The following is a 142,468-nucleotide window of genomic DNA, read 5'->3' as shown; positions in this document are numbered from 1 at the left end:
GGCCAGAGCCAGACCCATCTCTGAAGAACCAAAACCCTGCTTCCAATGCATTTTCTTTCACACACAGAATAGGGTAAGTCAGTTTGTTGGCTTGGACGCTACTCAAACCTTCATCCATAGTGGGAGGTTTCATAAACAGACTCTGGGACCTTTTCCTGCCTGCATCTTCTCACTGGCTCAACAGGAAATCACTGTGAAGAACTGGCTCAAAGGGTTTCACATCCGTGAAGGTATCTTTCTACTGAATTTACGGGTGGATGTGGTATCTCTAGGAGGCAGAGAACACAGTAAGCAGAACCGCTCATGGTTGCACAGGCTGCCAGTTCTGGCAGTAGTTGTTTGCATAGGCACAGCAAGATCAGCTGATATCTGTTGAGATCATCCGAAGCATTGACTGCACTGCTGCTCAGAACCTTTGTCGTTTATGTATTTCATAGGTTGAGTGTTGGATATGAGGATGCCCAAGAATTGAATAAGTTTAGAGACTTGATATGACTATCAATTCCCTTTTTCCAAGGGAAGGGGTAGAAAAAAATGTGTGATAAGGGCTCTTCTTGAATTACCATAATGCTGGCATTCCTGGGGTGCACCCTGTGAAATGGGGTTTCCTGTAATCTTTTGCCCTGATGTTGGACCCCAGACCCTGAAGCTATGAGCAAGCCTATAGCTGCTTAAAAGTTTGCTCACCCCTTCCCCGACCCTTCCCAGATAATGCCCCGCTTGCATCTCCAGGCCAAATGCTGAGAAAATGAGATGTATGTGTTTGTATCATGAAGTAGTCAAGATCTCCTTGTCATAAAGGGCATTCTGTTTTTCAACCCAAATGGTATAAGACCAGATAAGGGAGGTGGGGGTGGCAGGAATTGGGACGGTGAGACCTGAAAGTTAAACTGTATTAACCAATGAAATGTTTAAACTGCTAAGGCCTTGTTGACCCTGTAGAAGTTTCCTATTTGTTTCACACAGGGCCTTGGTCTTTCATGAGACTGGCTCCAGCTAGCTGGAATAAACTCCCATTTGCATTTTACATTACAGAGGTGGTCTTTGATTGTCAGCGCTGGTCGGGTATCTGCTTGACCCTAACATTCCCACCTTCCCTGGAGGAAAAGAATCTACAGAGAATTTTATATTAGATTCCTCTTCCATATATGTACCTCTCTGAGACATAAAAACTTGTTTTGGCTTGATTAGTGTTAGATATCTACCCCTCCTTCCATGTTGATTAGCCGTGAATAATAAATACTGTTTTTTTTGTTTTTGTTTTTGGTTTTTTTTTTTTTTTGGTTTTTGGGCCACACCCGGCATTGCTCAGGGGTTACTCCTGGCTGTCTGCTCAGAAATAGCTCCTGGCAGGCTCGGGGGACCATATGGGACACCGGGATTCGAACCAACCACCTTTGGTTCAGGATCGGCTGCTTGCAAGGCAAATGCCGCTGTGTTATCTCTCCGGGCCCAATAAATTGACCACATGCTTTTGTCTGTTTTGCCTTTTTTTTTTTTTTTTTTTGCCCAGGAGGACTTTCAGCAGTTCTACCTAACTGGTATTTCTTTTTTTTTTTTTTTTTTTTTTTGGGGGGGGGCCACACCCGGTGGTGCTCAGGGGTTCCTCCTGGCTGTCTGCTCAGAAATAGCTCCTGGCAGGCACGGGGGACCATATGGGACACCGGGATTCGAACCAACCACCTTTGGTCCTGGATCGGCTGCTTGCAAGGCAAACACCGCTGTGCTATCTCTCCGGGCCCATTTCTCACTTTCTAACCAAAAGGCACTTAACTTTTTACTGAGGCCAATGAGGAAAAGAGACTAAATGGAAACATCTAGTAGGCTCGAGGGGGGAGGCTGTATTTATAAAGACCAAAACCATTGTCTTAATATAACTTAAAGAATCCTGGAATTGGTGTGGGCCTTTCTGGACTCGAGCCTGCTCCCGAAGCCCCTGTGGTCTGGTAGGTCTGAAGGTGGCAAGCTGAGGGCGGAGAGATTCACAAAGAAGTCAGATGAAGTTCCAGGACTCAGCCAGCTTTATTTCTTTTTATTTTTTTATTTTTTTTTATGTTTTTTTGGTTTTTGGGCCACACCCGTTTGACGCTCAGGGTTTACTCCTGGGAGCTCAGAAATCGCCCCTGGCTTGGGGAGACCATATGGAACGCCGGGGGATCGAACCGCGGTCCGTCCTACGCTAGCGCTTGTAAGGCAGACACCTTACCTCTAGCGCCACCTTCCCGGCCCCACTTTATTTCACGGTCCCAACCTCACATATACATTTTTTTTTTGTTTGTTTTTGGGCCACACCCGGCGATGCTCGGGGGTTACTCCTGGCTGTCTGCTCAGAAATAGCCCCTGGCAGGCACGGGGGACCATATGGGACACCAGGATTCGAACCAACCACCTTTGGTCCTGGATCGGCTTGTGCTATCTCTCCGGGCCCACATATACATTTTCTAACATGGCTTCTATGCGAGGCCTTTTCCGAGCAGCTACTTCTTCATTCCTACTGGGCTCTCTCGGCCTCGGTCTTCCTTTCTGCTGCTTTCACCCGGCTTCCTAACTGGCTTCCAGGCTGACCAACTCCCTCTGGTGATGTCCCTGCTGCTGCTTCCTTGATGATTCTGAATTGCTGATGCTGTATCTCTGATGATGGCTCTCTCCTGATGACGCCTCTCCTCTACTTCTCTCTCATTCTCATTCTCCTTTTTATCCCCTCGCAAACAGAAAATTTTGTATCTAATTTTAATATTTGTTTGCACAATTCTGGGGAAATAGTTTGGAAGTTCTCAGCTATCCTGGTGCATGTTTCCCAATTGTTTTGTTATATTGTGTATCTTACAGAGTGGTTTTATACATATATCTCTGTTGTATCTGTTATAGACTTGTCAATGCCTCTGTAATAATACAAAAAAGGTGGAGAATGTGGGTACCCCCTCCCCCACCTGAATTTATCCCACCTGACTGAACCAGAACTGCCCACACCTGGAGTGGGCGGGGAGAGGAGTCTGCAGGGCGGAGTGAGAGGGGATAAGAATTCGAGAGGTCTGACTGAGACGATAGCAACTGAACGGGTGTTCCAGAAACATAACGAAAGACTCTGCCCCAGGCTCCATCCTAGGAGCAGCATAATGACCAAGGCCACCAATTACAGAAGATGGATGAAAACGACACTGAAGAAGAACTGCTAGAACCACAAAGAAAGCCTTCATCATAAGCTCCACTCCTTGAGCTGTACAGATAACAAGATTTCTAGACGAAGCAGAAGTCTTCATACACCACAAAAGCACCTAGGGGAGAGTAAATGATCATGCAAGGAGAATATAGTTAATCCCATGACAGTATACTTCAGGGGTGGAGAAACCCTGTATTTCCTAGGCCAAGGGAATTCCCTCTATAATGTCCCCAATAGTTACTGTGCCTATGTAGGGGGAAAAAGAAAAAAAAAGGCACAAAATAATCCTTTTATCCACTTATATATTTATTGATTTTCTTATGCCTTCTTTATTTTGGTGTAGATATTGAAGTTGATGTCTCCAATTTTATTTTTCTCTTTCTCTTTTTGCACTCCAGCATGGTTTGATTTCAGGACTCAGACTATTGTGTGGTGCTTGTCTTTATTGCTGTAGTGCTCACTGGATATTTTATTTGATATTTCTTTCTGTATTGTTGCGGTGTTTCAATTACCCTTTTTCTGTCCTCAAACTGAGGTTGAAAGCCTCTAGAAGAACTCCGCCCATTTTCAGCTTATTTGATTTTTTACCCCATTCTATTGCTTTTCTTCCCTTCAAACAAAACCACGTAACTTGAACTATCTAGCTCCGCCTCTCAAATAGAGGGGAAACAAGGGAGGAGGGTACCAGGAACAAACAGATATATGACCACTAGTAGTAAGCTAGACACAGAGGGGACCACTTACTCTAGCAGCCCAGGGTGGGGGGGTGATGGTGGTGGATATGGGATGCAGGAAGGGAACGGGGTGTGGAGGGAGGACAAATTTGATGATGGGAATTCCCCTGATTCAATGTTAATATGTACCTAAAATACTACTGTGAAAGATATGTAAGAGCTAGAGAGAGAAGCAAGGAAATGCGTCATCAGGAGAGCCATCATCAGAGATACAACATCAGATTCAGCATCAGCAATTCAGTATCATCAAGGAAGCAGCAGTAGGAACGTCACCAGAGGGAGTTGGTCAGCCTGGAAGCCAGTTAGGAAGCCGGGTGAAAGCAGTGGAAAGGGAGACAGAGGCAGGCGGAGAGAGCCAAGTAGGAGTGAAGAAGTAGCTGCTAGGAAAAGGCTTAGTATGGAGGCCATGTGAGGAGGTGTGCATGGCGGTAGGGATTGTGAAATAAATGCCAATGTGTAGCTTAGGTCACTTAATGCTTGGAAACAAATGAAATAACAGAAAGGTTAGATAGCAACGAGAGGGCCAGAGTGGTGGCACAAGTGGTAAAGATTCTGCCTTGCCCTTGCTAGCCTAGTATAGACCGAGGTTCAATCCCCTGGCATCCCATTTTGTCTCCCAAGCCAGGAGTGATTTCTGAGCACATAGCTAGGAGTAACCACTGAGCATCACTGGGTGTGGGCCCCCCCCAAAAGATAGATAGCAACAAGAGCTAACTATAGCGGCTGGAGAGATAGCATGGAGGTAGGGTGTTTGCCTTGCATGCTGAAGGATGGTGGTTCGAATCCTGGCATCCCATATGGTCCCCAGAGCCTGCCAGGAGTAACCCCTGAGCGCTGCTGGCTGTGACCCAAAAACAAAAAACAAACAAAAAAAAAAGCTAAATATTCCTTCTGCTAATGCCTTAATGACTTCATTGGAGATAGAATAGATTTCATAAAATTACTTGTTACTGTACTTATTTTTTTAATTTTCTTTCATCTTTCTTTTTCTTTTCTATTTTTTAAAATAACTTTACTTTCACTTATCTGAAAACAAATGTATACTGTCAACTATGTGATGCATGTTTTTTTGTTTGTTTGTTTTTTGTTTTTGGACCACACCCAGCGGTGCTCAGGGTTACTCCTGGCTGTCTGCTCAGAAATAGCTCCTGGCAGGGCCCAGAGAGATAGCACAGCGCGTTTGCCTTGCAAGCAGCCGATCCAGGACCAAAGGTGGTTGGTTCGAATCCCGGTGTCCCATATGGTCCCCTGTGCCTGCCAGGAGCTATTTCTGAGCAGACAGCCAGGAGTAACTCAAAAACCAAAAAAAAAAAAAAAAAGAAAATAGCTCCTGGCAGGCACGGGGGACCATATGGGACAGTGGGATTCGAACCAACCACCTTTGGTCCTGGATCAGCTGCTTGCAAGGCAAACGCCGCTGTGCTATCTCTCCGGGCCCATGATGCATGTTTTTTAAAAAGAAAAATACAGTACTAGAGGCTAGAGAGATAGTACAGCAGATAGGGTGTTTTCCTTGCATGTAGCAAACCCAGATCCAATCCCTAGCTCCCCATATGGTTTCCCTAGCCTAGCAGAAGTGATCCCTGAGCACAGAGCCAGAAGTAACCCTGAGCACCACTGGATGTGGCCCAAAAACCTATTTAAAAAAAAAAGAGATATGTTGTATTAAATAATTAAAGATGGAGCAGGATGGAGAGGGATGGAGGCCTTTGTTCTTAGGCCCCGGCCACGTGGCTTCATCCCCCATCAACCGAAGGGTCTGGGGTCCAGGAAAGCGATGGGTATTGAACTCACTCCCAGGCAGGCACCAGGAAGCATCATCTTTATTCATGCCCTAGTCACCACATGTGTGTGGCCTATCTCATAACCTTTCAAGCACAGCCATTCTTAGGTAGCCCTGCATCTTAACTCTTTCAGCCATCTTCCTTTGATCTCCATGCTGGTCAAAGACCAAAAGGCAGAGACCCAAAAGCCAGAGAGCCCAGCAGTGAAGAAGCCCCTAATCCCATGGCTCAAAGGCTTATCTACCTTTTCCAAGACCCCTCCCAGGAATGGGCGGGGTCTTGCAGATAAGGTCAAGTTACCTCGGGAGTAAGGGTGGGGGATGAGGCTTCAGAGATATAGTAGTAAATTCAAATAACATGGGCTGGAGCAATAGCGCAGTGGTAGGGCATTTGCTTTGCACGTGGACGACCTGGTATGGATGTGGGTTTGATCCCCGGAATTCCATATAGTCTTCCGAGCCTGCCATGAGTGATTTCTGAGTACAGAGGCAGGAGTAACTGTTGAGCACCATCAGGTGTGGCCCCAAAAATAAAATATATGCCCTTTTAAAACTGAACTGTAAGAATAAGGGAAATAGCTAATGTGCATGCTTTGCATGCAGATCTGATCTCCAGCACCACATGGTTGTCCAAGCATAGCCAGAGCAGTCCATGAGCACTAAGCCAGGAGTAGACTCCAAGCACCACAAGCATGTAGGTCAGAAATTAAAATATTTCTGAAAGATTTTTTTTGAGGGTGACACCTGGCAGCGCTCAGGGGTTGCTCCTGGCTTTGCACTCAGAAACCACTCCTGGCAGGCTCACAGGTCCATACAGGATGCCTGGGATCAAACTGGGGTCTGTCCTGTGTGGGCTGTGTGCAAGGCAAATGCCCGCCGCTGTGCTATCGCTCTGGCCGCTGAAAGATTTTATTTTTTTTGGGCCACACCCGGCATTACTCCTGACTATCTGCTCAGAAATAGTTCCTGGCAGGCACGGGGGACCATATGGGACACCGGGATTCGAACCAACCACCTTTGGTCCTGGATCGGCTGTTTGCAAGGCAAACGCCGCTGTGCTATCTCTCCGGGCCCTGAAAGACTTTTTTTTTTTTTTTTTTTTTTGGTTTTTCAGGCCACACCCGTTAGATGCTCAGGGGTTACTCCTGGCTACATGCTCAGAAATTGCCCCTGGCTTGGGGGGACCATATGGGACGCCAGGGGATCGAACCGTGGTCCTTTCCTTGGCTAGCGCTTGCAAGGCAGACACCTTACCTCTAGCGCCACCTCGCCGGCCCCCCCTGAAAGACTTTTTAAACCAAAAACTTAACTGTATGTAGCTGTGCTGCGGACTTTTATCATAATTAGATAAAAGTCCCTGAAGCAAACCTTAGTGGGTTTATTTTTCCACTGGGAATCAAGCGAATGCACGAGCGGACGAATATGAAATATGAATTATGAAATATGAAATAAATGAAACCACACAAAATTACATGGTGAAAACAAGAGGGAGAGGCCAGAGACTTTATTTCTTGAATCGGGCCTAATATAGACAGATTTTGGGGGCGTAGCCAGGGAGAAAAGAAAAGGGGATGAACCAATGAGATCAGAGCTAGAATTAGCATATGAAGAGACAGGTAAAGAGAAACCAGATACCTTTAAGTAAATGGAGGGAGAGAGAGATCACAAAAGAGCTCATCAGGAGACTTTTGGCGGGCTGTGGTACTGACATTTCTTTGTCTGTAGGAGAGCTGAGGCTGGATTTCTACTTTTTTTTTTTTTTTTTTTTTGGTTTTTGGGCCACACCCGGTAACGCTCAGGGGTTACTCCTGGCTATGTGCTCAGAAGTTGCTCCTGGCTTGGGGGACCATATGGGGCACCGGGGGATCGAACCGCGGTCCACCCAAGGCTAGCGCAGGCAAGGCAGGCACCTTACCTTTAGCGCCACCGCCCGACCCCCTAATATTTGCTTTTTTTTTTTTTTTTTTTTTTTTTTTTTGGGTCATACCCAGTAGTGATCAGGAGTTACTCCTGGCTCTACACTCAGAAACTGCCCCTGGCAGACTCAGGGGACCAAATGGGATGTCAGGATTCGAACGACCGTCCTTCTGCATGAAAGGCAAACACCTTACCTCCATGCAATCTCTCCAGCCCCTGCGGCTGGATTTCTATAGTGGCCAAATAGAGAAGGATGTAATGTTACAGCCATGTTGGAATTACCGCCAATGATCCACGCAAAGGGTCAAATGATTGACTTTGCTAAGCGGGCCTTTTGGCAAATAATTCTTTTAGAAGAGGAAAGCCCTGAACCAGGGAAGGAAAAGACCACGTCTGGTGCGTGCTTTCCTTGGATGGGATGTAACAATACACCTTATTTTTTTAACATGGGCACCTGGCGGCAATTTCAGGCTCTGAGCTCAGAAATAGCTCCGTACAGGCTTAGGGGACCAAATAGGAGTGTGAATTACTGTTTTGCATGCGAGGCAAATGCCTTACGTATGCTATTTTTTTGGCTATAAGTTCAATTAGAAAGAAAAGAAATAGTACCAAAAGAGCCAAAAGTTATTAATTTGATCCTAGCAAGGTGGGATTAGGAGCTATGATACACTTAGCTAAATAGGGTATAGTATATATTTTATGAGAATTAAAATATAGGCTGGTTACTGTAACAATATAAAAATTGAGAATGGCACTGAGGAATAAAAAACAAATAAGGTACTATAAGTGAGAGAATTGTAAGGAGAAGAAAAATTGAGTAATACTACATTATTAGGAAAAGTTAGAATTAGAGGAGAAGCATAGAAAAGTTGGAAATTAGAGGAGAATTTAAGCAATAGTAAACCATAGCATATATGAACAAATTTTGCTGGGAAATAGTTGGAAGGGGAATTGCTGGTTTGCTGATTATAACCATAAGCACATATACAAAAAATTTGTTACAAATTACAATGATAATAAAAGTATGTTTTGTTGCTGCTTTCAAGAAGGTAGGCTAAACAGGAAACATATACTCAGAAGAATAAAAGGTGGTATTTTGTTTAAGAGTTTGTAAGTTTAGTTTTTAGATTTTAAGAGTTTTTAAGTTCAGTTTTTATTTAATCTGCGGGTGTGACGTCATCTGTTTTCTAGGCAGTGTAGGCAGCTTTTAGGGGTTGACAGTTATGGAGTTTTTTGTTGAAGCCAGTGGAGTTGGGGTTTAGCAGCTGAAGTCAGCAGGGGGTTGAGCAGTTGGCAGGGGGGTTGAGTCTTTGAGCCTGTCAGTTTCTGCAGAGGGAGGCTGATTTCTCAGGCAGACAGTGTTTAGCGTCAGTAGTTCCTGAGGATTTTTTTTTTTTTTGAAGAAACTGGAAAACTTAAGTGAAAAATAAGTAGGGGCATGGTAATTGTTTTACTTTTGACTGGGTTTCAGAGAAACTTTTTAGACCTGTAGTGAAATTAAATAGCTTTTAATTATGTTCAGGGGGAGCTATATGCTTCCCTTCTGGATTTAATGATGTAGAAGTCCTATAAAACAAAGGTTGTTATGAGAAGGAGGTGAGGGCAGAGAAATTGCATTATTTGTTGTTAGGATGGTAAAGGAGCTGTATTTTTTGCCTATAAGAAAGGAAGAATGAAAGATTTTTGTTACTTTGATTGCAAGGGAATGCAATTGACTGGTATGATTTTGCAGTTTTAATTCCTGGAAAAGATCAGATTGATTAGTGGGATTTGAGCAGATCAGATTCAAACTCTAAGGTTGCCTTAGAGTTGCACGTGTTTTTGTTTTTATGGGAAGATAGAAGTTTATTTGCAATGAAAATACAAAAATTAAGTAAAAGCAATTACAATATTTAGTACAGGCTGGTTATAAAGCAAGGTAAATTATGTATAGTTATAATATTTAAATGCATATTTATAAGCAAGTAAATAAGGTAGTGGTGGTAGGTATAGAGGCTAGAAATATAAGGAAAGTAAAAGAAGCAAAACTTTTGACATAATAGCAATAAGATTATAAAGTAATGATTCTATACTTAAAAAAGGAAAATATTTGTTAAGAAAACTACATAATTGACCTGATTATATTGTATACATATTAAAATAAAAGAGAACAAATTTATAGAAAAATTGTAGAAAGGATAGAAAGAGGGAAAATATTTTTAGTTATGTAAATGAAAAGTTATGTAGCAAGCAAGATGTAAAAATTGATGTAACTTATTAGTTTGACTGGCATTTGTGTGAAGGCACACTTTCAGTTTTAGAAAAAAACTTTAATGGTTTGCTGGGAGAAAACACAGCTGAATATTACTGTTAATTTTTTACTATAATTTTTGGGTAAGAATTTTCTTGATAAGGTAAAGTGATTAGTATATGAATAACCTTTGTTACTAATGACCAGTTTTTTATAGTCATTAAGTAACTTTTACTTCAATTTTTTAAAAAATGCATATAAAACAAATACAGAAAGTAGTTGCCAGATACATGTTAACTAAAATTCTTAATTTTAGATAGCTGAAATTAAAATTATATTTCTAAACATATATATTTGTAAGATTGGAGAAAATCTTTCTTTTTGGGGGCAGCCACTGAAGGCTGTTTTGCAAATGTAGATTGCAGAAAAGGATTCCCGTTTTTTTGTTTTTTGGGCCACACCTAGTAACGCTCAGGGGTTACTCCTGGCTATGCGCTCAGAAGTTGCTCCTGGCTTGGGGGACCATATGGGACACGGGGGATCAAACCGCAGTCTGCCCAAGGCTAGCGCAGGCAAGGCAGGCACCTTACCTGTAGCGCCACCGCCCGGCCCCAGGATTCCTGTTTTTACACATGCAAATTAAGGTAGCCATTGAGTATAAACAAAAGATAAATTTGAAGATTTTAAGAGGCTGAAAGCACAGAGCAACAAATAAATTTTAAAAATTGCAATTAGTGGGCCCGGAGAGATAGCACAGCGGCGTTTGCCTTGCAAGCAGCCGATCCAGGACCGATTTTATGAACACTTGTAACATGAGGTTGAAAACATGCTTAATTACTAGAATTTTACTATATAAAGCCTTAGATTAATTCCAATATAGAAAAATAATTTAGTTTGAACCTGCGATAAGATAAATTCACTATATATATATATTTTTTAAACAGTTACACTAATGTTTAACATTTTAAAACCATATTGATGTTACCAGGCAAAAGCTACTATACAATAAAAATTATTTTTAGTAAAAAAATGTAAATTTACTTCACTGGTTATGCGCAATAAATGCGCCCAGTGGGAAAGGAGGTAGGCTTTATAAATTAAATAGTGTTAGTGTTTGCAAATAATTTTGCACTAATAGACAGACAAATTAATGGTCTGATTAATTTAATTATTGTGCCAATAAACTTACAAGAATTATAGTTTTAGAGGATGGGGACAAGTCCTCATTTACCAAATAAAGTACTAAAAATTTGGTGAAAATTTGAGGGTATTTTTAGAATGATTTTACTAAATTGAATTAAAAAACCAGTGCTGACAGTGGTGAATGCCAGCATTAATTAATTATTTTAAACACTTGGGCTTAAAAATGGAAATGATGAAAATTGCCCTTATTTATGAAAGATATAATAATATAGGTAAATAAAATGCTAGATGTTTATCAAAGACAATTAAAAATTAGTTTTTAGACGTATCATTATTTAGGATAACAATAATTAACACAATTAGATACCAGTTTTAATATTATTTTGATCAATGATAATATTACACAGTAATAAAATTATGTGACCAAGAAAAAAATTTTTTTCTTAAAATTAAGTTGTAAAAAATATCATGCATACGGGGCCGGAGAGATAGCATGGAGGTAAGGCGTTTGCCTTTCATGCAGGAGGTCATCGGTTCGAATCCCGGCGCCCCATATGGTCCCCTGTGCCTGCCAGGAGCAATTTCTGAGCCTGGAGCCAGGAATAACCCCTGAGCACTGCCAGGTGTGACCCAAAAACAAAACAAAAAAAAATATCATGCATACATGAAATTAGCAATATTATTTAAAAATGGTTAAATCTTTTTTTTTTTTTTTTTTTGGTTTTTGGGCCACACCCAGTAACGCTCAGGAGTTACTCCTGGCTATGCGCTCAGAAGTTGCTCCTGGCGAGGGGGACCATATGGGACACCGGGGATTGAACCGCGGTCCATCCAAGGCTAGCGCAGGCAAGGCAGGCACCTTACCTCTAGCGCCACCTCCTGGCCCCAAAAATGGTTAAATCTTAATTAACTGCAACATTATTAGACAATTTTGATTTATTAAAAGCTTTAATAGAGGGGCCGGGCGGTGGCGCTAGAGGTAAGGTGCCTGCCTTGCCTGCGCTAGCCTAGGACGGACCGCGGTTCGATCCCCGGCGTCCCATATGGTCCCCCAAGCCAGGAGCGACTTCTGAGCGCATAGCCAGGAGTAACATCTGAGCGTCACCGGGTGTGGCCCAAAAACCAAAAAAAAAAAAAAAAAAAAAAAAAGCTTTAATAGAAAGAGAAATTTGGAAACCTTAAGAAACCCAGACCTTATTTTGTTAACCAATGGGCTCTGTGTGGGGGGGGTACCTTCCCCCTTAGGGAACCTAGAAGCGGCTTGGATTCAAAGGGCAAACACATTTTTTTTTTTTTTTTGCTTTTCTTTGAGGAGAGGTTTGACCTAGGAAAAGGCTGTTTTTTCAAAATTTGCACATTCGTAATATACTCAGTTATATTAAAGAAGCACTCACTGTTTCAGACACACGATTTTAAACATACAATCTTAATGCACACTTAAACAAACTTTTAGATTTACATAAATTGACAAACAACATATAGGTGAGTTACAGGTAAAAGATGAGATGAGAAAAATTGTGGGAAATTTTTGGACGTCTCCAAATTATTCCCACCAGATCTTTGCTGGCTATTATGTTCCACCGCCCAAGAGTGGGGCCAGTCCCTTTCAGCAGTGCAGGAAAAGTCTGCACCGGTATCCACGTGGCCTAGTATATTTTTATAGATATTAAAGGTTGCCCTGAGGCGTTCTCATATTTCTCAAACATTACAGGAGAACAGGACTCAGTAGCATGAGGAGATGCAGTATACGGACTGTTTAGTTCTAAAAAATTTAACTTTGGAGCCTGGAGAGATAGCACAGCGGCGTTTGCCTTGCAAGCAGCCGATCCAGGACCAAAGGTGGTTGGTTCGAATCCCAGTGTCCCATATGGTGTCCCTCACCCCCACCCCCCCGTGCCTGCCAGGAGCTATTTCTGAGCAGACAGCCAGGAGTAACCCCTGAGCAACGCCAGGTGTGGCCCAAAAACCAAAACCAAAACCAAAAACAAAAACAAACAAAGTCCACAGCAATAATAGGTTGTAGTGTATGATATATTTGTATATTCATATAGTATATATTAACATATTTTATTAATATATATGTGTGACTACATGGATATGTCTAATATATAATACCTAATATACAGTGTGTATATTAATATGAATGTTCCATATACTGATTTATATATATTAGCATATGTTATATATAGGCTAATATTCATTAATATATTATACATTAGAATCTTCTACATACTGATATATATGTGCTAATATATACTGAAATAGCACTTTCAAAATCACAGCTTTTAGACACTTTATAAAAATTATGTACTTTTATATAATTCTGAAAGTTACTATTTTACAGCATGTCTATCTATCTAAATATCTATCGAGGTGCTTGAAGGAGATAAAATTATCATACTACTTCTGTATTGCAAGCCACAGTATCTATAAAGAAAGAAATAATAAAAATGTCTTCCAGAAGAGCAGGCAAGGGATTGGCATAGGGAAGGCAGAAGGGAAACTGTTGATACTAATGGTGGGAATTGGCACCGGTAAGGGTGTTTTACATTGTATGACTGAAACTGAATTATGAATAACATTGTAAATTTTAAAAATTCGACAATATAAGCAGATTTGTAACCATGGTGTTTAATAAAGCAATAAAATTTAAATGACTGAAAAACTCCCCCACACCAAAAGAATAGAATTAATGATTTCACGCAGACTTAAGTAAAAAATTCTACTTGAAACGAATAGATGTGACTGAAATGATAGTGGGAAGAAAGTTAAAAATCATAAATTTGTATGCCCTGTGGCCTATGGTAATCATGGAATCTCTGATCTCTTGTGACCTCAATGGCCTGTGATGTCACTGATGTCTATATAGACAAGACCTGTGTGTTCTAGTGTTATTTGCTATAGGCAATCAGCATATGCAGATTCAAAGACCAGATGGACTCTAAAGAATTATATCCCCATTCTTCCCATGACCGTATCCGAAGAGACCAGTCCCATGGCAGGTCTCTCTACCTCAACCTCCTCTGGACAGTGAGCATTCGTTCACCTCTTGTTATTCTTTCTCATCAAAAAGGTAACTCGATGGGGCTGGGAAGGTGGCGCTAGAGGTAAGGTGTCTGCCTTGCAAGCGCTAGCATAGGACGGACCACGGTTCAATCCCCTGGCATCCCATATGGTCCCCCCAAGCCAGGGGCGATTTCTGAGCTCATAGCCAGGAGTAACCCTTAAGCGTCAAATGGGTGTGGCCCAAAAAACAAAACAAAAAAAAAAAAAGGTTGTAGCATTAAATAATTATGGCATTGGATGGTGAAGGATGGAGGCCTTTGTCCTTAGGCCCTGGCCACGTGGCTTCATCCCCCATCAATCGGCGGGTCTGGGGTCCAGGAAAGCGATGGGTATTGAACTCACTCACAGGCAGGCATCAGGAAGCATCAACATTATTCATGCCCTATTCACCACATGTGTGTGGCCTATATCATAACCTTTCAAGCACAGCCATTCTTCGCTAGCCCTGCATCTTAACTCCTTTCAGCCATTTTCCCTTTCACCTCCATGCTGGCCAAAGACCAAAAGGGCAAAAACCAAAAAAGGTCCGAATCCCCTGGGTCAAAGGCTTTATCTACCTTTTCCAAGACCCCTCCTAGGAATGCGTGGGGTCTTGCAGGTAAGGTCAAGTTACCTAGGGAGAAAGGGTGGGGGATGAGGGTTCATCTCCCCCTTCTCTGAAATATAAAAGAACCTTTTGTAATCCTAACTCCATCTTTAGCTAAAGGTGGGTTAATATTTTCGTGCAGCAACATAATAAAGTGAAAATTAACATACCAGCCCTTTTCAAAAACATAACATTTCTGCAAAATATACTATACACCTGTAACTTAAAATTTTCTTAATGCTTTTCTACCAAGCACTATTTCGGAACTTTCATGTTCCTATACTTTTAAACTATATTGGGGGAACTTTCTGTTCCTATTAACCTTCCCTACACACAAGTACTACAGCATAAATGCATAACATACGTTTTAAAAACAGGCTAAGTACATTAAAATACACACAGCAAAACATTTTTTTTTTTTTTTTTTTTTTTTTTTTTTTTTTGGTTTTTGGGCCACACCCTGTGACGCTCAGGGGTTACTCCTGGCTATGCGCTCAGAAGTTGCTCCTGGCTTCTTGGGGGACCATATGGGACGCCAGGGGATCGAACCGCGGTCCGTCCTAGGCTAGCGAAGGCAAGGCAGGCACCTTACCTCCAGCGCCACCGCCCGGCCCCTCAGCAAAACATTTTGCAATTAAAAATATTAGCTATGTAAAATAAAACACATTTGAATTATAAAGAAAATGACTAATTAAGACAAAGATGCAGGTGGTTAGAAATCAGTTCTTTAAATGGGCTAAACTGTTATTACTCCCTTTTTTAAACTTTTTTTTAAACCACTAACTAAAACTTATCCCATCACCAACTATGAGTAAAATATATGACTACCCGCTTAGTTCCTACACATAAAACCATAAGTCAAGATGCTAGTTTGTCCCATGCTGATCTCACCACATGGCTTCTTTGAACTTTCTGCAGGCTGGTTCGCTCGCGCCATTTCACCTTTGTGATCTGGAGGGTGGATTCCAGGCTTGCCTTTTTTCTGGAGCAGAGCAGAGCCCAGCTGAGCCGAGCCGCAGGTGTTGCCGCTTTTGGGTTGATTAGGAGCTTTTTGCCGCTTCTTTGCTGCAGGACGGGCTTCACCGCTGCCTTTTCTCCCCTCTGGGCGGCACTTTGGAAGCACCACAGCCACTGCAGCTTCTCGGCCACAGCTTCACAGGGCGCTTTTGGATGTCCAGAGTGCAAAGTTATTTAAACTAAAAGTCCAGTCCGAAATCCAAATTCAAGCCGAAGGTCATTCTCAGAAAATCAGTCCGCTTGTAGAAGCTTTTTCTTTCTGAATCTTTTCCAATTAAAGCCCTCCATCAGTCTCTGAGGAGGCGGAGGTTTTTGGAAAAAGGATTTTCGGCAACAAAGTTTCAGTCCTGAGTCTTGGATGGGAGTGATACAAGTTTTCAACTCCCCTGTTTTACTGATATTTTTGCCCCTAGAAGGGTTCGGGGCCATCTTTGAACATGGCTTCACGTGGCCAAACACTTTGGGCTGACTCCATCTGAAAAGAGCCAAAATCAAACAGAAAAGCAGAAATCTCACCATATTCGCTGTTTTCTTGGGTCCAGGTTTCAGGTCAGAGTTAATCCTGTCTGGTATTTTGTTTGGCCTTTTGCGCGGGTGCATCATTGGAAAAAATAGCAGGTGCAAAAGGAGGTTTTATCCATTTTGGATAGACCCTCAATTTATTCATTTACACGGGGAGGTTCTCTGCCTTAAGCATTTTGTTTTGGTTTTGAACTTAAGCTCCCATCTAATAATCGGCCGTATGTGGTTCTTCATTCTCGGACCTCTTATGAACTTCTGACTGGATTAGAACTTCTCTTGGATTGAGTTCAAATACCTATGGATCTTCTGTACTATGACGCCCATTGTGTAGGGGTGTGTGTGTGCCTCTTCCTTCGAAATAGGGGCCTAATTCACTGCCTCCAAAGATGGGCTTTCTTCTGCTCAATCCGGACTGGAATGGAAAATGTGTTTCATCTCGCCTGCTACGCAGCCTTGTGAGCATCTCATCTAAGGAGCTCTGTCTCCAAATTACTTTTGGGCTTTGTGATTGCCCCAGGAGCTCCCCATGGCCTATTAGGTCCTAAATCTTGGAATTTCATACTTGACTTCTGCTTTTCCAAGGGAATACTTACTCGGAATTGTTCATCTTGGACGCTGTAGATTTTTTCTACTCTGGAGCTTGTTGATTCCTTTACATCTGTTTCTGGTTTTGAACACCCTGTGTTAGGTTAAAAATTCTTTTTTCTATACTTTTTCCAGTGATGCACTTATGCAAACAGCCACTCTTTTACAATTGCTTAGTTGTTCTTTTTACAATTATAAAAAATATTACTTACTTCTGTACATTATTGTTTCTTTACAAAAAAAAGGGGGAATTGTAGTATATGAAAAAGTTTCCAGGGCCCGGAGAGATAGCACAGCGGTTTGCCTTGCAAGCAGCTGATCCAGGACCAAAGATGGTTGGTTCGAATCCTGGTGTCCCATATGGTCCCCCGTGCCTGCCAGGAGCTATTTCTGAGCAGACAGCCAGGAGTAAGCCCTGAGCAACGCCGGGTGTGGCCCAAAAACCAAAAAAAAAAAAAAAAGTTTCCATAAGATCATTCTTGGAATTGTTGTATATAAAAGTATTTCCTTAGGATTGTTCTGTGACTATTGCCCCACCTAGCCCTTCCAGGTGGGGCGCTGTGGAGTTGGCAATAAATAGCTTGATGGACAGGGGAGAGGGGTCCTTTTGCGAAAGCTGCAGGCTGCAAGAGGATTCTCTCGCTCTCTTTGCCCAATCTTTTACACCCTATCCTCCTTGTCTGTGTGGATTATTATTTGCTGCGGATAAATATTTCCAAGGTCTCCCCCTGAAAGGGGACAAGGGGATGGGAAGTAATTTCTCATTCTGGGGACTGTTCTTGGATTCACAAATACCCAACAAAGGATTTAACAGCCAAGATAATTTACAGAAGGTTAAGTCGATTGTACCAGGTAAGGGTGCAGGACTAGTTCCTGGGGATTTCATGGTAGGAAAGTGTCTCATAAGAAAACCATTTAGAGAGACACTGAGATTGGGGAGTCTAAGCCAGGATAGAACATCAATCCTCTAGCAGACCAGAGAGCCAAGAGTAGGGGTTCAAGGGAGCCTATTACCTCAAGTTCAGAGACTATTTGGGTTCTATGGCTGGGTCTGAGGTCAAATACCACTTGCAAGGCTAGTGAAGAACTGAAGTTTCAGCTCTACATAACACAAGTAACAGACCACTCACACAGGGGTCCCCTTGTGGGGTTGCTTAGGACAGTGAAGACAAGTTTCTGAGAGCCTCTTAGCAGAGTGGACCAGGATTCTCCCTGAGATGGTCCATGAATCATGGGGCCTTATGATAGGAGTTGACTTGGCAGAGCTAGCTGGTACCATGGGAGAATGAAACAGTTGTAGCATCTGTGTGAATTATCCGAGAAGAAACCTTACCCTGTGCCCACTCAAGTCTTCCTCTGAGGCTCACCTGCGGCTTCTCAGTTGCCCAGAGTCCCCACCTCACTCTCTTCAGCGTTGGAGGGAAGAGAGGAGGAGACCCCCTTTATTGAGAGGTAAGGAGCCAACCTTCACAGCTCTCCAGGGGGACTCTCCTCTGTCCTCAAGTCCCAGGCCCTGAGGTCTGAGGATGTCAGTGTAGACACCATCCCTCAGAGTGCCCAGGGCCCAGGGAGGTCTAGACAGAACTTGAGGGGCTTTGCGGAGTTTAGCTGACTAATTTTGTGCATTTCTGAAGGACTGCTGCCCCCAGGTGGGCGGGGGGGGGGGGTGAGGAGAGGTGCAAGGGACTTGTGCCTTTGGACTTAGTCACATTGCCTGAGTGCTTGGAGAACAAGTCCTCTCGGGGCTCCCGGGTGGTTCTGACACCACAAGATGGTCTGCCAAGCCTTTGCCCAGAAGTTGGACTCTTTGTACGTGATTGTGTAAGTTAGGCAGATTCTGGGGGCTCAGAGACAGAGCAGGCCAGAGTCACTCTGAACCCGACCAACAGCTTTGCTGCCACCCCTGATGAGCACCCCTCTCTCTGCAGCAAAATTCCTGTTCTTTGGTGGAGGTGATATACCATTATGGCTGTCTGTTATAGTAAGGTGATTATTCTCTTCATCCTCCATCAATTCAGGGCCAGGGTGGGGGAATGCCTCCCCTGGACAAGGCCTAGAAGGCCTGGGAGACATGAAAATGGGTGTGGTGGCCCCATGGCAGTTGGTGGGTACAGTGACTTCATGGGGCTATTGGGGTTGTTGGGGCAGGATGGGGGAGGATCGGGAGGGATCCTGAGCCCATCACCCCAGCTGGGCTCAGGGCTCCTTTCTTTTTCCTCCTGCTTCATCCTGTGCTCTGTGTCCTCTACAGAGAGAACGCCATAGAGGCGATGTATAAACCGCCCTGTATAACATCTCGGTATGCCTGTATACACCTCCACCAGGAAATCATAGGCAGCGCTCCCACCACTGGGCTGACTCCCACCTCTCTCAGGCCCTCGGTGCCCAAGCCTGGAGAATAAGAGCAGCACGACTCCAAGGGCCACCAACCTGCTTGGCTCTCCTGGGGTCACCTATGATGTTAGATTTCCCGGACCTACTGACCAGCATGGCCCTCCTGGGCCCACCTAGTGACACGGCCCTCCTGGGCCCACAAAAAACCTCAGCCCTCTCGGGCCCACCAAAAACCTTGGCCCTCCTGGGCCCACCAATTGACATGGCCCTCCAGAGCCCACCGACCAATGCGGCCCTCTCGGGCCCAATGAAAACTTCGAACCTCTCTGGCAGAGTGAAAACATTGGCCCTCACAATGATGGCTGGCATTTGGCAGGCTGGCAGACAGGCTGGCTGACTGGAATCACGGCATCCCATATATGGTCCCCCAAGCCTGCCAGGAGTAACCCCTGAGCGCTGCCAGGTATGACCCAAAAACCAAAACAAAGAAACAAACAAACAAACAAAAACCCTTTGTCCTAGGAGCTGGAGAGAGAGTACAGTTGATAAGACACTTTCCTTTCATGCAAATGACCCAGGATCAATCCCTGGCACCACATATGGTCTCCTAAGCCTGCCAGAAGTGTCACTGAGTACAGATATGAGTAAGCCATGAACACCACTAAGTGTGTCCCAATAAATGAAACAAAACAAAACCTGTCCTAAAATGACATTTTAATTCTACTCGTACTCTTTGTGTTTGTTTTGTTTTTTTGGGGGGGCCACACCCAGCGTGCTCATGTGGCTCTGCACTCAGAAATCGCTCCTGGCAGGCTCGGGACCATATGGGATGTTGGGGATCGAATTCAGGTCTGTCCCAGGTTGACTGTGTGCAAGGCAAACACCCTACCACTGTGCTATCGCACTGGCCCTCACTCGTATTCTTTTAAGGAGACCATAGTCATATTGCTGTACTTCCTGTAAAGTAAACTTAAGAAACTTTTGCCATTTGTCAGGCTGAAGCCCTGGAAAAACATGTATAGTGGGCAGCCAAGACTTCCTATAAAAAATGACCTGATGAGGAGCCGAGGCGGTGGTGCAAGGAGTAGGGCCTTTGCCTTGCCTGCGCTAACCTAGGACCAACCATAGTTTGATCCCCCAGCGTCCCATATGGGCCCCCAAGCCAGGAGCAATTTCTGAGTATATAGCCAGGAGTAACCCCTGAGTATCACCGGGTGTGGCCCCCAAAAAAATGTCCTGATGAAGAGCTGCTTGTCTTTTCATTTTTTGGGATGGGGGAGGTGAGGTTTTGTACTCAGGAATCACTCCTGACAGACTCAGAGGATTGAACTAGGTCTGAAACATTGCAAGGCCAGACTTACTTGCTTTATTGTCTGTCCAACCTCTCCCCTTTTTCAAAGATCTCTTTCACATCAGATAATATGAATCACTTTAAGTAACTGTTGATTTATCTCACAGACTTCATTCTCTGTCTAAACTAGTTTCTAGTATTCAACTTCAAATCCAAGATACACTACAGCGGCAGTATTCCCATCATTCTTCTGTGCAGATGCAATTCCTCAGCTGGATTCTGAGCTAATGGACATCACGAAGGTAATAGGAAAACAAATTAAGATCTGTTGCAGGGGCTGGAGAGATAGCATGGAGGTAAGATGTTTGTCTTCCAGTAACATAAAAACACCCTCAAGCTACACTGCCCCTTGTGCGAGCAGAAGGCCGTCCTGCAGGTCTAGGCGGCGGGCCTGGCCGTCTTCCCTGAGCGCCTCGACTTCTGCCAGCACCACAAGGACGAGCAAGGGTAGACAGATGAAGGAGGAGGACAAAAAACAGGTGGAGGCGGTGACTGCTGTGGTGGCAAGCTCTGGCCCCCTGAAGACTGAGAACGAAAAGGCCACGGCCCATGCTCGAGGCACCTACCCCCGTGAGAAAGGAGGTGACAGGCGCCACCAGGAGCAGGACTGCTGTAGATTGATGATGGCAGCGAGCTGTCAAATAGAGGCCTATTTCGACCAGTGGGTGGCTGCGGTCCCATACAATATGGAGGAGATGGTAAAAGCTCAAGCACTGGCCATCGCTGAAGCGGCGATAATGGCTTCAAGATTTGCCACAAGGAGGGCTGACCATGGCTTCAGGCATCGGCTTCGGCGCTGGCGGGAGGCGGCGGGAGCGCCCAGAGACCGTTCCCCTTTAAGGCCCGAGGCCCCACAAAGGGCCCCAAGGGGGAATCGCGGCAGGGGACGAGTGCGAGTGCGAGGGCGAGGCTGTGGACAGGGCGCCTTGGCCCCAGCCGCCTTTGGACCCCGCTCCTCCCTTGGACCCCGAAGCTCCTTTGGATTCCGCTCCCCCCTTGAACCCCGTATCAGCCCCAAACTCCCCTGCAGCGAAGAGCATGAGCCCGTCAGCCCCCTGCAACAACGGGGGACGATGAAGATGATGAAGCCAGTGCCGAAGAAAAAGAGCCAAGTAGTGATGACAGTGATGATGCCTGATTAGACCACACACACACACACACACACACACACACACACACACACACACACATACACGAACACAACATGGAGGCCTCCTAGTGCCTACCCTTGGGATGGTGAAGGTGATGAGGCAAATGCCAGAGAAGAGAAACCAAGTAGGGATGTCAGCGACAACTCTTGATTTAATAGACACTCTCTCTCTCACTCAGTCTCACTCACACGCTCTCTTACTGTCACTCAGTCCTCCCAGTCCCTTTCAGTGCCAGTTCATAGCCTGTGTCCTTGTATTCGCGGCTACTAGCTGTCCTATTTTCGAAGGAAGCATCTTATTTTGGTGTTACTGAGGGTTTGTATTAAATCATGGGAAGTGCTGCGTACTTCTCCCTTTCTTAGGAGAAATGACTTATACTGTCCTTATCGTGGGGTATCAGTTCGACTTAAGTGAATGTCTTAGGTCATAGTGAGATGCAACTGACCCTGGCCCAGATTCCATTTTGGCTTTCCCTCAGTCACCCATGACCAGTCAGCATTCTGGACCTGCAAGCTAATTGCTAGTTTTGAAATTCTGCTTTCTTTCTTCTAAAATTTCGATTTGTGCTGTACTAGTTTCACAAATAAATCATTTGAAGCTCTAAAAAAAAAAAGATGTTTGTCTTCCATGCAGGAGGATAGTGGTTAAAATCCCAGCATACCATATAGTTCTCCAAGTCTGCCAGAAGCAATATATTTTTCTTTTTTTTAATAATAATTTTTATTTGGACCAAAATGAATTTTACATTTCTCTCACCTTAATATTTTAGGTACATATTGACATTGAATCAGGGGCATTCCCACCACCAAAGTTGTCCTCCCTCCACCCTTGTCCCCAGCATACATCCCATATTCCCCTCCCATACCCCCTGGGCTGCTAATATAAGTGGTCCCCTCTGTGTCTAACTTATTGGAGATTGGGTATCAATTCTGTTGTCGTTGGATTGAGTTTGGTGTTTAAGTCCGATCATTTTTATTACTACTTAGTGATCATACAACTGTTTGATCTTGGTGCCCTCCATTGTTTTCCCCTCAAATTGAGAGGCGGAACAAGATGGTTCAAGTTATGTGGTTCTGTTTGAGGAAAAGAAAAAAATAAAATGGGAGTAAAAATCAACAAGCAAAAAATGGGCAGAGTCCTTCTAGAGGCTATAAATATTAATTTGAGAGAAGAAAGGTAAAAAGGAAGAGAAATGCATCAACAATACAAAAAGAAAAATCAAACAAAAAATCCAAAATGCATCACAGCAATAAAGACAACCACCACACACTAACCATGGTCCTGAAATAAAAACAAAACAAAGTGCAAAAAATGAAGAAAACAGCAACAACAATAACAAAGTCCCCCCCAAATTATTTTGTGCTGCTTTTCTTTTCTTTTCTCTTTTTTTTTCTTCCTGCATAGGCACAGTAAATAATGGGGAAATTAGAAAGGCCTAATAGATACCGGGTTTCTCCACCCATGACAGTATACTTCAAGAATAACTTAAGAATAAGTACCAACTCTGTACATGTTCATTTACTCTCCCCTAGGTCCTTTTGTGAGCAATTTCTGATTGTAGAGCCAGGAGTGACTCCTGAGAGCTGCCGGGTGTGACCCCCCCCCCAAAAAAAAAAAGACCTGTTGTATGGTCCGGAGTTTGCCTTGCAAGCAGCAGATCCAGGACCAAAGGTGGTTGGTTCGAATCCCGGTGTCCCATATGGTCCCCTGTGCCTGCCAGGAGCTATTTCTGAGCAGACAGCCAGGAATAACCCCTGAGCATCGCCGGGTGTGACCAAAAAAAAAAACAAAAAACAAAAAACAAAAAAAAAAAACAAAAAACAAAAAAAAACCTGTTGTAGTCACCTAGTGGCAGCATGTTTCATGTTGGCACTGTTCTTGTATTCTGTGGGAAAACCCTCTCTTCTCAATAGATGATAAGCTGGGGCTACCATCATCTAAGAGATCAGACTGAAGAGCCAAAATATTCTTTCTAGACAGGCAGTTGTCAACAATCTTCTAGCTTCCAAAGGGACTTGTTAAAACTCATCGTCAACTATTTTATGGTCTTGCTTCTTGTCAAAGTGCTTAAGGAATGGAAAACATGACAAAAACACTTGCGTTATGAATGTGAGGTTCTGGGGCCGGAGAGAGAGAGCATAGTCGTAGGGCTTTTGCCTTGCATGCAGCCAATCCAGGACAGATGGTGGTTCAAATCCCTGCATCCCATATGGTCCCCTGTGCCTGTCAGGAGCAATTTCTAAGCGCCAGTCCAGGAGTAACCCCTGAGCGCCGCTGGTGTGACCCAAAAACCAAAAACCAAAACAACAACAACAACAAACTTATGTGAGGTTCTAGGCTTAATCCATGGCAGCACACAGGTACTTTGCATAATTTTTCAAACAGATTTATCTAATTCAAACCTTAGAGGCAGTTCCACCTTGCTTTATTCCTGAACATGATTTATAAAAGATATGTCAGTATTTCCATGATTCTTCAGTTCCTTGTTTAGCCAATACTAATTCTAAAATTAGAATTAGAGGTTTTTGTTTGATTTTGTTTTTGTTTTTGCCTTTTTGATTGCTTGTTTGTTTTGGGTCACACCTGGCGATGCTCAGGGGTTATTCCTGGCTCTGTGCTCAGAAATCCCCCCTGGCAGGCTCAGGTGACCATATGCGATGCCGGAATTCGAACCATGGTCGGTCCTGGGTTGGCTGCTTGCAAGGCAAATGCCTTACTGTTGTGCTATCTCTCCAACTCCTATGTTTTTTTTGGTTTGTTTGTTTTTATGACACCTGGCAGTGCTCAGGGGTTACTCTTGGCTCTGTGCTCAGAAATCAGTCCTGGCAGGTAAGGCAGACCATATGGGCTGCCGAGAATCAAACCACCTTCCATCCTGGATCAGCTGCGTGCAAGGCAAACACCCTACCACTTGCGCCACTGCTCTGGCCCCACTCCTGGTGGTTCTTGGTGGACCATATGGTATGCTGGGATTGAATCTGGGGCACTTGTGTGCAAGGCACATACTTTATCTGTTGTATTATCTGGCCCAAAAAGTCCTCTCACCCTCTTTCCCTCTTTTCTCCTCCTTTCCTCCCTCTCTTTCTTGTTTTCTTGCTTTCTGCCACATCTGACTCTGCACTGAGAAATCGCTTCTGGCAGGCTCAGGAGACCATATGGGATTCTGGGGATTGAACCTGGGTCCATCCCAGGTTGGTAGCATGGAAGGTAAACACCCTACTGCTGTGCTATTACTCCAGCACATTTCTTTTTTTTTTTTCTTTTCTTTTCTTTTTTCTTTTTTTTTTTTTTGGGGGGGGGGCCTCACCAGCAGTGCTCAGGGGTTATTTCTGGCTATCTGCTCAGAAACAGCTCCTGGCAGGCACGGGGACCATGTGGGATGCTGGGATTTGAACCAACCATCTTAGGTCCTGGGTCGGCTGCTTGCAAGGCAAACGCTGCTGTTCTATCTCTCCGGCCCCCAGCACCTACCTACCTACCTACCTACCTACCTACCTACCTACCTACCTACCTACCTACCTACCTACCTACCTACCTTCCTTCCTTCCTGCCTGCCTGCCTGCCTGCCTGCCTCCCTCCCTCCCTCCCTTCCTTCCTTCCTTCCTCTTCCTTCCGTCCTTCCTTTCTCTTCCTTCCTCTATTCCTTTCTTTCTCTCCCTTCCTTTCTCTTTCTTCCTTTTCCTTCCTTTCTCTTCCTTCCTTCCTTTTTCTTTCTCTTCCTTCCTTTCTCTTCCTTCCTTTCTTTCTCTTCCTTCCTTCCTTTCTTCCTCTTCCTTCCTTTCTCTTCCTTCCTTCCTTTCTCTTCCTTCCTTTCATCTTCCTTCCTTTCTCTTCCTTCCTTCCTTTCTCTTCCTTTCTTTCTTCTTTTCTCTTCCTTCCTTTCTCTTCCTTTTTTCTTTCATTCTTTCTGTCTTTCTGTCTGTCTCTTCTTTCTTCCTTCTTTTTTCTTATTTTTCTTTCTTCTTTCTTTTTCTTTCTTCTTTCTTTTTCTTTCTTTCTCCCTCTCCTTCCTTCCCTCTTTATTTTTCTTTTTTCTGACCCCCTTGTATTTTATGTGTGTGTGTGTGTGTGTGTTTTGTTTTGAGCCATACCTTCCAATTTTGAGTTTTCTGGTTTTACATTTGGATCACATTGATCATTCCTGGCAGTGTTTGGGGGACCATATGGTATTTCAGGGATCGAACAACCCAGGCCAGCTGTGTGCAAGGCAAAAGCTCTACCCACTGTATTATTTCTCCATGGCACCCTTACCCCCCCCTTTTTTAATATCCATCTGTGATTTCAGCTCAATATATATCAGACTGAGAGATACTCAAAGATATGCCTATTGTGGAATATTCAGGTGATTGTGGTTGATTTCTCAGATTCTTTTCATTGTATTTTAATAAGTTAATTTTTATTTTATTCTAGTTGCAACAGATCAACTTCTTGAGCTTAATGCAAGTAGTGGAATCATCCTTTGCTAACCACCCAAATAGACATCAACTTCTGCAACAGTCTCAATCAGTGAATTTGGTGGAAAGCCAAGTCTCAAATGCCACCAGAGGAAGTGCTGATAAGGAAGATAAGGTGGAAAGCTGCAACCAAGATTCGTCATTAAATCACAGTCCATGGGAGAGAACGCTGGAACACCTGACAAGAACATTCCGTATTGTGATGGAGGAGTTGTGCAGTGTGATGAGAAGAGTAATGTAAATTTACAGGTAAGTTTAAATATTTAAATCTCTTAAAAGTTGTCCTGGAAAGTCAATGCTTTAGTTTTGTTACATTTCTACTCTCCAAAATGTTGAACATTATTTGAAAGTAAGGAATTAGTAAAATATTCTAAATGTAAATCTTTTTTTTTTTTTCCAGAGTGTTCAGCATGGAAATATTCCTCTGTGTAAGTTAGAATTCCAACCCAGGGGGGCAGCAAGGTGGTGCTAGAGGCAAGGTGTCTGTCTGCCTTGCAAGCGCTAGCCAAGGAAAGGACCATGGTTCAATCCCCCAGTGTCCCATATGGTCCCCCCAAGCCAGGGGCAATTTCTTTCTTTTTTTTTTTTTTGCTTTTATTAATTATGACAACAAAGATGCAAAGAGAGAGGACAGGGTAAAGTTACAGTGGAAGCCCAATCACCCATAAGCAGAATTCTCGGTAGTCCCATCGATGATATCCCAGCCTTGATCTTTCAACCAAAGAAAATTAAGAAAAACAAAACTGAACCCATGTACAATACAATTAATTTGTCCCTCAAATCCCCAGTTGTATTACATACTATTTCTTAGCAGCACACAATATAATCCAAAGAGATTAGACTTATGTAACTCCTTAAACATTGAGGGCAAAGTACATTTATCTTGTTCCATGCACATGCTTACTAGATTAAGTTAACCTCAAAAGTTTTAGTGGGTTGTTTTTCTTAAGGATTGGAGTCAAGGGAAAGTAGTAATAAATGGTGTTAGAGTGGCATTTGTTTGCATAGGCCCACCAAAATATAAGAGACATGGAAAGAAAAATTATGGTCTAAATACAAGGAGACCCTACCCCTGAAGTTTCCTGGCACAGGACTGACTCTAGGCTCCAGGCAAACTAGTTTGTCCAATTCAAGTCATCGTCTGTAGTGGCAATACACCTTCATTCCTCACATAGTCTCTGTTGTTGGTATCATGCTTCTGTATTAAAGGTCCTGGAGTCTGCATATCCCATATTGCAGTCAGGATGGTGCAGAGCATCCTCTCGTTTCATCTCACACTTAAGGGGCACTAGAGAGAACCATGTCCTGTAGAGCAGGTCATTGTTGTTGTCAAGTCTTCTCAGTGTAATCGGAAGTCTCTTTTTAGGAGGTCGATGTCAGACCCTTGGTAGTGTCTTTCCTGGTAGAGGACTGCTTCCAGCTGTTGCTATAAAAGACCTTGGATGTTTCGTAGATAGCTTGCCTGGTTCTGGCGTGAATGGAGGATGCCCATTCCTCTGAGGCCTGTGCCAGGTCATTCTATCAATGTTCAGGGTGTAAGGTACATTGTACTGAGATTTATTAGATAAGAACTTATCTGTAGGTATAGTGTTTTCCTATTTTAATGTGTCTATGCAAAGAAGGATCAATGCCATGAAGCGTTATTGGTGCATCTGGAGGCCATAGGAACAAGACCAGCAATTTCCATGACATAGTTCAATCATAGGCATCAAACTGAGGGACAGTTCCACCAACAATCCTTATTGAACATCTTACAAAGAAAAGACAAGATGAAAGTGGATAGAAACATCATGGTAGAAGAATATAGAGAGAGTTACACCATTAAAGAAAATATACATGAAATATTCAAAAGATATATGTGTTTAATTTACGTCCTTCTAAATAGTTCTGGGATTGTTAGATCCACTGTATGTCTTTGGTCTGAGATTAAAACTGTGTATTATAGAACTTAAGAGGGGTAAATCGGGGGTAGTGATGGTTGGGAGGAGTATACGTTCTATATGATGCGGTTTGCATCATGTAGACTAGTATGAAATTGCCAGTGACAGCATGAGTATAACTGACAAACTATCTGCCACCCCACAGATCAAACACCACCCCCCAAGCCAATCTCACGAGCTCAAGCGCAACCCTAGGCCAATCTCCGCAGCTGGCCTGGGGGTGGGGAAAACCCAGGGTGCCCCATCAGGTCCTCCCAGAAACCCACCTGGAGATCCGGAGGAAAGGGGGAGAGGGGGTCGGGTGACCCAAGTCCAGGCCCCCCTACCCTAGGCCGGGCCAAGAGGCACCTGGCACATACGGAGGTCTGCCAGGAGCCAGCCCGTGCCGGCTGAAAATCCTGCCCCAGGAAGGGAGGAAAGCCCTCCCAGGCCCAAAGGACCAGAGCTCAAGACCCACCCTAGGCCAATCTCCGCAGCTGGCCTGGGGGTGGGGAAAACCCAGGGTGCCCCATCAGGTCCTCCCAGAAACCCACCTGGAGATCCGGAGGAAAGGGGGAGAGGGGGTCGGGTGACCCAAGTCCAGGCCCCCCTACCCTAGGCCGGGCCAAGAGGCACCTGGCACATACGGAGGTCTGCCAGGAGCCAGCCCGTGCCGGCTGAAAATCCTGCCCCAGGAAGGGAGGAAAGCCCTCCCAGGCCCAAAGGACCAGAGCTCAAGACCCACCCTAGGCCAATCTCCGCAGCTGGCCTGGGGGTGGGGAAAACCCAGGGTGCCCCATCAGGTCCTCCCAGAAACCCACCTGGAGATCCGGAGGAAAGGGGGAGAGGGGGTCGGGTGACCCAAGTCCAGGCCCCCCTACCCTAGGCCGGGCCAAGAGGCACCTGGCACATACGGAGGTCTGCCAGGAGCCAGCCTGTGCCGGCTGAAAATCCTGCCCCAGGAAGGGAGGAAAGCCCTCCCAGGCCCAAAGGACCAGAGCTCAAGACCCACCCTAGGCCAATCTCCGCAGCTGGCCTGGGGGTGGGGAAAACCCAGGGTGCCCCATCAGGTCCTCCCAGAAACCCACCTGGAGATCCGGAGGAAAGGGGGAGAGGGGGTCGGGTGACCCAAGTCCAGGACCCCCTACCCTAGGCCGGGCCAAGAGGCACCTGGCACATACGGAGGTCTGCCAGGAGCCAGCCTGTGCCGGCTGAAAATCCTGCCCCAGGAAGGGAGGAAAGCCCTCCCAGGCCCAAAGGACCAGAGCTCAAGACCCACCCTAGGCCAATCTCCGCAGCTGGCCTGGGGGTGGGGAAAACCCAGGGTGCCCCATCAGGTCCTCCCAGAAACCCACCTGGAGATCCGGAGGAAAGGGGGAGAGGGGGTCGGGTGACCCAAGTCCAGGACCCCTACCCTAGGCCGGGCCAAGAGGCACCTGGCACATACGGAGGTCTGCCAGGAGCCAGCCCGTGCCGGCTGAAAATCCTGCCCCAGGAAGGGAGGAAAGCCCTCCCAGGCCCAAAGGACCAGAGCTCAAGACCCACCCTAGGCCAATCTCCGCAGCTGGCCTGGGGGTGGGGAAAACCCAGGGTGCCCCATCAGGTCCTCCCAGAAACCCACCTGGAGATCCGGAGGAAAGGGGGAGAGGGGGTCGGGTGACCCAAGTCCAGGCCCCCCTACCCTAGGCCGGGCCAAGAGGCACCTGGCACATACGGAGGTCTGCCAGGAGCCAGCCTGTGCCGGCTGAAAATCCTGCCCCAGGAAGGGAGGAAAGCCCTCCCAGGCCCAAAGGACCAGAGCTCAAGACCCACCCTAGGCCAATCTCCGCAGCTGGCCTGGGGGTGGGGAAAACCCAGGGTGCCCCATCAGGTCCTCCCAGAAACCCACCTGGAGATCCGGAGGAAAGGGGGAGAGGGGGTCGGGTGACCCAAGTCCAGGCCCCCCTACCCTAGGCCGGGCCAAGAGGCACCTGGCACATACGGAGGTCTGCCAGGAGCCAGCCCGTGCCGGCTGAAAATCCTGCCCCAGGAAGGGAGGAAAGCCCTCCCAGGCCCAAAGGACCAGAGCTCAAGACCCACCCTAGGCCAATCTCCGCAGCTGGCCTGGGGGTGGGGAAAACCCAGGGTGCCCCATCAGGTCCTCCCAGAAACCCACCTGGAGATCCGGAGGAAAGGGGGAGAGGGGGTCGGGTGACCCAAGTCCAGGCCCCCCTACCCTAGGCCGGGCCAAGAGGCACCTGGCACATACGGAGGTCTGCCAGGAGCCAGCCTGTGCCGGCTGAAAATCCTGCCCCAGGAAGGGAGGAAAGCCCTCCCAGGCCCAAAGGACCAGAGCTCAAGACCCACCCTAGGCCAATCTCCGCAGCTGGCCTGGGGGTGGGGAAAACCCAGGGTGCCCCATCAGGTCCTCCCAGAAACCCACCTGGAGATCCGGAGGAAAGGGGGAGAGGGGGGTCGGGTGACCCAAGTCCGGGCCCCCCTACCCTAGGCCGGGCCAAGAGGCCCCTGGCACATACGGAGGTCTGCCAGGAGCCAGCCCGTGCCAGCTGAAAATCCTGCCCCAGGAAGGGAGGAAAGCCCTCCCAGGCCCAAAGGACCAGAGCTCAAGACCCACCCTAGGCCAATCTCCGCAGCTGGCCTGGGGGTGGGGAAAACCCAGGGTGCCCCATCAGGTCCTCCCAGAAACCCACCTGGAGATCCGGAGGAAAGGGGGAGAGGGGGTCGGGTGACCCATGTCCAGGCCCCCCTACCCTAGGCCGGGCCAAGAGGCCCCTGGCACATACGGAGGTCTGCCAGGAGCCAGCCCGTGCCGGCTGAAAATCCTGCCCCAGGAAGGGAGGAAAGCCCTCCCAGGCCCAAAGGACCAGAGCTCAAGACCCACCCTAGGCCAATCTCCGCAGCTGGCCTGGGGGTGGGGAAAACCCAGGGTGCCCCATCAGGTCCTCCCAGAAACCCACCTGGAGATCCGGAGGAAAGGGGGAGAGGGGGGTCGGGTGACCCAAGTCCGGGCCCCCCTACCCTAGGCCGGGCCAAGAGGCCCCTGGCACATACGGAGGTCTGCCAGGAGCCAGCCCGTGCCAGCTGAAAATCCTGCCCCAGGAAGGGAGGAAAGCCCTCCCAGGCCGAAAGGACCAGAGCTCAAGACCCACCCTAGGCCAATCTCCGCAGCTGGCCTGGGGGTGGGGAAAACCCAGGGTGCCCCATCAGGTCCTCCCAGAAACCCACCTGGAGATCCGGAGGAAAGGGGGAGAGGGGGTCGGGTGACCCAATCCAGGCCCCCCTACCCTAGGCCGGGCCAAGAGGCACCTGGCACATACGGAGGTCTGCCAGGAGCCAGCCCGTGCCGGCTGAAAATCCTGCCCCAGGAAGGGAGGAAAGCCCTCCCAGGCCCAAAGGACCAGAGCTCAAGACCCACCCTAGGCCAATCTCCGCAGCTGGCCTGGGGGTGGGGAAAACCCAGGGTGCCCCATCAGGTCCTCCCAGAAACCCACCTGGAGATCCGGAGGAAAGGGGGAGAGGGGGTCGGGTGACCCAAGTCCAGGCCCCCCTACCCTAGGCCGGGCCAAGAGGCACCTGGCACATACGGAGGTCTGCCAGGAGCCAGCCCGTGCCGGCTGAAAATCCTGCCCCAGGAAGGGAGGAAAGCCCTCCCAGGCCCAAAGGACCAGAGCTCAAGACCCACCCTAGGCCAATCTCCGCAGCTGGCCTGGGGGTGGGGAAAACCCAGGGTGCCCCATCAGGTCCTCCCAGAAACCCACCTGGAGATCCGGAGGAAAGGGGGAGAGGGGGTCGGGTGACCCAAGTCCAGGCCCCCCTACCCTAGGCCGGGCCAAGAGGCCCCTGGCACATACGGAGGTCTGCCAGGAGCCAGCCCGTGCCGGCTGAAAATCCTGCCCCAGGAAGGGAGGAAAGCCCTCCCAGGCCCAAAGGACCAGAGCTCAAGACCCACCCTAGGCCAATCTCCGCAGCTGGCCTGGGGGTGGGGAAAACCCAGGGTGCCCCATCAGGTCCTCCCAGAAACCCACCTGGAGATCCGGAGGAAAGGGGGAGAGGGGGGTCGGGTGACCCAAGTCCGGGCCCCCCTACCCTAGGCCGGGCCAAGAGGCCCCTGGCACATACGGAGGTCTGCCAGGAGCCAGCCCGTGCCGGCTGAAAATCCTGCCCCAGGAAGGGAGGAAAGCCCTCCCAGGCCCAAAGGACCAGAGCTCAAGACCCACCCTAGGCCAATCTCCGCAGCTGGCCTGGGGGTGGGGAAAACCCAGGGTGCCCCATCAGGTCCTCCCAGAAACCCACCTGGAGATCCGGAGGAAAGGGGGAGAGGGGGGTCGGGTGACCCAAGTCCGGGCCCCCCTACCCTAGGCCGGGACAAGAGGCCCCTGGCACATACGGAGGTCTGCCAGGAGCCAGCCCGTGCCGGCTGAAAATCCTGCCCCAGCCAGGGGCAATTTCTGAGCGTGTAGCCAGGAGTAAGCCCTGAGCATCAAACGGGTGTGGCCCGAAAAACAAAAAACAAAAAAAAGAATTCCAACCCAGAATAGAGGACTAACACCACCTTCTCAAAATGGACTAGCTCCTTCATTCTTTCCAGCCCCGATATGCAATACTCCAACTCCACCTTTTGTCCACATCTGCTGCCATTCCAATGACACCTTCCCTTATCCCAGCTGCAAAAACTTTCACACTTCATGGTGATTTTCCTCTGCTTCAAGTTCAGTCAAAATATGAATTTAAACCCCTGTCCTTCCCTTCAGGAAGAATCCCAGCAGTTTCCCTCAGACCTCTGCTATAGCCAAGAGAGGCATGGGGATCGTCTGATTCTTTTCAATCTCCTTTGGCACAGAAAACAGCACACACGACTTTAATATCTAATTTGAATATGAACCATAATACTAGAATCCTAGAAAAGGCAGATGGACAGAAGAAATGGGCAGAAAGAGTGCCCATGGAAATTCTAAAGCATGTGAACGTAGATCAGTATGTTGGACATGACGAATCAAAATTGTGACAGGACTCTTTATTTACACAACCTGAAAAACTATTTAATATTAGCCCAATGCCCCTTGGGACACCATCTCAGAACTCCTTTGGACTCCCATTATTGCATCTGCAACTCAAAACTCTGCCTCAAGTACATCAGTTAGACTTCTATCAGTGCCACTCAGAACTGTTGTAGAAGAAAGAAACTACCCAAGACTAGCATTACTTCATATCTCTCTCCAGAAAATACAGTAATGGATTTTACGTGGCAATATAAAACATAGTCCTGTCATAGTCCTGAAATTTCATATCATAAATACTACTTGTTCAGTGAAAATTTGTTTTTTTTTCTTTTTGAACTACACCCAGGGGTTACTCCTGCTATGTGCTCAGTAATGCTTCTGGGGGCTGGAGAGATAGCACAACGGTAGGGTATTTGCCTTGCATGTAGCCAATCCAGGACAGATGGTTGTTTGAATCCCAGCACTCCATATGGTCCCCCGTTCTCCTGTGCCTGACAGGAGTGATTTCTGAGCACAGAGCCAGGAGTAACCCCTGAGCACTGCCAGGTTCGACCCAAAAACCAGAAGTAAAATGTTTCTGTTATAGAAAGCACATAAAAATCAACTTTAAAATAATTGGATTTATATTTTTTTTTTTGTTTTTTGGATCACACCTGGCAGTGCTCACGGGTTCCTCCTGGCTCTACGCTCAGAAATTGCTCCTGGCAGGCTTGGGGAACCATATGAGATGCTGGGATTTGAACCACCGACCTTCTGCATGCAAGGCAAATGCCTTACCTCCATACTATCTCTCCAGCCCCTGGATTTATAAATTTCTTAAATATTTCTTATATATTAATGTCCAAAATATACTGGAGTCTCATAGATATTCTGCTCAGAAGAAAAGTAGTAAGGGACTAGAACAATAGCATAAGTGGTAGGGTTTTTGCCTTGCATGTGGCCAACCTGGGATGGACCTGGGTTTGATCCCCGGTATCCCATATGGTCCCCCAAGCCTGCCAGGAGCAATTTCTGAGTGTAGAGCCAGGAGTGACTTGAGTACCACTGAATGTGGATCACCCCTCCACCCCCGCCACCCAAAATGTTGTGCTGGAGAAAGACTACAGTGGGTAAGGTGAGGGCCTTGTATGCAGCTGACCTTGTATGCAGCTGTGTTCAATCCCACCCCACCCCCGGCTCACTTATGGTCTCCTGAGCACTGCCAAGAGTGATCCCTGAGTACAGAGCCAGCAGTGCACACCCTGATCACTGCCAGTTGTTACTCTAAAACAAAAACCAACAATAAAATTAACTGGGTATTATATGTATCTTTTTGTTTGGGGCCACACCCAGTGATGCTCGGATTGCTCTGTGCTTAGTAATTAATCATGGAGATGCTCTGGAAATTAGATGGGATGCCAGGGATTAAACTCAGCTTGACCACATGCAAGACAAACACCCTACCCACTGTGCTATCTCTCTAGCTCAGGGCATTCTTATTTGTGTGTTGTATCTAGAAAGACAAAGAGCATCGAGATTCCTTGCAGTTCTAGTATTGTTGTCTTTACATCTGTCACAGGTAAAAGTGTTAATAAAGACAAGGCTTAGAAATTAATATGTGCTTTTTAAAAGCCTAGGACTTGTACAAAAATCAAGATCTCTAATTACAGAGGCTCGACTTAGACAATGGAGACTGAGCAGAACTTTGGGAACCATAAGGAAGACTCTATCCTAGACTTCGGTCTATGATCTGAGCAAAAACCAAGACCACTCATTACAGAAGACTGATTTTAACAACAATGATGGAGCAGAACTTCTAGAACCATAAAGATTCTATCCTAGGGGCCGGGCGGTGGCGCTGGAGGTAAGGTGCCTGCCTTACCTGCGCTAGCCTAGGAGACGGACCGCGGTTCGATCCCCCGGCGTCCCATATGGTCCCCCAAGCCAGGAGCGACTTCTGAGCGCATAGCCAGGAGTAACCCCTGAGCGTTACCGGGTGTGGCCCAAAAACCAAAAAAAAAACAAAAAAACAAAAAAAAAGATTCTATCCTAGATCTTGTCCTATGACCAGTGAAGATACCAAGATCTCTCACTACAGAGGCCTGATTTTATCATCCACAACTGAGCGGATAGTTTCCTGGAACCACAAAAAAAACCCTGGGGTGTGGTAATGAGTATGTACGTAGCCAGTAGTTTTTCCTATGACAGTGTGCTTTCAAGGGCAGAGAAACCCTGAATCTCTTAGGCCAAGGGAATTTCCTTTCTTACTTCCCCAATACTTACTGTGCCTATGCAAAAAAAGGAGGGGCACAAAACCTTGTGCCTCTTTTCTACTTTATTTTTCTACTTTTTTCCTCTTTTCTACTTCTCTTTCTTCATTTTCTTTTTCTTTCTTTTCCTTCTTTTTCACTCTTGTGGTTATTATTTGGTGATACTTTTGCTGCTGAGTGCTTTTTATTTTTTTTGGTAGCTACTATCTTTATTTTTCTTTTTTTTTTTTTTTTTTTTTTTGGTTTTTGGGCCACACCCGGTAACGCTCAGGGGTTACTCCTGGCTATGCGCTCAGAAGTCGCTCCTGGCTTGGGGGACCATATGGGATGCCGGGGGATCGAACCGCGGTCCGTCTCCTAGGCTAGCGCAGGTAAGGCAGGCACCTTACCTCCAGCGCCACCGCCCGGCCCCTATTTTTCTTTTTTTTTTCCTTTGTTCTCTTCCAGCAGAACCACATGTGAATCATCTTGTTCTGCCTCATGAATCGAGGGGGAAAATAAAAATAAACGATACCGGGACCAAACAGCCCATAGGAACATTGAGTGGAATTAAAAGATGATCCGACTTAAACATCAAACCTAAACTCAACAACAGAATTGATACCCTACTACAGTGGTTGGCAACTTTTACAACTGAGCCAAATCTCTCCAAAACCACGATTGAAATTTATTTTGAGAGCCACATTTTTTTTGTTTTTGTTTTTTGTTTTTGTTTTTGGCAGCGCTCAGGGGTTACTCCTGGCTCTATGCTCAGAAATCGCTCCTGGCAGGCTCAGGGGGCCATATTAGATGCCGGGATTCAAACCACCGACCTTCTGCATGAGAGGCAAATGCCTTACCTCCATGCTATCTTTCTGGCCCCGAGAGCCACATTTTTAAAACCAAAAATAAATAGGATGGTACACTGTTTTTAGTTTCAATAAGTTTTTATTGAGATACTTGCATGCAAGTATCCACATAGGTCGGGAGGATACAAATAACACAACTAATAAGACAAAAACTTTAGAACGATATTATTTATTGATAACATTAAATTCCATAAAATTTGCCTTACAAATGTAGAGAAAATTACATCCTTACAATGACTGACAAAGTCACAAACACTAATGTGAACATTGGCCTTGCATTTCCTTGGATAGTTTGAGTAAGTCAGGTTTGTATGTTATTGTTTTTTTTGTTTTTTTTTTTTTTTTTAGTTTTTTGGTTTTTGGGCCACACTTGGTGATGCTCAGGAGTTACTCCTGGCTATGTGCTCAGAAATTGCCCTTAGCTTGGAGGACCATATGGAAGGCCAGGGGATCAAACTGTAGTCCATTGTAGGTTAGCTCGTATATGGCAAACGTCCTACCACCTGCACCACCGCTCTGGGCCCAAGTTGTTTGTTCTTAAGGCCAGAGCATTAACATGGGTAGGGCATTTGTCTTCACATGGCAGACCCAGGTTAGATCCCAGGCATCTTATATGCCCCCTGAGTCTGCCAGGAGTAATTTCTTTCTTTCTTTCTTTCTTTTCTTTCTTTCTTTCTTTCTTTCTTTCTTTCTTTCTTTCTTTCTTTCTTTCTTTCTTTCTTTCTTTCTTTCTTTCTTTCTTTCTTTCTTTCTTTCTTTCTTTCTTCCTTCCTTCCTTCCTTCCGTCCGTCCTTCCTTCGTTCCGTCCTTCCGTCCTTCCTTCCTTCCTTCCTTCCTTCCTTCCTTCCTTCCTTCCTTCCTTCCTTCCTTCCTTCCTTCTTTCTTTCTTTCTTTCTTTCTTTTTCTTTTTTTTTTTTTTTGGTGTTTTGTTTTTCACACCCAACGGTGCTCAGGGGTTACTCCTGGCTCTGTACTCAGAAGTCGCTCTTGGCAGGCTCAGGAGACCATATGGGATGCTGGAGTCTGTCTGGGGTTGGCCATGTACAAGGAAAACGCCCTATTGCTGTGCTATTGCTCTAGGTCCTTCTTGGGTCAGCCACGTGCAAGGCAAACACCCCACTGCTGTGCTATTATTCTGGCCCCTAGAGGAGTAACGTAGGAATGCAGAACCAGGAGTAACACCTGAGCACCACTGGATGTGACCAAAAAATAAACAAAAAGTTGTTGGGTTTTTTTCAGCCACACTGGTAGGCTCAGAGCTCACTCCTCCTGCCTCTGTGCTCAGGGGACCACACAGGGTGCCAATGATCAAATCTGAATTAGGTGCATGCAAGACAATAACCTTATTCACTGTATTTTCTCCATCCCCCAGAATTCATCCCCTTCTCCTACCACACTCCTCATATATAATTGAACTTTTAATATGTCTAGGACTCCAAAACTGATGATGAAGCATCTTTGTTTTTTCCCCATCACTCTGTCTCCCTTCAAGAGAGCTCCATCATCTCCTAATAGATTTTTTTTACTTTTTTCTTTTGTTTTTTGGTTCACATGGATGACACTCTGGGATTACTCCTAGCTATGTGCTCAGAAATTGCTCCTGGCTTGGGGGATCATACAGGACTCTGGGGGATCGAGCCACAGTCCATCTTAGGCTAGCACTTGCAAGGCAGACACCTTATACCCTGCACCACCGCTCTGGCCCCTAAATTTCCATTCTTTTGTGTTGGTGGAACTGCACCCAGAAGTTCTCTGTGATTATTCCTGTCTTTGAAGGCGGGGTTACTCCTGGCAGTGCTCAGAGAGAAAATATGAAGTTCCAAACCCAGAACCTGGGTCAGCTGCATGTGAAACAAGTGGCTTAGGCAGACAGCAAGTGCTTTATTGGGAAGAAGGGGGTCACACTCCATGGTGTTCAGGGGTTATTTATGGCTCTGAGCTCAGAAGTCACTTCTGGCAGGCTTAGGGACCATATGGGATGCCTGGAATCAAACCGAGGTCTGTCAGGGGTTGGCCACATGCAAGGCAAACACCCTACCACTGTGCTATTACTCTGGCCCCAACCTTTTTCTAAATAAAAATGGGTTTTTGTTTTGGCTTCTTTTTTTTTTTTTTTTTTTTTTTTTTGGTTTTGGGGTCATACTTGGCAGTGCTCAGGGGTTACTCCTGTCTCTACGCTTAGAAATCGCTTCCTGGGCCCGGAGAGATAGCACAGCGGCATTTGCCTTGCAAGCAGCCGATCCAGGACCAAAGGTGGTTGGTTCGAATCCCGGTGTCCCATATGGTCCCCCATGCCTGCCAGGAGCTATTTCTGAGCAGACAGCCAGGAGTAACCCCTGAGCATCGCCGGGTGTGGCCCAAAAACCAAAAAAAAAAAAAAAATCGCTTCCTGGCAGGCTCAAGGAACCATATGGGATGCCGGAGTTCAAACCATTGTCCTTCAGCATGCAAGGCAAATGCCCTACCTCCATGCTATCTCTCCGGCCTCTGTTTTCTGTTTTTGTTTTTTGTTGGGTTATTTTGGGGGGCCACATCTGGTGGTGGTCAGGGGTTATTCCTGGCTCTGTGCTCAGAAATCGCTCCTGGCAGGCTCAGTGGATCATATGAGATGCCGAGATTCAAACCACTGTTGGTCCTGGGTGGGCTGCTTGCAAGGCAAATGCCCTACAGCTGTGCTATCTCTCTCACCCCCTAAATGTTTTAATGGAGGACTGGAGAGAGAGTATGGTGGGTAAGGGCACTTGCCTTATATGTTGTGGCTGACCCAGATTTGATCCCTAGTAACCTCAAGTCTCTCCAAGTATGGTCCCTGAGTAAAGGGCCAGGAATAAGTCCTGGATACCACTAGGTGTGGCCCCCCCAAAAGAAAATCCCAAAATATGAGGTGTGTGAAGAGGTAAGCAGAAAATTCCTCAGAGAAGTGGCCCAAGAGATAGTGCAACAGTTATGAAGCTTATCTTGCACACAGTCCACCTGGGTTTAATCCCCAAAACATCCCATATGGTCTTCCAAACCTGCCAGAAGTAAGACCTAAGTGCAGAGCCAGGAGCAACTTCTGAGCACTGCCGGATGTGGCCCCCAAACAAACAAAAATTAAAAAGAAACTTCCTCAAAAAAGACATAGTGGGGCCGGAGAGATAGCATGGAGGTAAGGCATTTGCCTTTCATGCAGAAGGACGGTGGTTCGAATTCCGGCATCCCATATGGTCCCCTGTGCCTGCCAGGGGCAATTTCTGAGCATAGAGCCAGGAGTAACCCCCACCCCCCCAAAAAAAGAGACATAGTTAGCCAAGAGGCATGTGAAAAAATGCTTCATGGGGAAATGTAAATCAAAACAACAATCTCACCTTTCATCAGTGAGACTGGTGCACATTACAAAGAACAAGAACAACCAGTGTTATCAGGGATATAGAGGGAAAGGATCTTCATTCTTGGCTGGGAATTAGTTCAGCCTTTAAAAAAAAAAAAACTATGGACACTCCTCAAAGAAAAAATTAGAAATTGAGTTCCCAGATAGCCAGAAACTTCACTTCTTGGCATCTATCCAAAAGGCTAAAAACAAACAAACCGTCTTTTGGAGCACAAGAGGGGCCAGAGAGATGATAGTACAGCAGGTAGGGCACTTGCTTTGCATATGGCCTACCTGGGTTCAATCTCCAGTGTCTCATAGGTAGGTCCCTTAAGCACTGCTAGAAGTAGTTTCTAAGTGGAGAGCCAGGAGTAGCTCTTGAGTAATCCTGGGTGTAGTCCAAAACCAAAAACAAGAGATCATAAGTAGAAAAACTGTGAACAGCTAAGTTCTAAAATATCCTTACCTAACCAAAACAAGGGGGAGGGGGCTGGAGAGATAGCACTGCAGTAGGGCGTTTGCCTTGCACGCAACCAATCCAGGACAGATGTTAGTTTGAATCCTGGCATCCTATATGGGCCCCTATGCCTGCCAGGAGCAATTTCTGAGCACAGAGCCAGAGTAACCCCTGAGCGCTACTGGGTGTGACCCAAAAACCAAAAATAAAATAAAATATCCTTACCAGGAGAGCACTGTGGAGAATAAAGAGGTCCATGGCCCACTGATCTGATCACTGTGACTATTCAAGCAAGTCTTCCTTCCCTAATTGCAAGGTCAGGCAGAAGACAGCATTTCCAAGATCTCTTGTTTTAATCTTGAGCTATTCCCGGTGACACTCAGGTAACTTGGCTTTGCGCTCAGAAATCACTCCTGGCAGTACTCAAGGGACTACCGTATTTGCCGGCGTATAAGACGACCCCCTAATTTTGCAATTAAAACATAGGTTTAGGCCTATATTCGCTGTATGAGACAGAACGTTTCTGTGCCGCAACTGTATGTACCACAGTGAGCCAACCACAACAAGCAAAGGTTCAAAGGTTCTACTGTCATAGACTTCCTCTCTGACTCTGGCCCATCTGAGCAGGCTTTTGACAGTGTAGATTTGGATCCATAACATTGTCTAATTTGTATGTATAAAAAGCCTGCTTGGATTGGCTGAGTTGGAGAGGCGGTCCGAGCAGCCTTGCAGTGATTGGTGCAGAACATCGTCTAATTTGCATACATCAAAAGCCTGCTTGGATTGGCTGAGTTAGAGAAGCAGTCCGAGCAGCCTTGCAGTGATTAGTGCAGGATCGAGTTGGAAAATTCGTTTTGTGGCAATATTCAGACAATTTTCGTTTAACGGCATTTTGAAACATTTTTCGGGATATACTCGGCGTATAAGATGACCCCCGATTTTCGGTTGACTTTTTTTTTTGTTTCAAAAGTTTTCTTATATGCTGGCAAATACGGTATATAGGATGGTGGGGGGATCAAAACCGAGTTGGCCATGTGTATGGCAAACACCCTACCTTCTTTTTTTTTTTTTTTTTTTTTTTTGGTTTTTGGGCCACACCCAGTAACGCTCAGAGGTTACTCCTGGCTATGTGCTCAGAAGTCGCTCCTGGCTTGGGGGACCATATGGGACACCGGGGGATCGAACCGCGGTCCGTCCAAGGTTAGCGCAGGCAAGGCAGGCACCTTACCTTTAGCGCCACCGCCCGGCCCCAAACACCCTACCTTCTGTGCTGTCACTCCAACCCCTCACAGGGTCTCTTGTGCACCTATGAGACCCAGGCTATGGGGGGCAGGATGGTTTGTAAGGGAAGGTGGTGTGCCTCCCATGGATGGTGATACTTGAACAGGGGAACCAATAGGCTGAGCCTGGACAGTAGCTACAGTAAGGGAATTATACTATGGGCAGAAGACAGCTGGAAGCCCCAGGAGACCCCAAAACACAGCACAGCTTTACTCACAGAACCATCCAGAAAGAACTGCCCAGCCCTGTGTCAGTCTGAGTGACCCCTCTGTGGCACCATCGAAATATTGTGAGATGGTGGGGCCAGAAAGATAGCACAGTAGTAGGGCATTTGTCTTGCAAGCGGCCAACCCAGTACCAATGGTGGTTGGAACTCTAGCATCCCATATAGTCCCCCATGCCTACAAGGAGCAATTCCTGAGCACATAGCCAGGAGTAACCCCTGACTGCTGCCGGGTATAGGAAAAAAAAAAGTTGTGAGATACAAATAAAGATTGAAAGCACTAGAAAAGGGAGGATATGTAAGGTCCCAAGTGGGGTGATGAGTGTAAGGGAGCTAAGGAGTGGCCCCCGGCAGAGGAAAAGGGGCTGGAAGGGAGGGGGACCATGAACCCTAAGAGACTCACAGGGCTGGGCAGATGTAGGCTGACATGGATCAAAGTCACAAGCAGGACCCAGGTTCAAACCCCGGGCCCAGGGTTGCCAATTCTGTAAAGGTTGGAGAGCGGGGTGGCCCAAAGAAAGTCCTGCTTTACCCACACAGGCATTATTTCTCTTTATTTAGGCCAGTGAGCCCTTTCTGGGCATTCAGCCCAAAAGGCCCTTTGTTCAAGGCTTAAGTGGCATCGAAATGAAGTGGGAGAAGCAGGGGGTTGAATCAGGGGGAATGCAGTTAGGGGGAGCTTCAAGGGGGCTCCCCATCATCTGAGGAGGATTTGATTGAGAATGGCCCCTGGGGCTCGCCCTTGGACATAAAGCCGTAAGTCTCCACCTCATCATTACTGTCAATATTACTGTCATATACTTGGTCGTCTTCCAGGAACTCGGGTTGCTGGAGCTGGGTGGTGTCGGAGCCAGTGTCTGAGGAAGTCAAGGACATGTGCTCTGACAGGTTATTTTCCTCCTGTTCCTCAGCTTCAGGGGACACATCATCCTGCACACTTGGCAGCTCGTTGTGGAAGGAGGGCTGGAAGGAGAACTGACTAGTGTCTTCCGGTTCCAAGTCTATGTCTGGTGACATGGACAGCACCTCTACTTCCATTAATGGCACAGCCACCTCCGCGCTGAACAGAGCTGTCTGGTGGATTTGTTGTTGCTGAAGCCGCTTGGCCTCATGCAGTTTTTCCATCATGTACTTCCAGTCAGTCTCTGAGGGCAGCTGGATCGAGGATCCCTTCAGCTTCTTGAAGCCCAGGATGAGGTCCATTAGTATCTCAGTGACAGGGAAGGACATGAAGCCCAGCTGCCGCCTGAGGCACCTCTCATAGTCGTACTTGTACACAAACAAAGTGAGGGTCTTCTTGATCAAGTAGTGGAGGACCTCATCCTTCCAGGGACTGGCCATGAGGGTCACAGATGACTTTGCCGAGGAGGAGATGGAGGGCAGCAGCATCTTCTTTGGGAAGATCTGATTGAAACGCTAAGATAAGCAGCCATGGAGGGGAAAAGGGAAAGATGCCACTGCGTCCCATTCTGCCCTGGGACGCCTCTGTCTCCCTCCCCACAGCCCCCGAACTTCACCCATCAGATGTCAAATTGGCTGCACGAAAGGGGACAGCCTGACCATGCTGGTGGTAGATCCAGCTCTACCAAGTAAAACACTGCCACATGGACCAGCTTTCACACTTACCACACCACCATAAGACCTGGGGCTCTGCTCAAGCCTAGGGTGAAGCTGGGCGCTCGTTGTTGGCCAAAGTTGAGCCTGAGAAAAACAAAACAAACATCTGGGGCCGGAGAGATAGTACAGTCGATAGTGAACTTGTCTTGCACACAGTAGACCTGAATTCGATCCCTGGCATCTCAAGTGGTCCCCCAAGCCCCATCTGCCCTGATCCCTGAGTAGACCTAGATGCCATGAGTGCTGCTAGGTATAGAGAACCTGAGAACCTGGGCTCCCAAAGGCTAGGGTACAGAAGGGAGGGTCAAAGTGGGTGAGAGGTGGTTTATGGCTGGGGCCACCATAGAGAGACCATCTACATCTTGTACATATACTTCCTGGGCCACTTTCATTCAGCAGGCATAGACAGAGAGCAGAGGAACTAGGCCTAAGAGGTAGGTGCCACTTGGAATTACACCTACAGTCATAGAATAGGACTTTCTTCATGGGAGAGGACCTGAGATTCATTCATGTGCAAATGTTTAAAAGAAATTATCCTGGGCCGGAGCAATAGCACAGTGGTAAGGCATTTGCCTTGCACGCAGAAAACCCAGGACAGACCTGAGTGTGATCCCCGGCATCCCATATAGTCCCCTGAGCCTGCCAGAAGTGATTTCTGAGTGCAGAGCCAGGAATAACCTCTGAGTGCCACTGCCCAAAAACCAAAATAAAATAAAATAAAAAATTATTCCAGAATAAAAAAAACTTTATTCTTTTTTGACATCACATAGTAAGAGCTAGGCCAGGAGCCTGGGGTCCCATCCTCTAGATGGTTTCTAGAGGACAGGGCAAGTGACCTTGGCACCTGCCAAGTGATAGCAACTCTAGGAACAGAGCCCGGAGGAGTCTTTCCTCCGCAAACCCAGGCCTAAGCTCTCAAGGCAGCCGCTTGAGGACATCTTCCAATTCAGTTGAGCGCAAGATGAGGAGCAGTAGAGCAAGTTAGATGGTGAATGTGTATGGTGGTGGTGGTGGTGGTGGTACTGGCAACAGTGATAGTGTTGATGGGGTAACCGATGGTAGGAGGAGGAAAGTGGGTAAGTGGAAGCCGGCTTCGTGAAGTGAACCCTGGGGGAGTCCATGTCTTCTAGACTGCTGGGGGATGCCAGAGTGATATGCTGGGGTTTGTGAGTCTGGGCCCTATCTTGGGGGCTCAATAGCTCAGACTCAGACATGGGTGATCTCAGGTCAAGAGGTGGCTGTCCAGGGTAAGATGAGAAATTTAGTTCTTTTGTGGGTACCGCCTTGCACCTAAATTTGGGATCTAATTGGGCATAAGGATCCAAGGAATCAGCTTTCTTGGGCCTGTCCCATCTGGACATGGTGGTCTTTTGGTGAGATGTTGGGGGCCTGACAGCCTTGAGATTGTCAGCAGAAGTGCCCAACTTAACGTGTGGCATGCAGAACAAGTTGGAGTACTCTGGCTCAATTGTTGGGAAGAGGGGCTGGCCATCATGGCGCCGGGCCCTGCAGAATTTCTCCACAGCCTGGTTAACTACATCCTGCAGGACGGGAAAGAGTTGATGCTCTGCTAGGAAGTCCAGGGTGCGCTGAGGCTCTTGGAGACAACAGTAGCCACGCAGGTCAAGGGGTAGCTGCTTGTTCATCAAGGATCTGATCTCCTTGTCCAGCTCCCTGAGGATGGGGTTCCGCCCTCTAGACCCTAGCTTTGTGACATCCAGGGTGTTCTCCCTGGAGCCATTCGTGCCTGTGAACCAGGATAAGGGGTGCTCCGAGCTCCACTGGCTGTCCAGAGAGTCCCAGAGCAGGTAGTCCCCCCTGGATCTGGACAGGCCCATTTTTTTCTGCAGAAAGAGGGGGCAACTCTCAGAGGCCTGGGCTAGGGTTCATCCCACTCCCCTCCTACATAGGGACCCACATCTTACCCCTTTGTTTTCCAGATGCAGCAGCCTTTTGAGGTTGCGCTCCAGTAAAAGGCTATCCTTTATCCGGGGCAGTGGGCCTAGGCCACGGGCACCTGGCTTGCTGTCCCGGTTGTGGGAGTTCAGGCGGTCCGTTTTGGAGCTGCAGCGGGAGTCAGAGCTGGAGCAGGATGGGTAGTTGTTGGGGCGCCCAATGCAGAGGCCGGGGTGGCCATGGTGGCGATGCATAGCAGTCTTCCTACGATGAGACCGTACCCGCCGTTTGCCCTTCTGCTCCTCCACCGGATCCTGCACATCCACTAGTGGCACTCCAGCTTCTGTCTTCAGCGTGGCCATGTGCTTGGTGGCTTTCTCCACCACTGTCTGCAGGCTGTCCAGCACTTGACCCTCCACAAGGAAATCCAGGAAAGAACCAAAATGCTGAAGGCCCTTCTGGTTGCGGTTGTGACTGCGGTGCCCCGAATTGTCCGGGGGGCCAGAGGTTGATGGTGGGTGCTGCAGGTGATCTGCATTGTTGGCCTGGCCCGTCTCTTGGGTCTGTGGCTTCTTTGGTGATTGCACCTGAACAGATAGGCATGATCATGACACAGTGGGCAGGGATGTCCCCCAAGAAAGGAGGGAGGCCCTGGGGTCCTCTTAAGGAGCTATGAGCTAGGTCATCTTGGGGAGTTGAAAAAAAACTGTTTTGGAGCAAGCACTCTTAGGTTTGGACCCTGGCTCTGTAGCCTTCAGGTTCTGCAGCTGTGAACATGATGGTCTCTTACTTTGAGGTCCAGTTTCCTTATCTGCAAAAGGTTTATTTACTTAAGGTCACCATGAACATTTCTCTGGCACTACACTGGCTCAGGGGCAGATGCTTCTGCCATCTCATGGGCCATATTTTATAAGACATCTCATGGACTAAATGGAGTCTTGGGGCTGGAGAGGAAGTACATGGGCTAATGCACTTGCCTCACAGTCGAACCCAGTTCGATTCCTGACCCCAAAGATGGTCTCTTGAGCACAGCCACGAATGACTTCATGAGCTCAGAGCCAGGAAAAGCCCTTGAGCAAGTGTATCCCAAAAAGACCCTCAAATAAATAAATTAGCTTGCATCTCACTTGGAGTCCTCATCTGTCCTTAGAGCATCTCTGTGTCTCTGTCTCACAGACAACTGAGATCCTGATCCCGCTACCCCAGGGGCTGCCAATGCAACTTAAATGCTTATGTTCTGAGTCCATTCCCCTTTTAGGGTCCTAGTGCACCCAGTCCCTCCCAGCTGCTGGAGGAAAAGCAACATGGGAATAAAGTTGTTCCATGACTCCTTCTAGTCATGGGATCAAGAAAGATCTCAGAGGTCTAGAGAAGCAACAAATAGGAATTTTTTTTAAAGGCAGGCCGGGGGGCAGAATGTGAGTTGTTGGTGAACAGACCGAGGGCCTCGAAGTCTGAACCAGGGCTCCCTTACCCGAGCCATGTACGTGTTGTGGCCGGTGGTATGGCCGGCCTCATCATCTGCTAAGTATCCGGAGCGGTGATGACAGCTGGTCATGGTGCGAAAGGCCTGGCTTGCAGCCTGCTTCTAGGCTCTTGGTTCTGCACTCTACCTGCTGGGCAAAAGGAGCATGAGAGGGTACCTTCAGGCTTCCAGGGACCCAGAGAGAGTCTCTTTCTTATCTGACAGCCATTTAGCAACCCAGATTCAGCAGCTCCCTCTCTAAGTACAAGCTACTTCTTTCAAGGGCCCTAAGTCCAGAGAGATCTTTGTGCAAAGACCTCCCATTGGCCCTGGAGCCTGAGCACCTCTGGGTTAGGATCCTCTGGGTTAGGATCCCCGCATCACATTTCCGATCCTCTCTAGATTCCTCCCAGATCCTGGTAGCCCCCAGGATCTGCTTAGGCCTGTCTTCGACCCGCTCACCAGTTTGCTCTTGGCTAAGCGACACACCCACATCAGCACCAAAGCGCCGAAGCTCAAACCTGAAGCATATAGTAGCCGTCCAGCCAGGACTCGGCTTTGTCATTTGCATACAGCGTCCTGATTGGCCCTTGAGAGCCCGCACAATCGCTGGGTGGGGCCACATTGGCTCATAGAGGTACTCGCCCCGCCCAGTTCGGGCCCATTCACATTCCAGACCGGAAGCTTTCCAGCCTGAGAGGCAGCTTGTTAAGGCCCGAGGTCAGAGTTTAAAGTTTAGGCCCCTGAGCGGTCGCACTGCGGTAAGGCGTTTGCCTTGCACGCGGCCAACACAGGACGGACTCTGGTTCGAATCCCGGCATCCCATATGGTACCCCGAGCTTGCCAAGAGCAAATTCTAAGAGCTGAGCCAGAAGGAACCCCTGAGAGTCGCCCCCAAAAAGTTGAGAGTTCAAAATTTAAGGGACAAATCCATGGACTCCCGTGATGATTGATACAAGAACCTTCCTAGGCAATTCTGGTCACCATGCTCTCATGGTCAACAGCCTCCTGCTGTTTGTTGCCTGCTCCAATCTAGGAGGCTCTGTTTTCTTTCCTGTTGTGTCTTGATCTTCTTTCCCCCACCGCAGCAGTTGAGTCTCAGCTCTGTTACAGATATTTCAATTTATTTTTATTTATTTGGGGGGGGGGGGAGGATCACACCAGGCAGTGCTCAGAAGTTACTCCTGGCTCTGCGCTCAGAAATTGCTCCTTGGGGGCCAGAGAGATAGCATGGAGGTAAGGCGTTTGCCTTTCATGCAGGAGGTCATCGGTTCGAATCCCGGCGTCCCATATGGTCCCCCGTGCCTGCCAGGAGCAATTTCTGAGCCTGGAGCCAGGAATGACCCCTGAGCACTGCCGGGTGTGACCCAAAAACAAAAAAAAAAAGAAATTGCTCCTTGGCAGGCTCAGGGGACCATATGGGATGCCGGATTCAAACCACAGTCCTCCTCCTGCATGCAAGGCAAATAAATGCCCTACCTCCATGCTATCTCTCCAGCCCAAGGTATTTCAATCTCTTGCTCTGTCTTGAGCATCTCTGGAAACAGAGCTTAGTATCCTTCCACCTGGGAATGGTAATTAAACCTTCACCTACTTGGCACCTCTGGACCAGCCCTGTTTCTCCCACCTCTCTCTTCCACCTGGTAAACTCATGTAATCTCCCTCCCAGGGGTCTCATCTGGGTCATCATCCCCCTCAAACTCACTTCCTGACTCTGCCACATCTTGTCATTTGTCTACAAGGGAATGTTTCTTGTGGGTAGGAATTGAGGCACTCACCCCTAATATCTTAAGATTTCTTTTTCTTTTTTTTTTGGTTTTTGGGCCACACCCGTTTGATGCTCAGGTGTTACTCCTGGCTATGCGCTCAGAAATCGCCCCTGGCTTGGAGGGACCATATGGGACGCTGGGGGATCGAACCGCAATCCGTCCTATGCTAGCGCTTGCAAGGCAGACACCTTACCTCTAGCACCACTTTCCTGGCCCCAAGATATCTAATATAGCTAGGTGATCAATAAAAAAATATCAATTGCCTCTTCCAATCCAATTTATCAGGATTTGTGATTCCAGGGTCATTGCTCTTGTACAGAATAATGATGGTAGAATCAAGTCCTTCAAGAATTACAACCGAGGGACCGGAGAGATATCACAGTGGTGGGGAGTTTGCCTTGCACACAACCCACGAACAATGGTCCCTTGAGCCTGCCAGGGGCCATTTCTGAGAGCAGAGCCAGAAGAAACCCCTGAGTGCCACTGGGTGTGACCAAAAACCAAAAACTAAAACCAACAAACAAACAAAAAGAGGTAGCATAGCTGGTAGGGTGTTTTTGCCTTCTATACAGAGTCAACTGGTTAGATCCCATATGGTCCCCAAGCCTGCCAGGAGTTATGAATATCATTGGGTGTGACCCCAAAACCAATAATATAAAGTAAAAAAAAAATTTTTTTTTTTTGTTTTTTGGGCCACACACGGTGCTCAGGGGTCACTCCTGGATGTCTGCTCAGAAATAGCTCCTGGTGGGCCCGGAGAGATAGCACAGCGGTGTTTGCCTTGCAAGCAGCCGATCCAGGACCAAAGGTGGTTGGTTCAAATCCCAGTGTCCCATATGGTCCCCCGTGCCTGCCAGGAGCTATTTCTGAGCAGACAGCCAGGAGTAACCCCTGAGCATTGCCGGGTGTGACCCAAAAACCAAAAAAAAAAAAAAAAAAGACAAAAAAACAAAAACAGAAATAGCTCCTGGTAGGCACGGGAGACCATAGGAGACACCAGGATTCGAACCAACCACCTTTGGTCCTGGATCGGCTACTTGCAAGGCAAACGCCGCTGTACTATCTCTCTGGGCCCGCAAAAAAACTTTTATACTGAAGGTAACAATTTGTGTATAAGAGCTTGGTGAAGAACTCCCCCCTTTTCTTTTTTGTGGTTTTTGAGTCACAGCCAGCAGTGCTCAGGGGTTATTCCTGGCTCCATGCTCAGAAATTGCTCCTGGCAGGCACGGGGGACCATATGGGACTCGGGATTCAAACAGATGACCTCCTGCATGAAAGGCAAACACCTTAACTCCATGCTATTTCTCCGGCCCCTTGAACTCCCCCCTTTTCTTTTTTTTTTTTTTTTGGTTTTTGGGTCACACCCGGCGGTGCTCAGGGGTTACTCCTGGCTGTCTGCTCAGAAATAGCTCCTGGCAGGCACAGGGGACCATATGGGACACCGGGATTCGAACCAACCACCTTTGGTCCTGGATCGGCTGCTTGCAAGGCAATCACCGCTGTGCTATCTCTCCGGGCCCTGAACTCCCCCCTTTTCACCTCCTCACACATAGCACCTAACTGAAGACTTCAAGGTACTCTGCCACTGAGATGCATTCCCAGCCCTTTGAAAAGAAATTTTTTGGCAGGTTCCGGAGACTATATAGGGATTGAACACGGATTGGCCGCATTCAAGGTGAGCGCCTGACCCTCTGCACTGTTGCTCCAGCCTTCCACGGCTTTATTTGTAAAGACTGAGGCATCAAAATGTTCTTCAGGGGGGGGGGGGCGGAGAGATAGCATGGAGGTAAGGCATTTGCCTCTCATGCAGGGGGGGGGGGCGGAGAGATAGCATGGAGGTAAGGCATTTGCCTCTCATGCAGAAGGTCGGTGGTTCAAATCCCGGCATCCCATATGGTCCCCGAGCCTGCCAGGAGCAATTTCTGAGCGTAGAGGCAGGAGTAACCCCTGAGCACTGCTGGGTGTGACCCAAAAACAAAAATAACAACAACAACAAAGTTCTTCAAGGGGGTAGCCCATCAGGGCTTAATTCCTGGCACCCTATATGGTCTCACAAGCCTGCCAGGACTGATTCCTCAGTGCACAACCAGGAGTAATACCTGAACACTGCTGGGTGTGGCAAAAAAAAAAAAAAGAAAGAATTCAAACAGAGTAAACATAACGTTTTTTATTTCAAAAGAACACAACACTTTGTTATTTATGGTTTTTCTTCCCCATGGGCAGCCAAGTTTATTGGTCTACATATACCCCTCTCCAGTAGGAGCTGGCCAGAGGGGAACCACACTCTTTCCAGGGAGGGGACATGCGTGGGAGCACCCCTAGGAATTCCCTTCATCGAACTCAGCCCCTGGTATGTCCTGGGGTGGGGATGGGGGAACAGGTAATGTGTACCAAAGCTCGGGTACCAAAGTTCTAGAAAAAGCGACATCCTCGGGGCAGGGAGCGGCCAGATGGTCAGTCTCAATTCATGGTGCACCGAAAGGCTGGCACAGAAATCAGGGAGACCTTCCATCTGGCTCAGCGCGTCCACGCTGGTGTGGCAGAAGCCCTTGCATGAGGGGCTCTGCAGGTGCCGCTTCCATTTAGCCTCCAACTCCCAGAACTCTTAGATGACCAAGGTAAAACCATCTGATAGTCTGACAGCAGCAACTTGGATACAGGCGCTCACCTCATTGTGGCCAGCAGGAACTGCAGCAGGGAGACTCCATGAATGTGCTCAGCAGATCAAACCAGAGGGCCTTGCTCACCAGCCCCTTAGCAAGAAGCTTAAGGAACTTGCCTTTCACACGGTCAACACTGATTTCATGCCTGGCACTGCATATGTATGGTCCCCTGAGTAATCTCTGAATACAGAGTATGGGTTTGTTTTTGTTTTGTTTTGTTTTATTTTTGGTTTTCGGGTCACACCCGGCAGCACTCAGGGGTTACCTCTGGCTCTACACTCAGAAATCACTGCTGGCATGCTCGAGGGGGAACCAAATGGGATGCCAGGATCGAACCACCGTCCTTCTGCCTACCTCCATGCTATCTCTCCGGCCCCAGTGTATGTTTTGAGTACCGCTAAAACAACAACAACAACAACACCACACAAACCAAGGCTGAGGAGAAACTTGGGTGTGCTTTTCCACTTCTAGAGAAAACACAGCAAAGATTCTACCCAGAAAGTTGACTGCAGAGAGAGACCTATGGGGAAAGCGTTGAGACTTTTTTTAAAAAGCTTTTCATTGTCATCTATAAAATATCGTTTTATTTATTGATTGGTTTAGTTTGGGGGCCACACCCGGCGGCGCTCAGGGGTTCCCCCTGGCCTCTGCGCTCTGAAATCACTCCTGGAAGGCCTGGGGGGGGGACCCTATGGGATGCGAGGGACTTGAATCCGGGCCCATCCCAGGTCGGCCACAGAACAGTGCAAGGCAAGCAAATTGCCCTAGAGCTGCGTGCTATCTCTCCGGGTCCTAAGATGATCTCTTTGCAGTTGGAGCGCTGCGCTGCAGCAAGCGGAGCCTGGGTAGGCCTGCTTAGAGCGGGGACGCGGCCTTGGACCGGGCAGGGAGAACAAAGGAGAACCTCCAGAAGGCGGGGCGCGCGCGTCAGGAGCGGAGCCTGTATGCGTCAGGGGGCGTGTCTGCGTGAAGAGGCGGGCACTGGGTTGGGCCGGGGGCGTGTCCGGGTCCTGACGCCATCAGGAGGCGGAGCCTGGGTTTTTTTCTGTGGGCGGGGCCCGGGATGCACCAGGGGGCAAGGTCTGGGTGGCGTCAGGAGGCGGGCCTCAGTGATGATGTCATGTTAGGAGCGTAGCCAAGGTGCAGCGGGGCGTGGTCTGAGCTTGCGTCGGGGCGGGGCCTGGCTTCGCTTCCGGGACGTGGTTCGAGAGGGGGCGTGTCCCGGGCTTGCGTGGGGCGTGGCCCCCGCGTCGGGGGCGGGGCCTAGGCTCCATCCCCGCCCAGCCCGGGAGCCTCGCGCCTGGAGTTCGCTCCGTCCGTCGGTCGCCCGGTCCCGTCCCGTCCCGCCGCGTCCCTTCCCATGGCCCGCCCGCGCGTGCGGCTGGTGGTGACGGCGGACGACTTCGGCTACTGCCCGCGGCGCGACGCGGGCATCGTGGAGGCCTTCCTGGCGGGCGCCGTGACCAGCGTGTCGCTGCTGGTCAACGGGTCGGCGGCCGAGAGCGCGGCGGAGCTGGCCCGCAGGTCGGGGACGGGAGCGGGGAGCGGGCGGAGCCGGCGGGAGCGCGGAGGGAGGGAAGCGGCGGGCCCGAGCCTGTGTCCGCCTGTCCGCCCGCCCGCAGGCACCGCATCCCCGCCGGCCTGCACGCCAACCTGTCCGAGGGCCGCCCCGTGGGGCCCGCGCGGCCCGGCGCGTCGTCGCTGCTCACCCCGCGAGGCTTCTTCCGCGGCAAGGCGGGCTTCCGGGAGGCCGTGGCGGCCGGAGAGGTGTCTCTGCCCCAGGTGCGCGGGGGTGAAGGAGTGAGTGAAGGGACGGACGGAAGGCCGGAGGACTGACGGCATGCAGAGGGATGCAGGAAGGAAGGACGCAGGGATGAATGAATGAGTGAATGAATGACACAGGGATGAATGAATGGCAGGGAGGAAGGAAGGAAAGAAGGAAGGAAGGAAGGAAGGAAGGAAGGAAGGAAGGAAGGAAGGAAGGGCGCAGGGATGAAGGAAGGAATGGATGAAAGGGAGGAATGAATGAAAGACAGGGATCAATGAATGGCAGGATGAAGGAAGGAATGGATGACAGGGATGAAGGAATGACAAAGGGAGGAAGGAAGGACGCAGGGATGAATGAATGAATGACATAGGGATGAATGAATGGCAGGGATGAAGGAAGGAAGGAATGGTGCAGGGATGAAGGAAGGAATGGATGACAGGGATGAATGAATGACAGGGAGGAAGGAAGGAAGGACTGCACGAATGGCGCAGGGATGAAGAAAGGAATGACGTAGGGAATGAATGAATGAATGACATAGGGATGAATGAATGGCAGGGATGAAGGAAGGAATGGATTACAGGGATGAATGACAAAGGGAGGAAGGAAGGAAGGAAGGAATGGCGCAGGGATGAAGGAAGGAAGGATGCCGGGATGAATGAATGAACGAACGACGCAGGGATGAAGGAAGGAATGAAGAAATGACGCAGGGGTGAATGAATGACCTAAGAATGAATGCTGCAGGGATGCGTGAATGGCACAGGATGAATGAGCACCCCCAACGAGGCTCCACTGTCCACCCAGCCTCCCCTGCAGCCCCCTGAGGGTCCCCCGCTGCTTGCCCTGCCGCCCGGGGAGGGAGGCCGCAACCGTCCCGTCCCGTCCCGTCCCGCTCTCCCGCTCCGCTCCCTCGCCTGCCTTCGCCTTCCAGGTCCGGGAAGAGCTGGAGGCGCAGCTGGGCCGCTTCCGACTGCTGCTGGGCACCGACCCCACGCACGTGGACGGGCACCAGCACGTGCACATTCTGCCCGGTGCGTGGCGGGGAAGGAAGGAAGGAAGGAGGAGGAGGAGGAGCCCCTTGGAGGGCAAGGCGGGGTTCTGACCGTGCCAGCCTCGCCTGACACCCCCTACCCACCCACCCACCCACCCACCCATCGCAGGCGTCTGCCAGGTGTTCGCCGAGGCCCTGCAGGCGCACGGGGTGCAGTTCACCCGGATGCCACTCGAGCGCGGCCTGGGCAGCTGCCCCTGGCTCGAGGCCCCCGCGCGCGCCTTCGCCTGTGCCGTGGAGCGCGATGCCCTGGCGGCCGCGGGGCCTTTCTCCTGCCACGGCCTAAGGTGAGCCCTTTCAGCCCTGCCTGTATGGCCCGGGTAGGTCCCCCGGGGGGATCCAGTGGTGGGTGGGTGGGCATTTCTTGCCTTTGTTTCTGGGCCACACCTGGCAGCACTCAGGCTCAGAAATCGCTCCTGGCATGCTCGGGGGACCCTCTGGGATGCCAGGATTCGAACTTCTGTCCTTCTGCATGCAAGGCAAATGCCTTTCCTCCGTGCTATCTCTCTAGCCCTGCTGCCGGGGAGCTGAGACCTGGACCAGCGCCCCCTCGCACCCCAAATCCGCCCAGCCTCTCTGTCTGACTTGCTCCCCTCCTGCTTGTGCCAGTCTCTGCCACTGAGTCCCTGGCATCTATCTCTTTCTTGCAGGTGGCCTGATGTCTTCGTGGGCCTGAGCACATGCGGCCGTCACATGTCAGCTCACCGCGTGTCGGGGGCATTGGCTCGGGCCCTGGAAGGGGTGCCCCAGGATCACGCCCTGACGGCTGAGCTGATGGCACACCCTGGCTATCCCAGTGTGCCCCCAGCGGGGGGCTGCGGGGAGGGCCCCGACGCCTTCTCCTGCTCCTGGGAGCGGCTCCACGAGCTGCGTGTCCTCACGGCGCCCACACTGCGGGCCCGCTTTGCCCAGGACGGTGTGAGGCTCTGTGCTCTCAAGGATTTGCAGGCCAAGGAGCCCTTCCACAGGGTCCCTCATGAAGCCACGCTGGATACCTTTCCAGAACCTTCCCAACCCTGAGGGCTGATAATCGGCCAACAAACCGTAGAACTCAGGAAGGGGCTGCAGAAGGTGGAGCCCAGAAGCAAGGCCTAGAGCAAGTTGTGGGACTATGGAGGTGAAGATGTCACTGCCCAGGCTCTCAGTGCGCAAGGCTTCAGGCTCCTCTGTGGCTGCATGGCAGGCCCCGTGTGGCTCTTACGGAGTTCCCTAGGGTTGACCCTGCCGTGGAAGTGTCTTGTTTAGGCTCCCTGGGAAGAAAAAACTTTATTAATAAAATGGTGTCTATTTTAAATTTAGGTGGTTTATATTCTATGCCTAGAAAACCTTCAGACAAAAGAAAGGATACAATCAACTGGGCTTTTTTTTTTTTTTTACCCCTACCCCATATAATTATTCCAGAAAATAGGAATCTATTTTAAAAATCCATAATCGGGGGCCGGCGAGGTGGCACTAGAGGTAAGGTGTCTGCCTTGCAAGCGCTAGCCAAGCAAGGACCTCGGTTTGATCCCTTAGCGTCCCATATGGTCCCCCCAAGCCAGGGGCAATTTCTGAGCGCTTAGCCAGGAAACCCCTGAACATCAAACGGGTGTGGCCCCAAAAAACAAAACAGGATAACAGGTTCTATAGGATAATAGATCTATAATAGAATCTATATGTGGTAATGTGTATGCTTCAGTTTTTGTTGTTTGGAAGGAGTGTAGGGCGAATGTCTCACTAGACTTATTTCCAGAGGACATACCTAAATTTTGATTTTAAAATGTCACCTTTTCTAGGACTAGCGAGATAGTACAGTTGGTAGAGTGCTTGCCTTGCAGTAGCCAGCCAACTGGGGATCTGTTTCCAGCATCCTATGTTTCCTGACCCCATAAGGAGTGAATCCTGAGCCCAGAGCCAGGAGTGGCCCCAAAACCAAGGGGGATAAAAAAGATGAGTAAAAAAGATGTCACCACTTGACTTGTTATATGGGCCTTACCCAGCAGAGCTCATAGCTTATTCTACTCCTGGTTGTACTCAGGAGTCACTTATGGTGGAGTTCAGGGAACCATATGCAAGGCAAGCACTCTAATCCACTGTCGCTATGGCCCCAAGATGTCACTTCCAAGAAAACGACCTTCGCCATCTTAGGGGACATGTTCGAGGAGGTCCTGTTCTGCACACTTGAGTAATATTTAAATTCTCCCATGAGGGACATTCTTCTGCGGAAATGGAACCCGAGTCCTAACTGGCCCTGATGATGTGTGGGTGCCCTCTACACGGGCTCTGTGTAGTTTGGACTACGGAGATGAAGGGAGCAGATGGGAAGAGAGGGAGCTCTTAAGAGCAGTCCTGCCCACCATTGAGCCTGCAAAAGCAGATGTTAAACACATGGTCCTTTTTACTTTTTTTTTTGGGAGGGGTCACACCCAGCAGTGTTCAGGGGTGACTCCTGGCTCTACGCTCAGAAATCGCTTCTGACAGGCTTGGGGGACCATATAGGATGCCAGAATTTGAACCACTGACCTTCTGCATGCAAGGCAAATAAATGCCTTACCTCCATCCTATCTCTCCCTTTTTTTTTTTGTTTTTGGGTCACACCTGGCTGTGCTCAGGGGACCATATGGGATGCCAGGATTTGAGCCACCGTGCTTCTGCATGCAAGGCAAACACCCTACCTCCATGCTATCTTTATGGCCTGGGTCCTTTTCACTTTTATAAAAATCGAGTGCTGGAGATCAGACCCAGAGCTGCACTCACAAAACATACACTTTACCACTAAGCTCCTTCCCTGTTATTTCACATAATCTCAGTCATCTTGCATGATTTCTTGCATGATCTATGTGCTTGCCATGTCTTCAACTCCTCCTGTACTCTTTGATCTTGTGAAACTTTTTGTCTTTATTTGGGGGTGGCAGTTTGAGTTGCAACAGGCAGTGCTCAGGGTTTACTCCTGGCACTCTGCTCGGGGTTCGCTTATGTAGTGAAGGATTCTAAAGTTCTGAGGATAGAACCCAGATTGTCTGTGAGCAAGCCCAGTACTGTCTGCGCTTTGGTGCCTTTTTTTTTTTTTTTTTAATGTTTTTGGGCCACATCCAGCTGTGCTCAAGGCTTACTTCTGGCTCTGCATTCAGAAATACTCAGGCTGGAGCGGTGGCACAAGCGGTAGGGCGTTTGCCTTACACAAACAAATCTAGGACAGACTGTGGTTCAATCCCCCGGCGTCCCATATGGTCCCCCAAGCCAGGAGTAACTCTTAAGCGTCAACCCTGAGCACAGCCGGGTGTGGTCCCAAAACAAACAAGACTCCAGAACAGCTATAGGGATTGTGAGCATTTGGGAGTGAAGTAGACTGGTAGGATAAATGGATGTGCAGGAGGCAAAGGGCAGCACAGGGACCACTCACTACTGTATGGTGATCACTAAGGTAAGATATTTACGGTTATCTCCCCATTCATGAGCCTTATGTAGACCATTTGCTCCATGGGAAGCCAGAGGCAGTGCTAGGACACAGCCCAGCCCGCAAACTCTGATCTGCACAGGGACAGTTGTGTGACCCGGGCCGTTGTGATGGGGGAAAAGAGACATAATGCGAAGTGCAGGGCCAGCGTTCTAAATGCAGCAGGGTCAGGGAATGCTCGTCAGAGAAGGGGCCTCCCTCTCTGTCTGAATTTGGCCCTTGCAGTGCTTTGGGTCTTTTCTGATCCTCTGGGGTTCTGGGCGGGTTCCGACATCTAGGAGGCGATTATTTACCAAGACCTGGCACTACTGTGCTGCAGTCCCATTTTTATCTCGGTCCTTCTAGGGCCACTGCCACTCCTTGTTGCTTAAAAGGAAATGTAATGGAGGAAGTCTGAGCAGAGAGCAGAGAGGAAGAGAGAACTGAAGACTGGCTCTGGCTTAGCCTTTGACCTGCAAGAATGGTGCTTCCTTTAAGCAAGCACTGGTTGTTTTCCAAGGACTGAGAGGTTTGTCTAATGCTGTGATTTGGCAGTAGCCTTCCCCACTCTCAGCCACCTCCAGGGAGTGACACCTCCGGTTTCCCCTCCAGCAGGAGGAGCTGTCAGAACAAGCCTGGCACAGCTGGTGTCAAATTCTGGAGGGAACACATCCAACTGGGTTACTTTTGGGGTCCACACCTGGAAGTGCTTAGAGGATACACCCGGCACTGTGCTTGGAGGTTGCTCCAGGCAGCACTCGGTACATGTAATGTCAGGCATTAAACTTGGGCCTCCCACCTTCGAAGCCCACACTCCACCTGCTGGCTCTTTCCTGCCTCAAGCAAAATACCTCCAAGAGAGTCCCGGTCATGTCAGCCCCTTAGGACAGCACTTAACTGGGACTTGAAAGTGGCCTTCTGGCTGGAACCAACAAAGAAATGGCCTGGTCCACTTCCAGACACACCTCATGATCCTGATCAAGCCCCCCCCCCCCCCCGCCACTTTCTGGGACACTTGACTGTTTCTCCGTTAAGGTGCCTCTATCTCCATTTGTTTGTTTTTGTTTTAGTTTTTGTGTCACACCTGGCCACGCTCAGGGGTCATATGGGATGCCGGGATTCAAACCACCGACCTTCTGCATGCAAGGCAAACGCTTTACCTCCATGCTATCTCTCCGGCCCCCCTCTATCTCCTTTTAATGGCCAGGAAGAATGAGGGTGTGGCTGTGCCTAGAAGTCACTGTTTCCTCCCGAAGCCTGTAAGTCCCAGTAATCCAGACACTGCAGTCTTTCCTGCAGTGCAGGAAATGGAGGCTGGACACTGAAAGGAGCAGGCAGATGCTGCCCAATTCCCAAGGCCTGCCCCCCCCCCGCCGCCTCGTCCTCAAAAATGCATGCCCCTGGCAGTGCCCACTCCCGCAATGAAGAAACCCACACAGCCAAAACAGTGTTGGAGAGCATTTTTATTAAGGTCAGCAGACCAGGGTCGCAGCATCTTAGAAAGCCTATTCTCCGCCGTCGGGGGAGGGCAGGAAGAAGGGCAGGACCCGGTGCACTTCACTTGGAGGAACCTGACATGGTGAATTCCTGAGTGGGCTCGGGTCATCAGTGGCTGCTCGCCCCTTCTCCGGGTTGCAGAACAGCCAGGGCTGCCAGCCACTTTGATCTCCGATCTGCCCAGGGGCCTCAGCCAGGCCCAACAATTCCTGGCTGGCTGAAGCAAGCTGCTCAAGCCCAAGGGAGGGACCACCCGCCGCCTCGATCTCTTGAGGACCAGGGCTCTGCTGAGTCCCTGAGGGGGGCTATCGGCTCTGGCAAAGGAATACTCCCGTGGTGAGCAAAGGAGGAAGGGGGATGACAGGCGGGCAGAGCTACACTGGTCAAAATACAAAGCAAATGGAACAGTTCTGAGAATGGCCAGTTCTGATGTCAGAGAAGCATGAGAGAACAAATGGTGGCTGAGTTTGAGAGCTTCTGACAGAATTTGGCATTTTATCACAAATCTGTGTGAGTGAAATACAGCTGAGCGTGACCTTTATGCTAATGAAGAGACGGGTTTTGGAAAGGCTGGCCCAGTGCTCTTGCCATCTTGGGTACAAGTAGTCTCGAGAAACTGCCCCCCTGCATATATCTAGGACTAAAGAAGCGAGTTCACTAACACCCGAAGCGCCAGGTGTCTGCACGACTAAATGCCTGCTCTACCATCAGCGGCCCCTTCTGTGCAGGTAATGCCAAGCTTTTACATACAGGTCTGGAAGCCTAGGAGAGATCTCTAGAACTAAAATGAAGATCGAAAGTAAAGTCTAAGTCATCTTCTCCACCGGATCTAGTTCCCCTCTCAGCCAAGAAGGGAAGGCGCCGAGAGCAGAAGTGGAGTTGGAGGCACCCAGCATCTCTCTGAAACATCAGCTTCCTCTAGTGTCAGAGACATGGATTTTCTATTTCGGGACAGTCCCATCTGCTTGGAAAAGACAGCGACATTCAAATCCTTACAAGTTCATCTGGTGATAAATTCTAAGGTCAATTTTTATTTCTACAAAAAAGGCAGTCAAAACAATATAAAACACATGTAAAGGATATTATTGAGCTTCAAATGGAGCTTGACTCCGCAAAGGCTGTGAGTCCAGAGGGAGAGAAAGGGTCTTGTTCCTGGCCTGGGTGCTTCGAAGGAAGGGGCCAGCAGGATGCCGTGACCTCAGGCTGGCGTGGCGCTGGCTGCGGCCGAGTCCTGCCAACCCCAACCCCGCAGAAGGTCAAAGTGTGTCGAGGGAGGAAAGGCTGGCTGCGGCGGGGCTGCTGCTCGGAGGAGCTGGGGCTCCCTGGCACGTTCGGGCGGAGCTCGGTGACCAGCAAGCGTGGAGATTCAAATGGACATTCTGGCTTCAGTGCTGTCTGCAGCCCTCAGCACCTCTTCTACGTGGCTGTGGGTGGAGCGCCTCGGCCGAGAAATTCCTCGCACAAGTGCGCAGTCAGTGTCCTTTGGCTGGCAGGCCCTCCCTGGGGTCACCACGAACCTGGCCTCCCCAAGCAGGCGGCCAAGTTGGGGTTCAATCACACACAGAGACATTGGGGTTTGCCCATTTAATCAATGTTATTGTGGAAACAATTTGCCAGATTTTTTACAGAAGAGTTGGGCCTCCTTTTCATGGCATTTTTTTGGGTGGGGTGGGGTTGGGGGGGTTGGGGAGAGACTGAAGGAAAATGGTGGTTAGCTTGTTTAAAAACAAAAAAATATTTTTTTAAAAAAAAGGATGGCATAAACCGGAATCAGATGAATTTGAACTAACCCCTACACCAGGCAGTGTGATCCACACAGGAAAAGAGATGGCACCTGAAACGCCAACATTATCTTTTCTTGTGGAGGCAACCAGGCCATGGTCTGGGGAAGTGAATGAGTAAAAAATAAACCGAATGCAAGAAAAGTAGGATTTTGAGGGCAGGGAAAAGGGGGAACCATAGCCTTTTTATTCTTTCCTTTTTTTTTTCTTTTTAAACTTTTAAGGACTAAATGCAATTGAAGATTTTGGATAAATTTGGAAAAGAAGAGAAACACCATTCTTTTAAAGTAGATCTGAAGCAGTGATTTTTAAAACAAAGAAAGCAGAACTAGAACATCTTAAATTTTTAATCCTTTCTTTACAGGTTACCTAGACCACTTTTGATTAAGAAAACTGTAGAAAGTTAGTAACTGCCACAAGCAAACGCCAGGCGGTGGCACGTGTCAATTTTCCACAGAGTCCTGCTTCGCGGGTGTTTGAATGCACTGCTTGGGGTCTCTGCTCACGCTTGCTGGAATCAATCATGGCAGCTTTTAGTCCACGGGTCGCTTTTCCCCATATTTCTTTGTAAACTCTTCCGCGTTCTTACAGAATTTTTTACGGTCCTTAGAGTATTCTTCAGCTAGGTCAGCCCGAAGTGGGTGCTCGGGCTGGGGGTCATTCACCAGTGCAATGAGGGACTGGATTACTGTTAAGAAAAAGACAAAAAATTGCTGGTGAGATTAGTCTCATTCTGACTTTAACATCGATTTCCATCACTGATGTGTTTAAAAGCAGCCAACATTTATCCCAAATTCTGCTCACCAGCCCATCTTCTTAAACCAGGGAGACAGCAATAGATGCCTTCATCAGACATTGGTTCAAAGGCATCCCTTATCCTCCTGGGAAGCCTTCCTGGTTTTGTTTAGCTGTTTGGGCTACACCTGGCAGTGTAAGCACTTAAGGGCTATTCTTGGTTGTCTCTGGAGGTGGCACAGGGATCATATGGGGTTCAGCTCCGCATACAGAGAAAGCATTTTTACTTACCTCACATACAATCTTTTGTTTTGTGTTTTGTAGCACACCCAGCGCTGCTCAGGGCTTATTCCTGGCTCTATGTTCAAGGGCTACTTCTGGCGGCTCTCGGGAGACCGCTGGGGGTGCAAACCTGAGCCAACCTCGTGCCAGGAAAACACTACCCACAACATTTTTGTTGTTGTTGTTTTTGGTCACACCTGGCATTGCTCAGCGCTCAGGGGTAGTTTCAACAGTGAATACAAGAATGAATGATGAAAACTAGAAGCTTTTGAACCTGTCAAGACAAGGCTCACTTCACTGAACTACCCAATCTAGCCACTGAGTAGCTGGTCCCAACTACATCATTACTGAGAACTACACTGCTGGTTTCCGCAAGGGTCCCCCCAAAGAACAGAAGTCCCTAAAGCGCTAGAAGAAAAGACTGGACTGGAAACACCATGAGGGACGGAGGGAGGATGGACGAACCAACCCAGAAGTGGTCACTTGCAGCCAACACAGCACCTCCAACAACCCCCCACATCATGACCAGCAACCTCCTTCATAAAATGCTCTCTCCTCTGGACTACCAGACAGATTCTTTAGCGGCATGCGTTTCACCTCAGGATTGCAAGCGAAGGAAAACATGAATGTGGTGAAGTCGCACAGAATGGGAGACCAGTACAGCAAGTGCAGAGAAAGGGAGAGGGCAAAACCATAGCCCAGCTGCCACACAAAGCCTAGTGATGCTACTAGGTGGAATAGGGTACTGTGGCTACAGTGGGCACAGGGGAGATAGGGGTAAAAGGTGAGTCGCACGAAGGGCAGAAGGGCTTCAAGACAGCCCTTCTATATACATGATTCTCACCTCGGAATAGAGACAATAAGAGAGCTCTCCATCCCTATTTCCCTAGACCTGGCCATTGGCTCTCCACTGTGATATATTTCCACCATGTCTAAAATGATCAGTGGTAAAGAGATTTCCTTAAATCATGTTTAGCCTGGCCACACTCAGCGGCACTCGGAGTTACTCCTGGCTCTGTGCTCAGGAATTATTCCTGGCAGGCTCAACCACATGGGATGCTGGGGACTAAACCGGGTTGGCTTTGTGTAAAGTGACGCCCTACCCACTGTGCTATTGGTTTGGCCCCATCTAATTGCTCATTATAAATTTACAACGGGCTGAAGAGAGTACAGAGGGTAGTACAGACTTGCAGCAGTCTCAGGTGGGCTGGAGGAACTGTGTAGTACCAGTAATCAAACTGGAACCCCCACTTCAAAACTGTGCTACAGCCCTTTGAGTCAGAACCATGGCCCTCACTTGTTTATTTTTGCAGTTATCCATTAATTTATATCTTTATATACTGAATGCATATGCATAGGGAAAATCATCCAAAACTCTTTTCCCTTCTTATTTTACTTTACAACTTCCCCCAAAGTCTTTCCTTTTTGCTCCTAATGAAAAATACCTTTTAGTAATAACTGACTAGTGTTCCACTGGGTATATATGCAGCAGCTCTATACAAGCATCTATTAAAGGGCATTTCAGTTGTTTTCCATTTTAGGTACTGTATAAAATATTCAATTTCAATAAACATAGTGGGGAAGGTGCTTCTTTTACACATAGCTGACCTGAGCTGGATCCCCATATGGCCTCTGTATGGTCCCCCATGCACTGCCAGTAGTAATTCCTGAGTGCAGAGCCAGGAGCAACCCCTGAGAATTCCCAGATGTGGCTCTCTTGACAAAGGAACATGATGTGGTTATATAATATTCAACACTGCCTTCACATTCTTAGGATAGACACTTAAGAAGACACCAAGGTTGTTTCCCACAGAGATTACACAATCTGTGTTTCTGCCAACAGTGTACCCCAGCTATATCTCATCCTCACTTTCCTAACACACCTTATTCCTTAGGATTTAAACCTCACATGGGTATGAGGTGGTATAAATATTTCCCTTTCAGTTTTCATCATGTAGGTCTTTCATCATCTTTATTCCATTTACTTTTAAATTTACCCAGAATTTAATCTTCCATGTGCAATTACAAACAGGATTGCTTTTTAAATTGTTTTCTTTGGAGCCAGAGATATAGCATAGCGGGTAAGATGCTTGTCTTGCACACAGCTGACCTTAGTTTAATCCCTGGAGCCACAAATCCCCTGGGCACCAGCAGGCGCAATCCCTGGGCACAGAGCCAAGAAAAGCCGCCCACTGCCAGATAGACAACAATAAAACATTTTTCTTTCTCTTGTTCATTACTTGCATATAGGAATGCAACAGATTTTATATACCGACAATTTTAACCATCCGCTTTGCTGTGCTTGTTATTTCTAACAGAATTTTAATGACGTCTTTAGGGTTTTTTCGAGGTATACTATCACTAGCAGTGAATGGCAGTCTTGTTTCTTTTCCAAGAAACATGTGGGTTCTTTCTATTTCCTCTAGCAGTTTCAATGCTCTAGCTAAGATGGCTAATAAACAATAAACAGGGATAGCGGACAACCTGGAATCTCATCTGGAAAAGCTCTCTCAAAAACCAAAACAAAAACACAACTCTGTTTACCACTAAACATGACATGCAGTACCTTTTGAAATGCTGACTTTAAAATATGCTAAGGAAAAAAATCAGTGAATCAAATGGAAAATAACTTTAGTTGTTTCCGTCTGGGGATGGGGCATACCCCGATACTGTTCAGGGGCACTCCTGGCTGAGCTACAGTAACCATATGGTGTATCTGGGGAAAAATCTGGGTTGGCCACACACAAGGTAAGCACCTTATCTACTGTACTATAGCTTGGCTCCAGGAAACAAATTTTTATTTGCAGAAATACCACAGGAATACCACAAGAAGCATTTTTTTTTTTTTTGGTGGTTTTTGGGTCACACCCAGCAGTGCTCAGGGGTTATTTCTGGCTCCAGGCTCAGAAATTGCTCCTGGCAGGCACAGGGGACCATATGGGGCGCCGGGATTCGAACCGATGACCTCCTGCATGAAAGGCAAACGCCTTACCTCCATGCTCTCTCTCCGGCCCCACAAGAAGCATTTTTTTAAAGCCACCAAAGTCTCCCCCTGCCCAACCAAGGGGAGGTTACCACACATACCGGGACAGGCTTCCAAATGGCACCTTTTACAGCTTCCTCAACACTGCCTGCCCTACATGCATCCGCCAGTGTGATATTTTAGTGCACTCCAAGACTTTCCACCCACTCAAGACTACGGAGTGCTCTGTTTTCTTTTGTTCTGAACTTTCTTTTACGGTTTTAGGATCACAGTCAAGATCCTGGGGGATCACGTGGTACCAGCCACTTAGCTACTTCTATAATTCTGACTTCAGGCTTCTCCCTGTGTTCTTCCTTAGTTAGAAAAAGATCCGAGGGGCTGGAACAACAGCACTATGGTAGGGTGTTTGCCTTGCATGCAGATGACCTGGGATGGACCCGGGTTCAATCTCCAGCATCCCACATGGTCCCCCGACCTGCCAGGATTTGAGTGCAGAGCCAGGAATAACTCCTGAATGCTGCCGGGTGTAAAGACCAAAAGCCAAAAAAAAAAAAAAAAAAAAAGTTCTGAGAGCCAGAACAACAATATAACAAACAGGGCATTTGCCTTGCCAGATCCCATCCCTGAAATTCCACATGGTTCCCCAAGCTCAGTGGGAGTGATGCCTGAGCACAGAGCCACGAACTAGTACCCAGATGTGGCCAAACTACCCACCCTCTGCCAATTAGTAAAATAAAAATTTTTTTTTTTGGTTTTTGGGTCACACCTGGCAGCGCTCAGGGGTTCCTCCTGGCTCTACGCCCAGAAATCACTCTTGGCAGGCTCATTCGGGGGACCTTTTATAAACAAATTCAGCTGAGGGCTGGGGAGAGCACTCAAAGGGCTAGCGAACATGGATGTTATATAGCTAAAACTCATCATTTAGAGTAGTTACATGCTATAAAGTTGATGTCAACAATAAACATGTGAACCATGAAAGACTCTGGAATTAACTGGTACAGACCCACAGACCCACATAGCCAAGTAGACAATTTCTAGAATAAGGTATAACAAGTTTTTATAGTAAGTCACAAAACTTTAAGGTGATCTTTTTGGTTTTTTTTTTTTGTTGTTGTTGTTTTTTTGGGTCACACCCGGCACCGCTCAGGGGTTACTCCTGGCTCTACGCTCAGAAATCGCTCCTGGCAGGCTCGGGGGACCATATGGGACACCGGGATTTGAACCGATGACCTTCTGCATGAAAGGCAAACTCCTTACCCTCCATGCTATCTCTCCGGCCCCTAAGGTGATCTTTAATAGTGATATCAGCAACTAGACTGGAAAGATGTTTCTTTTTGTTTGTTTGTTTGTTTTTGGGTCACACCCGGCAGCACTCAGGGGTTATTCCTGGCTCTATGCTCAGAAATCGCTCCTGGTAGGCTCTAAGGACCATCTGAGATGCCGGGATTCGAACCGCTGTCCTTCTGCATGCAAGGCAAATAAATGCTCTACCTAAATGCTATCTCTCCGGCCCCTGGAAAGATATTTCAAAGTTTGCTCCCTAGCACCATTCACAGAGGCCCCTGAACATACCCAGGAGTGACGACCCCTAAGTACCACAGGGTGTGTCCCCCCAACCATGCTCCATTAAACAGATAACAGAAAACATCAAAGCACATCAAGTGCCGGGGATGATTCTAATGTAAGCAAGGATGAAACTACAGCCATGGCAGGAAGAAATCTAAAGATTTTTCTAGGGGCCGGGCGGTGGCGCTAAAGGTAAGGTGCCTGCCTTGCCTGCGCTAGCCTTGGATGGACCGCGGTTCGATCCCCCGGTGTCCCATATGGTCCCCCAAGCCAGGAGCAACTTCTGAGCACATAGCCAGGAGTAACCCCTGAGCGTTACCGGGTGTGGCCCAAAAACCAAAAAAAAAAAAAAAAAAAAGATTTTTCTAGAAAAAGAATCTGCCTCAAATCACAAAACAGCAGTTCTGCTAGTCAACACACATTGAAAAGCACTGGATAAATAGCCAGAGAGATAGTGCAGCAGGTAAGGCACTTGCATTGCACATGGCTCAATCCCCAGCACTCCATAAGGTCCTCCAACAACTCTGCCAGTAGTTTTTTTTTTTTTTTTTTTTTTGGGCCAGGAGTAGCTCTTAAGCACAGCCAGGTGGAATGCAAAAACAAAACAGAACAACAACAAAAATCACCCTTTTTGTAGTGCCAAAGATTGAACCCAGTGTCTCATATATAAAGGCATACAGCCTGCCACCAAGACACATTTGTGCCCCCTCCCTCACCCAATTGTTTTCATAGGTCAACTCCCATCAGTTCTCCAGATGGACCTGACAGTTTGATGCCTAGATCCAGTATTAAAGGCCTGGGGGTCACTAAGGTACTACCAGGGGTCTCAAACTCAATTTACCTGGGGGCCGCAGGAGGCAAAATTGGGGTGATCCTTGAGTGCAAATCAGTAATAAGCCTTGAACACTGGGGATGTGACCCAAACAAATAAAACGAAACAAAAAAAGATTCCTCTAGGGCAGGGCCACAAAATGCTGTAGGGAGGGCCGCAAGTTTGAGACCCCTATACTACACTATTCCGGGTGATGCTTGGGGTCCCCAAATTATCTCCTTATACACCAAATTTTTTATCATGAAAAACTCAAGCTCACTTTACAGAAGGATGAGAAGCCTGAGGCTGGAGAAATAGCAGAGCAGCTAAGGAGCTTTCCTTATACATGGCCAACCTGGGTTCAATCCCAATACCAAGCCCTGCTAAGAGTGATTCCTGAGTGCAGTCAGAACAGGGAATAAGGGGCTGGAGAGATAGCATGGAGGATAAGGCATTTGCCTTCCATGCAGAAGGTCATCGGTTCAAATCTCGGTGTCCCATATGGTCCCCGAGCCTGCCAGGAGCGATTTCTGAGCATAGAGCCAGGAGTAACCCCTGAGCAATGCTGGGTATGACCCAAAAAACCAAAAAACCAAAAAACAAAAAAAAAAAAAAAAAACAGGGAATAAGATCTGACCATAACCAGGTGTGTGGGCTTCCCCCACCTGCCCACCCTGAAAAAGCTTCTCTCAAATGATTGATCTAAGAAGTGGGTGAGGAAGCAGACACAACACAAAGCATTTTGACTATGCACCTAGAGATGAATTTCCTCCCACTCCTACCTCCCAGATACTGGGGATCAAATCCAACCATGCACTCTACTGCTGAGATACATTCCTAGCAACATATCTAGATTAGTAGTTATTGCAGCCAGCTCCTACAATGGTGGCCAAAAAAATTACTAAAACCCCTTGTGTTCAGTAGGCTGAGATATGGAACCTGTCTGGGATGCTCAGAACAACTGGCTCTCTCAGGCAGAAGCTAAGCAGGGGAACGGAAACTTGTACGAGAATGATAAACCAAGCTACCAACTTCTCATGCAAGGCTAAGAATTTATTTATTTGGTTTTTGGGCCACATTCAATTGTGCTCAGGGGTTACTCCTGGCTCTGCGCTCAGATATCGCTCCTGGTACGCTTGGGGGACCATATGGGATGCCGGGAATTGAACCAGAGTCCATCCAGGGTTAGCCACTGTACTAGCTCTACAGCCCCAGAGCTAAGAATTTAAAGAGGAAGAATCAGAGCAGGCTGTGGAGCCGCACAGAGCTGGAGTGTAGGCTTTGTTTTCTGGAGCTCTGTTCCGCATAGTCCCTCAAGTACCACTGGGAGTAACTCCAATCACTACTGGGTATGATTCTCCAAGAAAAGACTGAAGAACAACAGTAAATATCTGGAATTAAAAAATAAAAATTGGATCCAGAGAGATAGTATGGGTGGTTCGCATCCCGGCTACCTATATGGTGTCCCTGAGTCCGCCATGAGTGATTCCTGAGTGCAGAGCCAGGAGTAACTGCTGATCCCAAAAAAACCCAGATAGAGCCAGAGCAGTGGCACAAGCAGTAGGGCTCTTGCCTTACTCATGCTAACCTAGGACGGACCACGGTTTGATCCCCTGGTGTCCCATATGGATCCCCCAAGCCAGGAGCAATTTCTGAGCACAGAGTATCACCTTGAGCATCACTGGGTGTGACCCAAATAAAACAAAACGAAAAACCCAAAAAGATATAAAATTTAGACACAACCCAATTATTTCCAGAGGACAGGAGGAAGGCAAATTAACCACAATACTAAATCAAGTCCTTTTCCCAGAAAAATAAATGTGTATGATGGACATCCAGAGACACTAACTAGGACATGTATGGTTTCATCTGTTCCAGAAAGTTCCAGGTCCACTCACTACATCTAAAGACACACCCATATCACCCTTCCCTCTACTCTGAGCCACTGTCTACCACATACGTGGCTTTGGCTTTTTCCCCCCCAGCCCAAAGGCTCTCTTTCAACCTCCTGACTGTAGTTGTGGGGCCACTTGAAATAATGCTATACCTCCCTCAAAGCAGCCAACCAGATCCATCAAACTCCAGCGACAGTGCCCACACCCTCACATTAGTCAGCAAACACTGGGCTGGTTTCTCTGTGTCTCCCCAATGGGATGACAGCACATGAAGATTCTCAAAAATCTCTGAGAGATGCTATTCCACAAGGAGTGGTAGGATTCCAATAGCGCTCCTGCAAACACAGGACCTGGTAACGGGATTTCTCTCGACTCTGTGCAAGAAGGTCTTAGGTGGGATCCAGGAGCCCTGATCCACAGCAGCACCTCTAGAAAATATCTATGACAAATAGCCACATCTACATAATGAAGAAACCTTCTTCAACTGTGGTGGGAAAGCTGGGACAGTCCCGTGTGAAAGAGCACCCCTTACCTTGGTCGGTTTTGGTTGCTGGCTTCCAGTTTTCAGCACTAATTACTGGCAGACAGACCTGTCCCTTTTCATCAATGTTTGGGTGATAGATCTTTGTTTTAAATGTGATCTTCGGTGGTTTGAATGGGTACTCTGCTGGAAAGTTTATTTCGATTCTGAAGGCCCCCTTATCATATGGAGGATTGTCCTATAGGGAAAGAGAAGAGGTCAAAATGAACACACTAGAATTTGCGAACTAAAAATACATTGTTGCATTGTTTTAGTAGGGCTGGGAGGTATGCAGGAAGGTTAGAACACTTGTGTCACAAATGGAAGCCTTGCACTAGATCTCTGGCACTGTGCACACACAAGGTTCAGCATTTTAGGGGCTGGCAGATATATAGCTCTGTGGTCAAGTCCAAGAATGAAATCATACGCGAGGATACTGGGTTGGTTCCTCAGCACTGTGTTGTGTAGTTTGGGATTCAAAGAAAAACCCAAGGAAAGTACAAGCAGCCCTCGTGTGTCTACCACTGCCACAATCCAACAGCCACTATCAACAACAAAATGACCTATCTGATGACCCCTCACTGGTGCCTCATCATCACCCCAAATCCACACTTCACATTAAGAATTATGCTTGGTGTACACAGTATGTGTTTTATATAATATTTTACAGCTGAAATGATATGCGGTCCTCCTGTCCTCTCATGGCTGAGCTCATTTTTTTATAGCCCTCTCTTTATCCAAAGTGGATATCCCACCTTGCATTCAACAGGAGTGCTGGAACATCTGAGGTTTGTTTCCCCCTGTTAGTTGATTTCCAGAAATGGGGAGGGGGGCACCGAAAAAGGGGGCAGCAGGTCACATAAATCTGGAAACCTATGGTCTAGATATGCCACTGTATCATAACTTATTCAATTACTAAAAGACATTCCAGTTGCTTCTCAGTCTAGACAATTTTAAGTAAGATTGCTTAAATAATATGTATCTGGTTTCATGCAAACATAAATTTCTTTCTTTTTTTTTTTTTTTTGTGGTTTTTGGGTCACACCCGGCAGTACTCAGGGGTTTTTCCTGGCTCTGTGCTCAGAAATCGCTCCTGGCAGGCACGGGGAACCATATGGGACACCGGGATTCGAACCGATGACCTTCTGCATGAAAGGCAAACGCCTTACCTCCATGCTATCTCTTCGGCCCCACAAACATATATTTCTATTCATAAATACTAAAAAGCACAACCGGTAGACCAGAGAATAAGAGAGAGAAAATTATATTGGAGCAGTGGCACAAGCAGCAGGGCGTTTGCTTTGCATGTGTTAACCTACAACGGACCACGGTTTAATCTGGGACGTGTGTGTACGTGTGTGTGTGAGATAGATGATTGATAGATAGATAGATAGATAGATAGATAGATAGATAGATAGATAGATAGATAGATAGATAGATAGATGGGACATCCCAGGGTGTGTGTATGTGTGATTATACTTCGTCTGTTTTGGGGGGGAGGGACAGGGGAGAGGCAGAGGGGCGAGGTTTGGGCCAATCTGAAAGTGCACGGGACTACCCCCAGCTTTGCAGACTCCACCATATGCAAGCCATGTGCCTTAACTCCTGTACTATCTCTCTAGTCTCAATACTTTTTCCTTCACTCTTGGGCCACACCCAATGGTGCTCAGGGATCACTCCTGGAAGTGCTCAAGGGATGATATGTGCCAGAGATCAACCGGGTCATGGCAGGTCTTTCTTAAGATCCTAATGGGCAAGACTAACCCCAGGGACACCACGTTGAGAATATTGAGACAAAATTCTAAGACAAGCAGAGCGGTCCCTTGAGCAGCAGTGTCTGTTCTGTGGGCTAACAGCTGAAGAATGCCAGCCACATTCTCAGACTGTGGCACGCAGTGTCAAACCAGCTCGTGAATAATCCAACTATGTGGAAAGTTGGCACAGCGTTGAGTCCACCCACACTTTTAGAGGCTACAAAAAAATGCAGTCTCACTGAGGGCTGGAGCAAGGCCTGCATGCAGGCCAGGCTCCATCCTTGGCACTGTTCCTGGTCTCATGAATACCACTAGAACAACCCCTGAACAATGAGCCTGTAACAGTCCTATAGCATCACCAGATGTGGCCCCCAAACCAAAACCAACTAAAGAAATATGGCCACATCAACTACCTGTGCACCAAGAAGATAAAATGAGCTAGGGATGAGGTCTAATATTTGTATACTTGCTTGCCACGCAATGTCCAGGGTCAGATCCTCAATACAGTCATAATCGATAATATGGTGGTGGTGGTGGTGGTAGCAGTAGTAAGGCCCCTCTACCTGCAGGGTAGTTTCCTGCCTGAGTCTCATGACTTTTGGAGACTCAAAGTTTCTTCTACATTGACTAGGAAAATGGACAAAATAAAACAAAGTCCAAGATCTAGAATTACTATATTAACATTCGAGAAATTTATGCCTGTTATAGAAATTCATGCCATGTTGTTGAAAGCTTAGGCTTTCAAAGGAAAGAAACAGTGCCCTGGTCAACTCCTGGAGAGATAATGTGGTCGACACCCTGGTACATGGCATTTCTGCTACATCACACATCTAGATGAACACAAAACATGCACACATGGGTGCACAGAAAATTGCAAGCATGTTGGTACTGCCATCACTCACCTACTAGTTTGTTGCTGACATTACCCTCATCATCCATGTATCCTGACCTCTCATATTCCACTGCTGGGATGTACGACCATTTCCATTTCCAAGAGCAACACCCAGAAATGCTTAATCCAGTGTCGCCTAATGTTTCAGGGGTCATGCAGTGCTGGAGATCAAACTAAGAAACTCACACTGCTAGGTCTGTGTTCTACCATCAATTTCCCACCACCCCACTATAGGACAAGAATTATTTCATAGGTAAAGATGATGTGAATATTATTATGTGTGTCTGACAGCATTCAAGTCTTTATTGTTTTATTTTGGGCCACACCTGGAATGACCAGGATTTACTCCTGGCTTTGCAGCCAGGAATCACATCTAGTGAGTTAAGACCATATAGGACACCAGGATTCAAACCTGGGTTGGTTCTGCACAAGGAAAATGCCCTACTAGCTGTACTATTGGTCCAGCCCAATCTATTTGTTTTCTTTTGGGAATAGCATCTGGCCATGTCAGGGATTAAACCTGAGTCAGTAATGTACAAGACAAATGACCTCCCCACTGTAGTTTCTCTAGCCCTGGACCCACTTTTTTTTTTTTTTTTAAGTTCCATACCTTGTAGTACTCAGGGATTACTCCTGGCTCTGCACTTAAGTATCAGGAGTTCAGAGGACCAGACACAATGCTGAGGATCAAACCTGGCTCAGGTGTGTGCATCTTAAGTACCCGACCCTCTGTACTTATCACTCAGGCCTAGGGCCCCAATTATTTTTAAATTAAAAATTAATTAAGGGGCCAGAGGGATAGCATGGAGGTAAGGTGTTTGCCTTGCATGCAGAAGTCAGTGGTTCGAATTCGGTACCCCATATGGTTCCCCCAAGCCTGCCAAGAGCAATTCCTGAGCGTAGAGCCAGGAGTAACCCCTGAGCACTGCCAAGTGTGACCCAAAAACAAACAAACAAAAAAAAAACCCACAAAAACAAAAAAGGAGGGAATTAAAAAAAATTTTATTTAGAGAGAAAGAACTGTGATTAAGCGTTTGCTCAACAAAATCCTGTTTTGTGTGCATGCAGAATTCATCAGGATGTGGAGGGAATCCTAACAAATTTAAATCTGAACTGTCCAAAGCCCTAGTCATCAGCTACAAGTGACTGCTGTGTCCTTGAAATCTAATACTTCCAAAGTGAGATCTTCTCTATGTACAAAAATACCACCTGGGGCTGGAGAAAACTCAAGGGGCTGTGTGCAGACTCTGCATGCAGGAAATCTAGGTTTCAATCCCCTGCACTTCGAAGACACAGGACCAGAGCAACCCCCGTGCACCTCTGGGTATGGTCCACCAAAACTCAAATCAAAAGCCCCAATTTTCAGAATTTGTACCCCAAAAAAGTTAAACACTATACCAATGACTACTTAGCTGATTACACATTAAATAATCTATTTTTGTTTTGGCCACACCTGGTGACGCTTAGGGGTTACTACAGCCTCTGTCCTCAGAAATTGCTCCTGGCAGTCTTGAGGGACCATATGGGATGCTGGTGATCAGACCCAGGCCCACCTTGAATTGGCCGAGTGCAAGGCAAATGCACTACCCGCTGTACTATTGCTCTGGCCCCGACGTTGAATAACATTTTTATCTTACATATATTGTGTCCACTAAAACGTTAAGAATGAACAACTAGATGCAAATCAAAACAACAATGAGATACCACCTCACACCACAGAGAATGGCACACATCACAAAGAATGAGAACAAACAGTGCTGGCGGGGATGTGGAGAGAAAGGAACCCTTATCCACTGCTGGTGGGAATGCCGTCTAGTTCAACCTTTATGGAAAGCAATATGGAGATTCCTCCAAAAACTGGAAATCGAGCTCCCATATGATCCAGCTATACCACTCCTAGGAATATACCCTAAGAACACAAAAATACAATACAAAAATCCCTTCCTTACACCTATATTCATTGCAGCACTATTTACCATAGCAAGACTCTGGAAACAACCAAGATGCCCTTCAACAGACGAATGGCTAAAGAAACTGTGGTACATATACACAATGGAATATTATGCAGCTGTCAGGAGGGATGAAGTCATGAAATTTTCCTATACATGGATGTACACAGAATCTATTATGCTGAGTGAAATAAGTCAGAGAGAGAGAGAAAAACGCAGAATGGTCTCACTCATCTATGGGTTTTAAGAAAAATGAAAGACATTCTTGCAATAATAAATTTCAGACACAAAAGAGAAAAGAGCTGGAAGTTCCAGCTCACCTCAGGAAGCTCACCACAAAGAGTGATGAGTTTAGTTAGAGAAATAACTACATTTTGAGGGGCCGGAGAGATAGCATGGAGGTAAGGTGTTTGCCTTTCATGCAGGAGGTCATCGGTTCGAATCCCGGCGACCCATATGGTCCCCCGTGCCTGCCAGGAGCAATTTCTGAGCATGGAGCCAGGAGTAACCCCTGAGCACTGCTGGGTGTGACCCAAAAAACACACACACACACACAAAAAAAAAAAAAAAAAAAAAGAAATAACTACATTTTGAACTGTCCTAATATTGAGAATGTATGAGGGAAATGTAGAGCCTGTTTAGGGTACAGGCGGGGGTTGGGTGGGGAGGAGGGAGATTTGGGACTTGGGTGATGGAAATGTTGCACTGGTGATGGGTGGTGTTCCTTTTATGACTGAAACCCAAACACAATCATGTATGTAACCAAGGTGTTTAAATAAAAAAAAATAAAAAAAAAAAAGAATGAACAACTAGGGTTGGCGAGGTGGCGCTAGAGGTAAGGTGTCTGCCTTGCAAGCGCTAGCCAAGAAAGGACCATGGTTCGATCCCCCAGCATCCCATATGGTTCTCCCAAGCCAGGGGCGATTTCTGAGTGCTTAGCCAGGAGTAAACCCTGAGCATCAAACAGGAGTAAACCCTGAGCATCAAACAGGTGTGGCCTGAAAAACCAAAAAAAAAAAAAAAAAAAAAAAAAAAAAAGAATGAACAACTATTTTTGTTTACTCAAGGGAAGTAAAGGAAAGGCACTAAGCTCTAAGAAGTGCTTTGGTGGACCTGCGAGGTGTCTGCCTTACAAGCACTACCCAAGGAAGGACCGCGGTTCGATCCCCCAGCATCCCACATGATCCCAAGCCAGGGGCAATTTCTGAGCCCTTAGCTAGGAGTAACCCCTGAGCATCAAACAGGTGTGGCTCGGAAAAAAACAAAAAGAAAAAAAAAAAGTGCTTTGGGAAGCCTACAGTGATTGACAGCAAAGTGGGTAGGGTTTGATCCTCGGCATCCTATAAAGTCTCCGAACAATTCCAGGAGTGATCCCTTATTCCAGAACCAGGAGTAAAGCCTTTAGGATTGCTTATTAAGTGGTCCCCCAAATAAAAAAGGGCTCTAGGAGGTGAATGATCCAATGCTAGGGCCTGACCACACTGCTGATATTCAGGCCCCATGATATCAAGGGTCATAGGGAATACCGGACAGCACGGGTAGATGCAGGATGGGCTATGTTGCACTAGGGATAAAACTTGGGTCCTGGGCTAGAGTGACAGTATAGTGGGGAGGGTGTTTGCCTCGTATGTACCCAATCTGGGTTTGATTCCGGCACATCCCATATGTTCCCCCAAGCACCACCAGAAGAAATTCCTGAGCACAGAGCCAGAAATAATCTCAAAGCACTACCAAGGATGACCTAAAACCAACTTGGGTTCTAGAGCATGCCAGGCCCCTGTTCCTCAATTTACAAAACTATAAGCACTGCTGTGATTGTCACGAAGCCCAGGCTGGCTTAGTAGTAACGAGTCCAGTTGTAACTACATCCCACAGAGCACTTTTCAGTTATCATCACTGTTAAGAAAACCTCAACTAGAAATCCAGAGTCAAGAGGACTCTAGCTATTCCTGAAAATGACAGAGCCAACTGTGTGGGAGGCTTTTCAAAGAAGACGCCTTCTGTCTTCCGTGAGAAAAACCCTCTACTTTGCTGTACGAGGCAGATAGCAACCCCAAACCACAGACAGGTTAGGGTCTGCGCAGGCCTCAACCTGACCCTCTAGCTAAATTTTAACAGTTGTGGGTAGTTAAGGGACGGCCTGGTGATAAAGTATATCTACTCGGCAAGAATTAAGGCCTCTGGGGCCGGCGAGATAGCATGGAGGTAAAGTGTTTGCTTTCCATGCAGAAGGACGGCGGTTTGAATCCCTGGCATCCCATATGGTCCCTCGTGCCTGTCAGGGGCGGTTTCTGAGCATAGAGCCAGGAGTAACCCCTGAGCACTGCTGGGTGTGACCCAACCCCCCCCCCCCGCCAAAAAAAAGAAAAAAGAAAAATAATTAAGGCCTTATATTTGCTCCTCAGAACGCCTCCCACCCCAGTGTTGTGAGCAGGTCTGGCAAATCTGCCCACAGGAATCACAGGGGTCATAACAGAATGGAATCCCTTGAGAACCGCAGCCAGGAGTGTGAACACAAATGGTGTATCTGCCAACCCCCCCACCCCCAGGACCACAACCACATTCAGGTGTGTGCTCCAGCCCCACCCCACCCCACTGCCACAACAGGAGCAATGTAGAGTCTGAGACTCAGTGTTAAACACTGGACACCACTGCCCACTATGGCATTTATAATCCCCTGGCCAAGACAGGAGGTAGTGACCTTGTTCCTGTTCCAGAGATGGGTCTCTCTGCTCTATCATCACAGAACACTGTTCTTTCTTTTTCCTTTTTTTTTTTTGTTTTTTGTTTTTGGTCACACCCAGCAGCGCTCTGGGGTTACTCCTGGCTCTGTGCTCAGAAATCACTCCTGGCAGGCTCAGGGGACCATATGGGATGCCGGGATTCGAACTACCGACCTTCTGCATGAAAGGCAAACGCCTTACCTTCATGCTATCTCTCTGGCCCCTCCTTTTCCTTTTTCCCTCCCTCCATTTCCCTTCTCAAGTAGACTTGGTGACCTGTATTGCTGCCTATTTCCTGACTAGGACACCAAACTCTATAGTTATTCAAAATGGGAAAAAACTCACTATCAGCACTTAGCGCATGGATTTTACAATGATCCCAGAATAAAAGGAGAGGGAGGAAGAGGTGACTGGGCAAATACTTCATCACAGAAGCCAGGTGCACTTGGGTGCTCCTACTGGAGCTGCAGAATCACCCTGCCCATAGCACTAACACTCACCACCGAACTTTATACCAGGGGCAGGGTCTTTCCTTTTCAAAGCCTGGCACTTTGGAGAGTTTCCTTATTTGCAGTAACAAGTGACATCAAACAAGTAGAAAAAACTCAAACACTTGGAAATTAAAAGAGAAATAAACATAAAAGAATTCTCTGCATAACTTTTGTTATCTGTTTTTATGCCACACTTGACAGCACTTAGGGGACCAGAAGGGATGCAGAGGATCAAAACCAGGTTGACTGCATACAAGAAAAGTACCTTTAAAGACCTGCTGTACTATCTCTCCAGCCCTAATTCTGGTGATTTAAAAAATGGGGGGCCCGGAGAGATAGCACAGCGGCGTTTGCCTTGCAAGCAGCCGATCCAGGACCAAAGGTGGTTGGTTCAAATCCCAGTGTCCCATATGGTCCCCCGTGCCTGCCAGGAGCTATTTCTGAGCAGACAGCCAGGAGTAACCCCTGAGCACCGCCGGGTGTGGCCCCAAAACAAAACAAAACAAAACAAAAAAAAGGATGTTATCAACCATCCCCACAAACATTGTGTGTGTTTGGGCCACAACTGGCAGTGCTCCAGAGTCAGTCCTAGCTCTGCACTATGGAACAACTCCTGAAAGTGCTTGGGATGGCGGAGATTTAACCCAGGTCAGCTGTGTATAAGACAAGTACCTTATCCACTGTACTACTGCTCCAGCCCCTCACCCTCACAAACATTCTAATGGGGTTTATCAGAGCTTGTTATTCGTGAATGTAGAAAGAGGAGTAGAAGAAATTGCTCAATTGTTCAGTCCTAGTGTGTTTTCTTCTGAGCACTGCTGGATGTATCTCCAATCAGGAAAAAGGACGGAGGTGGGAGGAGACAGCTCAATGGTTAGGGCACATATGCTGGGGCCAAGTTTGAACTACAGCACCGCATGGTCCTCTAGCCCTGCCAGGTAGTTTTACTTTTTTGGAGGTTTCCTTGACGAGTGGCCCCTCGCACTGCTTGGAAAGTCCACTGTGAAGAAAGAACAGACACTAGTGTGTGGCCAGAAAAATGACATGGTTAGTGACACTCTACTTCCTCTCCAACAGGCTGGAAGGGCAAACAATAGGGCAGTCCAAGGTTTCTTCAGGGAACATTCATCTCACTTTAAAGACAATTACTGAGTCAACTTTCACTATACAAAGCCTCAGGCATACAAAGATGACTCACTAGTCTGTGAGTCTGAAAGCCCAAGGCAAGGCAATCTAGGGCAGTCAGACTGAGGAGCTAACAACAGGAGTCTAGCAGAAGTAAATATTTGCTCTCTGCGGCACCCGGAACATTATCAGCTTATCTGCTCTTCCTTTATCTGCTCTTCCTGACCTATGTAAAAGGCTGGCATTTATTCGCTCTATTTTACAACCAAGGGACCAAGATTTGGAAATTTATAAGACTTACTGTCATTGTTGAAATATTTTTACCTACATATCTAATATTTTCTCATTAAAACCACAGTCTGGGATTGGAGAGATAGCATGGAGGTAGTGTGTTTGCCTTGCATGCAGAAGGACGGTGGTTCGAATCCCGGCATCCCATATGGTCCCCTGAGCCTGCCAGGAGTGATTTCTGAGCTTAGAATCAGGAGTAACCCCTGAGTGCTGCCAGGTGTAATCCAAAAACCAAACAAAAAAAACAAACAAACAAACAAAACACATGGTCTGGTCTGGAGTGGTAGCACAGCAGTAGGGCTAACCCAGGACAGATGCTGGTTCAATCCCCAGCATCCCATATGAGCCAGAAATGATCCTAGAGAAGAAAGTCAGGAATAAGCCCTTCGGATTACCGAAATGTCACTTACGCAGCAAAGTTGAACAATTTTGGAATTTCTTTTTTTTTTTTTTTTTTGGGGGGGGGGCACACCTGGCGGTGCTCAGGGGTTACTCCTGGCTGTCTGCTCAGAAATAGCTCCTGTCAGGCACGGGGGACCATATGGGACACTGGGATTTGAACCAACCACCTTTGGTCCTGGATCGGCTGCTTGCAAGGCAAACGCCGCTGTGCTATCTCTCCGGGCCCTGGAATTTCATTTTTAAATAAAAATTATCAATTCATATTTAAAAAAAAAAAAACAAGAAATAAGCCCTGAGGGGACATAACAGGTAGGGTGTTTTTGCATTGCACGCGGCCTTCCTGGGTCTGATCCTGGGCATTCTATATGGTCCCCTGAGCCTGCCAGGAGTAATTTCTGAGCACAGATCCAGGAGTAACCCCTGAGCAGCACCAGATGTGGCCCCAAAACTAAAAACAAACAAACAAAGGGAATAAGCCCTGAGCACTTTTAGGTGTTGTCCAAAGGCGGAAGTGTGAGCGCGCGCACGCACACACACACCCACAGTACAATCTGCAGTAGCACCCCATATATCAAGCAAAGTAGGTCAAAGCTAGCATTGGAGCATATTGCCTGCAGTTCCCCACCTGAGATGTGCAACTTTCATACAGAGCAAACATCTAGGACGTGTACCTGAGCTCTCTCCACCTTTGAATATGCCTACTCTGAGACATGTGCAAAGCACCATGCTCAAACTCTGCCACTGCATGATCTCCTGAGTACCAGGGTAAAGTCCTGATGAGCACATGCCAGAAAGAAGCCTGGATTCAAAACTCCAGCACTGCTGAAAGTGACCCTGAACAGAGCAGAAGTAACCCCCATACCAGAACCACTGGATATAGGGGGAATTTCTTTCTTTTAACCTGGTGGATCAGAGGAAAGAGTACAATGATTAACACACTTGCCTTTCGTCCTCTGATCCTGTTTGAATCCTTGGACATCACCAGGGATCATCCTGAGTGTGGCACCCCAAATTACCATAAAAATGAAAAGTAGCTAATCAGAACATGGAGCGTATAGCCAGGAGTAACCCCTGAGCATCACCAGCTGTGCCACCCCCCAAACCCAAAACCTTGATTTGAGTGCTCAGACTGAGAGTGTAACAGGTGGAACATTTGCCTTACATACAGTTGACTTGGATTTGATCTCTAGCACTACAGCTTAGCCCATTTAAATATCTGATTTCTAACCACCTGCATCTTTGTCTTAGTCATTTCCTTTATAATTTAAATGTGTTTTGTTGTTTTTCATAGTTAATATTTTCAATTGCAAAATGTTTTACTGTGTATTTTAATGTACTTAGCCTGTTTTTAAAATGTATGTTAAGCATTTATGCTGTAGTGCTTGTGTATAGGAAAGGTATAGGAACAAAAAGTTCCCCCAATATAGTTTAAAAGTATAGGAACATAAAAGTTCCGGAATAGTGCTTGGTAAAAAAGCATTAATAAAATTTTAGGTTACAGGTATAGAGTATATTTTGCAAAAATATTATGTTTTTAAAAAGGGCTGGTATATTAATTTTCACTCTATTACGTTGGTGCATGAAAATATTAAGAAAAGGGGGAAATGTTGGTGTGAGACCCTGGATTTGGTGTAGATAGCTAAGACCCACCCATTTCTGGGAGGGGTCTTGGGAACCGGATACTAGGTGTGACCTTACCTGCAAGACCCGGCCCATTCCTGGGAGGGGTCTTGGAATAGGTAAATAAACCGGGAAGCCAGGGGATTGAGGGGCTTTGCCTTTTGGCCCTGCTGGGCCCTCGGAGAAAGATGACTGAATTATAAGATGCAGGGCTAAGAATGGCCGAATGCTTAAAAGGTTATGAGATAGGCCACACACACGTGGTGGCTAGGGCCTAAATAAAGATGATTCTTCCTGAAGCCTGCCTGTGAGTAAGTGATTTCGCGTTTCACCTGGGCCTGGAACTCACCGGCTGGATGGGGGATGAAGCCACGTGGCTGGGGCCTAAGCACAAAGGCCTCCATCCATTGCCATCCAGCCCCATCGTTATTTATTTAACTCAACATAGCACTACATGTGTTTTCCCAAGTATTGCCAGGAGTGTTATCTGTAAGTGCTGAGCCCTGGGTGTGACCTAAAAATAAAACAACTTGAATTGAGGGAAATAAGGGATCTAATCAAATCCATGATGACCTAATCAAATTCTGATGTAAGGAAGAAATAGTTTATTATAACCCTCCTCCCTCCCTCCCCTTCCCTCTGTCCTAGTTGTTAATGCTGTTGCATGACCAGGGGTTGCACGTTAGGTGGCAGTGCATACACACTTGGCTGCAGGGCTCTGAGGCCTGAATTGAGTGGAGGCACACGGAATTATGACTATGGTGTTTGCCGAGAATTGCTATGTGCTCACTGGTTGCACTTTATAGTCCTGGAACTTTTCCATCTTTTAGCAGTGGTGCCTGCCTTTTTGTGGTGTTTACATACACCTGAACATGGTACATTTGGAATTTGCTTCCAGCACCTGAGATCAGACAGAAGTGCCAGGAGCACACTTGGTGTATGTGGGTCATTAGGGGTATTTGAGCCCCTAACTCTGCTTACAAGGCAGACAGGCTTTCTAAATCCCTATATTATTTCTCTGGGAGCAAAAGTATTGACAGGAGTGTGACATCCGCAAAATGACAAGACTTGTGAACAACCCCAATCTTCCATTCCTCAACAGAACTAAAACAACCAGAAGAAAAACAAGACCACAGAACCATCAGAACCCATTTTTATCAAAACTCTGGGGGGAAAAAAATTAAGGGTTTTGGTTTTTGGGGGCAGAGTGTTGATTTTTAGGCCATAAACAGTGATGCTCAGGAGTTACTTTTGGCTCTGCACTCAAGAATCACTCCTGGCAGTCCTTGGGGGACCCTATGGGATCGAACTTCGATCGACACATGCAAGGCAAGCACCTTACTCACTCTACTATCACTCCAGTTCCTTGGAAGAGTCAGTTTACAGAAACAGTCCAGGGAGACGACTCAAATGGGTAAAGCTTGAAGGCCTGAATTAGAGGTACCCAGATACATGCCCCAACCTCCAATCCCCAATACCAGCTGAAATTGCCCTGGTGGCCCAATACCAACAGATCTGAGCAGAGACACCATCGGGCCTGGCACTAACAGTCAGGCCTCCACTGCCAAGCTAAGTATGGCACAAGTAGCACCTGGTAGCAGGCAGTAAAAAACATGGTGGTCTCCATTCCCAGACTGGGCCCTGGGCCTTGGCTGCAGAGGAAGCAGAGCCAACTTTCATAAATTACTCTGTTCTGACTGGCCTGGGGAGCTACCTGAAGGGGTGACACATCTGTTTTGTCTAACCCAGAACACACGGGGTGGGGGGTGGGTGGGACACAACTACCACTCGAAAATAAGGTAGGAATAAAAACCCTGGAGCAAAATGTATCATTTAACACACACACTAGAAATCTAAAGTCAAAGAAGAAAAGCCATAGAGAAAATTCCACTTTCAAAAGTGCCTGAGTAGTCAGGGATGTGGCTCAGTGGTGGAGCACATGTTCTGCACGTCAGAGTACCTGGTTTGACAAATGAAACAAAAGAAGCAAAGTGCCTGGATATCTTGGGGAACTGAGAAAGCCACTTACATGGTCCAAGAAAAGCTAAGGCTTTTACCTTAGACCAAACTGTCATCTGTTAATGCAGGCAGGAAGTGAAGGCAGAGGCGGAATTACAATTGGCATGGCTACAAGAAGTACCCAACAAAGAGCAATCATCAAAGACTGAGACTTGTTTTTAAATTCCTGGCATATCAGAAAACTCCACCTAGGGCCCGGAGAGATAGCACAGCAGTGTTTGCCTTGCAAGCAGCCGATCCAGGACCAAAGGTGGTTGGTTCGAATCCTGGTGTCCCATATGGTCCCCCGTGCCTGCCAGGAGCTATTTCTGAGCAGACAGCCAGGAGTAACCCCTGAGCACCGCCGGGTGTGACCCAAAAAACAAACAAACAAACAAAAACAACAAAAAAAAAAGCTCCACCTAAATTACTGGTGATTTTATGATGTAGCTAAGTGATAAAATGTGTTTCTCCTGTGCATGAGGCCGAATTCAATTCCAGTACCCCCCCCAAACCCCTAAATACTGGATTAGCAGAAGAAAAACCTTCAGCAAGTAGTAAACTAAAGGTTAAGGGGAGAATTTTATTACATCAAAATACTCAAATTATTCAGTTCTGAACAACCAAAGAATCATAAAGCGTATTAAAAGAATAGAAAAAGAGGCCAGAGAGAAAGCACAGCAGTAGGGTGTTTGCCTTGCACGTAGCAATCCAGGACAGATGGTGGTTCAGATCTTGGAAACCTGTATGGTCCCCCGTGCCTGCCAGGAGTAATTTCTGAGCACAGAGCCAGGAGTACCCCTAAGCGCCATCGGGTATGACCCAAAAAAAAAAAAAAACCTGGGGCCTGAACAATAATACAGCAGGTCGGGTATTTGCCTTGCATGAGGATAAACCGAATTTGATCCCTGGCAGTCCAAATGGTCTCACCAGGAGTGGTTCCTATCTCAGTACAGAGCCAAGAGCAACCCATGAGTAACACCTCACCAAGTGTAACCCCAAAACAAAATATTTTTCTGAAAAAGCCCAGATGGCTGAACTTACTTGACAAATAATTAAAACTTACTATTGCAAACATGTTCAAAAGAGATCCTGGAAATTATGCACAAAGAACAAAATAAAAACCAGAAAACTAATGACTGGACAAAATGAGCTATTAATAGATAAAAAATACTTTATTAAAAAAAAAAAAAAAAAAAAAAAACAAGGGCCGGAGCACTGGTGCAAGCAGTAGGGTGTTGTTGGCCTTGCATGTGCTAACCTAGGACAGACCACTGACCCAGGACGGACGGTGGTTCGAATCCCAGGATCCTATATGGTCCCCCCCAAGCCTGCCAAGAGTGATTTCTGAGCGCACAGCCAGGAGGAATCGCTGAGCGTCATGGGTGTGGCCCAACCCCCCCCCCAAAAAAAAAGACCAAAAAAATAGGTTGGGGGCTGGAGCAATAGCACAGCAGTAGGATGGTTTGCCTTGCATGCAGCCAATCCAGGACAGGTGGTGGTTTGAAACCCGGCATCCCATATGGTCCTTCCAAGCCTGCCAGGAGCGATTTCTGAGTGCAGAGCCAGGAGTAAACCAGAGTATGGAGTACGGTTGGGTATAACCCAAAAACAAAACAAAACATACAAACAAAAAAAATGAGTTGGGGAAAAATAAAATAAAAAAAGGTATCAAAGGGGGGCCGGGCGGTGGCGCTGGAGGTAAGGTTCCTGCCTTGCCTGCGCTAGCCTAGGACGGACCGCGGTTCAATCCCCCGGCGTCCCATATGGTCCCCCAAGAAGCCAGGAGCAACTTCTGAGCACATAGCCAGGAGTAACCCCTGAGCGTCACAGGGTGTGGCCCAAAAACAAAAAAACAAAACAAAAAAAACAAACAAACAAAAAAAAAAAAAGGTATCAAAGGGGCCGGAGAGAGAGCATGAAGGTAAGGCATTTGCCTTTCATGCAGAAGGTCATCAGTTTGAATCCCATATGGTCCCCCGTGCCTGCCAGGAGCAATTTCTGAGCATGGAGCCAGGAGATTCCCCTGAACACTGCCAGGTGTGACCCAAAAACCAAAAAAAAAAAAAAAAAAAAGGTATCAAAGAGGGGCCGGGAGGTGGCGCCAGAGGTAAGGTGTCTGCCTTGCAAGCACTAGCCAAAGAAGGACAGCAGTTCAATCCCCCGGCGTCACATATGATCCCCCCAAGCCAGGGGCAATTTCTGAGAGCTTAGCCAGGAGTAACCCCTGAGCATCAAATGGGTGTGGCCCGAAAAACCAAAAAAAAAAAAAAAAAAAAAGTATCAAAGAGGGGGCCAAAGAGATAGCATGGAGGTAAAGCGTTTGCCTTGCATGCAGAAGGACGGTGGTTTAAATCCGGCATCCTATATGGTCCCCCCAAGCCTGCTAGAGGCGATTTCTGAGCATAGAGCCAGGAGTAATGCTTGAGTGCTGCTGGGTGTGACCCAACCCCTCCCCCCCAATAAAAGGCATCAAAGAGGGTCCAGAGCAATAGTACAGTGGGTAGGGCATTTGCCTTGCATATAGCTGACCCATATTTGATACCAGGCATCCCATATAATCCCTTAAGTCACCAGGAATGATTCATGAGCACAGAGCCAGGAGTAACCCTTAAGCACTGCCCAAAAAAAACTTTTAAAAGGGGGGTATCAAAAAGAGCTTAAGCAATAGTAGAGTGGGTAAAGCACTTGCCCTGCAAAAGCTCTGCCAGGGGTGACCCCTGAGTACAGAGCCAGAGAAAGATGTAAGCACCACTGTGTGGCCCAAAATAAACCCCAAAAATAAATTTTAAAATAAGGGGGCTGGGGGCCGGGCGGTGGCGCTGGAGGTAAGGTGCCTGCCTTACCTGCGCTAGCCTAGGAGACGGACCGCGGTTCGATCCCCCGGCGTCCCATATGGTCCCCCAAGCCAGGAGCGACTTCTGAGCGCATAGCCAGGAGTAACCCCTGAGCGTTACCGGGTGTGGCCCAAAAAAAAAAAAAAAAATAAGGGGGCTGGAGCAGTGGCACAAGCCATAAGGCATCTGGCCTTGTGCGCGCCAGCCTAGGATAGACCATGGTTTGATCCCCCGGCATCCCAAATGGTTCCCCAAGCCAGGAGCAACTTTTGAGCGCAAAGCCAGGTGTAACCCCGAGTGTCACTGGGTGTGGCCCAAAAACCAAAAAAAAAAAAAAAAAAAATATATATATATATATATATATATTTTTTTTTTTAAATAAAAGGCATCGAAGCTGGAAAGATAGCACAGTGATAGGGCATTTGCCTTGCACGCAGCCTATCCAGGATGGATGATCGTTTGAATTCCGGCGTTCCATACAGTCCCCGGTGCCTGCCAGGAGCCATTTCTGAGCAGAGCCAGGAGTGACCCCTGAGCGCCGGTGGGTGTGACCCAAAAAAAAACAAACAAAAGAAACATACAAACCAAAAAAAGGCATCAAAGAGAAACTCTAGAGTTGATCTATAAAATAAATAAAAGCCAAATGTCCCCCAAAACAAAGAGGCAAAGGCAGAAGAATGTCATATTCAAGGTGCCAAAACCTTTTCTTCAAAAATTACTAAGGCTGTTGGGCCCGGAGAGATAGCACAGTGGTGTTTGCCTTGCAAGCAGCCGATCCAAGATCTGGTTGGTTCAAATCCCGGTGTCCCACATGGTCCCCCGTGCCTGCCAGGAGCTATTTCTGAGCAGACAGCCAGGAGTAACCCCTGAGCACCGCTGGGTGTGGCCCAAAAAAAAAAATTACTAAGGCTGGAGCTGTGATAGCACAGTGAATAGGAAGTCTGGTCTGTCTTGCATGTGGCCAACTTAGGTTCAATCCCAGCATCCTTGATTCCCCAAACACCACCAAGAATAACCCCTGATCACCACCAGGTTGACCCCCACTGCCCCCCAAAAAAATTAAGAACAGGACCTAAAGGCACTTGCCTGCATGTGACAACTCTAGCTCAATCCCCAGCACCACATTTGTTCCCTGGGAACAGAGCTGGGATTCATCGACTGGACACAACCAGGTGTGGCTCCAGGATGACATCCTCTACCCAAAAAGAAATTAAAATAGGGGCCCGGAGAGATAGCACAGCAGTGTTTGCCTTGCATGCAGCCGATCCAGGACCAAAGGTGGTTGGTTCGAATCCCGGTGTCCCATATGATCACCCGTGCCTGCCAGGAGCTATTTCTGAGCAGACAGCCAGGAGTAACCCCAGACCATCGCCAGGTGTGGCCCCAAAATAAAAACAACAACAACAACAACAACAACAAAGCTGTGTCTCCAAGAATCAGCTCTCAGGTTTCTGGATTACCACCTCTAACAACCTGGTCCTGCATGGTGAATACTAGGTAAATTTGGGTAGATAAATCCTTGTATGTTATCAGCCCCAAAGGAAGGTGAAGCTTTAGTTGAGGCAACTAACAGAGCCTCAGCCCAAGCACATCGGTATTCTAACAGACTCAACAACTTGATCTTAGTTCCATGGGACCCCCCCACCCTAAAAGTAAACTTAGCCTATGGTGCTTACTGGAGCACACCTGCCTGACAGACATCTACCACTGGAGCTGGCCTACAGTCTCTCACACCACTGATCATTTTCACAAAATAAACTGCTCAAGCCTGACCAATCACTACTATACCACTCAGGGCCAGAGAGGTAGTATAATGATTAAAAATCTTGCATGTGCCCGGAGAGATAGCACAGCGGCGTTTGCCTTGCAAGCAGCCGATCCAGGACCAAAGGTGGTTGGTTCGAATCCCAGCGTCCCATATGGTCCCCCGTGCCTGCCAGGAGCAATTTCTGAGCCTGGAGCCAGGAATAACCCCTGAGCACTGCCGGGTGTGACCCAAAAACAAAAACAAACAAAAAAAAATTTAGGGGCTGGCTAGCACAGCAGGTAGGGTGTTTGCTTTGCATATGGCCAACCCGGGTTTGATCTCCAACATCCCATATGGTCCCCCAAGCCCTCCAGGAGTGATCCCTGAACATGGAGCTAACCTCTTAGCACCACCAGGTATGGCCATAAAGGATGGGGGTTTAAATTAAACCTATACAATTTGGGGGCTGAAGCAATAGTGTAACAGTAGGGTATTTGCCTTGCACACAGGCAACCTGGGATGGACCAGGGTTCAATTCCCAGCAACCCATATGGTTGGTCCCCCAGCCTGCCAGAAGCAATTTCTGAGCGCAGAACCAGGAGTAAACTCTGAGTGTCACCAGGTGTACCCCCCCCCAAAAAAAAACTCATCAAGATTACTCATATCTCAGAAAATCTCAGAAAAGGGGGGAGGTAGCCAACCCTCCACTCAGCACCTTTAAGTGGTCGTAGAGCAGACAAGGGCTGGCATCACCAGTCAACCTTTTGGGCTCAGGAATTTCACCATTCAGACTGTGTCCTGTGCCCCAAGGAATCCAAAGATGGTTTAGATTCAGGCTAGAGAGATAGCACAGCGAGTAGGGCACTTGCCTTTCACATAGCTTACTCAGGTTTAATCCCCTTACCCATATGATCCCCGAAGCACCTCCAGGAGAAACCCCTGAGCACTGACCATGTGGCACAAAATCAAAAACAAAAAAAGATAGTTTTGATTCATCTTCAAAACAAAACAAAAAAAACTAAACAGGACTCAAACTTTTTAGCAAGTACTGACATGCTACAAACTACATCTTAGTTACTCAAATAACTGTGGCAAAAAACTACAAGCCACTGTTTGCTGTTCAAATGTACAGGTTCTTTTCTTTCAGCCAGTGCCAAAATGTGTGTTAATTAAACCACATTCCAGTGGGAGACACAGGTGTAACATACTGGGTCAATGTGTAAAGTAAGTAAAAGAGGGGCTAGAATCATACAGCAGGTAAGGTGGCTTGCCTTACATGCAGACAAACTGGGTTCAATCCCCAACATTACATGTGGTCACCCAAAGCAGTGCCAGGAGTGATCCCTGAGTGCAGAGCCAGTAATAACTCCTGATCACTAGTAAGTGTGATTCAAAAACAAAAGTAACTTTTATTTTTTATTTTAAATACGTAACTAAAATCATAAACTATCAAGAAGGAGGTACTTACAGTAAGCATGTTCGGTGTTCTGCTTTGGCAACACAGCCAGTGTGCCCATAGAAGAAAAGACTGGAGAACATAGTAGGGCAAAGGGGACAGGTCTGAGGCTCAAGTGGAGAACATGAGGAAAACAGAACGTGTGTTGATATGAAAGAACAGGCAGAAAGGGAAGCATATCCACAGAAGTTCCAGGTGTAAGCAAGGGAGTTTGAAGGTGCACAAAGTCCAAGTGAGGTCATAAACTAAAGGGAAAGTGGGGAAAAGGTCCAAATGGAGGAGAGGTGGCACTTTATATAGAACCACCACCTATAATTCTAGAGGAAAAAAATAAAAATAAAAACAGGGTCCCCAAGAAATAAAAACAGAATGAGAGAAAAGTAAGATTAACAGGATCTGCAGGCCTGAGTTAAGAGGAAGCAGAGCAGAAACAAGTAGCAAAGAAGTAGTTACAGAACTGGGGGCTCAGGCAGTGCACTCGGGCTCAGGGACACTGAGGTCGATGGCACCAAGGTACGCACCCATAAGTTTAAAAACTAAGGGGAGAAAATGTGCTTAGTGTGAAGCTGTATTAGGGGGGGCAGGAGAAGTAAACTGTAAACTAGATCAGTACAGGACAAGTTTCCAGATGGGTGAGAAGGCAAAATAATGGAAAAGAGCAACACCGAATCAAGACAGTGAGACTATGAGAAAGCGTTGTGAGGAAGGTGCCCAAGATCAGCCCAAGAAAGAGAAGTCTAGAAGACAAGGTGGGAGCAGAAGTTACAGTGGAAAGGAAAGGAAGTGGGGGGGGGGGGTTTTTTTAAAGTCAACCGGTAACAGGATTTGAGACAGTGGAAGGAAGCAGTGTTAATAAAGCCTGGAATAGATATTCAGAGGATTAGAGACATAAATGCAAAACCAGGCAGGAAAGCAAAGAGAAGATCTAAGTGGAACACCTGCTGTCTCCCAAGAGAAGTCGGAGAAGGTGGCCCAAATGAGGCCAGGCAGAAAGAAAGAAGCTGGAGGAGATGCAAATAACAGCAGCAGAGATACACACTTCTTCCCCAAGTGGAGAAGCACAGACCTAGAACACTTGGGAGCCCCAGAATGTAACAAAACCGGAGCAAAGACTGGATTCTACTCAATACCCCAAGGCTAACGTCCCTGCCATGTTCCCCTAGACCAACAGCCCACCTCATTGCATCTGGTGGCTGCCTACAAGAGCCACTTGGGAGGAGAGAGAAGCCCAACAGCACACATATCACCTTGAGGAATAATCTGATAAGAAGTGTTCAATACTCACAGGAACAATAAGCCCTTGCCAAGTCAATAAATTAGCTTCATCAACCTGGATGTTACGGAAGTTTTTCATTCCACATTTGCGGATTTCTTCAAGCTCCTGTTGATTAACAAAGCATAAAGGGTGTAAATAGGGGAAAGCACCACATGTTAAGATCCCTCCTGACTCCCTCAAATTAAACCAACTGACGCCGTCAATAAGGTTTCAGAGTGTGCCAGACCGCATCTGGTCCAACTAAGAGTCCCACAGCAGTCCCCTCAACCGGGCTACAAACAGGACCCCAATTTGGTGAACCCAGAGAACTTGTCTGGGGAAACGTAACCGGTTTCTATGGAAATTACTTTTTAAACTCCCTTGGCCCCTACACAGAACACCTATGCAGGGAGCATCCACACATTAGGGGTGCAAAACAGTAAGGTGCTGTATAGACTTAACCATTTCCACCTGAGATTCACATACTGGTGACTGTAAAACCAAGGATATAAAATAATGGAACCGAGGATAAACACAAACACAAACAGCAGTGCAGTTTCAAAAGGACTCTATGGCATCATGGGTACAAAACAAAGAGAACTACTCTCCAGTCTGGCAGAAGGAAAGAAAATCTTCCCTGAGCCCATTTCCTCAGCTGAAAAACAAGGGTAGCAAAATCCAGAACTGTAAAACATCAAGAAACCATGTTGTAAACACTGTGACCCTTCGCAAATATGAGGAATGACACACAATTATGCCCTCAAAGCCCATTTCGTCCAAAAGGCACAATCCCTGTGACTGCGCCAGGGAACTGTCTAAGATGTCTTGAGTCCAGAACTGTCCGTGTCTTGTTTTTCTACTCAACCTGACCATTCCCACCACTCCCCTGACAGCTCAGTGACTGATAGTGGCTATTAGAATCCAAGCCATCTATTGGCACCTGATTGCCAACCTCCCCCATATATCTCAATTCTCACACATCTTGAAGAATGCACTTCCCACTTGATGCCCAATTACTAACACCCCAATTTAGTCAGTTGTCCATTGCACAACAGCCTTCTCTGCATCTCTTAGATTCCTTTTCTTTCACAACCCAAAGCATCATGCCAGCACGTTTGCTGTTTTTTCTTCTTCTGGGCCAGCTGGGCAGCCTCCTCACCAGCCTTGGCCACCTTCTGGTTGGCCAGTCCACAGATGCTCTAGAACCCAAGGCCTCATCTCTGAATGGTGCTTGCTGCCTGCTGAAGGGAGCACTCAAATCTGACACTCCCTATCTGGCCCTCCAGCTAATGCCCAGGACTCCTCAGAGACATTCACGTGGGGTTAAGGACTGGCAGATATAGGAGAGTAGACTCAGACCCACACCACCAAGCTGATCTGTTTCCAAACAGAAGGTCAGTTCCAAAGGGCAGACATGAGACAGAAGCTCAAAGCTTCTCGCTTAATGCACTTCTTGCTCAAACCACTTGCTTAATGGTAATGTCAGAATGGGAAGTTGAAACCTGGAAAGAAGAAAAGGCTCTGGAATGAAGGTGCTTTCCAGGCACTTTAATTTTCTGGTCTCTGATTCAAATTATTAAAATAAGACTTTTGGTTAAGAACAGTAAGTATCGTGCCCCATAAGAACTGAGTCCTGGGGCTGGAGTGATAGAACAGCGGATAGGGTATTTATTATGCACACAGCTGAACGATGCCAACATTTCATATGGTTCCCTAAGCTTGCCAGAAGTAATTTACAAATGCAGAGCCAGAAATAACTCCTGATCATTGCCAGGTGTGGCCCAAACAAATAAACAAAAAAGAACTGAGTCCTACCCAAAAGTATCAGCAAAAAAGGTTTATAACACAGCTATAAAAATAGTACAAGGGCACTTGCCTTGCACAGGGCCAACCTTTATTCAACCTTCAGCACCCATATAGTTCCGAGTACCATCATGAATTGATCCCTGAGCAGAGAGGTAGGAGTAAACCCTGAGCACCACTGGGTGTGACCCAAAAACCAAGAGTTTCATATCAAAAGAGAAGGGGGTGGGGCAGAGAGATAGCACAGCAGGTAGGGCATTTGTGTCACAAATGGGTTTGATCCCTAGCATCCCATATGGTCTACTGACCATTACTAGAAGTGATTCCTGAGCGCAGAGCCAGGAGTAACCTCTGAGCATCACCAGGTGTGTTCCAAAAACAAACAGGGGCCAGAGAGATAGCACAGGGTGTTTGCCTTGCATGAAGCCAAACCAGGACAGACAGTGGTTGAAATCCTAGCATCCCATATGGTCCCCCAAGCCTGCTAGGAGTGATTTCTGAGCACAGAGCTAGGAATAACTCTTAAGTGCCCAAAAACCAAACAAAACAAAAAACAAAACCCACCAAAACAAATAAACAAAAGAGAGGCCAAAAAATTTTTTCTACCTAAAACTCTGAAACCAGACAATAAAAAAAAAGCAACAGGGCCAAAGAGAGAGTCAGTTAACCTTAGTTCTATTCAAATCCCTGCATGTATGTGATCCCCTCAGCACTTGTCAGGGTCAGCCCAAAAAATCCTTCACACACACACCACCAAAATAAAAAATAAAACACACATACAAAAGAGAAAATAAAATATTTCAATATTCAAAGAAAAAACTTATTTTTTTTTTTTGGTTTTTGGGCCACACCCGTTTGATGCTCAGGGGTTACTCCTGGCTATGTGCTCAGAAATCGCCCCTGGCTTGGGGGGACCATATGGGACGCCGGGGGATCGAACCGTGGTCCTTCCTTGGCTAGCGCTTGCAAGGCAGACACCTTACCTCCAGCGCCACCTACCCGGCCCCCGAAAAAACTTATTTTTAATATGGCAGTAACAAATTACATTTTGCTCAGGAAAAAGGACGGATTAGGGACTGTGCATAGAGATCCAGATGCTTTGCTATGAGAAGATAAATAAGGGCTGACAGATGGTACAGAACACACTCAACTTCCATGGGGCCATGGTCTCAAGTCTGTTTTGAATCCCTGGTACCACATATGGTTTCCTGAGCACCATCGGGGATTGCTCCTGAATGGAGTCAAGTCACAACAGCCCATGAAGACCACTAGATGTGGCCGAAACACCTAGTCCCACAAAATAAATAAAAATAAAATAAGAAAAAAGATAAATGAACAAAGCTAAGTGATATGGGGGATGAAGAACTAGCTCAGAGGACTGAAGTAAGTACTTTTCATGCAGGAGGCCTAAATTGGACTTCTGGGATTGCCATTCTCTGAGCACTAAGCAAGAAGCATTGCCAGGTATAGCAAAGTATAGCAAAGTAAGAGGTCAGAGAGTGCAACAGGTCACTGGAGGTTGACCCTAGTTCAATCCTTGGCACCCCATATGCTCCCCGAACCCAGCAACAAGTGATCCTTCAGCATTGAGTAGGAATAATAATTCAGTACCATTAAATGTAGCTAAAAACTAAAAAAATAAGTAAATGTTAAAATATGGGGCCAAAGCAATAACAGTGGTCAGGGCAGTTGGCTTGCATACAGCCATCCCATATTTGATCCCAGGCAACCTATATGGTCCTTCCAGGCTAGCAGGTGTAATCTCTGAGCACAGTCAGGAGTAAGTTCTGAGCAAGGTTTGGGCCCCAAACCAAAAATTATGAAAAAAATTTTAGGGCAAGAGTAATATACAGGGGCCGAAGAGATAGCATGGAGGTAAGGTGCTTGCCTTTCATGCAGAAATCATTGGTTCAAATCCTGGAATCCCATATGGTCCCCCGTGCCTGCCAGGGGCTATTTCTGAGCAGATAGCCAGGAGTAACCCCTGAGCACCACCGGGTGTGGCCCAAAAACCAAAATCCAAAAACAAACAAACAAAAAAAAAAGAGTAATATACAACAGGTAGGGAGCTTGCTCTGCATGCAGTCAACATGGGTTTGATCCTTGGAAACCCATACAGTAACCTCAGCACTGCCGCGAGTGATCCCTGAGCACAGCTGGGTGTGGCCCAAAAAAAACAAAAATAACAAAAATTGGGCCCGGAGAGATAGCATGGAGGTAGAGCGTTTGCCTTTCATGCAGAAGGTCATTGGTTCGAATCCCGGCATCCCATATGGTCCCTAGAGCCTGCCAGGAGCGATTTCTGAGCCTGGAGCCAGGAGTAGGTCCTGAGCGCTGCCGGGTGTGACCCAAAAACAAAAAACAAAAAACAAACAAAAAAAAAAAAAGTAACAAATGTTTTAAAATTTGTTGATATGGAAAAAGGATGCCACACATAGCCTGGCTATGGAAGAACAAAGGTGGGAAGCTTAGGGAATCTAAAGCTTAAATCTCCACTTTCCATTCAGTAAAGTTTAAAAAGTCCTCAAAGAAAAAAGCAATTTCCTGTACATAATTCTAATAAAAAAAAAAAAGAACCTACTGGGGCCGGAGAGATAGCACAGTGGCGTTTGCCTTGCAAGCAGCCGACTCAGGACCTAAGGTGGTCGGTTCGAATCCCAGTATCCCATATGGTCCCCCGTGCCTGCCAGGAGCTATTTCTGAGCAGATAGCCAGGAGTAACCCCTGAGCACCGCCGCTGGGTGTGGCACAAAAACAAAAACAAAAACAAAAACAAAACAAAACAAAAAAGAACCTATTACAAGAGAGAAGTGAGAGAAACCAAGACAAACTCACCAATGAGCAAGACCTGGGCTGGACAGTACAACGGGTAGAGCATTTGTCATGCATGAGGCTGACTTGGTTCAACCACCAACATCCTATATGGTCTCCCAAGCACTGCCAGGAGTAACTCCTGAGTTTATGGCAAGAATAAACCTCTGAGCACCGCCAGGATGGCCCAAAAAGCAACTAAAAATAATAAAACAATGAACAAAATCTTCAGAGAAGGTTGAGCATCCCTGAGAAGAGTTTCTCAACAGGACATTACAAGCAATCATACAAGAAGATGCACTTGAGCCATCTTAAGCTTTGTCCATTGGATGCTAGCCAGAGGTTTCGACACTACTCCACCCTGATTTCCCAACATACTCATGTGAGTCTGTTGTCAGGGTCCAGTTTGTCCTGAAGACAAACTCTGTTCAATCTGAAATGCCAAGGACACTTGAAGAAGGTAGATTCAAATCACCCAAGATAGATTCTATCTGAAGTGTTTTTCCACAGAGAGGTAAGACAAGCCTTCGACCAACATTGCACTCCTCTAAAAGAGAATAATCCCAAGAATGAAAATTTGGGAAGAAACTTAAAGAAAACCATGTAAATTCGGGTTTAGATGAACATTACAAATGATGGAAGAGGGCCCGGAGAGATAGCACAGTGGCGTTTGCCTTGCAAGCAGCCGATCCAGGACCAAAGGTGGTTGGTTCGAATCCCAGTGTCCCATATGGTCCCCCGTGCCTGCCAGGAGCTATTTCTGAGCAGACAGCCAGGAGTAAACCCCTGAGCACCGCCTGGTGTGGCCCAAAAACCAAAAAAAAAAAAAAAAAAAAATTTTTTTTTTTGATGGAAGAAAATGACCCAGGATGACCTGCATATCCTAACTTGAAATGAATTATTTCCATGCATTTTACAGGGTTCTCTCTTTATACTTTCTAAGTAAAATATGCTCCATAAAGGCTTGTTTCAGTTCTGTTCAAAGCAAGAAACAGTTGCAGGTCTGCTATATAATAAGAGATGATGGTGCAATGCAGAAAAGAAGAAAAAGTACAAGAGAAGGCAAAATCAGCCAACTCCACTGTTACAGCTCCTGGGAGGAAAAATAAGCCTTCTAACCAAAAATCAATGAAGAAAAAGAAAGCAGCTTCTCAAAAGGAATCCATTTCTTTCTTTTTCTTTTTTTTTTAATTTGAGCCACACCCAGCTGTATTCAGGAGTTACTCCTGGTTCTGTACTCAGGAATCACTCCAGAAGGACTCAGGAAAGCCGTATGTGATGCCAGGGATGGAACTTGGTATCCGCCACATGCTGCTCCAGCTCAAGAGTCCAGCAGTGATTTTTATCAATGAGGGAACTAGAAAGAGCTGGGATGCCACCCAGCTCTTCAATAAATAAAATGTCCATTGCCAAAACTCCAGTCCCAAAAATCTGCTGTCCACTTAAGGCTGGACGTAGCATGTGTCAAGAGGCAGGAATGAGCCACCGCTTAACAGCTCTCCAGGCACTTGCAGACATGTCCTGGCTGCAATGCTGTTAAGACCTATACAGCAGGCTGCAGACGAAGCCCAGTGGCAGAGCATTTATTTGCCTAGTACATTTGAGGTTCGGGGCTCAACTCCAAAACTGAAAAGGGGGGACCCATGCAGAGAAACATCAGCTCATTCCTGAGGAGACAGTAGTGCACAGAATGTTCCATCACTCTACTCAAATATTGACCAAACGCCTGGAATATAAATTGATAAGGGCTAAAATGATAGTACAGGAGGTGGGGCACTTGCATCCCAAATGGTCCCTCGAACTCCACCAGGAGTGATTCCCTGAAAGCAGATAGAAGTAAGCCCTGAGCACCACCAAGTGTGGCACCAAACAACATAAAAATGAACTGATAAAACTTCCTTAGATGACTATCATGAACCCTGAAAAACCCTCAGGGACCAGTGTTTTGTTTTTGTTTTGTTTTGTTTGGCCCATTGGAGCTGGGGGCCACCAGACTTATACTCCACAGCTCTTAGGGATACTTGGGATACTTCAGAGGCTGAACTCTAGAGGCTTGCACACTACAGTCCTTTGCGGTATTTTCTCAACCCAGACTCATGATTCTGGGGCTACAGCATGCAAAACACAAACTCGGACTCTCTGAGATACCTTTCCAATCCAAAGATTTGATTTCCTTTTTTTTTTTTGGTAGGGGATCAAACCCAGAGCCTTGCACCTGCAAAGTAAGTGCTCTATTATTAAGTTATATATATGCCCAACTCAAGTCAGAGATCCTTTTTTGTTTTGGGGACACACTCAGTGATACTCAGAGGTTACTCCTGGCTCTGCACTAAGAAATTACCGCTGGCGGTGCTCTAGGAACTGCTGGAAATCAAACCCTGGTTGGCCACATGCAAGGCAAGTGCCCATCCGCTGTACTATCTCTCTGGCCCCCAAAACGAATTCTTTTTTCTTTTTTAATATAAAGACCATGCATCACATCATTGACATAGTTGATCATAACACAATTGTTTCCAGGTAAGTGAGAGCAAAATTATTAAAAAGGAATAAGGCAAATACCCTACCCTTTGTGCTCTCTGGCTCTAAAAAAATGAAAAATAAGGACAGAGATACCCTTTTTTTTGGGGGGGTAGGCTATACCCTGTGGTGCTCAGGGGTTACTCCTGGCTCTATGCTCAGAAATCGCTCCTGACAGACTTGGGGGACAATATAGGATGCTGGGGATTGAACCTTGGTTAGCCATGTCCAAGGCAAATGCCTTCCCCTACTGTGCTATCACTCTGGCCCCAGGACAGGGATTTTAATCAACTGTGATTATGGCCCAATTTAGGGTGATTGCCTTGCACATGCCTAGCCCACATTCAATCCCTGGCATCTCATATGGTCCCCAAATACTGCCAGGAGTAATTCCTGAGCACAGAACCAACAGTAACCCCTGAGCATGGCCTGATGTGACCTAAAACTTAAACAAGGGGGGAAAAAATCAGCTATGCAAATCAAGAACATTTTAAGATGCCAAATTAATGTTATGACACAAGTTGTAAGGTGAGGTGTTTACCATTTTACAAGTGTATCCCTAGGCTGGAGATGTGATTCAGCACAAGGCTTTGGCTTGATTTCCAGCTCTGTGCACTGACCACTGCAGGGAGTAGTTCCCAAGCACCGCCAGGTGTGGGAGAACCCCACCACCAAAAAGCTTATTTAACATCAGTCTATAATGTATATCTACTTACTAGATGGGAAAAAGACATGGTGCCTTAGAACCTTACGAAGTAAAGTGAATGCCATCTTCTAGGCCACTGAGGCTGGGTTAGTGCAGTGGAGACACTACTAAAAAGCTTGAGTCTGGGGCCGCAAGCAGCCGATCCAGGACCAAAGGTGGTTGGTTCGAATCCCGGTGTCCCATATGGTCCCCCGTGCCTGCCAGGAGCTATTTCTGAGCAGAGAGCCAGGAGTAGCCCCTGAGCACCGCCGGGTGTGACCCAAAAACTAAAACCAAAACCAAAAAAAAAAAAAAAAAAGCTTGAGTCTGAGCCAGGGAAGCCCATCAGACAACAGCAGAGCAGGATGAGTGGTTTATGAAAGCAACTTTGAAGCAGGCTCTAAGAGTGGTGCACAAACCACAACGCTGGGGCCAGAGTGAGATAATATGAGAGTAAGGTGTTTGCTCTACAAGCAGCAGCAATAGCCATGGCACTGGTTCGAGACACCTGTTATGGTTCTCTGAGCACTGTCAGGGAAAATTCCAAAGCCCTAAACAAGAAAACGGGGAAAAAAGAAAGGAAACAAGATGACTCTGTGGATAGAATCACCAGATATGTTAAGGAAACACCAGGAACAGTGAGAGACAGCCACTAAACTACAGTCTTGTCACTAAAGAAGCTGTGCTGTGGATACCCAGGAGGAGAAGGAAGAGTCACTGCCCAAGGCTACATACCACATACACACGAGCAGAATCAGAACCTACAGAACACACTATAGAGCACGAAACACACTATAGAGCACGAAGCGACTGTGTCTGGGACTTTTCCCCAGCAGTGCACAGAGTAAACTACTCCCATCATGCTTATCTAAGTCTTTTAACAAGAAAGATACTATGCCTTGATTTAAAAAAACTTACTATGTCCAATGCTAGAAACAGGATCCTTAATAAGCTAACATCCAGGGCATAGAGCACATACCTGGAACATGTGCAGGGAGGCCCTGGGTTCGAGCCCTCAACACTACCCATCTCCTTTCTTCCCGGCATCACCAGGTGTTGCCACAGTAACCCAGAACAGATGGCCTAACAAGCTAGAGTGCTTGCCTGACAAACAGGAGGGCCACATTTGACAGCTGCCACCCCCGACCCCAGTAATACCAAGCCAGAAGTATGCCCTAGCACCACCAGGTGTAGCCCCCAAACCAAAAAAAAAAAAAAAGGTTAATAAAATATTAAAAAGTTATAGTGCTGAAAATATAGCTCAAAGGGCTGGAGCTCCTGTTTTGAATGCAGGCGGCTCAGGTTTGAAGCCCAGCCAAGCGCTGAACCTTCTGACCAACTGACTAGGTACTGCTCAAAGTGGCTCCTGGAGCCCTTCTCCCAAATAAAGTTCCACTCCCTCTCTGCAGAAGTCATCAACTTTTTTTCATATCACATCTTATTGATGCAGTTATTAGCATTACTGTCAGTGAGTTGCATGCATACATTGTTCCAACACCATGCTCACCCCCAAAATATCAGGTACTTCCCTCCACAATGTCGCAAAGGTCCTTCCTATCTGTCACTCCTGTTCCCCCCAAAATCTATCTGGGTGCCAAGAAACAACATAGGACCCTACACATGCAAGACAAATTCTTTACTGTTGAATCACACTCTTTGACCCCCCCCCCCAAATAAAAACTGGGGAAGATCACAGCTATGCCATAATTGAGGGTTGCTTCCAACTCGGTTAAAATTACAATTTAAAAAATCAGGGCTGCAGGGCCAAGCAATAGCACAGCAGTAGAGCAGTTGTCTTGCACATGGCAGACCTGGGAAAGACCCGGGTTCGATCCCTGGTATCCCATTTGAGCCTGCCAGAAGTGAATTTCTGAGCAAAGAGCCAGGAGTAACCCCTGAGTGCTGCCAGATGTGGCTTAAAAACAAAACAAAACAAAAAAAAAAAATCAAGCTGGAACAATAGTACAGGGAGTAGGGAAACATGGGTTCTATCCCCAGCACCACATATGGTCCCGAGCCTGGCGGAAGTGACCTCTAAAACAGAGCCAGGAGTAAACCCTGAGCACTGTTAGGTGTGGCACAAAAACAAAAAATTAAAAAAAAAATTATAAGGCAGGCGCCAGAGCAATAGCACAGCAGATAGGGCATCTGCCTTGCACAGGCCAACCCGGATTGATTCCTGGCATCCCATATGGTCTCCCGAGCCTGCCAGGAGTGATTTCTGTGCACAGAGCCAGGAGTAACCTAGAGTGCTGCTGGGTGTGGCCCAAAACACCAAAGTGGGGGTGTTTTTTATTCTCAGCACCATTTATTAAGAGAGCTTTTCTTTCTTTCTTTCTTTTGGGTCACACCCAGCTCTGCTCAGAGGTCACTCCTGGCTCTGTGCTCAGAAATCGCTCCTGGCAAGCACAGGAACCTATGGGATGCCAGGATTCAAACCACCATCCGTCCTGGATCTGCTGAGTACAAGGCAAATGCCCTACTGCTGTGCTATCTCTCCAGCCCCTATTATGAAGCCTTTTTGCTGTACTTTATACTTTCTGCTCCTTTATCAAAGATCAACTGTCCATGTAAGCTGACAATCTTTGGACTCTTAATTCTATTAAATGGCCTGTGAGTCATTCTCCAGTACCAGTTTTTTTGTTTGTTTTTGGGCCACACCCGGCGACACTCAGGGGTTACTCTGGCTATGCAGTCAGAAATTGCTCTGGGCTTGGGGGACCATATAGGATGCCGGAGGATCGAACCACAGTCCGTCCTAGGCTAGTGCAAGCAAGGAAGAAGTCTTACCACTTGCACCACCGCTCCAGCCTCACCCAGTACCAATTTTAATTACTACAATCCTTTTTTTTTGTCTGAGCAGACAGCCAGGAGTAAGCGGTAGAGCATTTTGTCACTGGATGTGGCCCAAAATTAAGAGAAAAAAGGTGTAAATATTTCCATTCCTCGTGTCCTCTTTTATTACTTTTAGCAGTGATTGTTAGTTTTCCTTAAAGAAGTCATCTCTTTTGTTAAACTGATTCCTAGGTACCTGATATTTTGAAGTACAACTGCAATGGTACTTCTTTTATTTCTCACTTGTAATTCATTATTTGCATATAGAAAATAAAATGAAAACCTTTTTGGGCCGGAGAGACAGCACAACGGTAGGGCATTTTTGCCTTGCGTGCAGCCGATTCAGGATGAATGGTGGTTCAAATTCCAGCATTCCATATGGTCCCCTGTGCCTGCCAGGAGCAACTTCTGAGCGCAGAGCCAGGAGTAACCCCTGAACACTGCTGGGTATGACCAAAAACAAAAACAAAAACAAAAAAAAAAAAAGAAAACCTTTTTAATTCTTTACTATTTATGTATATAAATCTGTAGGTTTGAATTTGAATCAATTTTACATGAATATTTATTTATTGGCCTTATTAAGGGACTCTATTTGGTATCTTTGCAGTGATACAATGTAATTTTCAATTTCTAATAGATCCAAGCATAATACAGAATAAATTTCAATGAAGAGACAGACAGTAGAGCAAGTATGGTGCTTATATTGCATGTAGCTAACCAGGGTTCAATTCCTGACTCCCCATATGATCCCTTGAGCTCAACCAGGAGTGATCCCTAAGTGTAAAGCCAAGAATAAGGCCTGAGCACCACTGGGTGTTTTAAGAAATAATCTAAGACTGGGGCCAGAGACAGCACAGCAGTTAGGCGTTGGCCTTGCAAGCAGCCAACCCAGGACTAATTCGAATCCCAGCATCCCATATAGTTCCCTGTGCCTGCCAGGAGCGATTTCTGAGCAGAGTCAGGAGTAATTTCCTGAGCACTACTGGGTGTGGCCCAAAAACCAAAAAGAAAAAAAAAAAAAAGAATCTACAACTCATGCTATTTCTTTTTTTTTTTTTTGGTTTTTTTGGGCCACACTCGTTTGATGCTCAGGGGTTACTCCTGGCTAAGTGCTCAGAAATCACCCCTGGCTTGGGGGGACCATATGGGATGCCTGGGGATCGAACCGCTGTCCTTCCTTGGCTAGCGCTTGCAAGGCAGGCACCTTACCTCTAGTGCCACCTCGCCGGCCCCGACTCATGCTATTTCTTTTTTTTTTTTTTTTTTTTTTGGTTTTTGGGCCACACCCTGTGACGCTCAGGGGTTACTCCTGGCTATGTGCTCAGAAGTTGCTCCTGGCTTCTTGGGGGACCATATGGGACGACGGGGGATCGAACCGCGGTCCGTCCTAGGCTTGCGCAGGCAAGGCAGGCACCTTACCTCCAGCGCCACAGCCCGGCCCCTCATGCTATTTCTTAAAATAGCATTTTATTTAAAAAAAATGAATTAGCAATTCTTAAGAATAAAATAGCTTTTTTTTAAAGGATTAAAAAAAAAAAAAAAAGAGAGAGACCTAGTTCTGTCCCCAGGCACCAAGCCAGGGCTGGAAGCTATAAACCCAGAAGGCAGGGTGTTTACCTTGCACGCAGCCAAGCTGAATTCAATCCCTGCATCCTATATGGTCGTTGGAGCATCACCAGGACTGATTTCTGAGCACAGAGCTGGGAGTAATCCCTAAGCACTGCTGGGTATGGTCCAAATTAAAATAATAATCATAGGGGCCGAAGAGATAGCATAGAGGTAAGGTGTTTGCCTTGCATGCAGAAGGATGATGGTTCGAATCCCGGCATCCCATATGGTTCCCTGAGCCTGCCAGGAGCGATTTTTGAGCCTAGAGATAGGAATAGCCCCTGAGCGCAACTGGGTGTGACCCCAACAATAAAAACAAAAATAATCATCATAACCTGATCACTTATACTGGTATGAGGGGTGGGCCATACCTGGTACTACTACTCAGGAACTACCCTGGCTCTCTCCTTGGGGGACAATTTGATGCTGGGGTCAAAGCATATACTCCAACCTTTTGAGCTGTCTTTTTGTTTTGTTTCTGGTGAGGGGGTGGGTTGGATCACATACAGCAATGCTAGGGGCTGGACTCCTGGCTCTGAAATAAGCAGGCGGCTTATTAAACTGTGGTTGGGAATATGCAAGCAAGCACCTTAACTGTCTCTATTACCGCTCCAGCCCCCTCACACTGAAGGAAAAGAAAATGAAGTGCAAGGCAGGGGTCACAGTACTATGACCATACTCTCCCCTCGGGTGTACAACCTTAAAAAATCATCACCTTCGAAATTCCAAAGAGAAAGAATTCCAAGCAATGGCAGAAGGGAAGGAAGGTTCTTGCTTTCCAAATAGCCAATGGCTACAACCCTGATACAAATCCCCAGAATTACATAAGGTCCCCTAAATGCTGCCAGGGTCACTCATAAGCAAAGATAGGAATAGCCATTGAGCACCACCAGGTGTGACCCCCCCCCCCAAAAAAAAAAAAAAACTAAAAAACCTTCTTGAGAAGATAGGAATGTTGCTCAGTATATATGTAGTTGGTGGTATTGGTAGTAATGAAGGACCTGAGTTCAATCATCAGCATATCTCTCCTTTCTCTCTTCTCTTTCTCTCACTCTCCCCCTCCCCCTCCCCCTCCCCCATAAGCAGAAAGATGTTAGGAGAGAATTAGTTTTCTAGGGAAGAGCCCATCATTTCTAAAAGAAGTCTCCAGAAAGGGCCAGAGATCAAACAGTGGGTAGGCAGCGTGTATTCCAAGTGACTGACCTGGGTTCAACGCTTGAAAGATAGACAGACAGACAGGCGGTCCCCCTCAACATAAGTAAGGAGTAAGCTCTGAGTACCAATAGGAGTAGCTCTCCCCCCTTAAAAAAAAAAAAAAAAGCCCACAAGTCTTCAGAACTGCAAGTGAAACTAAAAAAAGTAAATGCTCTTGGCAAGAGGCAGACACCACAGCAACCATGTGGAAAGGCAGGACCAAGGCCCCAGTGAGAGACAAAGGCTGTGAAGCAGCAGCTGTTGGCAACAAGTGATTTTACTAATGACTCAGTACATTAACAATCTAAACATAAGACTTGGGGTGAGGGTTGCACCTGATGATGCTCAGGGCTTACTTGTGGCTTTGCACTCAGGAAATTACTCCTAGTACTCAGGACCATATGGGATGCTGGGGATAGAACCCGGGTCAGCTACATACAAGGCAAGTGCTTACCCACTATACTATCACTCCAGCACCTAAACATGAGACAAGGCCCCCCCCACTCCCACCCCCAAAATGACTGTTTCATTTCAATTAAAATCCAGGGGGAAAAAGGCAGCTGGACTCAGGCTAACCCTTCACCATGGGAAGGTAGGTAATATACTAGCTATCTTATACTTGGTTTTCAACAACTAATATGCTTCATTCATTATATCATAGTTCAGGGAAGCAATTTCACTATTTCATGGGAGAAACTGGGACACTGAAGCTCAAGGTGAAGACACAAATGAACTCATGGCAGAAACCAACATCTGAACCCAAGTCATACCATTGCCAGGTCCCCAAAGCACACTGATCCAGGCAAGTGGGCCACTGGCCAAGAGGTCACTCTTGGCAGCTGTGGCTGAAGAGATCCCTGAGATGGGCTTAAAGGGGCCGGGCGGTGGCGCTAAAGGTAAGGTGCCTGCCTTGCCTGCCCTAGCCTTGGACGGACCGTGGTTCGATCCCCCGGTGTCCCATATGGTCCCCCAAGCCAGGAGCGACTTCTGAGCGCATAGCCAGGAGTAACCCGAGCGTTACCGGGTGTGGCCCAAAAACCAAAAAAAAAAAAAAAAAAAAAAAAAAGAGATGGGCTTAAAGAAGGCCTGAGCCCATACGCCACTGGTAGTGAGGCCCCCAGCTAGACAAGCTCTTATACTCCAGAGACAACACCCGTAATATGTTCCTGGTTCCACATGAACGCGGGTGTGCCTGGCATCCTTGACCTACATCACACACTCCAGAGTCCAGTGTCCCTAAAGAGTTTCTCAAGGGCAATACGGACCTCCTCAGTATGAACATATCAAGTCTGATTCTTTAGGACAAGCAGAACAGAAGCTGCTTATATAAAGCACATGTTGGATGCCCTGTGAGTTTCAGTTTTGAGTTTTCATAACCAGAGGCACACTGTCTTGAAGCAAATATTACAAACTCTCTGGGAATGAGCTGAAGAAACAGTACAATGGGTAAAGGACTTGTCTTGCACACAGGTGACCTAGATTTGGTCCCGAGCCCACCAGGAGTAAGTCCTGAATGAAGATCCAGGAGCGACCCTAGAGCAGCAATAAGTGTGCACCCCACACCCTTGACAACTCTAAAAATGGACACAAAGTATCCAATCCTGTGAGTCAGCAATTCCCCCTCAGAAAGATGGAGAGCACCTCTCCTAACCCCTGACTTTCATAGCACTGATTGCTGTGTTAGCATAAAAGGCCCTAAAGGGCTAGGTTGTCAAAAAACTTTTTCACCACTCAGTAGAATTGTTCAAGAAAGACCTTAGTGTCGCTAAAGGTAAGGTGCCTGCCTTGCCTGCGCTAGCCTTGGATGGACCGCGGTTCGATCCCCCGGTGTCCCATATGGTCCCCCAAGCCAGGAACAACTTCTGAGCACATAGCCAGGAGTAACCCCTGAGCATTACCGGGTGTGGCCCAAAAATCAAAAAAGAAAAAAAAAAAAGAAAGACCTTAACCTCTGAGGGCTGCAGGGTGTGGCCCAAAAACAAACAAACAAAAAATTACAGATAGTGAGATCTAAAAATCAAGAGACTTAAGACTGCTAAAAAAACCCACACAACCAGAGAACTAAGAGATAGTACAGTAGTGGTAGGGGTTTGCCTTGCACACATTCATCCAGGATGGATGGTGGTTTGAATCTCGGCATCCCATCCCTCCAGCCTGCCAGGAGGCCAGGAGTGATTCCTGAACAGAGCCAGTAGCCAGAACACTGCAAGATGTGGCCCCAAAACAAGCAAATAAAAAAATGCATAACCTAAATCACTACCTATCCTATAGTGAATTCTACTCTCCAACTTGTCCCTTGGGTGGTGATGCCCTGTAAGCCCCCAGCTTCCTATCTGTGAAGGAGCGCTGGAATTTAACAAGCAAGGGTCAAGAGAAAAGAAAACAACTACCAGAAGAAACCTTACTTAAATTTTGCTTCAAGACTAAAAGCAGGGACCGGAGAGATAGCATGGAGGTAAGGCGTTTGCCTTTCGTGCAGAAGGTTCGAATCCCGGCATCCCATATGGTCCCCTGAGCCTGCCAGGAGCAATTTCTGAGTGTGGAGCCAGGAGTAACCCCTGAGCGCTGCCGGGTGTGACCCAAAAAAACAAAAAAAAAAAAAAAAAACAAAAAAAAAGACTAAAAGCAGTGTTATTGGGCCCTGGGAGATAGCACAGCGGCGTTTGCCTTGCAAGCAGCCAATCCAGGACCAAAGGTGGTTGGTTCGAATCCCGGTGTCCCATATGGTCCCCCGTGCCTGCCAGGAGCTATTTCTGAGCAGACAGCCAGGAGTAACCCCTGAGCACCACTGGGTGTGACCCAAAAAAAAAAGCAGTGTTATTTCTGTAACTACAACTATTTGTTCAAGAATTCTCTCAAACTGAGAGATTGTACAGTGGTTGCCTTGCATGCAGTCAATCCCAATTTGATACCCTCCAACAGGAGTGACCCCTGAGCTCAGAACCACAGTATGCCCTGAACAACACAAGTATGGTCAATATATGTGTGTATATTGTATGTATGTGTGAATGAGGAGAAGAAAAATCTTTTTTTTTTTTTGCTTTGTTTTGGGGCCACATCTGGCAGCACTCAGAAGTTACTCCTAGTTCTGTGCTCAGAAACCACTTCTGGCAGATACAGGAGACCATGTGGATGCTGGGATCGAACCCGAGTCAACCCCAGGTCAGCAGCGTGCAAGGCAAATGCCTTACCACTTTGCTATCACTCTGGTCCCCAAACAAATAAACATATTTTTTGGTTTGTTTTGGTACTGGGTCACACCTAGGGGTGCTCTGGGCTGAGATCATTCCTGGACAAGCTCAAGGAGCATATGGAATGCTGGGTATCAAAGCCAAGTCAGCTGACAACAAGTGCCCTGCCTGCTATCCGTCCTTCCTTCTTTTTCTTTCTTTCTTCCTCCCTCCCTCCCTCTTCCTTTCTTTTTCTTTCTCTCTCCTTTCTCTTTCTCTCTCCTCTCTCTCTCACCCACAATGAACATCTGGTAAAAAAAAAAAAAAAAAAAGGCACATTCATGCATTCATGCACCTGTTCAGTAAGCCTTTCACTAACCCTAAGAAGCAGATAATTTCAGGGGGGGGCGGGCGGTGGCGCTAGAGGTAAGGTGCCTGCCTTGCCTGCGCTAGCCTTGGACGGACCGCGGTTCGATCCCCCGGCGTCCCATATGGTCCCCCAAGCCAGGAGCGACTTCTGAGTGCATAGCCAGGAGTAACCCCTGAGCGTTACCGGGTGTGGCCCCCCCCAAAAAAAAATAATTTCAGGGGTTGGGGGGATGTAGGTTACAGTAAAGTGCATGCTTGGCATGCATGAAACCCTAGGTTCATTCCCCCAAAACACACACCTACATACACACAAGAAAAATCAGCTATCCCCAAGAAGCAGAACACTGAGGGGCAAAGGGGTGTCCAGGTAGTGAAGTCAGGAACAGTCAGTCATGCTCACCATCACACCCCTGTTCAGCATCAACTCCTCTCACTTCCCAAATCCTCTCCTTACTTCCCTGGAACATGCTTCTGACCACTAAGCCACTCTCCTATCCAAGAGTGTACCAAGCCCTCTTCTAGCCACTAGATGTATATTCATTTGTCTAACTTTCCCTCTATACTGGTCAAGTAACCAGAGCACAGGAAGTTAATCAACTTGCCTAGGTTCACTCTGTTGTCAAGATTCAAACCCCAGAACCATGGGGGCTGGAAAGAGTACAGCAGCAGGTAGGGTACTTGCACTGTACATGAACAACCTGGGTTCAATCTCCTGGCATACCAGATCCCAGGGCATCGCCAGGAGTAATCCCTGAGAGTGCAGCCTGGAGTAAACCCTGAGCACCACTGGGTATGGCCAAATAAAGAACTCTAGAACCTATGCTCTTCACCACTATTTATTCTCCCTCTCAATCATTCAGAAAGACCCTCCCCTCCCTCTTTTAGACAGAGCCAAGGAGAAGATACACTAATCTATGCCCTCAGGAATCAGAGAGACTACCAGAGACCTTCAATAGGCTGCAGTTAATGTTCTGCGTGCCAAAGGCCCAGGTTTTTTTTTTTTTTTCATATTTTTTTTGTTTTGTTTTGTTTTGTTTTTGGGCCACACCCTGTGACGCTCAGGGGTTACTCCTGGCTATGCGCTCAGAAATTGCTCCTGGCTTCTTGGGGGACCATATGGGATGCTGGGGGATCGAACCGCGGTCCGTCCTAGGCTAGCGCAGGCAAGGCAGGCACCTTACCTCCAGCGCCGATGCCCAGGTTTGATCTCAAGTGTTGCATGGTCCCCTGGGCACCACCAATACAACCTCCTTGAATGGAGCTGGCCACTAGCCTCTGAACACTACCAAGATGTAAAAAGTAATGAGAGAATAAGGCTACCCAGAAACAAGACAAAAGCCCTGACAACTAAGCTGTCATTTGAGACTGCATTTGGGTGTACATTTGACCACACCACACCACCCACCAAAAGGAAAGGCTGCAGCATCTTTCTGCTCTTTAAACCCTTCAGCTCTGCCCTCCCTAAAGCAGCATCACTGAAGAGGCAGCCCTCCTGATGACTGGCTGGAGGACGCAGTTGGACAGACCAGACACCCAAGTATGCCTATGCTGAACATATTAACTAGGGTGAAACCATGTCAGTTCCCTTTGTTTCTGGAAAGTACCTCAAAGGCCTTCCTGCCTAACATCTAAGGAGGAAATTGCACAGGGTCAGAAGTAGGCTACTGGGGCCTGAGCAATAATACACAGCGTGGAAGGCATTAGCCTTGCACATGGCCAGCCAGGGTTTGACCCCATATGGTCCCCAGAACTCACCAGGAATAAAACCTGAGTGCAGAGTCAGGAGAAACCCGTTAGCACCACTGGATGTGGCACAAAAACAAATCCCACCCCGTAAATAGCAGCAGCAGGCAGCCATAATGGGAAGTGAGTAGACAATCCCTACAAGTCAAAGCATTCCTCAGAATCTCTACCCACATTCACTGAGAAATAAATTAAGGAAATACTCAAACAGGCTGAGGAGACAATGGTACCCAGAACACTAGTCTCTAAACATTGCCAGGCCAAAGTCTGTACTGGCAGACGGGGTATGGCTGGAGATGGCCTCCAAACCCCCACAATACCAAAGGCCTATTAAGAAAAAAAATAGGGGGCCCGGAGAGATAGCACAGCGGTGTTTGCCTTGCAAGCAGCCAATCCAGGACCAAAGGTGGTTGGTTTGAATCCCGGTGTCCCATATGGTCCCCCGTGCCTGCCAGGAGCTATTTCTGAGCAGACAGCCAGGAGTAACCCCTGAGCACTGCCGGGCGTGGCCCAAAAAACAAAAAAAAAAGAAAAAGAAAAAAAAATAGGGGCCAGAGAGATAGCATGGATGTAGGGCATTTGCCTTGCATGCAGAAGGATGGTGGTTCGAATCCCAGCATCCCATATGGTCTCCCTAGCCTGCCAGGAGCGATTTCTGAGCATAGAGCCAGGACTAACCCCTGAGTGCTACTGGGTGTGACCCACACAAACACACTAAAAACAGATTAGGGACCAGAGCCAGAGCACAGCAGGGAGGGTGTTTGCCTTGCACATGTCTGATCTGGGGTTGATCCCCAGCATCCCATATGGTCGCCAAGTATTGCCAAGAATGAACCCAAGTGCAGAGCCAGGAATAACCATGAGCACTTCCAGAAGTTTCCCACATACCAAAAAGCAACAAAAATAGGTTAGGTGCCAGAGAGCTAGAACAGCAGATAGGGCACTTTCTGCCTTTTCACATAGCAGACCAGGTTTGAGCTCCAGCATCCCACATGTTCCCCGAACCTGCCAGGACTGATTCCTGAGTGCAGAGCCAGGAATAACCCCTGAGCACCGCTGGGTGTGCTCCCCCACCCCCACCCCAAAAAAATAAACTCACTGGCTGGCTTCGCAGCCCCTCTCCCCTACAAGAACTGAAATCCATTCCTGAAAAAAAAAAAAAGTTCAAGTTCCACCTCACACTGCTGGAGGGTGGTGCATGCTATTTTCTCCCTCACTGGGCAGAAGAGGAAAAGCTGTTCTTTAGACTGAGTCTTTAAAAGATAAGAAGTAACCTATTGATTGAGAGAAGAGAAAGCGAAACCCATCAATTCACCAAGATTTGGTGCTGGAAAGAGTACAACAGATGGAGTGCTTGCATTGCATGCAGCTGAGTAAGGTTTGATCTCAGGCATCCCATACAGTCCTCCAAGCACTACTACTAGCAGTAAGGAGTTCCTGAGTGCAGAGCCAGGAGTAAACAGGTGTGACTCCAAAATAAACACAAAAATGACCAAATTATGCTGTTAGGAAGACTCCATGTCAAGGGAAGAAAGATAGGCCTGATGAGATCAGACCCAAAGAAACATGCTAAGGAATGTGGACTCTGGGTGTGGGCTAGAACCCAGGCCCTCACATATGCAAAATAACTTCTCTATTGCAGAACTAGATCTTGGATAACAATGTGGACTCTCAACACAGAGTTCCGAGGCCTGAGTGATAATATAGTGGGTAAAGTGTCTTGCACAGGGCCAACCTGGGTTCAATGTCACCCCATATGATCCCCTGAACCCACCAGGAGTGGTCTGAGAGCAGTCAGGAGGAAGTCCTGAGACCTGGCATTCCATGTGGTCCCCCCCAAGCCAGGTGCGATTTCTGAGTGCATAGCCAAGAGTAACCCATGAGCGTCAATGGGTGTGGCCCAAAAACAAAAACAAAAATAAAAAAGATACAGTAGTCCAAGAAAGTTTCAGAACTTATAGCTCAAACTAAAGGGACAACAATGGGGATGGGAAAAAAGAACAGGATCTAAAGCAAAGTTCTGCTAAAAAACGAGAGAAAACGGGGCCAGAGAGATAGCATGGAGGTAGGGCATTTGCCTTACATGCAGAAGGACAGTGGTTCAAATCCCAGCATCTCATATAGTCCTCAAAGCCTGCCAGGAGCGATTTCTGAGTGTAGAGCCACGCCGGATGTGACCCCCACCAAAAAAGAGAGAAAATGGAGAACTGACTGCCGTCACAGTCTTCTTTGAGTGACAAGTAAACCAAAGGACCACAAACTATGGCATGACAGACGTGCAGGGCGCTGCATAAGCTTGGCCTCAAATGCCAACTGTTCCATTCAGAGAAAAACTCTCCAGGTGTTCCAAGTTTCGGCTCATGAGGAAAACCAGAAATGGGGCCGGAGTGATAGTAAAGCAGTAAGGCATTTGCGGCTGACCCAGGAGGAACCGTTTGATCCCCTGACGTACCATATGGTCCCCCAAACCAGGAGGATTTCTGAGTGCACAGCCAAGAGTAACCCCTGAGCATAACTGGGTGTGGCCCAAAAGAAAAAAAGAAAAAGAGGGGCCGGAGAGATAGCACAGTGGTAAGGCATTTGCTTTAGACGCAGAAGGACGGTGGTTCAAATCCCAGCATCCCATATGGTCCCCCGAGCCTGCCAGAGCAATTTCTGAGCATAGAGCCAGGAGTAACCCTTGAGCGCTGCCAGGTGTGACCCAAAAACAAACAAACAAACAAAAACAGAAATATTCCTAAACACTTAATACTTTATAACAGATCAAGAATATTGTCAGGGGCCCGGAGAGATAGCACAGGGGCATTTGCCTTGCAAGCAGCAGATCCAGGACCAAAGGTGGTTGGTTCGAATCCCGGTGTCCCACATGGTCCCCCGTGCCTGCCAAGAACTATTTCTAAGCAGACAGCCAGGAGTAACCCCTGAGCACCACCAGGTGTAGTCCAAAAACCAAAAACGAAAAGAAAAAAGAAAAAAAAAAGAAAAGAAAAGAAAAGAAAAGAAAAGAAAAGAAAAGGAAGGAAGGAAGGAAGGAAGGAAGGAAGGAAGGAAGGAAGGAAGGAAGGAAGGAAGGAAGGAAGGAAGGAAGGAGAGAGAGAGAGAGAGAGAGAGAGAGAAAGAAAGAAAGAAAGAAAGAAAGAAAGAAAGAAAGAAAGAAAGAAAGAAAGAAAGAAAGAAAGAAAGAAAGAAAGAAAGAAAGAAAGAAAGAAAGAAAGAAAGAAAACTGGGCTTTTGCCTTGCACATAGCTGGCCCAGGATGCCAGGATGAACCTGGGTTTGATCCCCAGCATCCCATATGATCCCCCAAGCCTGCACTGAGCACAGAGTCAGGAGTAACCCCTGAGCACAACCAGGTGTGGCCCAGAACCCCCCCAAAAAAGAAGGGGAGGGAAAGAGAGGGGGAGGAGAGGAGGGGCAAGGTGGGAGAGGGAAGAAAAAGGAAAGGAAGATCTGCTGATAGATGGTTCAAAAACTTTATTTATTAATTGATTAATTGAATGATTGGCTGTTGGGCCACACCCAGTGGCACTCAGGGGTTACTCCTAGCTCTGCACTAAAAAATCACCCCTGGCAGGCTGGGGGGACTATATGGGTGCTCGGAAATCGAACTGGGTTCCTCCCGGGTCAGCCAAAGATAGATGATTTAATAGGCTGAAACTTCAATCCTGGAGGCGCAATCCTGGGACAACTCTCTGAGCACAGTGCCCAAAGTAGCCTCCAGCAATCAAGTGCCCTCCCCCCAAAAGAAAGAAAAACTAAAGGCTATGAGAAAAACAGCAGAATGAGGCTGGAGTAAGAGGACGTTGTCTTGCCCATAACAGGGACTAGTCCCTATATAAAGTAAAGTAAAAATGACAAAATTGGGGCCAGATGGTATAGTAGGCAAGGCACTTGTCTCACAATTGGCTGACTGTGGTTCAATTTTCAGCATTGCATAGTGTCACTACTGAACAGAGCCAGAAGCCCTAAGCACTGCCAGATGTGACTCCCAAACAATGAAAAATTCCAAGAGTCAGGGAGGTACTTCAGTGGTAAAGCACAGCCTTGAATGCATGAAGTTATGGGTTCAATCCCCAGCACCATACAAAAAGAGAAAAGGTCTCCAATGTTGTAATAACCAATTCCACTATTTCCCAGGGCCTGTCCAAATTGTCCTTTAATAGAAACATTTACAAAGAATACCATCAAGGGAGGCTAAAACAGTTACAATTTACTAGGAGAAATGACCTGAATTCACTGAGAAATGATTTTAAGATTAAAAAGGCAATACCTCTCAGTGAATTCAGGTCATTTGTATAACTCTTCTCATCTTCTAACACATCTAACACACCTACCAAACACACGCACACAGTGCTCTATCATATTATTGGCTCAACTTCAGGAAACAAAAACATGTATTGGAGAACAAACTAGTTCAATGCTAAGTACAAAGAATTCCAGAGAATGAAATGTTATTTAACAATGACTCCTACTCACTCACATGTGATTATGGACTGAAAGTACACCAATATGGAGTTCTGCATGAACAAGATTTATTTAAATAGCATTAAAAGGGTGTCGCAAGTCCCAGGTCTAGGGGCTAGAAAGTATAAAGATTAGACATCTGGCTGACCCTGATTCCATTTAGGGTACTGTATAAGGCATCCCTACACTGCTGAGGGTCACTCCTGAGCAGTCAGGAAAACCCTCCAAGTACCACTGGGTGTAACCCCCAAAACTTCAATTACTTATCACAACAGTTACAACATAGTACCTATTAAATTGTAACCCCTCTCCTAAATTTAGGGGTTCTTTTTCTTTTATTTATTTACTTATTTTTTGTTGCTATTTTTGGGCCACACTCAAGAGGTGTTCAGGGCTTACTCCAGGCAAGGCTCAGGGACCATATGGCACACTATGAGCCTGCATCAGCTGCAAGGCAAGCCTCCTCTCACTGTACTATCACTCCATCGCCTTAAATCTAGAAAATTTTGCAAGGACAAAAATTTTAGAAAGCGGAAGAAGACCTTCTACAGGAAGAGCTGAGAAGAAATTATCAGACAACAAAGTTTCTTTTACGGTTTCACTTTTGTAGCAGACTTTAAAAATGCAGCTGACAGGGGCCGGAGAGATAACATGGGGGTAGGGCGGTTGCCTTTCATGCGGAAGGATGGTCATTCGAATCCCGGCATCCCATATGGTTCCCTGAGCCTGCAAGGATCAATTTCTGAAAGTAGAGCCAGGAGTAACCCTTAAGCACTGCCGGGTGTGACCCAAAAACCAAAAAAAAAAAAAAAAAAAAAATTTAAAATAAGTGCTGACTTGAGAATTTGTAGCAGCGGGTAGGGCATTTACCTTGCACACAGCTGACCTAGTTCAATCCCCAGCATCTCTCTTGTTTCCCTCAAGCCTGCCAGGGGAAATTCCTGAATGCAGAGCCAGAAATAATCCCTGAGGATCACCAGGTGTGGCACAAAAATAAATAAAGTAAATAAGCGAAGAGATAGAACAGCAGTAAGGCGTTTGCCTTGCATATGGCCAATCCAGGACAGACTGGTTTCAATTCCCGGCACCCAACAAGTTCCTCAGCCTGCCAGGAGTGATTTCTGAGCATAGAGTCAGGAGTAACCCCTGAGTGCCACCGGGTGTGACCCAAAAAGCAAAAGACCCAAAAACCAAAAAAAAATTAACTATGTCTAAAAAACCTCTCAGCTACGTATATTTAAATCACCCTATTTTGAATAATGTGTTTTATTTCTTCCTTTATTTTATTTTTTTTGTTTGTTTTTTTTTGTTTTGGGGCCACACCCGGCAGTGCTCAGGGGTTACTCCTGACCGTCTGCTCAAAAATAGCTCCTGGCGGCCCAGAGAGATAGCACAGCGGTGTTTGCCTTGCAAGCAGCCAATCCAGGACCAAAGGTGGTTGGTTCGAATCCCAGTGTCCCATATGGTTCCCCCCCCCGCCCCCCCCCCCCTCCGTGCCTGCCAGGAGTTATTTCTGAGCAGACAGCCAGGAGTAACCCCTGAGCACCGCCGGGTATGGCCCAAAAACCAAAAAAAAAAAAAAAAAAAATAGCTCCTGGCAGGCACGGGGGACCATATGGGACACCGGGATTCGAACCAACCACCTTTGGTCCTGGATCGGCTGCTTGCAAGGCAAACGCCGCTGTGCTTTATTTCTTCTACAGACACTTCAATGTTACAATATTTTTTCTAGTCTCAGAAATTATTTTCTGAAAAAAAATCTAAAGTTCTTTCAAATATACTTACTCTGTTATTTATCATTTTATCTGTTATCACTGTTATTATTTACACTTTTCACCATCAAAAATCACTTAGGGGGCTGGAGAGACAGTACAACAGGTACTATTGCCTTGTACATAGCTGATGAGGCTTTGGTCTGCAACACACCATATAGTCCCCCAAGATGACCAAGAGTGATTCCTGAGAGCTGAGTTTATAGTAAACTCTGAACACAACTAGGTGTGACCCCCCCCCAAAAAAAAAGCACCCAAAATTTGGGACTGAATAGTAAGTACAATTGGGTAGGGCATTTGCCTTGCATGTGGTTAACCTGGGTTGATCCCTGGCACTCCATATGACTCGAGCTGGCCAAGATGATCCCAGAGAATTGTCTAGCACAACCCAAATTCAATCCCAGGCACAACATATGGTCCCTGGAGCACCTCTAAGAGTAATTCCTGATTGCAGAGCCCTGAGCATCACTGGGTATAGCCCAAAACTGGGGGGCAAAAAAAAAAAAAAAACCAACATTTTTTTTTTATTTAGGGCTGGAGAATAGGTAAGGTGTTTGCCTTGCATTGTGAGATACCAATTCAATTCCCAAGCACGCACCCCATATGGTATCCAGAGCCCTGTCGAAAACAATCCCCAAGCACTGAGCCAGGAGATCCCTGAACACCAGAATAATACAAACAAAAATTGGGACGGGAGCAGTGGCACAAGAAGTAAGGCGTCTGCCTTGCCAGCTCTAGCCTAGGACGAAATGTGGTTTGATCCCCCGGCATCCCATGTACTCCCCCACGCCAGAAGCAATTTCTGAGCGCATAGCCAGGAGTAACCCCTGAGCATCATCGAGTGTGGCCCAAAAATACCAAAAAAAAAAAAAAAAAAATCATTCCTGGGGCTGGAAGGACAGTCACACAAGCCAAGCCAGGTTCAGTCCCTGGTATCCCATATGGGTCCCTGAGCCTGCCAGCAGTAATTTCTGAGTACAGAGCAAGAGTAGTAACCCCTGAATGCACTGGGTGTGGCCCAAAAACAAAATAAAAAATCATTCTTGGGGCTGGAGCCATAACACAGTGAGTAGGGCACTTGCCTTGCACACAGACGATCTAGGTTCAATCCCCAGCATCCCATATAGACTCTCAAGCCTGCTGAGAGGGTTTTTGTTTTTGGTTTTTGGTTTTTGGGCTACACCCTGTGACACTCAGGGGTCACTCCTGGCTATGCACTCAGAAATCGCTCCTGGCTCGGGGGACCATATGGGATGCCAGAGGATCGAACCGTGGTCCGTCCTAGGTTAGTGCTTGCAAGGCAGGCGCCTTACTGCTAGCGCTAACACTCTGACCCCTGCCAAGAGTATTTCTTTTTTTTTTTTTTTTTTGGTTTTTGGGCCACACCCGTTTGACGCTCAGGGGTTACTCCTGGCTATGTGCTCAGAAATCGCCCCTGGCTTGGGGGGACCATATGGGACGCCGGGGGATCGAACCTCGGTCCTTCCTTGGCTAGCGCTTGCAAGGCAGACACCTTACCTCCAGCGCCACCTACCCGGCCCCTGCCAAGAGTATTTCTGAGTGCAGATCCAGGAGTAACCCCTGAGCAGCACCATTGGTGTGGCCCAAAAATTTAAAAAAAAAAAAAAAAAATCAGAGCCAGAGAGATAGCACAGCAGTAGGGCATTTACTTTGCACACAGCCGACCCAAGAGGGATGGTGGGAAGGTGGTTTGAATCCCAGTATCCCATATGGCCTCCCTCCCCCACAGCCAGCCATGAGTGATTTCTGAGTGCAGAGGCTGCGCCAATGCTCTGGCCTCACCAGGCGCAATTCTTTTTTTTTTTTTTTTTTTTTTTTTTTGAGGCCACATCCGTTTGATGCTCAGGGTTACTCCTGGCTAAGCACTCAAAAATTGCCCCTGGCTTGGGGGGACCATATGGGACGCTGGGGGATCAAACCACGGTCCTTCCTTGGCTAGCGCTTGCAAGGCAGACACCTTACCTCTAGCACCACCTCACTGGCCCCACCAGGCGTAATTCTTAAGTGCACAGCCAGAAATAACCCCTGAGAATCACCAGCTGTGGTGCCCCCCCCCAAAAAAAAAGGAAGAGCTGGAGAGACAGTACAGCAGATTAGATAATGTCTGACACAAGGTTAGATTCCCCTGCACCATAATATAAAATCCTTTATCTCCATTAGGGATCCCTGAGCACAGTTAGGATTAAGCATTGGGCACAATGGTCAAAAGAGAAAAGAGTAAATACTTGTGCAAATGATCTAGCACAACATTTTGTTAATGTGACATTTTTTTTCCTAAGCTCCAAGTTGGTTTCTTTTTTAATAATGGGGGTGGGACCTGAGCTATAGCACAGTAGAAGAGCATCTGCCTTGTATGTGGCCAGACCTAGAAATGACGTGGGTTCAATTTCCAGAATCCCCACCTGAGCCTGTCAAAAGTGTTCTCTTTCTTTTTTTTAGGGGGGGAGGGTGGGGTCACACCTGGTGGTGCTCAGAAGTCACTGCTGGCAGGCTCAGGGAACCAATGGATGCCGGGATTCGAACCAGGGTCTGTCCTGTGTTGGCTATGTGCAAGGCAAATGCCTTACCACTGTGCTATTGCTCCAGCCCCGTGAGTGATTTCTGAGCACAGAACCAGGAGTAACCCCTGAGTGTTGCTGGGTGTGGCCCAAATACCTAAAATAATAAATAAATGTTTAATAAATAGATAATGGGGAATGGAGCAATAGTAGAGAGGGAAGGGCATTTGCCCTGCACAAAGCCGACCCAGTTAAGATCCCCAGAATCCCAGAGCCTGCTAGGAGTAACCCCTGAGCACAGTGGAGTGCAGACAGAAAAGCAAAAACAAACAAATATATATAAAGCCACATCAAGTCCTCTGTGAACCTGAAAACCCAAAAATAGGCAAACTGGGCTAGACTAGGGGCTATCTGAATAAATTAGGTCAAGATTCCTGTCCTTGGACCCAGAGAGATAATATAGGGGGGAAGGAGTTTGCCTAGCATGCAGATCACCCAGATTTCATACAGACACCTGCCAAAGTAAAACAGGGGTGAAAGGGTCTCGAGCAGGGGCGCAACAAGGATTAAGACAAGACAGACAAATATAAGAGACAAGCCTGGGGTCAGGGGCCAGCTCTGGTCAGAGGGGCTTCCAACCTCATGGACTGAGAAGTGGACTGTCCGGGAAGTATGATATTTATTTTCAGTGCTAATCAACATGGGAGTAGGTAACCCACAAAAGTACCTATCAAATGCTAATCAAGCCCGATGTGTCTTTACATCTCAAAAGGTGTGTGTGAAGGAAAAGGAAGCTAGGACAGAGTCTCTGTGGATTGCAGGTAATTCAAATTAAAGAGCCCTTAAATCATCTCTTTCCACCACTCTCTAGATAAACTTAATTTATTTCTTGGATGTCTACATATGCAATAGATCCCCAGCACTACAGGGTCTTCAAAAAACAGCAGTGATCCTGAGCACTGTGCCAAGAGAAAGCCCAGGAGCACTGCTGAGAGTGCTCAACAACCAAAACAAAGTTCTTGCTACTAAGGAACAATGTTCTAACTTGGTGGCAAAGGCAGTCTATCGCAACTCAGACTATGATTAGTGTGCATAGAGAAACCAAAGGCTGTGGTCACAGCAGGAGGAAACAACTCATTATAAAGGGGGATGGGAAGCAGCAGCAAAGAGCAGTAGTTACTCGAGTTGAACCTGACTTCACAGGAAGGGAGATGAGTCAGGGGAAGGCAGTCTCAGGCCAGAGAACGAGCCAGAGGAGGCTTTGGGGCTGGAGCTGTGTTTGAGCCCAGTTCATGCCCTCTAAAAAAAGCAGTACAAGCTACCAAGATCCTCTGCACTCTGTTTAACATCTACAAAATGGGAATAACAGTATCCTCCTAGCGACAATGAAACATGATCACATATATGATGGATACCAAGCTACAAGGAAATCAGTGAAAAAGTAAAACTAGGGTCAGACAAGATACTATAGAGGATAGGTGCACGTCCCTTGCACCCCATTCGGTCCCCCACACAGCCCCACCAGAAGTGATCCCTGATTGCAGAGCTAGAAGCCCTGGGCATGAAAGGGAAGAAGGGAGGAAAGGAGGGAGGGAGGGAGAAGGGAAGGAAGGAGAAAGGAAGGGAAGGAAGGAGAAAGGAAGGGAAGGAAGGAAGGAAGGAAGGAAGGAAGGAAGGAAGGAAGGAAGGAAGGAAGGAAGGAAGGAAGGAAGGAAGGAAGGAAGAGAAGGGAAGAAAGGAGAGAGAGAAGAAAGGAAGGAAGGAGGGAGGGAGGGAGAGAGGGAAGGCAAGTGAGTTACAGTGATTTAGGGTGAGAAAGTGAGGGGCTAAAGTGAAACTGAGCTGATAATTTTCTGCGTGCCAAAGGAAAGTCCTGTTTTGCCGAGCCTTAAGTTAGGAATTAACCGCTAAAAACCAGACCATGGGACCTTCTAATAAGAGAGCAAAAGGATGAAATACTCCCTTTAGGAAAATAAAGAGCTGCTTTGTCCCTGCAGGGGAGTCAGAGACACGAAGACCGGTCGGAAGCAACCTACGGAGTCAGTCAAAGGTGGGGGAGTGGGAGAGTCAAATAATTCAAAAAAGGGGGGGTCCACACCTCAATCTTTCTCCAAGGTTTCACAAATGACTGCACGGTGGAGCAGTAAGAGAACTATGCCCCCTGATCCCCAAGTAAAAGAGCACCTGGGGTGGGAGTGGGGTATGCTAGACCAACAACAGAGTCCTCAATTTATTTCTCTTCTCCGTAGAACGCCGGTCCCTAAAGTCAAAAGTCGCTGCCTACCCTACCCAAATGCACCCCCCCCACTGTGCCGGGGCACAGTGCCCGGACTGCAAACTCAACGACCCCGTGCGTTCTATTTGCCGGCCCCACGAACAATCAATCCAAGTCCCGCTCCTGGGGTGCTCTGCAGCGCCCCGCAGTGAACGAACTCCGGGAGGGATGGGGGGGGCCTCCTTCCTGCCGCGCCTCGGCCTGCAAACAGGCCACCAAACGAAAGCAGGCGAGGTGGGGGCCCAATCTAGGCCCCTGAGGCCCAGCTGGGTCAGCATTCAGCGCTCCCCTCTTTGCGGGTGAGGGCTCGATGAGAGAAGCATCCCGCAAAGTCTAGACTACCAGTAGTACCTAGTTCATGATGCCATCGAGTCGGGCCTTCTTTGGGAGTGCCAACCCCTGAAGCCAAACCTCCCCTAAGGCCCGCTCCCCCAAAAAAGCGACACCGAGCAGGATGACTAAGGAAGCGGTGGCACTTAGGTTGACATTATTAACACTTTTTTTTTTTATTTTTGGTTTTTGGGTCACACCCGCCAGCGCTTAGGGGTTCCCTCCTGGCTTCTCCACTCAGTGAGAAATCGCCCCTGGCCGGCTCGAAGGGGCATAATATGGCATGCCAGAATTCGAACCACCCTCCTTTTTTTTGCATGCAAGGCAAACGCCTCCATGCTACCTTCGTGCTCTCTCTCCATCCCCAGCGGTGGCCCTTAGAAAAGGGGACACACGAGCCACCATCGGGCCTCGTCGGGCCGGGCTGGGAGGGACCCCAGCATGCCTTTTCCAAACCTCAGAGCAAGTCCTCGCTGGAGACTCTGCAGTGCCATGCCAGGGGCGAGGCCAGGCGACAGTTTGCTGGGCCTGGTGCAAAGCGCCAACGGCCCAAGGAGAGGAGACAAACCTTCCTCCCTTGAGTGGCCCGGCCTTCTCCTTCCTCCCTTGCATCCTTCCTTCCTTCCAGGACCCAACCGAGCCTTCCCGAACCGAGGGGAAGCTCTGCGAGGCGGCCCAGGGCGGGGCAGCCCGGCTCGGCTCGTCTGCTCTCGACCAGGCGGCGCGGGATCCAACCCGGGCCTCCTCCGGGCTGGGCCTTTCTCTTCCTCGGGGCCCGCTTGAGGGGCCTCCAGCTGCACCCCGAGCCCCCTCCATAAAGCAGGCTCCTGCACACCAGCCGGGGAAAGCCCTAGGCGGATTTGGGGGCGCGGGGGTCCGTGGAGACGCCCCGAACCCGGGGCCCCCTACTTTGGCCTGGCCCACCCTGCCCCAGGCTTGCGGCCTAGGCGGTCGTGCGAGCTTCCCCCGAGGCCCGCCCGAGCTCGGCGGGGCCACGCGGAGTGAGAGATCGCGGGGGGAGCGGCGCCCCGAGACGCCCTGGCTCTCCGCGGAGGGGTCCCCGGGCCCCCGACGCCGCCCCCCGCCCGCCCGGCCGGCCGGCGCCGTCGGAGAATGGCTTTTACCTTCATCAGCCTCCTGCTGGCCGCCATCTTGGGTCTGGTGCTGCTGCTTGCCCACAATGCATCGCGGCCGGCCGGGCGGCTGCAGCCCCCGCACTTCCGGGCGCGGGGAGGGGGCGGGGCCTGGCGGGGAGGGGCACGCCCGACGTGCCCTGCATGCTACGTGCTGCGTGCTACGTGCTACGTGCGGCCTTCGGCGTGTGTTCGGCGCGGCGCTCTAAGGGGGGGTGGACAGGGGGAAGCCGGTGGGTACTGAGCATGCGCACTGGCTGAGCACTTGGCCTTCTTGGGTGGGGGGAGGCGGATGGGTAGCACGGAGGGCAAGGCGCTTGCTTGGCCTTGCTTGCACCTGTGCGACCCGGGTTCGATTCCCCAGCATCCCATTTTGCTCCCCAGTCCTTCCTGAGACGGGTTGGGGTGATTTCTAGGCGCAGAGCCTGCCTGGAGTAATAATTCCTGAGTTGAGCACCGTCGGGTGTGGCCTAAAACAAAGGCAGAAAATAAAAAGAAAGTTGGGTGTTCTTTAGAGATGACTGGAACCCAATACTACAATTATGTTACCTATCATGTTTGTAATTTGTGATCAAGGTGTTTAAATAAAGGTATATATAATAAATAAAAAGGGGGCCGGAGAATAAATAAAATAAATTTAAAAAGATAAAGAAAGGGCCAGGGTGATAGCATGGAGGTAGAGCGTTTGCCTTGCATGCAGAAGGACGGTGGTTCGAATCCCGGTTTCCCAGATGGTTCCCTGAGCCTGCCAGGAGCGATTTCTGAGCGCAGAGCCAGAGGAACCCTGAGTGGTGCCGGTGTGACCAAAAACCCAAAAAACAAAAAAAAGTTGGAAGGAAGGAAGGAAGGAAGGAAGGAAGGAAGGAAGGAAGGAAGGAAGGAAGGAAGGAAGGAAGGAGGGAGGGAGGGAGGGAGGGAGGGAGGGAGGGAGGAAGGAGGAAGGAAGGGAAGGAAGGAGGAAGGAAGAAAGGAGGAAGGAAGGAAGGAAGGAAGGAAGGGAGGAAGGAAGGGAAGGAAGGAGGAAGGAAGAAAGGAGGAAGGAAGGAAAGAGGAAGGAAGGAAGGAAGGAGGAAGGGAAGGAAGGAAGGAAATTGGGGACTGGAAAGAGTATAGTGGCTAAAGCCTTGTCTTATACGCAGATAACCTGAGTATTTTTTTTTTTTTGGTTTTTGGGTCTCACCTGGCAGTGCTCAGGGGTTACTCCTGGCTCCACGCTCAGAAGTCGCTCCTGGCAGGCTCGGGGGACCATATGGGACGCCGGGATTCGAACCGATGACCTTCTGCATGAGAGACAAACGCCTTACCTCCATGCTATCTCTCCGGCCCCAGATAACCTGAGTTTGATCCCTCGCAGAGCATATGCTCCGCTGAGCACTAACTGGTTTGTGCACAGCCAATTTTGTGGCCCAAAACAAAGAAAACTGGAAACTAGGGAGATTGTTCCCCTCCAGCTTTCGCTGTGAATACAGGAGCCCCAGGTTTGATTCCCCAACTTATGGTTCCCTGAGTACCCAATGAGCCACCCCAAGCACCAATGATTGCCAAAAACAAATTAGGGGTCGGAGCAATAGCACACGGATAGGGCTTTTGCCTTGCATGCATTCATGCAACCTACCCGGACTCCCTCCAGCATCCCATTTGGTCCCCTGAGCCTGCCTGGAGTGATTTCTGAGCACAGAGCCAGCCGTAACCCCTGAACAACTCTGCTGCAGGGTGTGGCCCAAAATCAAACAAAAAAATTATAGGAGCAACTTCAAGCACTGGTGGGTGTGTCTCAGAAACAAATTACAAAGAGAACAAAGAAAAGAAAATTGAGTGAAGGGAAAGTGGCCATGGAACACTACTTTATAGGGCAAATTAAACCTCACTGACAATAGTACAAATAATAATAATAATAATAATAATAATAATAATAATAATAATAGCTAACACTGAAACCTACAAAGTGCTGAGACTTCCTACTTCCTTGACTCCTTGAAACCACACTTTGCTGTGGTAATCATTTCCACACTTCAGAGGCAACAGAAGCATCAAGAAGGCAAATGGTGGGGCCGGAGAGATAGCATGGAGGTAAGGCATTTGCCTTTCATGCAGGAGGTCATCGGTTCGAATCCCGGCGCCCCATATGGTCCCCTGTGCCTGCCAGGAGCAATTTCTGAGCATGGAGCCAGAAATAACCCCTGAGCACTGCCGGGTGTGACCCAAAAACCACAAAAAAAAAAAAAAAAAAAAAAAGAAGGCAAATGGTTTCCCCCAGGTCATGCTACTAACTTAGAGCTGAGCTGTTTCAGCAGAGCTGAGCTTGTTCCAGGCTGAGCTGCACTTTAAAGCTAATACTAGGGGCTGGAGTGGTGGCACACGTGGTAGGACATTTGCCTGGCACACAGCTGACCCAGGAGGGACCACGGTTTGATCCCCTGGTGTCCCATATGGTCCCCCAAGCCAGGATCGATTTCTGAGCGCATAGCCAGGAAAATAGCCCCTGAAAGTCACCAGGTGTGGCCCAAAAACAAACAAACAAAAAAGCTAATACTAGAAGATAGGAGATTTGGACTTCTCAGGCAGGAAAATGGCACTAACTCCATCTGAAAGAAAAAGAAGGATTGGAAGGAGAGAGAACAGAAGACATAAAACAGTGGGTAAGACAAGTAGTTCTATCTCATACCTGCTGTTCTCTCTCTCTTTTTTATTTTTTTGTTTTGTTTTTTGGGTCACACCCAGCAGTGCTCAGGGTTACTCCTGGCTCCATACTCAGAAATTGCTCCTGGCAGGCTCAGGGGACCATCTGGGATGCCGGGATTCGAACCAATGACCTTCTGCATGAAAAGCAAATGCCTGGGCTGGTGAGGTGGCACTAGAGGTAAGGTGTTTGCCTTGCAAGTGCTAGCCAAGGAAGGACCGTGGTTCAATCCCCCAGCATCCCATATGGTCCCCCCAAGCCAGGGGCAATTTCTGAGTGCTTAGCCAGGAGTAACCCCTGAGTATCAAACGAGTGTGGCCCCAAAAACAAAACAAAAAAAAAGAAAGAAAGAAAGAAAGAAAGAAAAGAAAAAGAAAATGTACTTAAAGGAAATGTACAAAAATTCCTTTGGGCCGGAGAGATAGCACAGCGGCATTTGCCTTGCAAGCAGCCGATCCAGGACCAAAGGTGGTTGGTTCGAATCCCGGTGTCCCATAGGGTCCCCCGTGCCTACCAGGAGCTATTTCTGATCAGACAGCCAGGAGAAACCCCTGAGCACCACCAGGTGTGACCCAAAAACCAAAAAAAAAAAAAAAAGAAAGAAAGAAAGAAAAGCAAATGCCTTATCTCCATGCTATCTCTCCGGCCCCCTATTCTCTCTCTTAACACAGTCAACCTGAGTTCAATCACTAGCATCCCATATGGGCCCCCAAGCCTGCCAGGAGTGATCCCTGAACACAAACTCTAGTAATCCCTGAGTATGATCGGGTGTGGCCACAAAACAAATAGGGCCAGAGCAATAAATAGTAAAGCAAATAGGGTGTTTGCCTTGTACGTGGCTGACCTAAGTTCAACCCCCTCCCCAGCATCCCATATGGTCTCCAGCCTGCCAGTAGTGATGCTTGAATGAAGAACCAAGAGTGGGCCTGAGAGATAGCATGAAGGTAAGGCGTTTGCCTTGTATGCAGAAAGATGGTGGTTCAAATCTCGGCATCCCATATGTTCCCCGACCCTGCCAGGAGAAATTTCTGAGCATAGAGCCCGGAGTGACCCCTGAGCACTGCCAGGTGTGACCCAAAAACCAAAAGTCAAAAAAAAAGAACCATGAGTAACACCTGAGAACTGATGGGTGTGATCCAAAAATAAATAAATAAATAAATAAATAAATAAAACTGAGCAGTGAAGGAACCTATTGACAGCTGTGAAAGGCCTCAGATGGGTTTGGCTTTCTTTCCCTTGATATAATAACCTTTGGGGGGCCATTTTTGGGACCATACCCAGTGGTGCTCAGGGATTACTCCTGGCTTTGTGCTCAGAAATTACTCCTGGAGGTTTGGGGGTCCATATGCAATATGGGGGATCAGACCCAGGTCAACCACATACGAGGCAAACATTTACCTGCCTTGCTGTCATTAGCCCTAGTCATAATAACCTTTAATGGCCCTGAATAATGGCCTATGAGACTGATGCATTGTTTTGTTTTGTTTTTTTTGGTTTTTGGGCCACACCCAGTAATACTCAGGGGTTACTCCTGGCTATGTGCTCAGAAGTTGCTCCTGGCTCGGGGGACCATATGGGACACCGGGGGATCGAACCGCGGTCCGTCCAAGGCTAGCGCAGGCAAGGCAGGCACCTTACCTTTAGCGCCACCGCCCGGCCCCTGATGCATTGTTTTTTAAGGGGGGTCATATCTACTGGTGCTCAGGGGCTACTCCTCGCTCTGTACTTAGAGAACCATATAGTGCTGAGATCAAACCAGCATTGGTTGGTCATGTGCAAAGCAAGCACCTTAACCCTTGTATTATCTCTCTGGTCCCTAAGCCTGTGTTTTTGGTTTTTTTGATTTTGTTTTGGGAAGAAAGGGGACCACATAATTCCCTATTTACCTCTGTAAATAGGCTCAAGCTTCACCTAGTGTGACCTAAAAACTAAGAAGCAAAAAACACTTCATACTCTTTGGGCCAGAGAGAATGCATGCTTTGCATACAGAGAGTAGAGTAGAGTAGGTAAGGTATTTGCCCTGCGTACAATCAACCTGGCTCTATCTCCAACACTCCTATGGATCCCCAAGCTCAAGTGATACTTGAGCAGTCAGGAGTAAACCCTGAGCATAGCCAGGTATGGCCCCCAAGTCGAATCAACGAAAGCTCTTATTGCTCCCCAGAGTATGCTTGGAATCTGGTCATAGTAGGTCCCTCCACTCAGACAGCTTCTCTGCTCACTGTTTGGACCTGCCTTTTTCATGGCACCTTCCAGCCACCATACCTGGCTTCTTTTTCATTTTTGTTCGTTTGTGGGGGAGGGCGGGGGTTTACTAGATGTACTCAGGCCTTACTCCTTGTTCTGTGCTCTTTATGCAGTCAGAGAACCATCTGTGGTGCCAGGGATCAAATCTGGGTCAGCTGTTTGCAAGGCAAGTGTTTTCCCTCCTGTGTAATCTCTCGAGCCCTGAAACTGTCTTCTAATTCTCTCTCCTCCTGGACTCTAAAATCTCTCTCTTTTTGTTTGTTTTATTTTTGGCCACACCTGACTCAGGGCTTAGTGCTGGATCTTTACTCAGGGATCGTTCCTGGCAGAGTTTGGGGGACCACATGGTGTGCCAAGGATTGAACCTGCTGTACTTTCTCTCTGGCCCTCCAGATCCGCTCTTCCTTCCATCAACTAGCACTGGATCCTAGTCCTCACCAGCTATGTTCTCCAGAAGGAGAATGCGGAGTACCCTCAGGGGGCTGGAGAGTGGGTCTGGAGAGATAATACAATAAGTAAAATGTTTGTAGCTAACTCAAATTCAATCTCCAGCATCCTATTAGGTCCCCTGAGCACCATGAGTGATTCCTGACTGCTGAGCCAGGAGTAATCCCTGAAAATCCCCGGGTGTGACCCAAAAACTGAAAGGAAAAAAAAAAGGAACATACTCGGAAAGATCATAGATTAGAAGGTAGCCAGGGCTTCAGAGAAGGGGTGGGGCTGGCAGCAGCTGGGGTGTGGCCCAGAATGGAAGGAAAGGGTTCTTTCTCAACTGAGAGAACAAGAGTCTCTGAGAAGAAAAGGAGGGCCTATGTTGAGTCATGCCATTGGCAATGGGCACTGATGGGCTCAGTACAGCTGACTGGACATTAGTACTCATGAATAAGTTCACTACCACCACAAAGCCAGGTTAAGATCTTCTGTGTCAGGGCTGGAGAGATAGCATGGAGGTAAGGTGTTTGCCTTGCATGCAGAAGGTCAGTGGTTTGAATCCCGGCATCCCATATGGTCTCCCGAGCCTGCCAGGAGTGATTTCTGAGCGTAGAGCCAGGACGAACCCCTGAGCGCTGCTGGGTGTGACCAAAAAACAAAAACAAAACAAAACAAAAAGATCTTCTGTGTCACAAACCCTCCTCTTTCAACTGAGAAATGGGATTCTGGGAGTTTGGCCTTGATCTGTTCCATATTGGAGGCTCTGCCTCCTTCTCCCTCCCTCTGCTATGTCAAGCCCCAGAGTCTCATATCCTGGCACTGCCTTTAGTGATATGGTTTTATTTTTTGTTTGTTTGTTTTTGTTTTGTTTGTTTTTGGGCCATACCTGGTGACGTTCAGGGGTTATTCCTGGCTATGCGCTCAGAAATCGCTCCTGGCGTGGGAGACCATGTGGGATGCTGAGGATTGAACCGTGGTAGGTCCTAGGTTAGCACATGCAAGGCAAACACCCTACTGCTTGCGCCACTCCTCCAGCCCCAGGAATATGGCTTTTAATTGCTTTGATTTGAGGTCACACCTCATGATGTCCAAGGAAATGTTGAGATGAAGGAAGAGAACTTGGCTCTCCTGCACTCCAGTCCATCAAGCTCTCTCTCTCTCTGGACCTGCTTTGCAGATATAAATGAGCCTTAGGTTTTATCTCTATCACCACCCCAGAAGACAGTGTGAGCCCTGAAATACTTTTATTTGGGATACTCAGTACTGTGATGAGACATGATTTCTAGCACACTACACACTAGCTGTGTGTGTGTGTATTTGTGTGTATGTGTGTACTTGTGCATGCGCCCAAGTGAACAAAATTCTTGGTCAATGCAACAACAGTGGGAAAGGAAGGAGGCTCATGTCCTGCATCTTCTCTCCCCACATCAGTGTTTCAGCACTATCGTATCCTCTACTTCTGTGCATGCTGTTCCTTGTGCCTGTGACGCTTTTGTCATCCTGTCCCCAACACCCCCAGTCCATCTGGCAAATGCTCATCATCCCTCAGGACTCCCTGCTCACTCAGCAAGTTGACAGCAGGCTGCGTGCCGGGCTCCCATGAGTGTGAATACATAAGCATCTCATTGACTCAGTCACTCCCTGAGGTCCAAATTGGTATCAACCTCCCTGGCAGAAGAAAAACTGAGCCCCAACGTGTCAATGGAACTACATTTTTTCAGATGCCCAACTCAGCAAAGGCTCCAGTCCATGTCTGCTTCTGGAGAGTGAACTGTGAGGCTCACTGACCTGAAGGACTCCTTCTCTTCTTCCTCTTTTCCTTTGGTTTTGTTTTTGTTTTGGGGCCACACCCGATGGTGCTCAGGAGTTCTGCACTCAGAAATCACTCCTGGCAGGCTCAGGAAACCATATGGGATGCCAGGGATCAAATCCAGGTCTGCCCACAGTTAGCCACATGCAAGGCAAATGCCCTACTGCTGTGCTATGTCTCCAAACCCTCCTTTTCCTGTTACCATTCTTTCTCACACTCTCTCTCTCTCTAGATTTATATATATATATATATATGTATAAATTATATATATATATATTACTTCTTTCTTATTGTGTAGTGAGGTGGGGTAGTTGAGGCCACTCCATGTCCTGCTCAGGGCTAACTCCTGACTGTGCTCATGAGTCACTCCTGACAGTTGTTGGAGGAATCACATGTGATACCAGAAATTGAAGTGGTTGACCCATATGCAATGCAATTGGCTTTACCCACTTTACTATCCAGCCATATTATGACATTTTTTTCCTTCACTCCATTTTTCCCTTACCCCTTCTTCCATCCTTTTGTCTTTCATTTCTTCCCTCTTTCACATTTTCCTCCTTTCCTGTCCCCTCCTTCTTTTCTTCCCTTTTTTTCTTCTTTTCCTATTTCCTTCACAAAACCCCATTGGAATCTCTCTTTTGTTTTTGTTTTTGGGGCTACACCAGGCAGTGCTTAGAAGTAACTCTTGGCTCTGCAATTCCCTAAGTGCTTGGGTGACCATATGAGAAGCCAGGGAACAAACCTGGGTTGGGGGGTCTGGAGTGATAAGATAGCAGTAGGGCATTTGCCTTGCACAAGGCTGACCTAGGATGAACCTCAGTTCGAACCCAAGGAGTCCCATATGGTCCCTCAAAGCCAGGGGCGATTTCTGAGCACATAACCAGAAGTAACCCCTGAGTGTCACTGGTTGAGGTCCAAAAAACAAACAAACAAAAAAAGAAACCAAAGGTGGTAAGGGGTCAGGCACCAAGGACTCTCAGGCTGGTGATGTGACATCTTCCTTCTCTTTGGAATCACAAAGTCAGGGGTGGGAATGGGAGGTTTGTGTACATAACAATAAGCTTTTTCCTAACCGTACTCCTCTTTTTTTTTTTTTAACCATACCCTTCTTGATTTAATCACAGTCCTCCTAAAACCTGATGATACTTGCTATGGAAAGACTTGGCCAGGCTGAAGCAGAAAGAAGTAGTGTTTTCTCTTCAGCTTCCCAGCAACCCTAACAAGTTCCCCAGGAACCCTCCAGCCCAAAGGATCCCTGTCTGAGCACCACCTGTGCCATCCTCTTCTGTAACAGACAAGAGAGTAGGAGCCCCAAGGAAGCAGGGACAGGGTGAGCAAACCAGTTTCTGTTGTTCCTGAGCCCAGAGTCAATGCTGGTGACACAGGCAGGTCTCTGGACAGTCATCGATGGCCTCCCAGTGGGGACCAGGAAACCTGATTCACGAACTCCCTTGGCCACGTTTCAGCTCCCTCAGTCACACTGCTGGGTGTTGGGCATGCAGTTTCCAGGGACTCGCCCCTCTCCTTAGTATGTCGCCTAGTTCCTGGTGTGACTATTAGACACCCCCTCACTGCTGAAGTAGGAGCGTCATCCAGCAACCCGCCCTGCAGGTGCTGATCTTGCTCTGCCACCCAAGGCATCCTTGTGCCCTGGCCAACACTCTCTCTTCCGCAAAACCCGGGGCTTCTTCTATCAAGCAAATGAATGGTAAGGGATCCAGAATTTTCTTTCTGTCACTGTCACCTGTTCAGGCTAAGGTCAGCCACTCATCTTACCTGCACCTTCAACCATCTCCCCAGAACCTCTCTATTATTATTTTGTGTGTGTGTGGTGTGTGTTTTGGGCCACACCCAATATTGCTCAGCTCATACTCATGATTCTGTGTTTAGGGATCAGTCTTGTAAGTGCTGGGGGACCATATGTGATGCCAGGATCAAATTCAGGTTAACCATGTACAAGATAAGCACCTTCATATCTGTGGTACCTCTGTAGACCCTGTTGGGTTTTAGGTATTTGTGTGTGTGTGTGTTTGGTTTTGGGGTCACACCCAGCAGCGCTCAGGGGTTACTCCTGACTCTATGCTCAGAAATTGCTCCTGGCAGGCTCAGGGGACCATATGGGATGCCGGGATTCGAACCACTGTCCTGCATGCAAGACAAATGCTCTACCTCCATGCTATCTCTTTGGCCCCCAGATTTTGGGTTTTTTTTGTTTGTTTGTTTGTTTGTTTTGCTTTTCTTTTGGTTCACACATGGCAGTACTCAGGGGCTACTACCATTTTAGTGCTTGGGCAGGGATGCCTCCAATTAGAGCTTGGAGGGACCAAACAGTGCCAAATATCATATCTGACCTTCTGCATACAGCCCTTTCTCTTCACCTACTTCAACTCTCTTAAAGAACAGAGAAGAGGCTGGAAAGACAGTACTGAACATAAAATGTAAAACACTTGCCTTGCATGAAGGAAGCCTAGATTCAATCCCCAGCACCACGTAAGATCCCCCAACTCCTCCAGGAGTGATCTCTGAGCACAGAGCCAGAAGTAAATCTTAAACACAGCCGAGTGTGACCTCTAAATAAATAGGAACAGAGAGATATTAAAGCAAGTAGGGTGGGGCTGGAGCAATAGCACAGAGAATAGGGCATTTACCTTGCACATGGCCAACCTGGGTTCGATTCCTGGCATCCCATATGGTCCCCCAAGCCTACCAGGAACGATTTCTAAGCACAGAGCCAGGAGTAACTCCTAAAAGTTGCCAGGTGTGGCCCAAAAAAACAACAACAATATAATAATAATAAGTGGGGCCGGAGAGATAGTATGGCGTTTGCCTTGCAGGCAGACCCAGGACCAATGATGGTTTGAATCCCAGCAGTCCATATGGTCCCCCAAGCATCCCAGGAGCGATTTCTGAGCACAGAGCCAGGAGTAACCCCTGAGCACTGCCGGGGTGTGACCCCAAAACCAAAAATAATAATAATTATTATTATTAATAATAATAAGTAAAGTAAGTAGAGCACTTGTCTTGCTTATGTTGATCTCCAGCTGGTCTCATGAGCACTACTGAGAATGCCCACACACACACACACACACACACCTAAATAAATATGTCTGGCGTGCACATGCACATTTTTTTTACAAAGCCCTAATTTTGATCCCTGGCATTGCATGGCCCTTCAAGCACTCCCAGGGATGACACTAGTGGCCCCAAACATCACTAGGGATAAGTAGTACCCCATTGCCAGGCCCAAGTACTGAACCCACATTGGACCCACACAGTCAAACCAAGTCTGACCAGAAGTAACCCTAGACCCCCCCACTCCAAGAACTGTATGAGTGATACCCTTCCCCAAGAGGAATATCTGGAACTACAATACCCAGGCTGCCTTTTTGGCTAGAACCAGTGGTGCCCAGCGCTTACTCTTGGCTCTGTGTGTTCAGGATTTACTCGGAGGTGCACAGGGGACCAGATGGGTACACTTTGCCTGCTGTATTATTTCTCTAGCCCCTCACCTGCCAATCTCTTTTATCTATTTTTTTTTTTTTTTTGGTTTTGTGCCACACCAGGTGGTGCTCAGGAGTTACTACTGGCTCTGTGCTCAGAAATCACTCATGGCAGGCTCAGGGGACCATATGAAATGCCAGGAATTGAAACCTGGATTCAGCCCAGGTCAGCTGTGTGCAAGGCAAACACCCTACTGATGTGCTATGACTCTGGGCCCTCTCTTTTATCATTATTTTTAATTGAATCACCATGAGATACACAGTTATGTGGCCAGAGCAGTGGCGCAAGCAGTAGGGCGTTTGCCTTGCATGCGCTAACCTAGGACTGCAATTCGATCCTCTGGCGTCCCATATGGTCCCTCAATCCAGGAGCAATTTTGAACGAAGAGCTAGGAGTAAACCCCTGAGCGTCACCGTCACTGGGTGTGGCTCAAAAAAAAAAAAAAGAGAGATACACAATTACAAAGTTGTTCATAATTTAGTTTAGTCATACAATGTTCCATCACCTCCCACTCTCACAGGCGTTTCTCTTGGCACATCCAGATTTAAGAATACTGGTTGAGGGCCCGGAGAGATAGCACAGCGGCGTTTGCCTTGCAAGCAGCCAATCCAGGACAAAGGTGGTTGATTCGAATCCCGGTGTCCCATATGGTCCCCCGTGCCTGCCAGGAGCTATTTCTGAGCAGACAGCCAGGAGTAGCCCCTGAGCACTGCCGGGTGTGGCCCAAAAACGAAACAAAACAAAACAAACAAAAAAAGAACACTGGTTGGAAAGACATAGTAAGGGTGGACCCATAGGTCCCTATGCTGAGCACAACATATGCTTCTGGGAGCCTTTAGTTGTTCTGCTTGGGGTATGGGGCCAAGAGAACTGCCTATCTGTGGGAAATTACTGGATCTGTGAGAAGGATTTTCTGTCTATCCTGCACCAGGAGCAACCTAGGAAGGTCATGGAAGGGAGACAGCAGTCACAAGGCAGGCTCTGTGGATGCCTCATACTAGTTTTCTCCTGTTCAGTGGGCACTAAGCTGTAAGGGACAGCTCCAAAGACTGAGGGAGAAGGCCCCTAGAGAGACTATGACTGAAAGGTCTGGGGACAGGAGGCCAGGCCAGCAATCTGAAGTTCATTGCAGCACTCACTAGCAGCAAGAGTTGAGTAGGGTTCTTAACTTCCAGCCACCATGTAGGGAAAAGGCCACATGGAAAGAGGCACAAGATTGCTCAAAAGTCTGAGTGCAGGGCCAGAGAGATAGCATGGAGACAAGGTGTTTGCCTTACATGCAGAAGGATGGTGGTTCAAATCCCAGCATCCCATATGGTCCCCCGAGCCTGCCGGGGGCGATTTCTGAGCTTAGAGCCAGGAGTGGCCCCTGAGTATGGCCGGGTATGACCGAAAAAACAAAACAGAACAAAACAAAAGGCTGAGTGCAGACTTTGCAGGTACATGGTTGGTTTCCCTAGTAGAAGTGAACCCCAAGCAGTCAGTAATAGCCCCTGAGCATCACTTATTGTGACCCAGATCTCCTCCAAAAGGTTCTGTGTGGGACCGAAGCAATAGTCTAACAGGTAGGGTATTTTTACCCTGTAAACAGACAACCCTGGTTTGATCCCAGGTACCAATGTGGTTCTCTAATCCCCTCCAGGCATAATCCCTGAGCACAAAACCAGGAGTAAATTCTGAGCAGTGTTGAGTGTGACCCAAAGGAAAAAAAGGGGGGGAGGACTCTGCATGTGAGCGTGTGTGAAAGCCTAGATGTGTGTTGTGTGTATGTGTGAGTCTGTGTAAGTGTGTTCCTTCTGCAGCTCAGGATCCCACACACCTCTTTATTGAAACCAGCCTCATGGGGCAGGGAGATAGCACAGCAGTAGGGCATTTGCCTTGTACACAAACGACCTGGGATGGACCTGGGTTTGATTCCTGGCATCCCATAAGGTCGCCAGAGCCTACCAGGAGTGATTTCTGAGCACAGAGCCAGGAGTAACCCCTGAGTGCTGCTGGGTGTGGCCAAAAACAAAAACAAAAACAAAAAACGAGGGGAGAGGTGAGAAACTAACTTCAGTCCTTTCTGCCTTTCTAGCCTGCCTAAACTTGCATATCAGGGACTGGAAAGAGTTTAGTGATGGGGTGAGCATAATAAACTTGTACATTTTCCTTACTAGAAAGGGACTATTCTCAATTTCCTTGCCTTTTTTCCTTTCTTCCTTGCTTTTCTTGTGGAGGGGGATGGAGGGGCACACCTAATGATGCTCAGGTTTACTACTGGGTCTGTACTCAGGAATCATTCCTGGTGATCTGGGGGACTATATGGGAATGCCTGGAATCAAACCTAGGTAAATTGCATGCAAGGCAAGTGCCCTACAGTTGTGCTATCGCTCCGACCTATCTTGTTATTATTTTTTTAATTTATAGTTTGATAGGCTAGGAAGATAATTTAACAGTTGGGGTACATGCTTTGCATATAGGAGAAACAGAATTCAATTTCTGGTACCAGATGGTTCCCTAAGCACCTCAAGGATTAACTCCCAAGCATCTTATTTGGAGTAGCCTCAAAATACTATTTATAGTCTTCAAACAAAAACAAAATATAGGGGCTAGAGAGATAGCATGGAGGGTAAGGCGTTTGCCTTTCATGCATAAGGTCATCGTTTCAAATCTCGGCGTCCCATATGGTCCCCCGAGCCTGCCAGGAGCAATTTCTGAGCATAGAGCCAGGAGAAACCCCTGAGCGATGCTGGGTGTGACCCAAAAACCAAAAAAAAAAAAAAAAAAATTATATTTTATTCATTCTGTCCCCTCCACTTCACTATTGTTTTGTTTTTGTTGGGGGGCCACATTTAGCAGCACTCAGGAATTATACGTGGCCCTGCACTCAGAAATCACTCCTGGCAGGCTCGGGGGACCATATGAGATGCTGGGAATTGAAACAGGGTCTATCCCGGGTTAGCCGCATGCAAGGCAAATGCCCTACTGCTATGCTATGGCTCCCATGATTGTTTTGGATGTTGTTGTGAAGATGGGGATGCACACAGCCTGGTTATAGCGCTCAACACATTTGGCTGCAGTGCTCACCAAGGTCTGCACTCCTTTCACTGCCATGCCTGCGCATGTGCTCACTGGGACAAGCACTTTAAATTAAGATTACACAAGCTATGGAAATGGTTGTCACATACATGACACTGTGGTGCTTGCATACATGTTCATGTCACTAAGGGCAGTCTTCTTTTTTTTTTTGTTTTTTTTGTTTTTTTTGTTTTTGGGCCACACCCGTTTGACACTCAGGGGTTACTCCTGGCTATGCGCTCAGAAATCGCCCCTGGCTTGGGGGGGACCATATGGGACGCCGGGGGATCAAACTGTGGTCCGTCCTATGCTAGCGCTTGCAAGGCAGACACCTTACCTCCAGCGCCACCTTCCCGGCCCCAGGGCAGTCTTCTTAATTATTTTCTGTCATGCCCTCCTAGGAAGAAGAAAACATTTTTCATGCCCCCCGCTTGACTGTAAATAGTATCTTTTTTTGTTTTGTTTTGTTTTTGTTTTTCAGGCCACACCTGTTTGATGCTCAGGGGTTACTCCTGGCTAAGCGCTCAGAAATTGCCCCTGGCTTGGGGGGACCATATGGGACGCCGGGGGGATCGAACCTCGGTCCTTCCTTGGCTAGTGCTTGCAAGGCAGACACCTTACCTCTAGCGCCACCTTGCCGGCCCCAAGTATCTTTATTAAAAAAAAAAAAAAAAAAACTTTAACCTGCAAAACAAAAATATATAAAATAATTTGAGCTTTTTTTTTTTTTTTGGTTTTTGGGCCACACCCGGTGACACTCAGGGGTTACTCCTGGCTATGCGCTCAGAAGTCGCTACTGGCTTGGGGGACCATATGGGACGCCGGGGGATTGAACGGCGGTCCGTCCTAGGCTAGCGCAGGCAAGGCAGGCACCTTACTTCTAGCGCCACCGCCCGGCCCCGAGCTTATTTTTTAATCAGAGGTGATGTCTGGATGAATGGCTACAATGAGCACGTTTTGCAGTGCATAGCTTTTTGAAGCGTGGTTTGAAGCAGGGAACTGCAACTCTCAGCTCCAGAGACATACAGAGACATAAACACAGGGCTTAGCTTGTTATGACAGTGTTTGCCATGGTCAAATGGCACCCCCTTTACGGAGCCTCGCGCCCCCCCAGGGGGTCGCACCCCATTATTTGAGAAACACTAAGGGTCACACTTTCTTGTCACTACACTCATGCACTTTTTTTTTTTAAGCTACAATGCTACCAGGGTGTCAAACCCTTTTGTGTTCCTCACACACACATATGTCTGTGGTACAGTCAGAAATGACTTGCTCAGGGAATTTGAATGATAGTGAGGAGGCCATTTGCATTGCACGCAGCCAACCCAGGTTCGACCCCTCGCATTCCATATGGTCCCCCAAGCCTACCAGGAGTGATTTTTGAGTGTGGAGCCAGGAGTAATCCCTGAGAGTTGCAAGGTGTGTCCCCAAAAAAAAGCAGAACATAAAGAAATGGCTTGCTCAGGGTGACCCAGATTTGCTTTTCATCACCCTGTTTAGTACCCTGAACCCCAACAAGAGTAATCCCTGAGCTCACAGCTAGGAATAAGGCCTGAGCACTACTGCTGTAGTCCAAAATCCAAAACAAAACAAACAAAACAACCAGAAATGACTTGCTCTCTGCTGGGTTCACAGACAGTAGACTCAGACAGCAGAACTGCTGTTTGAATCAAGGTTGGCACAGGTGAGACACTGGGCCTCTGTACTCATGACCACACACTGGCAACACAGGTGCTCTAAGCTGCTCCAGGCCTTTGGTGAAGGGACTTTTCATTTCCACCTTCCCTGAGCCATTCCATTCTGCATGGAATCCCAACAGAGATCAGACACATCTCTCTTTCATAAGAAAGGTGCCAGGAGGGCCAAAGAGATAGCATGGAAGTAAGGCATTTGCCTTGCATGCAGAAGGATGGCAGTTTGAATCCCGGCATCCCATTTGGTCCCCCAAGCCTGCCAGGAGTGATTTCTAAGCGTAGAGCCAGAAGTAACCCCTGAGTGCCGCCGAGTGTGATCCAAAAACAAAACAAAAAAAAGGTGCCAGGAGGAGTGATCAGAACTATTATGAAGGTTGCACTGTCCTGCAGAATCAAATCTAGGCCTAGCCTAGATTAGGAAGGATGAAATTTTGTGTGGGAGGGGACCACATTTGGCAGTGCTCAGGGGTTACTCCTGGCTCTGTGCTCAGGAATCACACCTGTCAGGCTCAAGGGATTATATGGAATGCCAGGCATTGAACCCAAGTCAACTGCATGCAAGGAAAGTGCCCTACTGCTGTGCTATCACTCAGGCTCTGAAGGATAGAACTGTTAAGCTGAGGGGGGCCGGAGAGATAGCATGGAGGTAAGGTGTTTGCCTTCCATGCAGGAGGTCATTGGTTCGAATCCCAGCATCCCATATGGTCCCCCGTGCCTGCCAGCAGCAATTTCTAAGCCTGGAGCCAGGAATAACCCCTGAGCACTGCTGGGTGTGACCCAAAAACACACACACACACACACAAAAAAAATTAAAAAAAAAAAGAATTGTTAAGCTGAGGCCAAAAAAACCCAACAAATTAATTGTAGCTTAATGGAAAAAAAAAAACAGGGGTTGTATGGGATCTATTAATCAACCAGAATATCTTAGATAAAAAATTCTCTCACAGCCAGCAGAGTTCAGGGCTTACTCCTGGTTCTGTGCTCAGAGACTACTCCTGGCAGGGTTCGAGGGAACATATATATGTCCCACATATATGCAAGTGGTCAAAGCCAGGTCAGCTGCATATTAGGCAAGTACCTTCCTCACAGCACTATCTCTTAGGCCCCTTTTCATCTATTAGAGCTGAAGTTGTCTCATCTGAGAGACTAGAGAAATATAGAGAGGGTAAAGTCCTTGCCTTGCATCAACTGACCTTTTGATCCCCAGTATCTCCTAAGGCCCCCATAGCACTCCCAGGGATCATTGGCATTGTACAGAATAGAAAGAGCCCCTGAGCAATGCTGGGTATAACTGAAATAATTAAAAATAAATTATAAGGGGCTGAAGCGATAGCACAGCAATAAGGCATTTGCCTTGCACGCGGCCAACATAGGATGAACCCCAGTTTGAATCCCGGCATCCCATATGGTCCCCCAAGGCTGCCAGGAGCAATTTTTGAGCACAGAGCTAGGAGTAACCCCTGAGTGCTGTCGGGTGTGACCCAAAAACCAAATACAAAATAAATAAATAAATAAAAAGAGAAGGAAGGAAGGAAGGAAGGAAGGAAGGAAGGAAGGAAGGAAGGAAGGAAGGAGGAAGGAAGGAAGGAAGGAAGGAAGGAAGGAAGGAAGGAAGGAAGGAAGGAAGGAAGGAAGGAAGGAAGGAAGGAAGGAAGGAAGGAAGGAAGGAAGAGAAAGAAAGAGAGAGAAAGAAAGAAAGAAAGAAAGAAAGAAAGAAAGAAAGAAAGAAAGAAAGAAAGAAAGAAAGAAAGAAAGAAAGAAAGAAAGAAAGAAAGAAAGAAAGAAAGAAAGAAAGAAAGAAAAAAAGAAAGAAATGGTGAAAGGAGGGTCAGAAATAGTACAGGAGGTAAAGCCTTGCCTTGTACATGGTCAACCTCATAAGATCCTCATAAGATTGTCAAAGCATTGCTAGGCAAACAAACTACCTGTTATACTGTCACTCTAATCCATATATTTTTTGTTTTGTTTTGTTTTTTGGGGGTGGGCACATCAGTGGCTCAGGCCTTTATTCTGACTCTGTGCTCAGGGATTATTTCTTTTTTTTTTTTTTTTTTTTTTTGGTTTTTGGGCCACACCCAGTAACGCTCAGGGGTTACTCCTGGCTATGTGCTCAGAAGTTGCTCCTGGCTTGGGGGACCATATGGGACACCGGGGGATCGAACCGCGGTCCGTCCAAGGTTAGCGCAGGCAAGGCTACCTTACCTTTAGCGCCACCGCCCGGCCCTCAGGGATTATTTCTAACAATGCTTTGACAATCTTATGAGGATCTTATGAGCTTGATCCATGGCACCCCATATAGTCCCTGAGCCTCTCTAGGAGTGATCCCTGAATGAAGAGCCAGGAGGAAATCCTGAAAACTGCCAGGTGTGGCCCTAAACCAAATAATAACAAAGGAAAAGGAAACAAGCAAACAACGAAAAAACTATTATCCCCATAGCAGGGGACAGATCTCAGTTGTAGAACATTTGCCTTGTATGTGTGAGGCTCAATTCCTGGTGCTAAAAAATGGAAGGGGGTGCCAGAGAGATAGCATGGAGGTAAGGCATTTGCCTTGCATGCAGAAGGTCAGTGGTTTGAATCCCAGCATCCCATATAGTCCCCGAGCCTGCCAGGAGCAATTTCTGAGCATAGAGCCAGGAGTAACCCCTGAGCGCTGCTAGCTATGACCTCCCAAAACAAACAAACAAACAAACAAAAAACCAAATCTCGTAAGCTTTGTCATAGGTAGTCCCACAAGTTCTGTGCTGGGAACAGCCCCTAGATACAGCTAATGGTATAGACCCCAAACCAAAAAATATAAAAACTCTGACCCCAAAGTGTCATTAGCCCTAACCATTGGACATACTACACCTTGGAAAGTCATGGAAAATTCTCTGGCCTTGCTGTCTTCATGGAGATGATGTAGGTACCTGAGTAGGCCTATGGGGTTTCTGGCTTACCTTTTGGAGAAACTGGCTAAAACTAGGCCCCCAGAAAGTAAACTGGGCAACAACAACCCCCAGAGCACATTCTCTCACTCATCTCTCCTCTCTCTCTCTCTCTCTCTCTCTCTCTCTCTCTCTCTCTCTCTCTCTCTCTCTCTCTCTCTCTCAAACACACACACACACACACACACACACACACACACACACACACACACACGGGGCTGGAGAGATAGCAAGGAGATAAGACGTTTGCCTTGCATGCAGAAGGACAGTGGTTCCCATATGGTCCCCCGAGCCTGCCAGGAGCAATTTCTGAGTGTAAAGCCAGGAGTAACCTCTGAGCGATGCCGGGTGTGACACAAATATAAAAAAACAAACAAACAATAAAGATTGGGCATCAGGGGCTGGACAGCCAGTACAGGAATTTGGATGCCTGCCCAGTACGCAGCTGACTCTTGATCCCAAGCACCATATTCAGTCTCTTGAGCACCATGAGGAGTGACCTCAGGGTACAGAGCCAGGAATAAACCCTGAGCACCACCAGGTGGTGACCTTAGAAATAAAAATTTTGGGGGCCGGGCGGTGGCGCTAAAGGTAAGGTGCCTGCCTTGCCTGTGCTAGCCTTGGACGGACCGCGGTTCGTTCCCCCGGTGTCCCATATGGTCCCCCAAGCCAGGAGCAACTTCTGAGCACATAGCCAGGAGTAACCCCTGAGTGTTACCGGGTGTGGCCCAAAAACCAAAAAAAAAAAAAAAAAAAAAAGAAATAAAAATTTTGGGCAGGAGAGATAGCATGGAGGTAGGGCATTTGCCTTGCATGCAGAATGACGGTGGTTCGAATCCCGGCATCCCATATGGTCCCCTGAACCTGCCAGGAGCTATTTCTGAGCATAGAGCCAGGAGTAACCCCTGAGCGCTGCCAGGTATGACCCAAAAGCCAAAAGAGAAAAAATTTAAAAAATGGGTGGTAGAGACCTGGGCAATAGCAGGGCAGTAGGGTGTTTTCCTAGCATGTGGCTGACTGGGGCCAGCCCAGGTTCAATCTCTGGCATCTCATATGGTCCCCTGAGCCTGCCAGGAGTGATTTTTTTTTTGGAGGGGTGGGAGTTTTGGGCCACACCCAGCGATGCTCAGGAGTTACTCCTGGCTCTGTGCTCAGAAATCGCTCTTGGTTTGGGTACCATATGGGACGCTGGGGTATCAAATCTCGATCTGTCCTAGGTTAGCACATGCAAGGCAGGTGCCCTATCGCTTGTGGCACCGCTCCTGCTCCATCATGAGTGATTTCTGAGCACCGCTGGATGTGGCCTCAAAACAAAACAAAAAGTGTTATAAGCAATCTGAGTGACCAAAGACTTTAGAGGCAGAGTTATTTTTTAAATTTGAGCCCCTTCTTAGCTACTTCTGAGCTGTATAGCTTAATCCTTATCTCCCCAAGATATAAGGCAGCACCCTTAAGAGAAGGTTACAAAAATAAAGCAAGAAAACACAAATTCTGGGGCTGGAGTGATAGTATAGCAGGTAAGGGATTTGCCTTGCATGCAGCCAGCCTGGCTTTGAACTATGGCATTCTATGTGGACCCCTCAGCACCACCAGGAATAATTCCTGAGTGTAGAAGCCAGGAGTGAGCCCTGAGCACCACCAGGTGTGGCCCAACACTCGCCCCAATAAAATGAAATAAAATAAATAAAAAAAGCACAAATCCAGTCTGTGGCCCTGAAAGAAACTCTTCTCCCTGATCTCAGCAGGCATCAGGGCCAGATTCTGCTCAAGACTTCACAGTTAGGGCTGGAGAGATGGATCAAAGGGCTGAGCACATGATTTGCATATAGAAGTCCAGGACTGACTCCCCAGCACCACATGGTTCCCAGACAACAGTGAGGATTAGATGCTAAGTTCTGCAGAATGTCATCAAAAACAAATAAACAACAACAGCAAACCCCTCAGGATGTCTTATCTACAAAAAAAAAGGGGGCAAGGGGCTAGAGAGACAGTAGGATGCTTGCCTTGCACACAATTGATATAGGTTTGATTGCCAGAATCCTATATGAGCTTTCCACCATCTTGGACTCCCGTGGAGGCCCGGACTAATTAGGAGACAGACATGGCTGGAAGGCTGTGGTCTAAAGCCATTTTTGCTGGCTATAAACGGGGTCTCCGAAACCAGAGGGAACACACAGCTCTTCTTAAAATTGAAGGTGTTTATGCTCCGGATGAAACTGAATTCTATCTGGGCAAGCGATGTGCTTATGTGTACAAAGCAAAGAACAACACTGTAACTCCTGGTGGCAAACCTAACAAAACCAGAGTGATCTGGGGAAAGGTAACCCGTGCCCATGGAAACAGTGGCATGGTTCGAGCCAAATTCCGAAGCAACCTTCCTGCTAAGGCAATTGGTCATATAATCCGTGTGATGCTGTACCCCTCAAAGATTTAAGCTTACTGAAAAGTAAATAAATAAAATGTAGATAAAAAAAAAAAAGAATCCTATATGATCCCCCAAGCCTGCCAGGAGTCCCCAAACAAAACAAAACAAACAACAATAAAAAGGGCACAGGAGAGGGACAGAATGACTGTACAGTGAGTAGGGTGTTTGCTTTGCATATAGAGCACCTCAATTCAATCTTCAGCAGCTGTGTGGTCCCCAGAGCCTGCCAGGAGTGATCCCTGAACTCAGAGCCAAGAGTGTGTCCTGAGCACTGCCAGGTGTGTCCCCAAAGCTTATATATTATAATATTATATTATATTATTATATTTTATATTATTATAAAAGAATAATAAAAATAAAATAAAATAAAATAAAGCTAACCATCCTAACAGTTAAAGACATGTCAAGAGCAAAAGGTTTAAATTGATGCAAGTGTTTAATTCCATAGTGATCCTTGGGAAAGCAAGTGCAGTAGAAATGGAGGCACCGGGCCGGGTAGGTGGCGCTGGAGGTAAGGTGTCTGCCTTGCAAGCGCTAGCCAAGGAAGGACCGCGGTTCGATCCCCCGGCGTCCCATATGGTTCCCCCAAGCCAGGGGCGATTTCTGAGCACATAGCCAGGAGTAACCCCTGAGCATCAAACGGGTGTGGCCCAAAAACCAAAAAAAAAAAAAAAAAAAAAAAAAAAAAAAAAAACAGTTCTTGGGCCGGGCGGTGGCGCTGGAGGTAAGGTGCCTGCCTTACCTGCGCTAGCCTAGGAGACGGACCGCGGTTCGATCCCCCGGCGTCCCATATGGTCCCCCAAGCCAGGAGCGACTTCTGAGCGCATAGCCAGGAGTAACCCCTGAGCGTTACC

At 47.4% G+C, this 142,468-nt stretch overlaps 4 protein-coding genes across 5 annotated transcripts; 2 read left to right on the top strand and 2 right to left on the bottom strand.

Annotated features, from left to right (window-relative positions):
• Positions 1 to 42,040: 42,040 nt before the first annotated feature.
• On the bottom strand, positions 42,041 to 46,430 carry CCDC116 (coiled-coil domain containing 116). The gene is made up of 4 exons (XM_049790381.1): positions 46,347 to 46,430; positions 44,902 to 45,459; positions 44,257 to 44,820; positions 42,041 to 42,775 (listed from the first exon to the last, which is right to left on the bottom strand). Exons 1-4 carry the CDS (start codon positions 46,428 to 46,430, stop codon positions 42,041 to 42,043), a joined length of 1,941 nt encoding a protein of 646 aa, XP_049646338.1.
• A 5,678-nt stretch (positions 46,431 to 52,108) lies between these two features.
• On the top strand, positions 52,109 to 54,703 carry YDJC (YdjC chitooligosaccharide deacetylase homolog). Its single transcript, XM_049790718.1, has 5 exons — positions 52,109 to 52,293; positions 52,392 to 52,551; positions 53,466 to 53,565; positions 53,695 to 53,872; positions 54,236 to 54,703. The coding sequence occupies exons 1-5, from the start codon at positions 52,130 to 52,132 to the stop codon at positions 54,603 to 54,605; spliced, it is 972 nt and encodes a 323-aa protein (XP_049646675.1). The 5' UTR covers positions 52,109 to 52,129; the 3' UTR covers positions 54,606 to 54,703.
• A 3,742-nt stretch (positions 54,704 to 58,445) lies between these two features.
• On the bottom strand, positions 58,446 to 120,929 carry UBE2L3 (ubiquitin conjugating enzyme E2 L3). 2 transcript variants are annotated; one of them, XM_049790748.1, is made up of 4 exons: positions 120,830 to 120,929; positions 89,641 to 89,736; positions 69,083 to 69,269; positions 58,446 to 60,966 (listed from the first exon to the last, which is right to left on the bottom strand). In XM_049790748.1, exons 1-4 carry the CDS (start codon positions 120,854 to 120,856, stop codon positions 60,812 to 60,814), a joined length of 465 nt encoding a protein of 154 aa, XP_049646705.1. In that variant the 5' UTR covers positions 120,857 to 120,929; the 3' UTR covers positions 58,446 to 60,811. The 2 variants fall into 2 exon arrangements, with proteins under 2 accessions (XP_049646705.1, XP_049646706.1); XM_049790749.1 differs by lacking the exon at positions 89,641 to 89,736.
• Positions 120,930 to 141,255: 20,326 nt separating this feature from the next.
• On the top strand, positions 141,256 to 141,671 carry LOC126033754 (60S ribosomal protein L35a-like). The gene has a single exon (XM_049790760.1). It carries the CDS (start codon positions 141,291 to 141,293, stop codon positions 141,621 to 141,623), a length of 333 nt encoding a protein of 110 aa, XP_049646717.1. The 5' UTR covers positions 141,256 to 141,290; the 3' UTR covers positions 141,624 to 141,671.
• Positions 141,672 to 142,468: the final 797 nt, after the last annotated feature.

The sequence above is a fragment of the Suncus etruscus genome, chromosome 17 (genome assembly GCF_024139225.1).
Source record: "Suncus etruscus isolate mSunEtr1 chromosome 17, mSunEtr1.pri.cur, whole genome shotgun sequence".
Lineage (NCBI taxonomy): Eukaryota > Metazoa > Chordata > Mammalia > Eulipotyphla > Soricidae > Suncus > Suncus etruscus.
This window is presented reverse-complemented; position numbering and strand designations above follow the sequence as displayed.

Coding starts and splice junctions, on each gene's coding strand:
- YDJC (XM_049790718.1), top strand. CDS start 52,130: ATGGCCCGCCCGCGCGTGCGGCTGGTGGTGACGGCGGACGACTTCGGC. Junction 52,294..52,391: donor GCGGCGGAGCTGGCCCGCAG/GTCGGGGACGGG, acceptor GCCCGCCCGCAG/GCACCGCATCCCCGCCGGCC. Junction 52,552..53,465: donor GAGAGGTGTCTCTGCCCCAG/GTGCGCGGGGGT, acceptor TTCGCCTTCCAG/GTCCGGGAAGAGCTGGAGGC.
- UBE2L3 (XM_049790748.1), bottom strand. CDS start 120,856: ATGGCGGCCAGCAGGAGGCTGATGAAG. Junction 89,737..120,829: donor CCAGCAGGAGGCTGATGAAG/GTAAAAGCCATT, acceptor GTTAATCAACAG/GAGCTTGAAGAAATCCGCAA. Junction 69,270..89,640: donor GGCAAGGGCTTATTGTTCCT/GTGAGTATTGAA, acceptor CTTTCCCTATAG/GACAATCCTCCATATGATAA.
- CCDC116 (XM_049790381.1), bottom strand. CDS start 46,430: ATGACCAGCTGTCATCACCGCTCCGGATACTTAGCAGATGATGAGGCC. Junction 45,460..46,346: donor ACAACACGTACATGGCTCGG/GTAAGGGAGCCC, acceptor CTATCTGTTCAG/GTGCAATCACCAAAGAAGCC. Junction 42,776..44,256: donor CCAAATTTAGGTGCAAGGCG/GTACCCACAAAA, acceptor TGCTTATCTTAG/CGTTTCAATCAGATCTTCCC.
- LOC126033754 (XM_049790760.1), top strand. CDS start 141,291: ATGGCTGGAAGGCTGTGGTCTAAAGCCATTTTTGCTGGCTATAAACGG.